The following is a 144,179-nucleotide window of genomic DNA, read 5'->3' on the forward strand; positions in this document are numbered from 1 at the left end:
CATGACCAAACTAGGCAGTTCCTTTGAGTTCCACTTGCCAGAAAGGGTGCTGATGCTATTGTAAGACTTGTTTTGTTTATGTTTACAAAGGAAAATCAGATACTTACAGTTATAATTTGTATTATTGTATTTCCTCGTTCTCTTATGTATTGGAATTCAGCCTCCTTTGATCTTTAAATAATTTTTTTGGTGAACGTATTATTATCTCGTACGATGAAATGTGATGTATGTTACATATAATGATTGTTTCAAAAATCTGATTACGGGACATGATTAATGAAAAAGGTGTTTCAATTGTCAAGGACACAGGACCTAGATAAGCTTCAGCTTTTTCCTGTAAGCCCCTTTTCCCCCTTCTGTTTAGTTGATATTTATCAAAGCTGTTGATTTCGAACACATTATAACCTTGTATATGATGATCGATGCAGTGCAGAGTTTGCATTTTCTCCCTTTGCCTGCTTGGGTTTCCTCCGTTCACTCTGGTTTCCTCCTAAATTCCAAAAACATACATGTCAGTTTGATTGGCTGTGTGAATCAGCAAATGTGTCCATGTGCGTCCTTACTGCGGATAAGCAGTGCAAAAAATGGATGGATGGATGGATGGATGATGATAAATAAAAACAGATAAAAATATGAATCAATCAAATAATATTCTGATACATTTTCTGATTTCTGCAATGCGAAGAAAATAACAAGAATGTCACACGTACCGGAAACATTGCAAGCCTTGTATTATTTCAATATTACGGATGAGTTAAATAGCCCATAAATATACTTTTTTATCATATTCTGATATTTGGAGATAGGATATTTAGGGTATGCCATACTCAGCAATACATGTGCATTATAACTATAAAGCCTTCTAATATTTCAGTCGATTGATAATGAATCCAGGTTGTATGATGTTTTTTTGTTTTTTTTTGTTTTATTGTGCGGCACAGTTCTGAGGTCATGGGATGAAATCCAGCTACCAGCCTTTCTGCGCGGAGTTTGCATGTTCTGCCCATGCTTGCGTGGGTTGATTGCCCGGTCAAAATTGGAATGAGCTTGTGAGTTGTCTGTGTCTGTGTGCCCTGTGACTGGCTGACTACAAGTTCAGGGTGTCCCCTGCCTACTGCCCGAGGACAGCTAAAATGGAATCCAGCACCCCGCTACCCTACTGAGGATAAGCGGTGCAATATTTGAATTTCCCGTGAAAGGCTTCTACAGGATATTTGAATTTTACCAAGAATGATTGGTATCAAGAGTACCACCACACGCTTACCTTCTATTTCCACAAAAGAAAGAAAATGAATGAAGCCCAATTTTATATCTTATTTGTCTCTGCAACAAACACATAATGAGCTTTAAATACACTATTGAAAAAGAAAAAGAAAAATAGCTGATTACCGAAGCAATTTATTGCCAAGCAGGATAGTGTGAAGGAGGGCCCATGTTCCAAATCTGTTCTCCCCAGATCTTTTTTTCTTACGCTTTCTTATTTGCTGGTTTGCTTGCAAGGAGGCTAATCAGATCAATATAATTGTGTGAATGCTGCCGCTCTAACTATACCAACCATTAAACATTAATAAACACACAAACACATCCCACGATACCCGGTAGCTTTTTTTTCCGTAAAGCCTAATTCTCAAGCAGAAAAAAAAACGCACCGTTAGAGTTTCTGTATGTAGAAAGAGCCTTTTTACCCTTTTCCCATTAAAAAAAAAAAAAAAAAAAAAAAAAAAAAGGTCTTAAAATTGATTAGCTGCGGTATTCATGGAAACTGTTTTACAAACAGATGAAAATTGTCATAGAATTGATTTGGCATGTTTAAGGGTGTGTTAGCTTACACAAATTTGGTTAATACACACAATCTGTTGAATGCTGGTTGTAGTGACATATTTGATAGTATTGAACTGGCCAAACATGTACAGTGGTACGTATTTGTACAAGCACCTCTAAAAATGAGCTAGCTGTTGTTGTGCTTCCCAGTTTGTTTTTAGGGGTGGGCACATTGACTTGAGCAGAAGCCCACCCCAGCTGTTTGACTGACAACATACACCAGCCTATCACATTTGTGCACACAGACAGTCACACCCAACTCACACACACTCACAGACAGCCCTCTGCCCTTATGATGGTATTTGCTTTGTGTTGTCAAGTCAAGTCAAGTCATGCTCGTCCTGGGATCAAGAGATCACAGGTTCGAATCCCGGCTCCTCCGTGTTATAAGTGTCCTTGGGCAAAGACACTGAATCCCTAATGCCCTCAATAAGCAGGTCGGCGCCTTGCATGGCTGCATGGCAGCTAATGGTGTGTGAGTGTGTGTGTGAATGGGTAAGTGTGAAGAACATTGTAAAGCGCTTTGGGAGGTCTTCATTGACTTGAAAAGGGCTATATAAATGCAGACCATTTACCAGTTACCATTTATAGCCCTCAATCACAAAGAGTCTCAAATGCACAGACCACAGATTAATGCAAACAACAGAATATTATTACACCATCCAATAATCTGAAACCTACATGAGGGCAAGGAAAAATGTAAAAACCTCAACATGAGGAAAATGAAGAAACCTTGAGAAAGGACCACTCATGAGGTAAACCCCCTTCCAGAATGACCAGGCTGCAGTGGATGTTGCAAAAAAAAATAATACACAGATATTGTCAACATAAAATATAGGTTATTCATATGCTATAGAACAGAAGTGTGTTTTAAGCCTAGATTTCAACAGTTCCACTGAGGTTGCAGATCAGATCTCAGGGAAAAGAGCATTCCACAGCACCGGGGCCCTGATGGAACCTGCAGATCTCCTCTTGGTTCTTGGGATCAGTAGACCAGCATTTTCAGAGCGAAGCCTCCGGACCGGAACAAAAAGGGAAAATAAATCTGAAAGATATGAGAGAGCAAGTCCATGCATGTTTTTGTATAATACCAACAAAACCTTAAAATTACATCTTAAGCTCTGCTGAAAAACAAATGCACGACATAAATACGCAAAGTAGCAAAACTGTGATAAGTAAACCGTGATACAGCAAGGGATTACTGTACAGCAGCTACAATTCACGTGGTCAACAGTTTACCATAAATTGCCACCTGGAATAATACTGAATGTAACAATGTCCTTTCCATCATAAACATGTCTAAACTTAAAATGTATTTTGGTTCCCTCTTATAAAACACAGTCATGTTTTCAATTGCATTTTTCTGTGAACCAAAACTAGGCCCAAAAGGGCGTCATCACAATTTTAAAAAACGGCATACGGTTTTGGGATATGAATATAGGCAGCAAAGGCACAGGAGAAAATGCAATGTGGGGAATTTTCACAGTTATATAATGTTAGGGAGGAAAACCAGGCGCTTATTTTGGTCACTTATCCCTCATTGTAAAGGTCTGTATATTATTATTGCTGGTGCAGCGGCTTAGGGGATACATTCCAAAGCAGCAAATAAAAATTGGCTAAACTTCCAAAATTAGCACTTCAAAGTCAAACATGATTTGAAGGCTTGGAAGCAGTGTGACTGTGAAAGTGAGTGAGTGTTTGCGTGTGTGTGTTAGGCACGCTTGCGCACGCTGGTGTGTGTGGTCGAGCTGGTGTAGAGTTCAGCATTAGGCCTCTGAACCAATTTCTAGGCAAATTGGTTTCATTTCATAATGAGATCACAGTGGAAGCAAAGGGCTTTCAGTGCAAGTTCTTGCATTCGTTGCTGCTGTTAATTTCCTCTTCCTATGCTTTGCATGGCACAGCGAGCCTTTTACAGGCACAATTCTCATAAGCCAAATGCACATCTGCTCTAATTTCATTTTATTTACCTGTAGGAAAGTCAGATATGGCCATTCCCCATTTATTTTGCTTTGACCAAGAACTGTCAGCAGTTATTCAGAAAGTTGCTCTGTGGAGTTTTTTCAGTTGTGTGGTGAAATCCGTGCTAATCAGAGCCACGTGCAACTAATTACCCTCCACATCGGCTTGCACGTTTCTCAAACAGCTTCATTAGACATTTGTCGAACATCTGTTTGAAGAAGTGAACAGCACTTTTTTCTTAAAAAAAAAAAAGGAATCATCACCTACACACAATGTATTAATCTACAAACATTGTATTGGTCTTAATTGAGATGATTCATTCTGCGCTGAATGTGATTTATTGGCAATTTTAGTTTTAAATCTTTGGTGTAAGTTTACACAATTACGAAAATCCATACTTCGCTGAAGTGAATTTCATTTTTTACATTTTTAATACATTTTTCCTGACCCCAAGAAAATAAAAAAAAATTGACCATTTTTAATAGAATAGAAAAAATATTCTCATAAATAACAAAAAAAAAAACATTTTTGTCAATTTGCAATGTGCTTTTCACAAAAAAACAAAACAAAAACAAAAACATAAAAGAAACCAAACACAATAATCCCTTGCTGAAAAGCGTTTACTTATGATGGTTTAGCCAAACCGGGTAAGATGCCTTCAAATTTGGACTTCTCAACCCCCTAAACTTGCTCTAGAGACATATGTGGGTTTGGTACCTCCATATTGGCTCCCTGGTGTTTTTCAAAAGTTTTTGCTGATGGAAAAATATATGGTCTCTGTAAAACAGAATTGGAGGGTATATGCAGTTTACAATAACGTCCACATGATGGCGCAAAACCCTGTCCCTAATCCATGTGCAAGATTATTTTAAAAATTATAATTTTAAAGTAAAAACGTTATTTGTAAAAAATGTTCTTAAAGCACAGTGATTTTATCTGTTAAACACATACTGTATTTGAGCCCGTAAATTTTTTTTTTCTTAAGTAATAAATAAATGAATAAATAAATACATGTTTGTACTTTGCGGGTTTTGACTATTGCATGACGTTTTTGGAACAAAATTGGAGGAATTACTGAGATCCAAATAATCTGTCACGGTCGCCATGACGACCAGTATGCCACGCCCCCGAACTCAAGCTGAAGCAGATCAGCTGATTGCTGTTCTGCAATTTAAGGCTGGATTTTGGGTTTGGCGGGTGCTGGTTCATTACTACTCATTATTCACAATCCCGTTCTGTTATGCCTTGTCCTGTTTTAGTCTGTTATGCCTTGTCCTGTTGAGTTCGTGCCGGAGGAACTCTGTATTGTTCTGTTTTGCCCCGGAGTATTGGGCGACTTTTATTTTATTAAATAAAACCTATGGATCGTCAACGCATTTGAGTTCTCCCTTCATGCCTCCTGCCTACGTTCTGGTCCGGTCACCTTCCACGCCACCTCGCCCCGTGACAGAATGAACCAGCCAACAAATAGAACTCAGCGAACGATCCCAGCGCGACTTGGGGAGAGCTGGAGAGCGCAGTTCGGCAGGCGCCTACTGAGTTGGCCTTCCCTGCCCGTTCGAACCACGGCCCCGCCCGTCGTGGCCCTTGCTGTGCCTCGAATGGGGTCCCACGAAGAATTGACGCCTGCCTGCCCGACTCCCGTGCCGATTGCCTGCTATTCCCTCTCCCCTGCGTCCATGTCCGAATCCGACTCCGCTGCCCGTCGGGCCGACTCCGACTCCCAAGCCTGCCTGTTCGACTCCCAAGCCTGCCTGTTCGACTCCCAAGCCTGCCTGTTCGACTCCCAAGCCTGCCTGTTCGACTCCCAAGCCTGCCTGTTCGACTCCCAAGCCTGCCTGTTCGACTCCCAAGCCTGCCTGTTCGACTCCCAAGCCTGCCTGTTCGACTCCCAAGCCTGCCTGTTCGACTCCCAGGCCTGCCTGTTCGACTCTCATGCCTGCCTGTTCGACTCTCATGCCTGCCTGCCCGACTCTCATGCCTGCCTGCCCGACTCCCGTGCCGATTGCCTGCTATTCCGTCTCCCCTGCGTGCCAGCCCGACTCCGACTCCCAAGCCTGCCTGTTCGACTCCCAAGCCTGCCTGTTCGACTCCCATGCCTGCCTGTTCGACTCCCATGCCTGCCTGTTCGACTCCCATGCCTGCATTGAGTCTCCCTGTACTGATTTTGTTCAGTCTTTCCTGTCCTGTCTTGTCTGTTCTGAATCTGATCCCCCCTTGAGTCTGACTCTTCTGAATCTGATCCCCCCTTGAGTCTGACTCTTCTGAATCTGTTCCCCCCTTGAGTCTGACTCTTCTGAATCTGTTCCCCCCTTGAGTCTGACTCTTCTGAATCTGATAACCCCCTGAGTGCGACTCTTCTGCATCTGATAACCACCTGAGTGCGACTCTTCTGCATCGGCCTGACCTGAGTGCGACTCTTCTGCATCGGCCTGACCTGAGTGCGACTCTTCTGCATCGGCCTGACCTGAGTGCGACTCTTCTGCATCGGCCTGACCTGAGTGCGACTCTTCTGCATCGGCCTGACCTGAGTGCGACTCTTCTGCATCGGCCTGACCTGAGTGCGACTCTTCTGCATCGGCCTGACCTGAGTGCGACTCTTCTGCATCGGCCTGACCTGAGTGCGACTCTTCTGCATCGGCCTGACCTGAGTGCGACTCTTCTGCATCGGCCTGACCTGAGTGCGACTCTTCTGCATCGGCCTGACCTGAGTGCGACTCTTCTGCATCGGCCTGACCTGAGTGCGACTCTTCTGCATCGGCCTGACCTGAGTGCGACTCTTCTGCATCGGCCTGACCTGAGTGCGACTCTTCTGCATCGGCCTGTCCTGAGTGCGACTCTTCTGCATCGGCCTGTCCTGAGTGCGACTCTTCTGCATCGGCCTGTCCTGTTTATCTGTCCTGTTCTCGTCGGTTCTGCCTGTCTGTCATCCCCTGTCCAGTTGGCCACCAGACCCCCCCTGCCGAGCGCCGATTCCGATCCGCCCGACGCAGATGGCGCCTGCCTCTCCCCGTTCCTGCGTGTTCGGAGGAGGGAGCAGGGTTGCCCTAATCGCGATCGTCAACATTCCGGGGCGCGAGGTAGTAATTTTTTCTTTTTTGGGACCTCGGGAGCTGTCCCTTAAGAGGGGGGCTCTGTCACGGTCGCCATGACGACCAGTATGCCACGCCCCCGAACTCAAGCTGAAGCAGATCAGCTGATTGCTGTTCTGCAATTTAAGGCTGGATTTTGGGTTTGGCGGGTGCTGGTTCATTACTACTCATTATTCACAATCCCGTTCTGTTATGCCTTGTCCTGTTTTAGTCTGTTATGCCTTGTCCTGTTGAGTTCGTGCCGGAGGAACTCTGTATTGTTCTGTTTTGCCCCGGAGTATTGGGCGACTTTTATTTTATTAAATAAAACCTATGGATCGTCAACGCATTTGAGTTCTCCCTTCATGCCTCCTGCCTACGTTCTGGTCCGGTCACCTTCCACGCCATCACGCCCGTCCGTGACATAATCTGCCATCTGCCATACCTTTTTCAAATTATATCACATTAAGGAAAAAAACAAAACAAAAAACACTAATTTAAGGCAGAAGGAAAAAAGGCAAACAAAAAAAAAATACTTTTTGTGCCCGTCTGCCTTCCACCGCAGCTAGCATAGATGGGGATGATCACAGTCGGACCAGCTGCAGCCGCCTCCGATCAAGATGGTAGCCTTCAAAAGCTGCTGGAGACAAGCAACCGGTGCTTGAACGTTGACAGTTTTGGTATTACTCAGGTTTTGAAGGTATATATATTTTAAATTCCTTTCTTGGTTGATGTCTGTTAACCCAGCCAACCCTGCTTTTCCTCTTTCCTTCTGGTCTCCCTCAGCTCTGAAAGCCAGTGTCTCCAGCCTCACGTTTGCCCCACTTTTACCACCCCCTTTTTGGATTGAGCAAGACTTCCTTCAGATTGTTGTCTCCCACACCTACAATTCAATTATTTCAATAAATCCTGTCCTGTGACATAGTGGTCTTTGAATCTTCTCCTTGGGTATCTTGTATTTTTTGCTACTTATTACAGCTGGGCCCAACACGTTGTTTAGAGGTAAATTTTTAAAAAAAGCACTGAAGTAAAAGTTCTAAAAGACATTCTTTCACAAAAAGCTGTTTTCATAGAAGTTTTCCGAGGAAATCGAAAGATTAGGACTCGAGCTTTCTTTTAATATGTCCAATCCTATGTCTCCATAGCTTCAAAACACAATTTTCTGTAGGTCCTTGAAAATGAGTCAAAATGGCAAAATTTGGCTGACGACAGCTCACCCAATTTCATAACAACTTCTGGCATTGAAAAATTTTGCTTCTTTGATGGCACATCGCCTGCCACAAGTTATTTCTTGCCTAAACTAATGCGAACGGCTTCTGAAATTTCTGTATAACACAAGAATTCTCTGTGTGTAAGAACTTGCATATGCATGGAAGTATGTGTTAAGATGCATGTTGGCAAAAAAAAGTTACACTTTTAGTGTATTTTTCATAGAGTTGATTCACAATATGTCCAATCCACTTATTATTTGAGTTTTGGTGTAGCTAGCGTTTTAAAATCTCGTTTTTATAGCTCGGTCAATACCCATCCTAACAATACAAATGCCACAATTTCAGTTTGAGCATTTTATAACGTAGTGATTTTGAATAGACCTTACTGACGAAGTCAAGAAGCCCTGATGCAATAAACAAAAGTATGTGGTTTTTGCATGTATTTAGGATCCAGAAAGGGTCTGTGGCGACCTTAACACAATAGAAGGGTTAAATTAAATAGCTATGATGGGTTTCTACTCAAAGGTACAGAAAGCGTTCTCATTTTGTTGGTCCCCCCTCTATGAGCACACATCACTTATATCTGTCCCATGTCACCAGGAATGTATCTCAGGAGAGATTCGAAGCAGATAATGAGCGTTCTCTTTTTTAACACCCCCCTGCTCATTAAACACCAAATACAAATCACCTAATGCAATACCTCATGGACACGGGTTTGCTTTCCAACCTAAATTTCAAAGTGCAGAACTCCTGCTGAAGAACATTGGCACCTTGAGATGCAAGCAACTCTGTGTGTGCCTCACTCACAAAATCCATATTGCATGGCTTTTTATTTTATTCTCATCTGTGGTATTTGATACATTTTTATTTGAATGTCACGGTGTATCATTTAACAAATCGGTATCACACGAACCCAGCAGCAAGTTGAACATCGCAGGGCACGGACAAGCTTTTGTCTGCATGTGCAAACCCCAGCAGCGATGCACTCCAAAAAAATGGTCGTCACACTGTGCTGAAAATGCCACAAAACACTCTATTTTGCCAGAATGTCAAGTCTTCAAAAGAGTGTTGGGTACAGGCTGAAACACCCCCCCCCAAAAAAGAAAACAACCCCCAAAACAATATTGGTTGTTCAGAAGTGTGCAAGTGTTTCAGGCTTTTAATTGGTAAGAAAATATATCAAGTAAATTTATATGGCCTATACCAGGCCTTAATTTGAGATGTTAGAAGCCCTTTTATGATCAAGTCCTGAGTTCAAACTCCTCCGTATAGTTAAAATATTTGCAGCTGTGATTTCTAAAATAATTTTCAGCATACAATTCTAAATAGATCACCCATAAATAGTAAATATGGCCGAAAATAGCGCCTATCAGTATCTTTGCGGATGACAGGCATGTTTTGAGGTATTGGCAAGCTCAATGGTGGCGGATAACAGTATACAGATATGCTGCCCTCTGAGGGCCATTTTACAAACTAATTAGGCAAAGTAGTTACGAGTGTTTCAAGCAAAATTTTTTGTAATATTTGTGGAGAATGCTTAGACGTCTTGTTGCAGGTTGATGCAGTGATGGTACATGAAAGGGCGAGCAGCCAAAAAGGGGCTCACTGGAAAAAAACAACAACAACACACAGCGAGCCACCAACGGACAGCTAACCAGGACTGCTCTACAAAAAGCGGTTGCATCCTCTGATTAACAAAGCAGGGCTGGCCGACCAAAAAACACAGTGAGCAGCCATGCTAACCAGCAATGAAAACCAGCATTGGCTATGGCGACAAACGCAACGTTGACCAGGACTAAACAAACCAAGGAACACGGAAAGAAACGGCTAGCTGATTAAAAAACAAGCAGGCCAACAGAGAACCAACGACGAAAAGCATCAACAGATACGGTTATAAATGTGAGGCCAGCTGGAAATATATCAAGGGACACGACAAATCAGGTGCTAACGCTAGGCTACCCCACCAAACAATACTCAGTGGGAACCAACGAGCATGAACAGGGACAAGATAAAACAAGAGAGCCCTTGGCTGCACTGATGCTAACGGGGAGCTAGCGAGACAAAATTATACCAACCGCAACACAAACCGCAAAAAAAACACAAACTAAGAGCCACAATTGTTTACCTCCAAGCAGAAATAAGCAGTTTGCAATCACTGTTTGCAACAATATCTGCCTGTTTCAGAGCTGGCTTCTAGTGATGTGTTAACAAGATTCGCCATTTTGAAAGTGTTGTGCTATTGTAATGACTTCAGAGCTCTACAGGAAAAAGGCCAGTCAACTTTGGGATTCAAATTCTCAAGTCACCCGGCGTGTAGAATATTTTGCAAAATATTTGAATAATTGTGGCAAGGAAGACTACATGTTTCATGCCTGATTGAAAGAAAAATCAGTTTGGGAATACCTATATAAGTACTATGAGCATAATGCAATAAAATATAAATAATCAAAATCATCTGTTTTGTTAATAAACATTCAATAATATCGTCATTAATACAAAACAGGGTTTTATGGCTGGTCTGCTACCACAATACGGACAATATACACATTTTTACAGTAACATTTAAAGTAGAAATATTGAAGAATGTAGCATTTTGGGGTGTTTTTTTCCCCACCGCAAATTACAATGTAAAATGCTTAAATGTGGCTTTTAATGTAGAGTAATAATAATGATAATGGTACTGTAATAATGGTAATATTAATAATAAATAAATATAACTAAAAAAAACATGCATGTATGAAATGTAAGACTGAACATTATTTCCTGTGTTGCGCTGTTTCCTCATTAAATGTTTTATCCCCCAGAAAATGTGCAATCAGCTTCATTGCGCAGCTCCTGATTGTTTTCTCCCTGTAAATCAATCCGCAAATTGCAATTAAAATGTTCTCTTATGTGGTATAATAGATGTCTTCCTAATCCTTTGTTTTAACACCTGCGGGTGGTTCTGAATTTTTAATGCATTTCTAATTAATGCTCTTTACACCTTTGATTTATGTGTGAGCAAATTATATTGCTGTTTGGCGGCGTGTTGGTAGAGACGTCCCACTTGGGTTGACGTTTGGAATCCAGTGTAGAAGAAAAAAAAACTGAATAACTGTCAAAGCTGACAAGGAATACTGATTACGATGCTTGTGGAGTATATTTATATCCCAATCAATTTAACATCCTGTTTATTTATTTATTTTATTGGGGGTAACACCAATGGCCATAATATTGATAAAATTATTAAAATTGTGAAAGTATATAATGTAACTGGACTCCCATAAAACACTATTAATGGATTTAGGTAAACAAAGTTGGTGGCGCTGTATGGTTGGGTTACCTAGCAGTCTTAAGCCACTCCCATCTCAGATACAACAGCCATACTGCCATTGTACTGAATATTCATCAATGTATAGAGAAATGTATTTGTATAGTATATTTCAAGTATAATTTATTAATTGAATAAGTATAAATAATAAAGTGTGGTAAGGTACATGTCTGGTGAGGCAAAAATAGATGAATCTACATTTAAACACTTGATTTCACCCCAAATATCGTAATTGAGCATTAAGCTCTGCAGTCTGAATGTAAACCTATTCATCATTTGATTAGCAGAGCAAAACGACGTAAATAAACTGTAGCATAAAAAATGTGTCATTGTCTTACCATCATTGTCTCTCTTCTTTTGGATAAAAGATATAAATATAAGATACAATTATATAAATAGTATACACACAGTTACACACACAGGAACACATACACAAACACACACACACACATATATATATGTATATATATATATATATATATATATATATATATATATATATATATATATATATATATATATATATATATATGTGTGTGTGTGTGTGTTTCTACATTATATATATATATATATATATATATATATATATGGTATGTGCATCTCTTGAGTAGTTATCCATACCATGCCAGTAGTGTAACCCCCCAAAAGCAATTAAATATTTAAAAAAAAACACACACACACATTTTCTTACTTAATTTTAACATTATATTAATCTAAATTAACAATGAATTAGAATCTTTTTTTAAAAATGGCCCTTAGAGGGCAGCAGACACTGAGCACCAAACTTAAGACCTGATCATACAAGGGCTCCCAACATCTTGAATTAAAGCCTGGCAAAAGCCCGATACTTCATATCCTTTCTTAACAATAGAAGGCCTAAGACATTTGCAAACTTCTGAAACTCAGTTTGGAGGCACTTAACCTTTATTCCTCCGTGTAATGCATTTTCTTTGTTTTTCAATATTCAGGCCGATTCAGCATCAATCTCTGAGAGCCACTCGGTTCCCTCTTTCACCACAACAACACGGTTTGGAGAAGCATTCTTTTATTCCAAATAAAGAAGCAGTTCATTTTCAACAATTTATCGAATTCCTTCAGAGCTCTGTAAAATGTAACAAAACATGTTTTGTAGCATCATGATTTCAAGAAGGGCCTCAAATCTGATTCCTCTTGCAACATCGTAGCCTTTTTGGAGACACGATCACAATCCGATCAAGTGTTGAGCTCCCTCTCCAACAACTTTGGTTTTGGTACAAGAGGAAAACATAAAAAAGGATAACTATGAACATTTAAGAATCTTTAATTCACACTAGTAATAAAATTGCATTACATTTCATAAAATAAATGTTCCAGTTTATATATATATACAGAAAAAACAGACTGTACATACCCTCCAATGAACCATTTCTTAAAGAAAGCAAACGGAGTTCACAAAACATACAAGCAACATAGTGCTCAGCTAAGCAGGCACAACTGTACATCAACATTTGTAACTGCTCAGTGTTGGGGTGAGGGCAGGGCAAAAGAGTCGAAACATTTACAAGAGAGTCCTCAGGAACTAATAAAGGGGTTTTTAAAAAGTATTGCAGGCAAGCAGAAGGACGCTTGTCTTTTTGCAAGTGCAGCAGAACATCCACGGGGTTAAGCAGCTGATTGGCGCTGCCACGGTGACGGGCCCCCCACTATTGGACCTGCGACTCGAAGCTCCCGTTCAGCTGACCCTCTTCATAGTCCATTTGACACAAAATCATGTTGTTTTTAAGGAAAAACTTGTCACCCACGCAAAACCTGTTGAAAGACATAAACATGAGATGATTAGTGCCCACGCTGTGACTAAGTGTGCGTGCGTGTGATTTTGAATCGCTGACTCTTGATCAGCAAGTGTAATGAAATGTTCCCATCAAAATAATGATCTTTGAGTCACTATGGCTGGCTCACAATAATAGGGCAGCAGTGATTTATCAAGATACAGTATGTAATGATGAACTGGTCGGTGCTAACGATACTGCTAACTCATACACAACTTTTGAGCACTGGTGCGCCATCAGGGACTGCAAGCCCCTCTCTGCTGGCTTAAACATATCTGTATCATGTCATGTTAATAATATTTGTCCATAAATATTCATTAGATAGTTTCATAATGTCTGTCATCTTCCTTTCATTGCTTTCCCCCTGGTTGTGCTGTTTCTAGATAAGTGTTATCATATTTAAGCATTTAATCAATCACACTTCAGCCATTACTTGTTGCGAGAGTCAGAAATCTACCTGGAAGCTTTCATTATCAGTTCTGCAGGACCCATGGCATGTAACAAGTGTGAATAAAGCTGTTGCTTTAACCAGTCAAAATTCGAGTTGGTAAACAATGACTGGCTAAGGTGAGGAAATGCAGCAAAGTAATGCTAAACCTGAAGAGGACGAAGATGATACATCGCATTAGCGAGAGCAGGCAAACTATATCCGTAGTGATCTGCAAAAGCAAATATATGGTTGTGTTGATTTAATTGTGGTTTTGGCAACCCACAATTACCAAAGGTGGATAAGATATAGATTTAGCTGTAGATTTACAGTGAAAGCCACTTTCAAGATGGACTTTCCGAGAAAAGCCTGACAAAGGTCGGCCAAATCAAAAGCTAACAAGCTTGTCACAACTGGGAAAATATCTTGTCTGACACTTTCAGCCCATTTATTAATCCAATAATTATTTTACCAGTAAATGAAATGTACTTCAAACATTCCCTGTACTGCAATCTAAAATTATTAAGCCATTAGAAATCTAATAAATGTTTGGAAGTGTAATTGATACTTTTCATCTCACTTTGAGAGTCACAATTGCTTTGAAACAGACTTTTGCTTTTCAAGGCTACCTACTAAATTTGTGATCAGAGCTCTATGAAAATGAATGAGTTCGTGATACAAATCGGTTCGCCACATTTTAAATAAGTTCACAGCATTCCACTAGAATTTACATTTCTTGCGTTATTCAACTCTGTCTGAACATATTAAGACATTCAATCGTCACAATGGTAACAATTGTCTCGACAGGAACAGATGCCGTGAAAAGCTACCTCCTCTGGTCATGGCAAAAGTATTTTTCGCTGGTTGCGATATGACACACTGACGAGAATTTCTAGTTGTTCTAAGAAATATCCTTATGAGGAGTAACATGTATGAAGGTGTCAAATCCCCCCCCAAAAAACTGTGTTTTTTTTAAATTTATGTATCTGAAAATGAACAAATATGCAAGTAACAGTCGGACAACAACTATTTAATGACTCTGGGTAACTCAAATACAAATTCCTAGTCAATATCCAATTCTGTAAATGTCACAAGTAAGTCAACATCTACTTTAGCCAATATTCTTTTAACACTGAGAGCAAATTGCATTCATTCCAAATAATAATTAATATCTTTTTAGGGTAATGTCGTTTTTTATCTTCTTTTTATGGATATGAGTTGTAAGTGTGTCACGGCTATTTTGATTTAATTGCTTTGTATAATTTCATGCCACTTAAAAACGATGATTAACGCTGTTTTGCTGTTTTCAAGCAGTTGTTTATTAAAGGATGTTTTTCTTCAAAGTGAGTTGTGTCTTATAAAATGTAGTAGTCAAATATTTTCTCTCTTAAGTATCTGTTGGCTAGACCCAACTAAGTTCAAATAACTCATATCAATTTTTCCCACGAAGTCTAACAGCTTCTGTCCTACTTTTAGCAAAGCTGTTCGGGGTGGAACACATTAGGAAAAAGGAATGGGGGGACAATCTCATGCTCATCGCTGCTTCTTTGTTAGTGTAGCATGAAAATGGTGAAAGTAACTAAAGGCTGTTCCTGTTTGAGTTCGGTCATGTACAAATAAAGGGTAACAACAGAGCTACACTGATAATTGCTACACAGACTCCTGATGGTTGGTGTCATCCACTCTACAATATGATCTAAAACATAGATAACTCCTAAGTATAGGTCAAACTAGGTCAAAAAGCAATCATTGGTTTTTAGAAAATACAAATACACAATTCAAACTGGAGCATACTAAATAACAATATTTTGAAGCTTAATTAACAATACAACAAACTAACTGAAAAAAAATGATGAAGAAAAAGAAGGCATAGCTAATTGTAGAAATGGCAAAAGACAATGCTAACTATCTGTCTAGGAGATGACACTGGCAAAGAAGAGAAATCTAGTTTCTGGCAGACAAGAAGACTGCTGTTTTATGGCGAGGAAGACAAAGTTAGTTTCTGGCTAGCAAATAGACAACACAAGCTTCCTATGTAATATAGGAAACAGCAATGCTAGCTTTCTTTTTAAAAGAATAAGACACTCGTTTTTGGATGTAAGAAAAAAGTTTGTTTTTTGCTTAGAAGAGGACGACATAAAATTTCAGCAAAGAAGGCAATTGAGCTAGCTTCCCACACAGAAAAGACAACCCTCTTTTTTGGAAAAATCATGTAACTATATGCTGTAGAAATAGACAAAGATAGGACAGATATTTTGGGCATAGAATATTTCGAAATTTAGCTTTAGGAGTAGAAATGTTTGGGCATAGGTCTAAAAAACACATTTTTAGCAGAGAAGAAGACTAACAGATCAGTTTCTTAGGGTAGAAAACAACATTAATTTTTAGCATGATTTGTATTGTGTCATAAAAAGACGCCAATTTGAACACAGACAAATTATTCTGGTTTTCAGTGGACTCAAACGTAGGAAGATGTGTGTTGAATGATACATATGTATTTTGTATAAATTACAGGAACAGCTTTAATATGAAATAAATGTGACTTGAGCCCCGGAAACAACAATACCGCCGAGTATTTTTGTAAACGAACATTTATTTTAATGGTAAAAAGAGCATTGAAACATTGAAAAAAAGACCGATTGCTATTATAAAACTAAGATGCCCCACGGAGTACCAAGTGCTATCATTAGGTGCTTAATGTGGAACTCATGTTTGCACTCGCAAGTCAACAACTTAAAGGAAAAGTGTGTATTATTTAGAGCAGGAGTGTCTAATCCTTTTGAAGCTATTGTTTGTATTCTTCCTTTTGCTTTATACAGTAGCAGTGGTCTGCAACCTTTTAAGTACCACAATCTGCTGTAATGTCTGACTATATTCTGATGGCCCCGACTAGTAATGATAATAATATTAGTAAAAATAACAAAAACAATAATACTAATGAGCCCAAATCCAATGTGTATTCACTAGACCTGCTGGTATGATGACATAGGAAAAGGCATTCGATTTTATGTCATCATACTTTTTTTACTCACAGGGCCACGTTGTGCAACATTGTACATTGTACAACGTGGCACTGAGAGTGAAACTAGTGTGTTGATGAGATAGAATGTAACACCATGTGTTCGCGGCCTGGTGGTTAAAGACCACTGCTTTATAGCACTAGTTTTCGGTTGCAGTACACAATATCACGATTTCTAGTGGTCAATTATTACATAAATCTTTTGAATGCCTGAGCAAAACTATAAAACGGCACCAACATTCCGGTTTATGTGACACCCCAGCAGACTTGAAGGTGACAAGGGGAGCACAACATAAGTTGGCTTTGGTTAGATGCCACACTGTTCAAATGGTTATTACTGTGCCAGGTGACAGTGTGTCTGCCAAGCCAGAGGGGAGAGAGCGAGTCCAGTCATAATTCCCTTACAGCAGGTGTTCACTATGGTAACTGAATGTGTCCCGTGCAAGGTTAATGGGCTTGTGCTGCGCAGGAGAACAGGGTCACAGCACCCCTGACAAGCATGCAAAGGACATTCTGCTCCCAGACTGCCACCATTACCAAAAGTATTCTAATGGAGAGAAAAAAGCAGGACTGGGATATGAGGTATTCTTTGTAGTGGCTTTGTGTTGACCGCAATTTGCCTCTTGTTTCCTAACTAAAAAAGAGCTTTTCACACCTGTGCCCAGGCTGCCTGAAAAGAGCTAATGTTCCTGCGACCTTACAATTTAGATTTACAGATCTACAAATTCCTGCCAGGGTGTAACACTTAAAGTAATTAGGAGGCTGTTTAAAATTCAACCCTTTTATTACCACTACTAACTTCTGAAACCGTAGATGACTGTTTAGCATGTCTGCCCTAAAGTTTAGTGGTCCTGGGTTCAGTTCCAGCTACCAACCCCGGTTTCCGTACTAAAATCATGAATTGCAGGTATGGCGGCAACAATTAGTCGACTTTGTTGACCAAAAATCATAAATGTAGTTGGTTTATAATTTGCTTTCAAGGAGAGGTTGAGCGTTATGCCAGACGATACCTGACTAACATATTTCAAATTAAATGCACGCAATCTGAATAGCAAACGTCAGATGTTAAAACTGTTTGATTTCAAACAGTCGAGGATTTTTAAGTACTTTCGTTATAAACATTGCCGTGTACCACTGAATATACTTAACAACATGGACAACATATTATTTATTTTATTTCCTTTTCTACTGTTGTTAATGTGTTGTTTCTTGTTTTACAGGAACAATAAATGTTTACTAGATTTTAATTCATTATTCATTTGCCTGACCCTAAAAAATGGACAGAGGTTTATTCATTGATTCATGTCTTCAATGATCAAGCACTGCGCCTAATTGGTTTTAGTGCTTTTGTATCTAATATTTGTAAAAATCCAGAGTATGTTAAGTAATATATATATTTTTCATTGTACCCATTTTTGTGTGTTTATTTTAATTAGCTACATAATTAAATCAACATTAATGGTAAATGTATGTCTTTCTCTGTATACCCGACAATTGTCTGTCAACCAGTCCCCTACCCACAGCCCAAAGTCTGCTGGGATGGGCTCCAGCACCCCCTCATCCTTAATGAGGATAAGCGGTAAGAAAATGAATGAATCCATTTTCAAACCATAACTAGTATTTTGTTGTTGAAATGATATCGTTTCAGATTTCTTAATAATTTTTTTCTTACAATGGATTAATCTGCACACGTCACTCGTAGATCAGTCGAAAACAAATTGCTCTGAAAAGCAGAATTGGATGTTGGGTTTTGGGAGTAATTTTCCTAATTATTTTTTTAGAATAGTTTTATTTTTCTGAGAGAAAAGCTAATTCAGATAAAGAGAATATCAAAAAATGCAAAAAACACAAAATATGTTGATAGAAATGGGGGAAAATAATTGTAAAAATATGAATATTTAAACCATATATTTAATAAGACGTACCATCTTGTTTCTCATACCATGTTTCTTATAGGAAATAACTGAAAACAAATTATATTCCATACCTCCCCAAACCATCTGAGCTTACCCTAAATAGCTATAAAACACATCTTCCTGTTCACTAAATAAAACTTGAAAAAAAATACAATGAAAAGGTAAATACATTCATACAGTAATAACTTAATAAAATGTAAGTTGATTATGAGCACTTGCCATGGAGAACGTTGGCCTTTTCTAACAGAGGTGAATGCGTGGTAGTGGAGGAGTTAGAGAGCACAAGGTACGTTAAATGTGATTTAAAAAACACAATTAAATAGCGCGGGATCAGGTGTATGGCAGGAAAAGATTGTGCTAACTGGGATGAGCTGAGGCGGTCTCTAGTGGTAGCGTGAGAAATTTCTCGTAACTTGGATTTTCACTCCTAGGTTTGGCAAGTATTTTGCTTGAAAGACATCTCCTATCTCAAATTTCTGGTAACTAGAGTAGCTCGTATGAAAAGGGGCCATTCTACATTAACGAATATGAAAAAAATAAAAAAAATAAAACGTATGAAATACAATTCTGCACTGTGGCTTACCTCTGGTTACAAAGCTGACAGGCAAAACAGTCCAAATGGTAAACATTATCTCTGGCTCTCATCACCATCTCAAAAGCTGGGATCAGTTTACTGCAGGCCGCACAGTTTCCCGTCGTACCAAAGAGCCTGCAAAACAAGAGAGCACGTGTGAGATTAACCTGCATTGTCTTTTACCTTGATAGAATATCAGAGCAGGGAAGACTGATGGTGGACTGAAAAACAACCAAAACAAAAAAGAAAAAAACAAAGGAAACCCGAAAAATGGGACAGGGTGGTAATATGCTGCATAAAATCCACAAATCTTTCCTGGCGCCTGCTTGGTGTCGGTGTTAATGAGAGAAACAAACATAGATCTTAATTCTCGCCTAATGATCTAATTAAAATGATCACATGGCTTTAATCGCCTTGAATGTGTACCGTATATCCCTTGCACACTGCAAAAACAACAAAAACAAGTCTGAGGTAAATCATTTGGGTCCCTTAAATTGTTTTCCTTCTCCCAAATGAAAAACACCTAATGTGTCTATCGGCAAGCGAGGGCGGCTCGGTTTTGTGCAAATGTCTTTGTTCTATAATGAAGCTGCAGTTCTAAAGGTTTGTTTGTTTGTTTTTTAAAAACAAATGGATGCACTTTTCTCACTTTTACTGACGTGTATATGGCATCTTTTACATGGACTCTTCACAATGAGGATTTTCAGCAAAACTGCTTTTGCAAGTAATATATTGTTCTGCTATTGTAGTATCATGTATAAAAGAAAAGAAAAGAAAAATATTTTATTTGATTTAAGTACTATCTCAAATAAGTTTGTTCCATTTCTATTACTTCCATGATTACAATTCATTGCAAACAAACAAGCCTTTAAATGATAATCCCAAGTGTTCGGTTTTAATATTAGACCCATGGTCACCAAACTATGGTTCGTGGGCTAGATACGGCCGGCCTTCACATTCGGTTTGGCCCCCTGAATAATACCAACAGTTTGACGGGATTTCTTTTTTTTTTTTTTTCTTTTAGTTAAGAAAGAGCTCAAATTCTGGATGCAGTCTTTGGTTGTAAATGGATTCAAACATTGGTCGCGTGGGTGAGAATGCCAAACTCTTGTCACTGGATTACCAGTTGTATAGATAACATATGAAAAGGCATTAGGTTTTATCTCATTATCACACTATTTTTATTCACGGTAAGAGACAAATATTAATTTCATGGTGCATTTCGCTTATTACAATACCCATAAATTTACTACTGTGTGTAGAATAGAATTTATCGTATGAGCATTGAACATTCGTCAAAATAGCCTAGTGTGCTTAAAATTACAATTGTGAATAGAAAGTAATGTATTCTATATGTATTCTGTATTCTATGTATTCTGCATTGAACAGACCCTGAAATAACCTAATGTGTTTATAATTTACTGTCATTGCAACAGGTGAGATGCAGAATTAAATTAACATTTGTCTCTGGCACCATGACAAATAATAGTGTGATATTGGGATGGAATTGACCCCCTTTACGTGAGTCATGTATACCACTGGTCGTCCAGTGGTTGGTCAATTAATCTGTTTTTGTTTTTTTCATTTAAATAGTGTTGTTACTATTTAATTTCTGATTTTTTTTTTTGGGTTTCATGAAGAATCCAGAAGGGTTATTGGATTGGGATTTTCTGAAAAACAATACATTTTCCATTGAGGCACTCTAATCGTCACATTGTTTATGCTACAAACTGACCCCGGCCCTCATCAGACAAGGAAACAATTATGTGGACCTCACAAAAAATGGGTATCCCTGTTTTACACTTTTGTCCACAGTACTGCCATCAGTGAATGCCAATCAGCTCACTCCAGCCACATGTGCCTCACTGTCTTATCATTTTTGCTTCCATTTTGCACCTTGGGGTATTTTGCCTTTCATCCGTTATCATTTATTGTTGTTGTTGATACAAGTGCTGCTTGTAATTCGTCACATTAACTTTTTCAGTAGTTTTTAGATCCTGCTAGGTGTTTCTCTACTTCTTTGAATATTTCGTTTTTCTTTAATTTGTTGAATGTAGCGAGTCAATATATCCAGTTTTCAATTCACTTGAAAGAAAAATTAAATTCATTTTGGCTAAAATAACTGTGCTGCCAATTACTATGAATCTTCTGTAGTTTACTAGAGTCTTTGATAAGAAATTACATAATCCATTTTTTAAATACAAATTGCGAATTTAAAACATTTAATAAATCAAGAAATGCTCATTTTTGTATTTACAATATCGATTGTTCCTTAATTATCTATTGTGCATTGTGCCACCTGTAGGACACCTGCCACAACCGCTGGCTTATTGTGCGGTTTCTTTTTGTCAAAGAACCATTTTCTACTTCGAAATACTACCACATTTTTTAAATCTGAAATTTTCTTTTTACATTCTGAAATACCATGCAACCCTACTGATTATAAGCAGTGCAGAAAATGGGTGGATGGATGGATTTTGAAATGTGATGTTTGTATGTATGGCAGCTCTGAAATTAAGAAATAATAAAAGTAAAGTATTGTGTTGCTATTATGATTATTATGATTATTAAATAAAGTAAAACACACCAATCATATTTTCTATTGAAAGCCTCAATCTGTCCATCCAGTGGGATTATTATTATTTACATGTAAATTAACATCTAATGGTCCAAAAACTTGTTTTGTCTAAATATTCTATTTCACAACCATATTTTGATTGTTCTGAAAAAGTTACATGAAGTAAACTTAATTTGTTTCCCATTTATATTTTAGAGCAACTTTAAAACAGGAAGTCCTGTCAAATTGTGAGACATTTGAAATTGCTAATTGCTGCATGGATCTTCTTGATCATTTGTGGTGTGGTGTCAATCTCTCCGTGTTTTTTATTATATGACTCAGTTTTACTCTGTTTTGGATTAAAGTAGTGATTGGACGCCAATCTTAACACTGCACCAAATTGGCTGGCAACCAGTTCAGGGTGTCCCCTGCCCACTGCCCGATGATTGCTGGGATGGGCTCCAGCACCCCCGCGACCCTACTGAGGATAAGCGGTGCAGCTAATGAGATGACAGATGATATATATATATATATATATATATATATATATATAGGCGAACAATTTATAGTCTATTTATCAGATAGATTTTTCTCCAAGTCATTGTAATTCATTTTTACATGAATTGGTTTGATCCTCCAATTAATTAGCCATACTTAGAAGTGCACCCATTTCAGTGATAGATTAGTGCAATAATGAGCAATGTAAAATATAAACTATGTCCAGAAAATGATAAGGCCACACATAACTTTCTGTATGCAAGCTCAATGTGGATTTTTATAAGTACTCACAGATTGATATATTCTATCTTGAAAATGACAGCTTCATAGCTTCTCAGGAGGCAATTTGAAATTCGCGTAAAAGCCTTCTCGAGAAATTTGTAGGACCCAGATTGAGGAGTCACGGTTTTAATGTTGTTCCTTGTCTGGGTTGCTCTCATTCAGCTGCTACCACCTTGTTAAAGAAAACATCCACCGAGCAGTCCTGCTCCTAATTAGAGGCCAGTGGCCCAGTGGAGTTGAAGGAAGAACAAGAGGGAAAGTCTGTTATGTTCGCACAGAGGGATTCATGGGGTGTAAAGAAGAAATACTGTGACAACAACTTGCTGTTTCAGTCAAATGTTTGCCACAACGTGGACATCTGCGATCCACAAAAGAGTTGGCAGGGCTTACTTCCTGTTTTTAGTATTTTGGTGTGTGAGGACAATCCACAATATGAAGTTCAATACAACCTTATTACCATGGTTGGGAAGTAACAGAAAGCATGTAAACATATTTAGGATGGCAGGAGGATAGAACATCACTTTTAAACAAATCTGAAAGTACATGCTAAAAAACGTTATGTAATGAATCAGAATGTACAAAAATATAATTTCCGCAGGACACGGTTTTTCAGTTTTTGAAGTGTCTCTCTCAATCAAGTTTAATAGGTGCATGGGTAATGGGGTATTAGGCCTGGGTGTCTGGGATACTCATTTTGCAATCAGTATACGCTTACTAAAGATGAGGAAATAATAAGATGACGTGAGCTTTATGTATTTTTTCAATTAAATAAATGGAAGTGGTTACAGATGCCCTGGTAAACCCAGTTTTATAACACAAAGATGATTAGAGCTCGCAAGGAAGTAAACTACTTACAATTCTACTATTCTATAAAATTAATTCCAGCTAAGCTGATCTGCCCCTAGGTGTTATTTGCTCCATGCAGGAAAATATTTTGCCTATTTTGCTCATTCCACCAACAAACTGGGTGGCAAAACATATGAAATTGTGCTGATGTGACTTGCCGCAGTATTTCTGCCATTAAATGATGAGTGCAGGGTTATAACATCAGCAATGGTTCACGGCCCAATTGGGCTTTTTTTCCCCTGCTAAGGGGAGATAAGAGCTGGGGAGATACATTCTAACACATTTACATTTGGCTGAAGCTAAAAAGCTGCTGGAGTTGAATTGAAAAAACCACACTAGTGCTCCCTGGAGTGGAGCTGGGTTGCAAACTTCAGTGCACAACAGCCGATTAAACATAAAGCTCCAAGTTGTGGATGACAATAAACAGGTATTGATCTTTAAAATGTTTAGATGGACAAATCTTTATCTTACAAATGCATGCATATAACTCTGATTGAAAATCCATGGATGACAAACGAGGGTTTTACATGTCAGGGTGAGTCTTAAACTTGCTTGGCAAAATGAGAATTGACCTGATTTTGTACTTACATACCTAGGACAAAATATGCCTGATCATTTATTATTTATGATTAAATATCAACCAAGTGTAGCAAATGCCCAATATTATGATGAAAAACAGCCTTTCTTTGAAACTGAAAATAAAAACACGGTATCAAATTGCAATTGGGTATTTTGATGGACAACGTAAGCTGCAGACTAGGAACCAATCCGCACAATATAATTAATAATATAAATAAATAATAAAAACATGTTTTGATCCCTTAACCACCAGAGTCAAAGGGGCACCAATTCCTGTGGTGTGTCTTGGGCAAGTATAGCCTGGTGGCACCCATAATGTGGACAAACTGCATACAAACCTAAAATGGTTTTAGCTGAGGACATAGCTATACATATAGTTTAAAAGTACAGCAATGTAAATGAATATAAATTACATTCACTGACTAACAAAACTTAATATTGAGACACTTACTACAGTACTAGACGCGCACATTTTAGTCAAATCAGTTTGCGAAGGAAGGCACTGTAATCCCTTGTTTTTAGCGGGTTTCCGTTCCAGAAACGTCCTGCGATACACCCGTGAAGTAGAAACATTTACTGTATTAATATATTTCATTATTACTAAAGAAGGAACCGAATTTTACAGGTGCAAGTATTTGAACAAATATAAGTCACTGGATTAAATACATATTACAAAATGTAAGCATGTAAAATAAAAATATATGGTAATAAAGTTGTATCTGGGTTTTTATTTTTGAATCAATAAACATTTGAAAAGAAAAATATGTTTGAACAGCAGTTTTTAGTTATTTTCTAAGTGTGTTTCATTCTTTTTTCTTTTTTCTTTAATTGTAACGAATTTGTTTAGTGGCTTACCGCAGTTTAAAACATACCTTTTAGGACTAAAACCTTTCTCTTGGTTTTGATGAACACTATTTCTTTCATTATGCCACCTAATTTATATTCCACAAAATAAAATATTAATCACAGTGCCTGTTTATACAAGTGGATCTAAATAATAATAATATTTTAAAACAAAAATGTATCTCTTGTGGAACCTACAGTGAAGCAGGTGAGGGTGTGGTCTGAGGGGGCAATGGAGGCACTACAGGACTGCTTTGATTGCACTGATTGGGACATGTTTAAATCGGCTGCCACTTACAACAACAAAATAAATATAGATGAGTACGCCATTTCTGTGTCAGCCTACATCAGTAAATGCGCAGAAGACGTCAGCAATAACAAAACTATATGCACCCGTGCCAATCAGAAGCCCTGGATGACTGCTGAAATACGAAAACAACTAAAAGTACGGAACCTTGCCTTTAGATCTGGTGACAAGGAGGCGCTGTTATCAGCGAGGGCTAACCTGAACCGGGCTATCAGACTAGCAAAGCGAACGCACAGTCAAAAAATCCAGGAACGTTTCCTCAGCACAACCAACACCAGGGATATGTGGAAAGGCATTCAGGCCATCACCAGTTACAAACCAACCACCGCCCCAGTGCAGAACACTAGCATGGACTTTCTGAATGACCTCAACAAATTCTTTGGAAGGTTCGAGGCACAAAACGGCACCCCTGCAGCGAAAGCGGTTCCAAATCAGGACGAAAGAGCACTCCACCTGGACTCATCTGACGTGAGGAAGACCCTGAGAAGGGTCAACACAAGGAGGGCTCCAGGCCCGGACAACATTCCAGGGCAGGTACTTAGGGAGTGCGCCGATCAGCTGGCTTGTGTACTAACAGACATTTTCAACACCTCGCTAGACCAAGCCAAAGTACCATCATGCTTCAATTTTGCCAACATCATCCCAGTGCCAAAGAAACCCCAGATCTTATCACTCAACGATTACCGGCCCGTTGCACTGACTCCTATCATAATGAAGTGCTTTGAGAGACTGGTTAAAGAGCACATCACCTCCAGTCTCCCCTCCTCATTCGACCCCTTTCAGTTTGCCTGCAGGACAAACCGCTCCACCAGGGATGCCATCTCCTCTGCGCTTCACCTGAGCCTGACACATCTAGAGGAGAAGAACACCCATGTGCGGATGCTGTTCCTGGACTTCAGTTCAGCATTCAACACCATCATCCCACAACATCTGGTAGACAAAATGAGACTCCTGGGTTTCAACACCCCCCTGCGGAACTGGCTGCTGGACTTCCTCTGTGACAGACCCCAATCAGTGCGGATAGGTCAGAACAGTTCAGATGTCATCTACCTCAGCACGGGCTCCCCCCAAGGCTGCGTCCTAAGCCCCTTGCTGTTCACCTTGATGACACACGACTGCGTCCCTAGGTCCGCCACAAACCACATCGTGAAGTATGCTGACGACACAACAGTGGTGGGCCTCATCAGGGATGACAACGACCTGGCCTACAGAGAGGAGGTGGAGCAGTTGGTGGGCTGGTGCAGGGACAACAGCCTGGTCCTGAATGTCGACAAAACTAAAGAGATCATTGTCGACTTTAGGAAAAACCAGCCCAACCATGCCCCACTTTGCATCAACAACAAGGCTGTGGAGGTTGTCAGCAGTATCAAGTTCCTAGGGGTGCACATTACAAACAAACTCACCTGGTCCGTGAACACTGCATCACTGGTTAAGAGGGCACAGCAGCGCCTGTACTTCCTGCGGAGGATGAGGAGAGCCCACCTGCCCCCACCCTCCCTCATTACATTCTACAGGGGCACCATAGAGAGTATCCTGACCAGCTGTATCTCTGTGTGGTGTGGAGGCTGCAGCGCTACCGACTGGGGTAGTGTGAGGAGGGTAACGAGGACAGCAGAGAAAATAATCGGGACTACACTTCCCTCCATTCAGGACATTGGCCAGAAGCACTGCCTATCCCATGCTAAAAACATTACCGGGGACCCCTCTCACCCCCATCATGGACTGTTCACTCTGCTAGCCTCTGGGAAGAGGTACTGCAGTGTGCGATGCAGGACCACCAGGCTCCGCAATAGTCTAGTCCCCCTGGCCATTAGACTGTTAAATGGTCAATCTAACATATAGTTAACTTAAATCTAAACGGCTGCTAATCTGACTTTTTGCACTACTGGCAGTTTTTTTTTTATAGCTTGCCACTCCTTGCTCATTGCTCTCTGCACTATTGTAATTACAGCGTTATTGTTACAGTGTTAATGTTACTGTGTACCTGACTTGTTAACCTGACTGCCCATTTTGCACATCTGGTTAGCTACTCTTCTTGCACTATCGGCACTATGGTAAAATACTATACGTAGCCAAAATACAATACAACATTATTTATATCTGTACATTCAAGGAAACTGTGGGGGTCAGATGCATCGACATTTCGTTCTGTATACACGTGTACTAGAATGACAATAAAGTAGATCTGAATCTGAATCTGAATCTGAATCTGAATTACAACCTTAATTGATTGTTAGGTTGGAAATGTATTGTAAAACCATCTTCTTCTACGTGTGATCCAAAGGGAATTCAGTAATTCTAGTAAACGTGTATGATGCCATGTAAGTTATTTTCAATTCTAACCCCGGTCACCTGACTTTGTCAAGTAATCAATCATCAGAACTGTATTGAGCTTTGATGAATAAAAACTCATTAAAACAGCACACTTGTGGGATTAGAGTATATAGATTGACCTGAACTGATGTGGCGATAACATTGCTCTCTTCAGTTGGTGGCTGGTTGGCACTCACCGGCTGCAACTTTAGATAAAACTACTCATTTAAATTAAATTAGTATTCTTGAACATATTTTAGAATTTTTACTTTTAAATTCAAGCACCACTGATCCAGACCATCATCATCCTAGGATGTGTGTTGGAATGACCCTAAGGTCAAACATCAGCCTCAGCCTTCACTAATTCTTCCTTGTGGCCCCCCAAAAAACCCACATTTGGGTGCTCAAGTTGTTGGCTTAAAATAACAGGCTCGCAATCAACTGTAAAGTCCTCTAGTGTGGTGCCAGCCGACTTAAACGTCTGTGCTTTGCCGTAGCAGTAAGGACTAAGAGGAAATCTGCTCTTTTATTGTCCAACTTCAATGGCTGTTTAGTGAAAGCCATCCTGTATTACATTCTTTAGTGCGTTACTTTGCGAATCTCGAAAGCATTCAGCTTCTACAATTTCTCCTTATGATTGCTATTATCTCGTTCAATAAAAAGATGTTTGTCATAAATGGGTCCCAGCCAATTTTTGCCTTTTAGATTAATTTTTGATGGCCTACATGACATTTAGATCTGTAGATATATAGGCATAGGGCATATCAAAAGAAAGCTTGAACACCCATCATTTGTAAGAAACAAAGGTTTCAAGGGAACATAATGTTTCTAGCTTTTACCATTGTACGATAAACAGCAGTTAAACATTGCTAAGTTTCTTGAAATTACTTGTTTGAATAATGACTTATTTTGAGGTTTATTTTTTTGCATTTGTGATACTTCCACTATCGAAACAGTGCTTTCCATAAACATAAGGGCACTTTCCTTGCAAAATGACATATTTTGCAAGAACACTGAACTTATGCATGAACTATGCAATAACTTTTCAGCGACCGATTTATCTGGTGAAGTGATTGAATTATATCAGTCACCTTGCCGATTGCATTACCTTGCGTGTGCACAAAACGTCATCCCTCTCTGACCAAATTATGAAGATGGTCATCTTTTTTTTAAAGGAAAAGGCTCTGTTGAAGCTCTTTTTCCCAATTTCCCATGCCTTGTGACTATCACCACACTATTTCGCTATGCTTAGTTGCCATATAGGGATGCCTTCATACACTCATTTGCTGGAAAAAGGAAGCAACACCAGGAAGTGGGGGCTTTCTTGATGTGTGGACAAAGATCTCGTTAAAGCTCAACTTTCATGGCCAGATTCGTCAAAAAAACTGCCTCATTTATTGTTTTCTCAATCGCTTTTTCTCTTAATGAAAGTAGTTTTCTAATAATTGAAAATGTTTGAATTAAGTCGAGTAAAACACATATTGTTTTTTAAAGTCAAATCCCTATAAGAGGGCGTGAAGTTGAATACGTCATAATTACTCATGTAACATTGACACGATTGAGCAAGGCAGGACCGGAAGGTCTTCTGATTCCCCCCAGAAGGGGGCTTGAACCTTTGTCTGCTGCAAAATGAGGGGTCACGGTAGAGCGTGGCGCATTAGCAATCTTGTCTGCGGGCAGAACAATGTCTCATGGTGGACTGTGCAAGATTGTTCAATAAACATTAGTTCCAACAAATGAAAAGTCTGTCTTCCATGCCTTAGCAGCATTTTTGGTTTCTATCTGGATGAGACTGGAGCAGCTCCTACCAAGCATTTAATATACACTTCATTTGCTCCTCAATATTTTGTTCAAATTCTCTGGATTTGAAAAACAATTTATTTTCCCCTTTCCTTTTAACACCAGGGGTCCATTATGCACTGCTTTTTGCTTTCTACAATCAATATAATTGAGTACTCATTCAAATTCAAATTGAGCCTGTTACTAGTCGTTCTGTATTGGGTTCATACAATAAAGATAATTTAAAAACAAGTGCTTTAAATTACGAGCACAGCCACAGAAAAAATTAAGCTCACACCTCTAAGCGCCACTGTGCTTGAAACGTTTGACACAATTTCTACTTTCAGGTATTTAATACAAGACTGCCATCAGGACGTGACAGATTTCAAAAGACAGACACTTGCAGCTGGAGCTATCATCATCATCAGAACCAGTTTGTGGGTAAATTCAAATGTTCATTATCTTGGAAGCATTTTCCTCTTTCAGTTAATTATGCTGCCAGTTTGATAAGTGGATGGCTATTATGTCCTCTCTTATATATGAAACAGGAGATTCAATTAATTCCGTGCAGATGATCAAATCACAACTAGATTGTCAAGCCTCTGGTGGAGTCATACGATACGGAGCCTCGGACAAAAAATGAAACACTTAATTAATACATTATTATCCTTTTGTGTTATCAGTGGGGTCCTAAAAAGGTATTACATTTGTGAACTTTTTTGAAGCTCATCCATTTGGAGGGCAGTGGGGGACGGCGGCACAGATGCGTACCCAAGATTCAGGAATGCGTGACTGCATTCAATAAGCTGCTAATGCCACTGAAGGACAATCACAGATGGAGCTCCTATAATAATTAATGGGAGCATGGCAGGGTTCCAAACTGCAGGAAATAACCAGTGTGTTAGAGCCACCCATTTTTTTTAATGTAGCGCAGAAGGCTAATTTATCGCAGGGATTTAGCTTCGTTAGTGGAGGTGAGTGACGCCTTCATCTAAGTTCACAGGAGACCAAACAAAGAAAAGTTCATGAGTGAACAATGATTACAGTCCGACACTATTGCACTTTAAAATTGACTCATTCAATTATGCTTATTATGAGTTTTAATGGTACCAGTCTGCACTTTTAATGTTTGTATTCGGTTATTTGTGGGTTTTGGGTTTTATTCTGGATTTTAATTCTGGGGATCTGTGTATTTTAACTGTGAATAAATGAGTGTATGCTCCAAACAAGTTTCCAATTGCTCTATGACAGTGACAACAAATATTCTGAATCTGAATTCCATGAGGATGGATGACGACATTGCTCAATCTTTTGAGTATCGGTCTGTCAAGGAGCTTTACCCATTAAGCCTTGTCTTTATCTCAAGCATTCTTGACCATTGCCACAGCGTGGAACCCATTCTTTTTTCCAAAATCCAAATTTCACAATGAAGTATACATACCGTATCTTTACGACTATAATGTGCACTGGGTTATAAGGCGTGCCCCCCCAAAATAGTTTTCTGTCATATATTTTCCATACATAAGGTGGACCAATTTAAAAGGCACCACAGTGGCAATGTCAACAAAACAGTCAGATAGTGTAGTCAAACTTATTAACCCCTTAACATTCCGACAGCTCGCAAAGAAGCAAATACGTCTCTCAGACACGTAAGGACACGGTGTCTGTACGATGTCACCAATCACTCAAATGCGTCATTCCACATATCATTAGGAAGGTTAAACTCTTGGGATTCAAAAAATACAAAACCATTTTTTAGTTTTTAGTTTCTTTTTCACTGACAACCGTGTGGACTGCAAAGTAAACATTTCATTGTGCAGAAAACGTGGTTCTTTACTGTCCATATGACAATAAACACTTTGAATTGAATTGAAATTAATTCTAAAATAGACTCATCACAGAAACATTAAGATCAGTCTGAAACAAAGTCATCTTGCAGCCATCACGTTCAGTAATAATACGCAACGATGGTCCTCTTACATCTGTAAGTGTAGTAAATCCATCCATCCATCCATTATCTGGACCGCTTATCCTCAGTAGGGTCGGGGGGTGCTAGAGCCCATCCCACCTGTCTTCGGACAGTGGGCAGGGGACACCCTGCCAGTTTGCCAGCCAGTCGCAGGGCAAACAGAGACAGACAACTCACTCGCTCACTCACACCTAGGGACAATTTGGACCAGCCAATTAACCTGACATGCATGTTTATGGAATGTGGGAGGAAACCGGAGTGCCCGGATGAAACCCACCCAAGCACAGGGAGAACTTGGAAACTCCACATGGGAAGGTTCATTCTCATGACCCCAGAATTGTGCCGCACACAGGCTAACCACTGCGCTACCATGCTGCCCTGTAGTAAACCCAACTGTGTAAAATATTTACATACTCAAAACACGCAATAATGCCGAAAAAGAAACTGAAAAATCCGTCGAGAAGCATCTCTGCATCGATGGACGTTGCTTGTTGCTAGCTGTCTGTTTAGTCCCAAAATTACTTTATTATTATTATTGTTATTCTTTAGCCTCTGCGAGCCTGCAAATGCTGGAAAGGACCGTCTTCCTTTACCTCTGAATAACCAAGAGTGATGATTCAAATGATGATTGACACATTGGTTAGGAAATGAAATGCCGGTATATACATCCCAGCATACGACGCGGGCTACTTTGCCTACGGGGGGGATTTTAGTCGGCGGCTGCTTGCCTTAGTAGCGAGATCTTGCGACTCAATATTGATCCATATATAAGGCGCATGGTCAGCTTTTGAAAAAAATAAAGGCTTTTAGGAGCGCGTTATAGTTGTAAAAATACAGTAATTTGTTTTCTGCCTATTCTGTATTTTATGCCTTTTCTCTGACCTTAACATCCTGCCCATCTAGTGCATGCAAAAGCGTTTATTTTTTTCCTCCACTCTGCCAACAAACCATTCACTCGTCCACGATATTTGTACACATGGAGCTCTACACCTCATAATTTTTGCCTTCACTAGTTCATTTTCACATTTAATATTACCACATATGCGCCAACGGTCCCTTCCGGGGGCAGCACGATAGTCTTAGTGGAGCTCTTAGTGCATCTTAAAAGCATTAAATAAGTGTGGGATCTAATGGATGGTAGTGGTCTATGAAACCCCAGCTAAAAAGTGAGTCAGAAATAAATAAATAAGAGGATAATTCAACATTTAAATAAAATATTAAATTTGGATGATAAGCATATTGTAATAAATATTTGACCATATAAATGAATTATAAAATTAAAAGTATTATTTTAATTAGCAAGCAATGCTTTCTTATTCACCGTTTCAACAAAGTTTTGTAAGAAAACACATCATAGACATTATAGGAAGAAGCGATAGCATGTCTTTCGTCAATGCTCGCTGCGGGAAGAACAGGGATGTCAGCATAGGTGACAGATAAGAACTGAGATTATCAATAGCAATTAACAAGACATTGCTTGAAAAAAAAAATCCTCTTTTTCCTCCTTCTGACTCCCCCCCTGACAGTGTCACTGTCAGGAACCAGGAATGGAGACGGGAACCCAATTGAGTTAGTTTCTTAGTTTTATTTGAAAAGAGACGTAAGCTAGCACCCTCGATCCAGTGATCGTTGATTGTGGGGAGCAGGTCGCTCGTGGCGCGGAAGTGGCACTTCTCTGGCGAGCGATAGCGGTGTCGAAGAGGAAAAAGCAGGTCGGGTTACCGGGGTGCAGGAGCAAAGACGTGATCAAACGGAAACAGGTCGAAGTCGGGAAACGTACGGGAGTCAAAAACAGGGAGTCAGGTTGGGAAGGCTTGCCCTAGCGGGAGCTGAAGGTTCGCAACGATCGGACGCCGGTAACAGGGAGTCGGGGGGTTTAAAAGGTGGCAAGGTGGCAATAAGTCAATCAGCGAATAAGGCTGTTGGTGCCATCGGGGCAGCCGCAGGTGCCCCGAATCAGTAATCATGACAGTCACAGTGGAAGAAAAACTCAAACTCTACAAATTTTGGCCAGGTTGTTTTCCCTCGGGAGAAATTTCCTTGATTCCTTGAACAATTGGGAATGTCAGTGATACGAGTAGAGAGCTACCCCACACCAAGAAACCAGCAAGCATCTGATTCATCATAGAACTCCAAGGTCGCGGTGGGAAGAGGATTATTCCTTTGACTGTGGACTCATGAACTTAGATATACCAGCAATACACATGTGTGATTGTTTTTTATTTTTGCTTATTTGAAGAACATTCTTGTCTTTTCTGCTTATATGATGAACTTTCTTGTCATTCAGTAGAATTGTCAATGATGTGTGTTATAGCTTGACGTTAAATTCTGACCCGAAACAGATTAACGTTAATCGTTAAACCCTATCAGTGCATATAAATGTAAATTATGCAACTAAATACTGCTCAACAACTGAAGTTAGAGTAGATTACCAGTAATCGTACTGAAAAAGAAACAAAAAGGGGGCTAGTAAATCAAAATTAAACCAAATAAGATTGTTTTACTATATAGTATATGTCAAATGTTGTTTATTGTTCATGAGATCGAACCTACTGTGTGGAGTTTGCATGTTCTCCCGTGCTTGCGTGGGTTTCCTCCGGGGACTCCGCTTTCCTCCCACATTCCAAAACATGCATGTCAGGTTAATTGGCCGGTCCAAATTGTTCCTCGGTGTAAATGAGCGAGTGAATTGTCTGTCTCTGTGTGCCCTGCAACTAACTGGCAACCAGTTTAGGGTGTCCCCTGCCCACTGCCCGAAGATAGCTGGGATGGGCTCCAGCACCCCCGCAACCCCACTGGATGTTGTTTATTATGCCGCACATTATGCTGAGTTGTTATGGCACAGTTCTGAGGTTATGGGATCAAATCTAGCTACCAGCTCTCCAGTGTAGAGTTTGCATGTTCTTCCTGTGTTTGCGTGGCTTTCCTTCTGGCACTCAGGCTTCCTCCCACACTCCAAAAACATGCATGTCAGGTTGATTGGCCGGTCCAAATTGTCTGTAGGTGTAAGTTGTAAGAGTTGTCTGTCTCTGTGTGCCATGCAACTGACTGGCAACCGGTTCAGGGTGTCCCTTGCCCACTGCTGGAGGACAGCTGAGATGGGCTCCAGGACTCCTGTGACCCTACTGAGGACAAGCAGTGCAGATAATGGATGAATGGGTGTTGTCTATTATCTTGTTCATTGTTCATTAAATTTACTGATTCTGTTCAAATTAATTTTGACATTGGTGTTACCTCTATTAATTTTAAAAAGGATAGGTGCTACATCTATTCAAACGTGACATCAGTAAGCGCCTCTGAAGTGGGTTACAGGCTTTTTGCAGATGCAGGGTACCGCTGGGATCCAAGCAGAACAAGGTAGCAGGGCCAAGTTGTAGTGGATGTAAGATGTTCACACAACCCTATAACTTTTGCATTTTTCAAAATGAAATAAATGATTTGTTTTTAAAGGCACCAATAAACTGCACAATAATGCACCACTCAAGTCAAAATCCAACCGAAGATTGTTAAAAGGCACTTTTTTTCCAGGTCAAGGCTACCTAAAAATGAAATAAATTAGGTCTCTTCCGGAGAGTAATTTGCATGAGGCCAATAATTAATATTTAGGTAAACAGAATATACACAAGTCAGTTTTTTAGACTTATGTATTAAAACTGTGGTTGTAATACTGCAAATTATTATGCAGCCATTCAACGTTGATGACATAAATGATAGAAATGTTTGGCGTAAATGACAGAGAACAGCAATGATTTTACAAACTAACAAAAACCACACTAACTTTCAGTGTTGAACAAGAACTTAATTTTTGGTTTAGGATAAGTTGACTTTATTTTTTGGCTTAGAAGAAAAGTTTTTTGACGTCCTCGAAGAACAACATTTTAAAATTTTACTTGTTATTTTTGTATATGTGGCTGCAGTTGGGAGGAAACATTCCACAATCAGAACAGAAAACCTATGAAAGCTAAAACGTAGTTATTTTTTATATTTTGTCGCTGCAAAGACTTATTTCGATTTTTTGTAATTTTGTATACATCACAATTTTGTCAGCCCCCTTTAAGTGAGCCCCATTTTATGCAAAAAAAAGCTAATCTCTCAACTGTAGATACATATTGCTCTAAATTGGTGGTCGGCAACCCGCGGCTCAGCAGCAGTATGAGGTTCTTTAGCACTGCTAAGTGGTTTCCTGGCGCTTTTCCAAAAAGGTTTACAAATTTAAAAAACAGAGTACGGAAATCTATTTTTGTTTTAATAGGATTTATGTAGGAGGACGCACATGACACAAACACATTTAACCAATGCTGTAAAAAGGATAGAATAAATATGACACTTCGACTATGGGGGGAACTATTAGACGAGAGAGATCAGCAGATGCGAACTTACGGGTGAGTGAATGCCGCTCTCTCATTGGTATCGGATTGTAAAAACATGGGATACAAGCCTTCCCCTCGACGGTAGCAAACATATATTATTATGTGGAGTTGTGGCCCTCAGGCTTGAATTCCTGCCTGGAGAACGTACCTGCAATGCAAAACTGCGGCACATTCCTCCTTTGTTTCTTTTCCTCTGACCCGTGTAGCCAATGTTAGAGCCGAACTTTGTAAGCCAGAGCGCTGCTGCTTTCAAAGGGCTGTCATAAATCCGAATTTAAACTGTATCAATGTAAATTTATTTACCTTTTCAAAAGGCTAATAGTTTATTTTTATGCTGCGTTTTATTGCACTCTTTTTGCTGACCGAAGCAGGAGCCCTTATGCCAGTTCCGTTTTTTTTTCTTTTTCGAATCCTCAAAATAAAAATAACATTAAAATTTGCATTTCTTTATTGCATTTCTTCAATTTCAATAAGGAAATGAAACATACTGTAATTCATTAATATTGTAATGAAGTTTAACTTGAAGCACTCTCTTACTTCAGAGTAATAGCGTGGTGCATCATTCTCCACAGGATGCGCTGCATCTAACTTAGTCATTCTGATGGCATGCTAATATAGCTAATGCAGGTAGTATAGATACATAAAGCAAGTGTTGTATTCATTATAAGGATTATAATGTTTATTGTGCTGCACAGCGGCTGAGTAAGGATTATAATTATTTGCAGCTCCAGATAAAGTATATATATATTTTTTGTCCAATTGGGCTCTTTCAACGTTTTGGGTTGCTGACCCCTGCTTCAAATCATCAAAGTGAACCAATTAAAAGCTGTAGTAAGAAGGCTGAAGGTATCAATAAGGGATTGGACGGACACGTGGCCAGAGGTGGAATTGGTGGATTGGGGGAGGACAGTTCAGGGGAGGTAGGCTTTAAAAAGGAGGGGGCGGGTTGCAAGGGCACCAGCATCTCTAAGTCAGCCTCTGGGGGATTCCCTCTCGGATAAGTGGTCCGATCTCATTGGGAATGTGACTTAACGCTCGGGAAATGGCCATGTTTAATTTAACTAGCAGATGGTAGGGGGATCTGAAGCCTGTGTGTGAGTGTCGGGGGAGACAAAGACAATGGTGAAGCAACAAGGCCACCTTGAGGTTTCTCTCTGCTCGCTTGACATGACATTCGTCACACACTCCTTCGTGTAAACAGACAAAAAAAAACAACGAAGCAAAGAAGTGAGACAATGGTTAGCAAAACAGCAAACAGTAATTTTTGAAGTCGTCTGTTTGCTGCAATCATGTCAGCTGAGGAAAAGTGTTTTTAAGGCCACTCTTGTCTGTGGACGGAAGAAATACTGTATGTCTGGATATTACCAAGGAGAAAAAAATGCTCCTTGATAACAATTTGATTTTGTAGTTTCTCGTTATAAGGAGGTCAGACGGTTATTGCTATGGTGACACCATACTGTTTCATTGTTAGGCTGCTCCAAGTTAGGTGAGCCATTGCTTCTTTGCCACAGGTATAATTGTCGTTATTCATTCTATACCTAAATAAGTTTTACAGGTATGCTGACTGTGGCTGGCTGTATTAGGTTGTCTTGTTATATTTTGTTTTGCTGCTTGACTAGATGTGGTGCAATATTGTATTTTGCAAGTGGTTGATCACCTCATTTTTTTATTCCCACTTATCTACAGGTTAATTTAAAGTTCCCCAATGTATTTGCAGATCCATGCTTGAATAACATTACATGCGGATAATAGTGTGTTATATGACTTTGAGCTTTAATAAAATTCAATAAAACAAAACACATAAATGCCATTTTTTTTCTGTTTTCACTTTTGGACACATACAAGATCACATAGGATGCCAGTTTGTATATGTTAACTATTATTCCTCATGTGCAATTTGACAGTTGAGACTAACTTGCAAAATGGAATTAAAAAGAACAAGTTTCAAGTGTTTTTTGTATGCTCATTAAAAATTAACACTAAATATCTGAAGTTTTGATCCATCCCAGTTTTGACCCTTAGTATTTTTTCAAAAAGGGATGCTGAATAGATGCTGTATAAGATATATTTACAATGTTTTAGCTACTTAATTGTAAGATATTCATTTTTAATCAATGTCTAAAACATGTCTGGATATTGATACATAAGTACTTTCCCCAATATTTGTTTTTCAATACCATGAGCATTTTTTTAAAGTAGTATTGTAGACTTTAGAGCAGAGCGTTTTTACTAATTAGTGCAAAGGGCACCAAGTTTCATATGCATTTCCAAAATGAAAACTTAACATGTTATTATTATGTTATTACAAGGTTATTTTTTGAAGGGGGGTTAAATAGACTCAGCCAATAAAATAATAATAATATTTTTACAAGAAAATCACAATGACCCAGCACTGGTAAGCTACTTCCAGGACAGGTCCCTAGCAGCTCAGCTGTCCTTAGGGTGCACCTTGGTGCCCACGATCACCACGTTGGAAACCCCTGCTTCAGAGCATCAATGTTATTTGTATTTGTACACAATCCATATTAGATAAGATGAGTAAAAAGAAACCTGACTTTTCAATTGTGAGTGCGCAATAGCGCCCATTAGCTTCTAATGTCATTTTTATTTCAGGTCCTAGTTTCTGTTGCCCTGTCCCTTAAAACAAAGTTTATGCCAAGCACACAAGACTGTAAAAAACATGTATCTTGGCTTTGTACAGAAAAATAGGGTTTTGTATGTTATTTATTATAGTATTATAATTGATGCCTTATAAATATGTTTTCCTTTTCATCGTGACATTTATGTATCTTGTTTATTACATTTAAGGCTTTAACTATGTTTTAACCCTGGAGTGCCAGGCAATGTTCCCTCTAATTTTCCACGGGTCTGAGCGTTCACACAAAGTCGGTGAGCAACGCTTGAAACAACAATGAGCAACCATAATCCCAAGTGTGGCAAGATAATTAATTATCAAACATGTCTAAAACTTGACATCAAGTTACATTTTGCTGAGTTTCCGGCAATGCTAAATTATTTTTCTCTTTTGAATGAATTGACTCATGTACTATTGCAAAGGTTGTACGGCCTACAAACGTCGTTTGTTCTTACAATTCTTTCACAAGATAGCCATTTCTTTTTATTTCCTGATCTATTTTGTCGCATGATATTAACATTTTGGGGGGCTTATTTAGTCGGTTATAAGATACAGAACTGTACTTAATCACATTTTTTAGTGGAAGTACAATGTTGGCAACAAGATTCGCTTGATATAATTGGAAATTATTTGAATGCAACACAAACGTTTTCTTATTTTTTTCCGTGTTTTTTTCTACTTTTTTTTAAATCCCTTCAAAAAATCTCATTGTGTTTATTTTTTCTGAGCTGTTACTTTTTTCTTTTTGTTCTCTATTTTTTTTCCTACATTTCTTTCTTTTCTTTTTTTCTGGCTTTTTTTTCTAATTTTTTCCTTCTTTTTTTCCTCTTCCTTTTTTCTCAGCTTTTCACTACTTTTTCATTTTGGTATTTTTTTCTTTTTTGTTCTATTCCCCCCTTCCTTTAAGTCATTTTGTGCATATTTTTACATAATATTTGGTCATGTTGGGATTAAAGAAGCAAAAACAACCTGAAGAGACGTTTAGGACCCTTGTGCGCTGGCTAGATTTTCTTGTGCGCTGAGAATGTGCGAGCAGTGCGCAATTGCGCAAGCGCGCAGTTTAGAGGGAACACTGGTGCCAGGTCTAATCTCATTGTAAACAATGATCACCACGGTGTTATCGGTGACAATAAAGTCAATACTAATTCTAGTTTTTTGAATAAGCGAGCACGAGGAGGGTCACCATGCCAGAGCTTCACATATAGGATGAAGCATTCACAATGCACCCTTAAATAAATGTTTTTTGGGTGCATCACTTAAACTAGTATTGATTAAAGGCTGCATTCCCAGAATGACTAATACAACGTTTTTTTTCCCAAAACATAACTAAATGAAAGATTAAAATTTTATGTTGTTTTGAATTCAGTTAAAGCAGCCGGAAAAAAGAAGTATATTTCAGTCTTAAAATAATATCTAAAACATAATAAATCCTTGGCAGGTTGTTGTATTGTGTAGAGAAATTAATTTGCTGCGATTTTCGCTTTGCCTTGACCTTGATTTTGTTTTAGTGTGCTCTGGAAAAAGGCAAGAAGAATGTCAGATTTGGAAAATGAAAAACATCTCATTGCTTGACAAATTGTTTTCAAACTCGTTGTTGTTATTGCTTTTCCCAAAAGGTAATGTGTTTCACAAGAGATGGAATACCATTGTCAAGCAAGTTTAGATGTAAGTTTAGGTATTAAAAAACAGTTGTGCATTTCATAGGAGACAAATCTGGATGAAACAGCAATTTAAAGCTTTTGGCCATTTTTGAATGTCAATTCCTCACAGACAGTAAATATGGTTTGCTCTGTTCAATAGTTGGGTCAAAAATAGCCTAATTTGGGCAAGGATGAACTGATCCATTACTTAAGTTATGTTGATCCAACCTGCAGGGTTGATATTCAATAAAAACACCAAGTCAAAAAGAAAGTGTGTCAATTTGTTTGAAATAACTGTCCCTAAATTAGGTTGTTTTGTAAAAATTTAAAATCTTGTGAATTTGTCATCATATTGTACAAAACAATCCCCCAAACTGGATCCTTTTATTAGATGATGTCAGAGTGTTTTTAGCGTTATAAATTCCTAACACAGTCATGCATTTCAACCAGCTCCCCTGACCATCTAGTGAAAATGGCAAGGTGCCCACTGAAGTTGTGTGTTCGTTCTTTGTGAATTTGTTGTCTCAATCATGCTCACACGATAGTGATACAATTAACGTTCATCGCGTGAATCTTTTTTAGATCTAGAACATAACTGGAACATATAATTGAGAAGCCAGAGCTTTTTCTTTGAATACATTGAAATCCCGACTTTGTGTCTGTTCTTTAAAAGTTACGCAAGTGTAGCTCAGCATGCCTGTGTTATGTTTCGTTTTTTATTTGTGTGGGAGAGGCGTGGTTTTCGTGAACAAAGCGCCCTAGTTCCTGCTGATAACCGTCTCCACCAAAATATCTTATAAGAAAAGGCATCGACGTTGTATGAGAGGCCGTTTTAGAAGTACATCATGATTGCTCTAAAGTACAACATTGTACTCTCACACATGCACAACTATACTATCATGCACACACTGATATACCCAAGCACAGATACTATTATGCTATATTATTCTGTACCCACATACACACTATTCCATTCTCTCACACATACAACTATATTCTCCCAAACTCACTACTATAATTTCTCACACATATTGCTATGCTCTTAAACACACACTACTATACTCTCTCACACATTAAAATAATCTCATACACATAGTGTTATGCTGTCACACACATATTACTATACTCTCACTCATATACTTTTTTACTCTCTCACACATACTACTATTCTGGGAGCAAATCTAGTTTGACGTTGAACTGTACAACATACAGTACACATACAGATCAGTGTGCAACAACACTGAGAGGTGAGATGATCATCACACAATGTGTGATAAACCCATATAGCTACTGTATATCATTTTTGGTGTGTGAGAAAAATATTAGTGTTTGTGTGTGTACGTGTAAAAGTAAAATGCTGTGAGTGAAAGTCTATAGTAGTGCATGTGTGTGTAGAAGAGCAACTGATAGGGTGCGACGGACTATAGTAGTATGTGTGTGATAGTATGGTAGTATGTGAGTGAAATCATTGTAGAATGTGTATGAGAGTAAAGTATAGTTGTATGTATGAAAGATAATTGCTGTGTATTTATACAAGTATAATAAAACGTGTGAGAGAGCATAGGAGTGTTTAAAAGACAGTTTCGTAGTGATTGTGCATTGGGAATGACTGTGTCTGTATGACTGTACGGCTGTGCACCTGTGAAAGTATGATGTTTTATGTGAGAGCAATTGTGATTTACTCCAAAAATGCCCCTCATATCGTTGGATCAAAGGTAAAATAAGATGATTTAATCCCTATATTTTCTGGCGTAAGAGCTTAAGGGGATTGTTCTCGTTTTTCAAGTCTTCTGAGTGTTGAATGTCTAAAATAATCTCACTTTGAAAAAGAAAATGTGCACAGATTGGAGTCTAAACGCCTGCAATCGCCCACTAAATGGCAAATAAAACCTATTGTGACGCTTTTACCTCTCGCGAACGGCGGCGGTGAAGCCCGCTATCTTTTGTGTTAGCGGCGACTGCAGTGAAGTGATTGTGTGTCTTTCTTGCCTCAGGTAGTCCCGGCGACACAGGATGAGGTTGGCTTTCGTATAAAGGGTGGAGCCCACCTCCCCGAGGCGGCAGTCGCAGCAGGCACATTTCAGACAGTCCTCGTGCCAGTATTTGTCCAGGGCCTTGAGTAGGTAGCGGTCTTTAATCTTGCGGTTGCAGCCAGCGCAGCCCTTCTGCTTCCCTTTGGGCTGGACGGAGAGCATCGGCACACCTGAAGTGATAAGGAGACAAACAGCCGCGTGTGATTTACGGCAGTAGGAGCTCTAGTGACTTTTGCGCCCTCTTTTCGATAAGCGTCCGACCTGCTTCGTATGGAAAAACCCTCTTCCGTGTACAGTAGATAAACACAGGCGGGGTCACATTGGACGACGAAACCCTCGCTTGCTCGTGCCGCTAAGAACACGCTGTAACACTCGCGTTACATGATCACTCTCAGCAGTGGCAAAGCGCGATACATAATACATCAAATCCGGGATCTATTTTGCGTATTGTGGTACTTACAGCCAGCCGCGTAGTGCATTAGTTAGCATTTCATCAAGCCTATTCCACTCAACTGTCCAGAGCCGTAAAAAGCTCCTCATGGGCTTTGTTTTGTATAGATTAACATTAACCTTTTAAAAAGCCTCTGACCGCAAAACACGCTGCTAGCGGGCCCTGGTGAGTAACGTTAAGGCCTAAGTGCCTTTTAGCATGCACTCACTCGACTTGGCACACACGCCGAGCGCTTTTACACTCCCCGGCGCTGGAGCGTCTGCAACGAGCGAGCCCAAAGTTAGCCGACTCGCAAATTGCCCCGGTGTCACGCAGGCCCCCTTTAAGTGAGCCTTTTAGCCTCCTAAAGGACAAATAAAGTCCATTTAATAACTGCACTAAACACTAATAGTCTATGTGTGGCTGACATTTGTGTTGGTACTAAAAGCCCCCCTCAGGCCACGGCTGGTATCGAGGCAGGGGCGCTCGGCTCCCTCTCTGCAGCACTAACAGGTCAGCCACAGCTGAGAGCAGCGCACAACAGCTCTTAAGACACTCTCTCACACACTGAGCTATTGATCTGGCTAAAAGAACACACAGTGGACGCCACTTGCCACTCTCTTTCAGAACACGTTCCCCCCACACCAGCCCCCTCCAAAAATTGGACACCCAGAGGAGGGGGGTTGCCCGAATTTGGTGAGTGCGGCTGGCTACCCACCTCTAAAGGCAGAGATGTGTGACATGGAGTATTGTGTGTCTGTGCGTCTGTTTTGGGGAGTTTCATAGATAAGTGAAGGAGAGCAAATGTCTGCTGTTTGACTATTACGCTGCTGCTGTGTTTGATTTTTGTCCACGTGCTGTTTGTGCTTGATGCCGAATTGTAAACTCAGCTTCACTTTGCACACTGTTTCTCTGCGCCTGTCATGTTTGCCCTTCAAAGAAGTGTTTTTTTTTTGGGTTGGCCTGCGTGTTAAACAACATTGCTTCCTTCCTTGAAAACACAAAGAGCACAAACATGTACAGCAAGGACAGGCCGTTTGAAAAAAAAAAACGTCCTTGGTGAACTGAAGTGTTTGTTTCAATGTGTTCATTTTAATTGGACTGGGAGGAAATTTGACAATAAAGTGTGCTCGTCTACAACTGACTTTTTGTTCGATTAGCGCCACACTGGTATGTGCTCAAGGAAATACTTTTAAGAAGAACAGCAGTTTAAAACCCCAAATCCGAAAGGCAACGTATTCAAAAGCTCTAAGTGGAAAACTTTGCATTCAAAAGAACAAGTTAACTAAAACAAACCACCAGAATCACGATTTCTGTTAACAAAAAAATCTAAAGTTCAGTTGACGCTTGTGTATTAGGGGTAGGCAATACTCGGAATTTTAGTATCTATCAGATCCAAGTAAATAAATACTGATTCTTTTTCTTGGAAATGTAATAATCATTTAATAATTGAACCCTTAACATTGAGATAGTTTATTGTTTTTTTTAGGGTAAACAAAGCCAATTTCATTTTAATTTCATAATCAAATTGTAACCGATATTTCCTGATTATAAATTGCCCACAAGTTGGTCAGTTGCCACCATAAGTATCAAAGTCTCAAACTGTTGCCTTGGCCGAATAATATATATTTATATTCCAAATCGACACGCTAAGCTATCTTTGCCGATCACGTATACATATCTTGTATCGACAATTAAGATTCGCTTTTAGTGATAATGTTCAATTAATTGTGTCTGTATTTTGCCTTCTGCCTGCTGAAAAGAAGACACCATTTAACAAAATTGAAATGTTGATTAAAAAAAATGACATGCCACATTCATTTTAACCATCTACTCACAAAAGCGTAAGTGTGAAAAATATTTGCTTTGTCTGATTCCGAGGTCAAATAAATCATCGTATTAGCCACTGACCTTTTTGTATAAGAGTGTTGTGTGGTGGTGTTAATACATCTTATTTCATTATTGGATGTGAAAAGTAAAGGCTAATTGGTGTAGCTCTGCTTTGGAATCCATCAATTAGTCTGCAGCCCTTCCTCCATCTTGCCGTCCTTTAAGCAGACCCCTTGAAGTTTCCACATTATGATCACAAAGAAAAATATATAAATACAAATGTTAGGTGCAAATTAATCTAAAAAGCTTCAAATTCAAGCCACAGAGGCCGAGGGCAGACTCCTCTACCTGTATTTCATGGCTTGTTAGGGGAGCTCTCTGCAGGTATGCCAACCATCCTCCTCTGACAGACTTCCACACAACTACAGAGCAGTCATAATGAGGAGAGAGAAAAAGTGCACACGCTCCAGAGTCTTTTGAAAAAGAAAACATTTAGGTCCCTGGGGGATCACAAAACTCTTTTAATTTGCCTTTCATGACAACTAATTAGGAATTCCATTCGAAATCTTTGCTTTAAATAAGATAACTAATTACACAAAAAGGTCGTTCTTCCACCTCCGGAGAACTACTCCTAATTGGTTGAGACTAGCACATTCTCCTGAAACATATCACGTGTGTGTTTTACATCCTGCTTGAAAAGGCCAACACTTCGAAAGATTAACCTATCTTGGAATGACTGGATTTGTCGTCAGCCGTTTGCCTGCATGAGACAATGCCCTGCTCAACTCCTCACCGTAGAACACCAACACTGACTTTAGTGTTCGGTAAGCGTCCCTGCTGAGCCAACATGATCTTTGTGAAATTAAGGGAAAATAAGACTACAGGAATCCCTTGCTGTATCACGGTTAACTTATCACGGTTTGGCCACTTTGATGATTTTCATCGTGCATCGTATTTTACATTCTGATTGTCTAAACAGAGGAATATACTTTCTATTGGCAACACAGTAGGGCATTTCTGTCCGCTATACTTACTGTGGAGCCACTTGTGGTTCTTTGATGCTCATTAGTGACTCCCTGGCGCTTTTAAAAAAATGTTTGGCAATGGAAAATATATGGTTTCTGTAGGACGTAACCAAAGAGTAAATGCGGTTTTCCAAAACGTCGACACGGTGGCGCCAAAGTTTTATGTAAAGTGGATCTTGTCCTTAATCCGTACAGTTGCGCAAATTAAACAATCGTATATCTAAAATGGGCAGCACGGCGGCGAAGTGGTTAGTGCGTGTGCGGCACAGTTCTGAGGTCGTGGGAACCTCCTGCGTGGGTTCAAATCCAGCTCCCGGCCTTACTGTGCAGAGTTTGTATGTTCTCCCCGTGCTTGCGTGGGTTTCCTCCGGGCACTCGGTTTCCTCCCACGTTCCAAAGACATACATTTCAGATGAATTGGCCGGTCCAAATTGTCCCTAGGTGTGACTGAGCGAGTGAGTTGTCTGTCCCCATGTGCCCTGCGATTGGCTGGCAACCAGTTCAGGGTGTCCCCTGCCCACTGCCCGATGATTGCTGGGATGGGCTCCAGCACCCCCGCGACCCTACTGAGGATAAGCGGTGCAGCTGATGAGATGAGAATAGATGAGATATCTAAAATGTATGATTTGACAGTACAGAAGTTATTCGAAAAAAAAAGGTTTATAAAGTACTTTTATTTTTATTTACATCAGTAAATGCGCAGAAGACGTCAGCAATACCAAAACCATCTGCACCCGTGCCAATCAGAAGCCCTGGATAACTTCTGAGATACGCAAATTGCTAAAGGCACGGAACCTTGCCTTTAAATCTGGTGACGAGGAGGCGCTGAGATCAGCGAGGGCTAACCTGAACCGTGCTATCAGACTAGCAAAGCGATCGCACAGTCAAAAAATCCAGGACCGTTTCCTCAGCACAACCAACACCAGGGAAATGTGGAAAGGCATTCAGGCCATCACCAGATACAAGCCAATCACCGCCCCAGTGCAGGACACTAGCATGGACTTTCTGAATGACCTCAACAACTTCTTTGGGAGGTTCTAGGCACAAAATGGCACCCCTGCAGCGAAAGCGGTTCCACATCAGGACGAAAGAGCACTCCTCCTGGACTCAACATACGTGAGGAAGACCCTGAGAAGGGTCAACACACGGAAGGCTCCAGACCCTGACAACATTCCAGGGCGGGTCCTTAGGGAGTGCGCCGATCAGCTGGCTTGTGTACTAACAGACATTTTCAACACCTCGCTAAAACAAGCCACGGTACCATCATGCTTCAAGATTGCCACCATCATCCCAGTGCCAAAGAACCCCCAGATCTTATCATTGAACGATTACCGGCCCGTTGCACTGACTCCCATCATAATGAAGTGCTTTGAGAGACTGGTTAAAGAGCACATCACCTCCAGTCTCCCCTCCTCACTCGACCCCTTTCAGTTTGCCTACCGGACAAACCGCTCCACCGGGGATGCCATCTCCTCTGCGCTTCACCTGAGCCTGACACACGTAGAGGAGAAGAACACCCATGTGCGGATGCTGTTCCTGGACTTCAGTTCAGCATTTAACACCATCATCCCACAACACCTGATAGACAAAATGCGAGGTCATCACTCTCAGCACGGGCTCCCCCCAAGGCTGTGTCCTGAGCCCCTTGCTGTTCACCCTGATGACACACGACTGCGTCCCTAAGTCAGCCACAAACCACATCGTGAAGTTTGCGGACGACACAACAGTGGTGGGCCTCATCAGGGACGACAACGACCTGGCCTAGAGAGGAGGTGGAGCAGTTGGTGGGCTGGTGCAGGGACAACAGCCTGGTCCTGAATGTTGACAAAACTAAAGAGATCATTATCGTCTTTAGGAAAAACCAGCCCAACCATGCCCCACTTCTCATCAACAACAAGGCTGTGGAGGTTGTCAGCAGCATCAAGTTCCTAGGGGTGCACATCACAAACAAACTCACCTGGTCCGTGAACAGTGCATCACTGGTGAAGAGGGCACAGCAGCGCCTGTACTTCCTGCGGAGGATGAGGAGAGCCCACCTGCCCCCACCCTCCTTCATCACATTCTACAGGGGCACCATAGAGAGTATCCTGACCAGCTGTATCTCTGTGTGGTGTGGAGGCTGCAGCGCTTCTGACTGGGGTAGTGTGAGGAGGGTGACGAGGACAGCAGAGAAAATCATCGGGACTTCTCTCCCCTCCATTCAGGACATTGGCCAGAAGCGCTGCCTATCCCAAGCCAAGAACATTATCAGGGACCCCTCTCACCCCCATCATGGACTGTTCACTCTGCTAGCCTCTGGGAAGAGGTACTGCAGTGTGCAGTGCAGGACCACCAGGTTCCACAATAGTCTTGTCCCCCTGGCCATTAGACTGTTAAATGGTCAAACAAACACATAGTAAATCTAAACTGCTGCTAATCTGTACATCTGTTGGTTTTGTTTGACTTTTTTTTGCACTACTGGCAGTTCTTTATAGATAGCCACTCCTTGCACATCTGTTCTCCTCTGCACTATTGTACTACAGTGTTATTGTTACTGTTTACCTGACTTGTTTACCTGACTGCCCATTTTGCACATCTGGTTAGCTGCTCCTCTTGCACTCGTTGCACTACTGTAAAATACTATACATAGCCATAATTATTTAGTATATTATTAGTACTCAATACTCCAACTCAATACAACATTTTATTTATATTTATATCTGTACATTCAAGGAAACTGTGTGGGTCAGATGTATCGACATTTCGTTCTGTATACACGTGTACTAGAATGACAATAAAGTAGATCTGAATCTGAATCTGAATCTCATTTGTGTAGCAAATACTTGAGCCTGTAAATTGGGTTTCTTCTTGAGTAATAAATAAATGAATAAAGTTTTCTTCTTACTGACTATCGCAGAACATTTTGGGAAAGCAACACGTGCAGAAAACAAGGGATTATTATACATGGACTTTCACAGCAAAACAGGAAGAAAAATCCCGGCCATGGAAATACGATGCCATAGGAAAATTCTGGGCATCAGTTACATAGCCCATGTGACAAACGAAACGGCGCGCAACACTTTAAGGAGGCACATTCGACCCCACAGAGAACAGTTGTCAACTGACGAAAACTTTAGTGCTTCGGTCACGTCAACATATCATCAGGACTGGCAAAGATAATTTTTCAGGGTACAGTCCACAGAGTAAGACCAAAAAGAGCTGGGCCGACCACGTTAGGAATGGACTGGTACTAACTTTGCCACGACCCCGAAAACAGTGAAGAAAGCTTTCCAAAGTTGCATCCTCATTGGTGCCCCACTAAGGGATCCGTGAACCGTGAACTGTACATGTATTTGTTAACCCAGTGGGCTATTAGGTTGGATTAGGTACCAAGCTTGACCAAGCAAGAGTTTATGCTTAGCAAAATGTTCTCATAATTAAATCTGCATGAAAATTGGGGGGAGGAGTTCATGAACATTGCTTTGGATTGCACAGCAAGTGTTGGCAAGAAAACACAATGGCTCTTCTACATACATTCCATACATGCTACTCGAGAAGTAAGAGATACAAGTGGTCTTTTAAGCAAAAATCTTGCCTGACATAGTCCAAGTTACGCGAATTTCCAGACGCTACCGCTAGAAGGTCAAGTGCTCAAGCTTGCTCACCGCCAGCAACAACTTGTCCCAGTTGGCAGGTGCATTTCCAGCCATACAGACCTGATCCCTGCATTTGTGTTGTGTTGTTTTTTTTGATCGCATAGAATCTTTAACCCTGGAAAACCCAAGAACACTTACCTCCTTTGGAAAATTTGGACCCGTGGGTTCTTAAGGGTTAAAGTCATTTTGTTATAATCTTATCAATCTTACTGCTGCATCTGTATGTTCAATCACTATTTGAATGTGTTTTTAGTGATCAGGATAATGTTATAGCCATTATGTGGATGCCATTGGAGGCCGGCAACGGATTATTTGTTTTTAAGTTATTTCGTATCGGTAAATTTGCTCATGAAAAAAGAAATTCTAGGTAAACACAATCAGGGAAATAATTATTTTTTTGTATGTAGAAGTATCACTGCATAAAAGTAAGGACTAAGATTGCCCATGCAAAGCAAAAATCAAGTATAAATTCTGAGGAAAAAAATATAATTCTCCTCATTTCAGATTTATTTGTATTTTGTGATATACTGTTTTCTTCTTTCGCTATATTTTTCTCACTCTTAAAACTCCAAGGTTCAAACAAACAAAAAATATATTATCTTTGTATTCTATCTGTTGATTAATTGACAAAATTATAAACATGTTAATCAAATAATTAAAATAATTATTTGTTGCAGGCTGAGCTCTCAGCTTCAAAAACCAGATAGTATTCTGCTGCAGAGTTAGTAAACAAAAAAATAGGTCAAATATTGATTTAAATTCGCAAAAATTTGCCTGTTGTTCTGTTAATTTGTAAATGTTGAACTGCAAATAAGTGGGTCTGCTGTGACATGTTTGACTCCCTCCCACATATAATCTGATTATACAGTAATCCCTCGGTGTATTGTGTTTTACTTTCCGCATTTCCGATAATTCAAGATTGTTCATCGCGCATGGTGTCCTGCAGTAGACAACACACACCAAATGCTATCACGGGGGCAGTATACAGAGGGTTTCGTGTGTGTGTGTGTGTGTGTGTGTGTTAAGAGTTGGCGCGACAGTCTGTGTGGACGACTGTTATGGCGTGGGCAGGTGCAGAAGTCAATGTGTCCATCAAAACAAACAGCAAAGCACAGAGACAGCTAGTATTTTAGCGGTTTGTTGGATAGAAAACAAATTCATCAATAAATCTCACGACCGGGTTATCCATGAACAGTTATCGGGTCCAGGAAGAGACTGAAGTAGTGTCAAGAGGGAAACCAAGAGCAAGGTTGCAGGTCTGGCCTACTGCTAAAGCTATGTCACAACCCACCCCTGCCGAACCTATATCGCACCAACGCCATTTCCGCTACCCATGAAACGAATGGCCTGGAGCTACAACTCGTGAAAACCGCTATTATCATGACTTGGATTTTATTTCTTACGGGGACCAGGCTTCACCGAGGATCCCTGATGCTAGTGTACAGCTCACCAGCCTGTCGAAAAATAAAGAAGCCCTCCAATTTTGTTGTACTTTTGGAGAATGACAATGAAGACCATTTATGGCAATTTTGGGTTTGGTGTTTTTAGTTGTAGATCTATAGTTTTTATTTTCTTACAGTCATATATATAGATAGATAGATAGAGAGAGAGAGAGAGAGAGAGAGAGAGAGAGAGAGAGAGAGAAAGAGAGAGAGAAAGAGAGATATGTATATGTATATATATATGTATATATTATACGTTAATATCTAACAAATGAAAAAATATTTCTACTTCGTGAATTTTGACTATCGAGGGACTCTTTTGGAACGCAATTCCCATGAAAAACAATAAATTACTGTATAATTTGGAAGCAACCTCTGGAATAAGAGGAATGTGGAGTAACATTTACTTCAATGTACTCACTTTTGTTAGTATTATAATTTGAAATCTGATAATACTGACAGCAAAAGTAGTTTGGCTTTGATATTTTTGGGGCATTTTGCTTGATACATCGTGAAACTTTCCTACATCGCGACGTTTTCTTTACATTCTTAAACAGGATAAGTATGAGTTTTTCGAGCAGAGCGGCATGACTTATCCGCCAATGGAAGGAATTAAAATGCTATTAGTAGTGCGTGCAAAGGCCTGTCATGGCTCTCTTCTTCCATCCAACCACTTCCTTTGAGATCATATCTCTTAACAATATGTACTGTAACTTTTTTCTTTTCCAGCCAGTCTGTCAGAGCATGTATTTCCCATTACGGTGATAGCATCCCATTTTCTGCGTTACCCTATTTAGACTTTAGAGTTATCGGCTCATCGCAGAACGTTTTTGATATATTAAAGGATTTAAAGGAAAATGTGGAGCAGTCATTGGAAAAGCTCAAAAATGGGGAAGCCAAATGATCAGACCTCAGTTTGCCTTTTCAACATCTACTGAGGAAATACATTTTTGAAACGGTATAAGGATTTAGTGTTAACTTATATAAAGATGAGGTATATGAGATAGCATCTATTTTCAGACCAATACCAAGTTTAAGTCCCTAACACCATAGGAATAAAAAAGATAAAAAAACGACACCACTACACATTCATTGTATATGCTTTTCATTTGTAATTTATACATTTTGATTGTTAAGACAGTGGTCTTAGCTGTGAGCACTAATACCATAAAATAATATTCATACTGGTATTGTATCAGATACACATATTGGTAAACTGGGAGCATGGCAGCTGACAGGAAAAATATAAATGTCATTAATCTATCGGAGAAAATAAGGAAATGCTTATGTACCCACTCCCAAGTTTTTACTGTGCATTACTATTATAAAATAGCTGACCAAAGGGTGATAAAAAAACACTTCAGATTTGAAAATATGCAAATGTTTAGCATCCTAATGACTAAACCGATGAGTAAAATGTCAGTGTAATTGCTGAATAATTTACAGTTAATTAGCTTTTTTTGATGAACTAATCAATCATTTTCAGTTCTATTTTGGCACGCCTCATTGTGCAGAGGGCACAAATGAAAGGAAGTGGATGCACACTCTCCTCCACTTGATCCCAGAGGAACATCTGCTCATGATGTCACCGAGACGCTTCTGATTGTGTATTTTGTTAAAGGCCATTTTTGATCAATTAAAAGCCAGCACGCACGTCGCCCTCTGACAGTTCACGGGAGTTAAAGGATCTAGATGAGACTCAAAGGGAGGGCTGTGGTCTTTCAAGGAGGTGGAAGTTGGCCCCGGGTGGGCTTTTCCAGGGGCCCCCCAATAATTCCTCACCGCAGCTGCAGTGAATATGAGCTGCACACCACAGGAAAGCTTTGGCAAATTAGATGCCGCACGTTACAAAATGGGGGGGTGAAACGTAGCATTTGTTATTATGGTCCAAATGTTTTACCTCACTATAGATTAGGATGACTCAATATTTTAAATCAAGAACCTGGGAACTGCAAGCTTGCTGTACGTCAAATATGAAATAAATTCTCACCAGGAAAGAGTCTATCCCTTGTCAATATGTTGGTGGTGTTTAGCGATTGCTAAATTCTATTTTTGTTGATCATACAAGTGAATTACAGAGACCCCTCATTACTTCAGGCACGGTTATCGTTGGTTCATTCCTTCACGGATTTTGAATTGATTTTGCTTTTATTGTCTTTGATATCATTGTATTGTGCATTGGTTTCTCGCCGTTCTGATAGACAGCAGCCAGCGGGGACAAATTAGGGAGGAAGCTCTGTTTTGGGTGGATGTGACTGTGTGCGTGACTGTGATAGGCTTGTGTGTTCTGCCAGTCAAACAGTGGCCGGGCGCTTGAGTGGCTGCCCTCAAAACAAACTGCAGCAAAAGACCGGATAGATTTGACTGGCATTGAAAAAAAAAAATCATCAATTTAATCCAACTCTGAGGAAAGTCCGATGATTTCAACACCAGCGAGTGCTCTGTTCGGTTATTACCACGTTCCAGAGGCGACTAGGGCGGCAACAGGGAGAGGGCAACAGTGGTGCTGCTGGTCTGGCCTAATGCTATGGCTAGGCTAAACAACTCTCCCAAGCTACTGCTGCAGACACTGTATCTTGCCAACCCAAGGTCCATTAGTCATGAAACGGATGACCTGGATCTAAAACTCGTGGAAAACCGCAATGTCTGGGACGGTTTTATTTTAATCATTGTCGAGATCGATGATGATTGATTAATTTGAGAACACCTGATGCTAGCATGCAGCTAGCCAGCCACTCTCTATTTTTTTTTACACTGACAGGAGAAGCCCTCCAATTGTATTTGACTTTTGTAAGATGACAATAAAACCATCCATTCAACTGCAATTATGTGATGGATGTTATTTGTAGATCTTTAACTATTTTGTTGCTCTCCGTCAGTTGTGACGTCATCTCAAGGTAAGTTTAACTCTTGGGAGTTTTTATGAGGGTGCAACAGTACTCCATGGATTTTCACTTTTTGCGAATGGTTCCGGTCCTCACTGACCGAGAAACAGATGAATATCTGTATTTAAGGGCTCATTATTCAAAAGTACTTGGTACCTACATTGAAATAGAAAAATAACGAATCTGATAAAAGTACCAAGAGCAATCAAAGGGACACTGTGTAGAATTTGACCGTAGACGTCGTTGTGAAGTGCAGGGCTCAAAAAACTATGGCCGGCGGGCTATATCAGACCCGCCTACGGATTTAATCCAGCCCGCGAGACAATGCTGAGGGAATCGTTAAAAATAAACAAGCCGCTTATCGTCAAACAGTGACTTGCAGTTTTTATTATTTTCACTCAATGTCGCCAAAGCCATGGGCGATTCTGCCTATTGTAGCTGTATATGCTGACTACCATTTATCAAACGGATGTTACTTGATGTCAAAAAGAAGTCTTTGTTTAAAAGGCAATATGATTGCACTCACGGAGATATCTTAGCATGCGTCCATGTGTAATATAAGAAATATTTTTTTAATAGCGCTCATGGACAATATTCAAATGCTCGGCTGCATTTTTCTTTAAATGCTTTTGTTTGTATTAATTTATCAGGATAATAGATAAATTGCAGTAAAACACTTCTGAAGTACATCAAATAAAGACAAGAGTGTATGCAGTTTTATTACTTTGATTCTCCGTAGTTTGCAGTCTTATGTGTGCTTTTTAGCACTACACAAGACGGCGACATCTAGAGGTCAAATAATACACACTGTCCCTTTAGGGTGAAACAAAATGGGTAGAAACCAGAATACTTTCTTTTGTAATTTGAAAAATGAAAAATGCACTTGGAAATGTCTTGACACGTTTTTTATTTTGTATTTTGTCTTGAAAGGGAAAAAATAGGATCTAGATATATGTCAAATGACCACTGCAAAGTAATTATTTCATGGTCTTACGAAACAAAGTTGTGCTACGTAGAACCAAATCATAAACTTGCTTATTTGAGGCAAATAGTTAGTTCTTATATTTTTATACAAAACAGACTTGAATCATTTACAACCCTGGTATCAGAACTCATCAATTTTTCTTTTGTTGAGTGCTTAAACAGCCATTGTGTTTGTCTGAAATGTCCTTCTGTGTGAGTGGTCAGTACATGCACCAATAGTTAAATGTGGAAAGCAAGTTTTAAGAGCTGTACGGATTTTGTAACTTGTTTTAGTCGTCCACTGTCTCCTGGCTTGTATCATCATTGCAGCATATTTCATGCTACACACATTTCTTGTTACACTAACAAAAAAATAGTCAGGAGGAACGAGCATGACGCCACACTCCAGCACTTACCCAACCCATTCTTATTATCTAAAGTGGTCCGCCCCAAACACCTTTGCTCAATGTAAGACAAAAGCAGATAGGCTCCGTGAAAAATAAAGCATAAGGTCTCTTTGAACTTAGTTGGGCATTGTTTACACATACTTAATAGATAAAATGTTTTGAATTTTTTAAGGACACCTCAAAGGATGGACTTTAATTTTAAATACTTGAAATTTTAAGACTTAAATAATTGATATTGTTTTCACAGTTGCTATCTGTAACGTATCAAAAACGGTGCCAGAAGTGCTAAGCTTGCATTAGAACAAAAGCCAATTGAGATAAAATGAAAAAATAGCAATGGATCAAATAAATTTAGGGCGGCACAGCGGCTGAAAAATTAGCGCGTCCGCCGCACAGTTCTGCCGTATGGCAACAAATCCAGCTAACAACCTTCCTGTGTGAAGTTTGTATGTTTTTTCTGTGCTTGCGATTGTTTGCTCTGGGGACTCGATTTTCTTCCCAAATTCCAAAAACATGCATTTCCGGTTAATTGGGCGGTCCAACTTTTCCTTAGGTGTGAATGAGCGAGTAAGTTGTCTGTCTCTGTGTGCCCTGCAACTGGCTGGCAACCAGTTTAGGGTGTCCCCTGCCCATTGCCCGAAGACGGCTGGAATGGGCTCCAGCACCCCAGCGACTCTACTTAAAATAAGCGGTGCAGATAATGGAATGGGTAGATCAAATTTACAAACACTGGATAACAATGATAACTAGAGAACTGAACGCCTTCCATTGAACAATATTTGGAAGGTAAAGTCAGTACTGTAATACAATTAAAGTAAAAATGTCTCTCATTGACTCTGTTGCCATAGTGACAATGGATTTACAGGTTTCTGTTCAGGAACAGTTATATGTTTATATTTCTGTTTGCAGCTTGTTGCTCTCCGCAAAGTAACCTTTTTTGATGTTTTTTTTTTTATTGTAAATTGGTGATGTTGCCAAAGTGACAGACCACTTTACCAGTCAAATTACACCAGGCATTGTTCGTTTTGAAAATTACGTCCACACCTTGCTGTGCTTCCTGTCCGTCGCTGTCATTTTTAGCTTCTGGAAGGTGAAAAACTCAGGCATAAACTGAGACAGTGGCTGAGGGTGCTTGGTGAGAGAGTAAAGGGCTGCACTACCTACATAGTGGCACTTTGAGGAGGTTGGTGGAGGAGTAAATCATTGATCCAAGGGCAATAATATTGATTCAATTCAGGTACTTGCTTTGTATAAACAATATTGATATTTAAATACATCCGCCCACCCGCAACAGTCATGTTTTGTATTCCGGTTTATCGTAGATGAGATGTTGAGCACACAATGAATTCCTGATAAACCAGTTTTATATGCTAAGCATGAACAGATTTCAGTACCATAGAGCCAATATTGCAACTGCCAGGCTAATTGGAGCTTTTTAGGGTTTTGTCCTTGCAGCCAATTGTGGGGCACGTCTACGACAGCGCACAATCAAACCAATGCGTGGACCCAAGTGTCTGCTCCCAGCGTTAATGGGGAGCTCATGCAGATGTCTTGCCATTGTGCCCATGAATCACCCTTCTTTCAACGGGCTTCTGTCATTGCTGTAATTGAGCCCAGGGAAAAGCCAAGACAAAAACACAAGACATCTGTTAATAATAACTGCTTCAAAACACAGGCCACTTGACAGTGGTCTGATGAGTACGTTTGCTATGATAAGTCTGATAAAGAGTACTGAATCACGGCAGGATTTATACTCCTTTAGTTGCGCAATAAAAGCACAGAAAATCATCAACATACGGAGGCATTTGCTTTGACGCATGCCAAAAAATGGCATTGGATTTCCACAGAGCTTGAGACTATATTCAATTTCATACTGTGGATATTAAGCATTTAGAATGATTTGAACATTTTGAAATATGGACAATTCAAATAATAATCAAGTTTTATTTTTCCCGAATTTTTCTTCAGTGCTGGTTTTGCCCTCATAGGCTTGTATGCCTTCCATTGCTAAAAATCCCACTAGCATTAGCAGTTAGCCAAGGGGTGGGCAAACTTTTTGATTGGTGGGCTAAATTGGGTTAAAACATTGGCAGAATAACCAGGGCAGGAGGGAAAATATTGATTTGCTTTTTTTTTTTGATCTACTCATCTAGTCTGCAATCCAATTCTTTTGGAATACATGAGGAAAAAAGTACCAGTAATTTAGGCCTATCTAAATCTGATTATCTGTTCTTTTTTGTAAACATTCCAAAAAATAAAAACAATGATTAAGAGTGGCTTGAATTTTTTGAGGAAAGCAGTGTTGCATTTATGAAATAAACCTGTAGACGTTTTAGTGTACATTTTATACTTGATTTCTTTAAATATGTAAATAGATGCATGCTCCTCCTGGACATCTAAAACTCTCGCCTCACCTGCAAAGCAACCAGGATTGCATGTGACCTACTGCTGTCATGGAAAAGACTGCAGGGCCTCAAAGCAAGAACCAGTAGGCTTAAGGACCTTTTTTTTTTTCAATAAATTTGACAAATGTCTTGATAAAATGAGAAAACTGTAGGCAGCTATTTAGATGTTAGGGACAAGATTGGCACAAAATCAACACATTTTTATTATTAGTACCATTTTATACATATTATCAGTATATTCTTCACATTTGGCAGGCCGTATTAAAAATGTCTGACAGGCAACTAGCGGAGAAAGTCAGACCACCCCTGAGCAAGCCCCTAGGAGGCTAATATTAGCACACCTTAGCATTGAGTGCGAGGGTCTTGATTGCATACATACTAGGCTCATGTACAGTAGGTGTGCTGTTTTACTGGCCAAATGATTAATCAAAAATGAAACCCTTTTGATTTCTTATTGTCGGTTAAAATGCTTGTTTTGTCTCTCTTGTATTTACAACTTATAGAAGAGAAGGACATTCACGATGCAAAAAATGGCTCTGCAAAAGCGCTGCAAACATTTAGTACAATTTAACATACAAACTACACAAAAAAACAGTACACACAATTGCAGTAAAATGAATGAATGGACGAATGGTCTCTATTGTCATTAGACAATGGTAAAACAAAATTAGAAGGCTTCTCCATTTCAAAAAGCGATGTGGAGAGCAGCTGGCTAGCATCAGGCATACTTGGACTGAGCCAGGTCTCTGTGATAATTAACGTACAAGCGGTTTCTCCCAAGTTGTAGCTCCAGGTCATATATTTCATGGGTAATGGATCTGGCGTTGGTGAAAAACAAGCTTGGCAGAGGTAAGAACATGGTTGGAGCAGTAGGCCAGACCTACAGCACAGCTATTCCTTTCTTTCCCGACGCCCCCTTAATCCCTTTCTGGACTTGATAACATTCCAGGGAGCACCCAATCTGATCAGCATTTCTTTCCACTCTTATGACTTTCCTCAAAGTCCGATTTATTTGATAAATGAATTCTTTTTTAATGTAATGAGCCGCTAAAATACTAGCTACAGCCGTGCATCGCAGTTTGTTTAGGGTGTGTTGACACATTGACCTGTGCGCCCGCATACACCAGTCTATTACAGACACAAACACAGACATTGTAATTATACATAATGTTGTTTAAAAAATACAAAGGAATCTGCAAAAATAAGAATTGCATATCGCATTTTTATTGATACAAAAACCTGGAATTTTATTTTGGGGCAACATTCCTCATCTGTCATTCTGTTTTATCTATTTTTCTCCTAAAGCTTTTCTGTAAGAGTCCTCTATGCAACTGTACGGCGTTTCCAGATGGTGCCGTATGAATGCCGGGGTCTGTGAGGTGATCTCTGGGACTATATGCTGGCTATGATTACAACATAATTAACACCCATGGTAAGTGGGAGTGGTGGATAGGGGGTGGCGGGTGTACTGTTCATTAACAAGATGCACTCTCTCAAACTTTGCAGCTCGCCACAGCTAATAAGCCCCAGTGAAACGGAGCCCGGCCTTCCCTGGCGTTGACCCCGGGGCTGGCTGGGATAAGGGAAGGTTTTGTCTCCCGGAATAATTGCTCTTTTCACACGTTACAAGTGTCCTGACCCCCACTGTCTGCAGCCACTTTTCCGAGCATAATTACTCCTGATCCGCTCCAAATGAGTCAGCCGCATTAGAGCTGCAATAACACTGGCCCGGCTACAAGCGCGGCACGGGGAGTCTAGGCAGAGCGGCCCGGAACAGGACCGCCTTTTCTCCCGTTTCCATCACGTCAGAGGCAAATTTTTTCGACTTCAAGTCAGCGCTAAAGGCTTACAGGCGGCGTTGTTAACTCCTGGTGATCGCCAAACATTGCGGTTTGGCTAAAGACTCCGTCCCAATTAACGGAATAACTTCATTAGGGTGTGTTTTTATTTTATTTTTTTCACTTTTCAGCTCCTATTATTTTTAATTTATTCACATGGGGTTAATTAAAAGAAATGTATCACAGAAATATGCAACAGCTTTCTAATTAAATTCATTGCGCCGTTTTTTCCACCTCACACGTAAAACTGGCAGTTTCCAAATTACAACAGACGGTGACTTGTTCCCTGCTTCGAGGAAGGGGAAAATATGGCTAAGCAAGGTAAGCTGTCAGGAAAGATTGAGAGAAGAAGCAGAGGAACAGATGAAAGGATAGCAAACGTTTACTGTACACATTCTTCTGGCTCCATCAACAACTCTTGAAAGATGGAGGAAGTCATTTATCCAAAAGGAAGCTAAACATTGAGACTAGCATCCAGTAAATTAAAGATGCTGATTTTGTTAATGAGTTCAAATTTCTGGACCACTGTAATGGGCTTAATATGGGGCCATAAGAAAGGTCTTGTCCTGTGTATACGCGTGAAAGAGAGAGTTAGAAATGTATTTTAAAAAAGCGTTATTTCATTAAAATATTATGATTTGTTAGGAAACACATTGCAGTAAATATCGAATAATATAACTATCCTTCCATTTTCTGCACCATTTATCCTCACTAGGGAACCCATTACAAATATCTTCAGGCAGTGGGCAGGGGACACCCTGAACTGGTTGCCAGCCAGTCACAGGGCACACAGAGACAAACAACTCACTCTCTAAGTCATACCTAGGGACAATTTGGACTGGCGAATTAACCTGACATGCATGTTTTTTGAAAACCGGGGAAAACCCACGCAGGCACAGAGGGAACATGTAAACTCCGCATGGGGAGGCTGCGGTAGCTGGAATAGAACCCTAGACCTCTGCACGGTTGGGTTGTGCGCTAATCACGGAGCCGCCGTGCCGCCATCATATAACTAAATTATGAAATAAAATATTAGTTTAATAAGCAAAACAATATTTGTTAATCCTTTTCAACAAAGTCTTGTCAGAAAATACATCAAATTCTTTGCGCCGCAAAGTAGACGACAGACAGAACCTGCGATTTTGAAAGCAATCGTTAGCACAAGATTGCTTTGAATTGGAAAACCAAATCTCACCGGTGATGGTGTGATCTACAAAGGACAAAAAACTTGATCTTGACAAATCTTGGCCAGGTTTTCTTCCCTCTCAGGAAAATTCCTCGATTCCTTCGACGATTGAAAACATCGTTCATCTGAATGGCGAGGTACCTCAGACCAAGAATCCAAGAAAGATCTGATTCATCATAAAGCTTCACATCAAAGTCCCGGTAGAAACATGAATATTCCTTTAACCTTGACTGTGTACTCATGAACATAGAAAAAACAGTGATACCCATGAACTTGGGATCCGCTGAATTTGAAAACATCTGAATTCTGTATTCTTTGCTTATTTAATAAACCTTCTTGTAATTTATTTGAATTGTCATTGAAATGTGTAGTCTATTATTGTGTGACTTCAAATTCTGACACAAAAAAGATTAACCTTAATTCAGTGTACATAAATGTAAATTTTGCAACTAATAATTGGTTATCAAACGGAATAAGTGGTCGGTCATCAAATTAAAATTGAAATAAAACAGGGTTAGTAAACCAAGATTAACCAAATTTATCATTTCTCATCTAACACGTTATACCAAATTAGAGTGATATTTACTATCACAGTTCACAAATCCCTTATCCACCACCGCCTGTGGTGAATTTCGGGCCAGTACAGCCTGGTGGTGCCCATTTTTTACTATATTTTCTGTAAAAAACCTTCAATTGTCATTTTCATTTATTGTTTTGTTCAGTGTTCAATAAATTTCCAGCTTTTGTTCAAATTCATTTTGACTTTAGTGTTTCGTCTATTCATTTTACCACTCACCAAACCTAGAAGTAGTCCAATAGATTTTCCCCCCTGCCTAATAGCATTGGTGCTACACTTGACACCAGCAATTTGATTTATTTTGGAAAATAATGATCAGCATCATTACATATTTTATCACATGACCTGGTCCAAATCAACAACTAAATTGTGATTAATTTATCTTTGAAGAGACTTTGCAATAACTGATGACTAGATGTTAATGTATGTATGTGTGTAGTGCAATTAAAAACGAGTGCTACAAAAAACAAGGACAATTACCAACTACGGAGACTTTAAGTAACCAAACCGCAGCATTTTGGTCTCATTTTATTCCCAAGCTTTTCAAGATGGCAGTTAATCATTGAAGCTCCCTCCCTTATGTTGAGTCAAATAAATACATATTTTTGTTCTACAACAATATTAAAAAATGTACGTTTTCATGATAGTTCGTATATTTTTACTTGTTATTATTCAAATTAATGATTTTTTTTCTAATTCATGATTTTTTTTACCACTAGGAGGCTCTGAATTCTACACAAAGTCCTTGTTGAACTATTATTTTTGAATGGAAGTTCTGTTGTAAAGTAAGGAACTAAAAAAACAAAAAATCTGATTATACAACATAATTTACGTAAACGGATGAAAAATCCTCTTTTGCAGCTCTCAATTATTTTTTTCCACATTTATAACAGTAATGATTTTTTTTTCAGATATAAAATATATCAAACTGTTATAAATTAAAGAAAATCTGTATTTAATTATAATTTATTTTGTCACAAGTGTAACAAGTCCACAGGTACAGTATCTTAAGGATTGGGTTATGATTTTATGGTGGCACTTATAGTTTTTAATTTATTTTCAATGTACACTAAAGCTTGGTGTAATTATTTATTTGATCAATTAAATAGGGTCGAAAAAACATATCCCTTTACCTTAATTCTTAAAAAAGATGAACACCACAGGTTGGTGTTGTGCTGAATTATTAAAAATAAAAGAAATAAGATATTTAAGACAGTTTATTAACACATCGGCCTGTAAAGGACATTCACCAAACACTATATCAAATTTTGTCAAATGTAGTATTTTTTTTTTCTCTCCAGTGAAGAACAGCTGTTACTGTGGTTTCCCCAGTTCAGGAACAGTGCAATGTTGTCTGTTGTTACCTATATTTAGTGTTGATGAGGTATGCGTATTGTCTTTGCAGCCTTTTAAGACTTCCTGTGATTATGGGCTATACAAATAAACATGAATTAGATAGATAGATAGATAGATAGATAGATAGATAGATAGATAGATAGATAGATAGATAGATAGATAGATAGATAGATACTTTATTCATCCCCGAAGGGAAATTCACATTTCCAGCAGCATCCCTGAGCTGAGAACAGTACAATAATAAAGCCAAAAGAATGCAATATACAAATACCCAGTGTGACGTGAAAGCCAAAAGAATGCAATATACAAATACCCAGTGTGACGTGCAAATGCCCACTGTAATTGACTTGATAACAGAAGCCTCTGCAAAAAAAGTAAAGTGGAAAGATGGAATAAAACGGTTTATTGATCTGCACCAGCAACCTGAGTTTTTAAAGTATATGTATTTACGATAATGTCAGCCGTATTCATGCAACTATTTTCCTTTGAGGAACAAACTGAACAGAGCCAATTCAGGTCACTCCAACACAAAGATCATTTTCTTGCCCAGGAACTGTCAGATGCTTAAAGCATTGTAGCTGACAGGTGTCCTGCTACAAATCTCACCTCTTTTGTCACATGTTTGAGTTTAGACCTCAATGACTTCAGCCAAATACTATCCTAGTCGACGTTAAAAATGCATTTAGATAGGGATTCAATTATCCTTCAAAAGTTTGTGTCACTTACGAGGCTGGGAAGTCGCAGAAAAATCGTTCCCACTTTTCAGCAATTACTGCACACTTATTATTGCAAAGGAAATGCTAGGAGACAGGTGTGTCATTCAGGGTCCTCAATGTGTCAAAGTGAGTGGGGGGATTGGGTGGGGAAGAAGACCAAGAGAGGCACTTTAATACTGAATAATGCAGATTCCCCACAGCGGGCAGTCATTTAACTGCATGGGTTTCTAACGTCATCCAAATGCATACTTGCACACCTGATGATGTAAAACTGGAGAGAAAACTTGAGTGAACATTCAGGAAGATGCTCATGAGGATAAGGGAGGAATTGTACTGGACAACAGGCAGCCCCCTTAAAGTTATTCACAAAGACCAACATTTATTTTTTCAATTAGGCACAGTTCCTCCCCACAATGATGACAATATGTTGCATAATATCCCACGCGCCGGGGGACTTGAGAACTCTAGTCTCGAAGTTTACCTATCTGAGTTGTTTTTTTTAGAGTTTTGTCATAATTGAAGGGATCCATCACTTTCAACATGACGATTCCCATTAACACAACGTGTGGGAAAGCACCCTAAGAGACGGTGAGGAAGTGAACAACGATTGCATCCTGCTCATTTCTGCTAAGAGGAATTGGAACGTGTCCCCCATGTTGCTGGGGGCCTTTTGAATGTTTTGCCTGAGTTGCGTACTTCAACCTCAAAAATTTGCCAGAGGTTAGTTTACCTGCCTCCATATGGGCGTAAGTTCCTTCTTTGCCTCCGCCTCCTATTAGGTAGGCAAATGTGACTCGTTTGTGTTTTTAAGCAGATTTCTCATGCTTGGAATAATATTCCCCGTTTAGCTACTCGTTAGTATCAGGGATGGGAAAGGCTTCCTATTTTGTTTGCTTCTGATTAGCCCTCTTTAGCAACACACAGTGATGTTTGACCAGCTAGCTGGCTAGCCTATTGTGTCAATTGGTTTATCCCCTGCTGGTTTCGTAGCCTGGCTACTCACTGTGTGTTTTTTTGCCCACCAGCCTAGCTTTTATCTGCAAAAACTGCGACAGCTTTTTGTTGATCAGCGCCGGTTAGTCCATGCAACTTCTCAATGTTTTATTTTTGCCAGTTAGCCTCTTTTTGGCTGCTCGGCCTTTGTTGTGTTATTACTGCGTCCACCTGCGACACCACACTTAGGCATTGCCCACAAAACTTACCAAAACTTGGCTCAAAACACTCAAAACCTCTTTGACGAATTAACATGTAAGCCAATATAGTGATTGGCTTGTCAGGGTGCCGGTGTTCTTCACATGATGCCACAGCTCAGGAGTTCAAAGACGAGACTGGCTGTCTTCAAAACGTATGTTTTTTTTTTGGGGTGGACCCAAGTGGGAGAAGCAGGAACTGAGGCAGGGGTGCTCAAAAAGAGGGATGGTATTTATTTACAAAAATCAGGAACAAATTAACAAACACACAAGCACAAACAAAACGAATGACACGTCTAAACATGACAAAGTCCAAACCAGAAACAAGGACTGAAATGGTATGGTATGATAACCTCAAGGAACAAAGTAGCAAACTAACAGGTAGGCACTAAACCATTAACAAAATGCCCAAACCTGAAAAATTTACAAAGAAAACCTGATGTAGCAATGACAGAGGAAATGAAAATGACTTGACCACGTGTGCTGTCAAAAATGTAATATAAAGATACAAAAAATACAAACAGGAGGACACATGTGATGATTGGATACACCAGTGCCCAGTTCCAAATTCAGTTGGTGCCCTCTGGTGGAAGGATTCGTTTTTTTTCAGTCAATGCAATAAGAACAACACATCAACGGTGCTCACTCTTTGATGTTACTCACTTAATTACTGACACAATCACCTTACATATTCAAGTCAAGTCAAGTCATGTTTCTTTGTATAGCCCTTAATCACAAGGAGTCTCAAAGGGCTTCACAGACCAAAGAATGTCAACACCTAATGTGTAACTTTGTTTTTCAGTACAATGCTTTATCATTCAGCCTGCTTTAATAGTCTTTAGTTTTCAATATTTCAATAGTTCCCGGTATCACACTGCAAAGAAGTATATTGCCTGATCTGCACTTATTCTTCCTAATTATACTGTATTCTTAAGTGGTTCTTTTGGTATAAAATAAAATAAAAAAGACTATTGAAGTGAGTGAATTTGGCAAGATGCAGATAATTACAGTATTCTCACCTTAAAAGTTGTTATCTTATCAATGTAAGATGTATATTATGTTACATTAAGTTAAAGAAACAAGTTAAGATTTTAAAACGTATAGATAAATGAAAAACGTTTTCTACCAAATAATAAATAATTTTACTATTTTTTTGCAGTTTAAGTAAAATTTATTATGAATATTAGTTAACCATGCTATTATTTTGCAATTTCCAATGTTCCCACAAAGTTCAACATTTGAGGAGTTCTCAATTTTATTAAAAATTTTCAAACATTTAGAGTATTCCCGAAATACCTATTAACAGTCAGTTGTTTAAATGCTCGATTCTGGGAGAGAGACACTTTTTGTTTTGGTAAAAAGAGAATGTAAAAGTTACAATAATGGATTAAATGGATGGTTTAATAGGAATTGTTCATATCAAAAGGTTTATTATTTGGTATCAGCAAATACCTGAAAGGTGACTAATTTTACCGGTGATGTCATCAGTGACAGCTTGTGTATTAGATCGACTGAGAATGTAAACACGAAGCACGTACAGAAGGGAAATAAACCCAGTCCAATTGTAAACACTGTTCTCCTGGCAAATCATTCAGCAACTTCATTAGAGCCAATTGTTTTTATTCAATTCAAAACAATTTAACCCAATCAAATGCACGAACAAAAACTCACATTCATAATTTAGAATAGTGTGTGTTGTGTGGTCATTTGCATACACATTTGTATCAACAAAAATAACCTATTTAGTGTTGATTCAATCAGCAACTTCCATCTCCAAACCCCGATGGAAGAACGCTAACGGGTTCAAAACTTACATCTTAATCATCATTTTTAATTTGATGTTCGAGATTTGATTTAGTGAAGGTCATCCTAGGAGAGATTAAGTCTCAGCATGTTTGCTTTTTGATGAGCCAAGGCACCCAAGGGTGGCACGTTTACCAAGAAGATTGCTGTATGATTTAATAAAAGTCAGATCCCGCCGTGTTCATTGCTTTAATTCTCATTAGGAATAAACTTTAAATGTGCCGTCCTTCATTGGAATAGATGAATATGTCATTTTGTTTGTCTAAGGTCTTAGACAGAAAGGTCAGGGTGAAGTTGGAATTAAACTACCAGGATTATAAGAGTGGTGTAATGACCTGCGATGACTCATCTCAATTTCTTCTATATGTTGTACAGTGGTCAGTAGTGAGCACGAGCAAAATAAAACAGAAAGGCACAAAACGGTATTTTACCATGTTTGTGATAGCTGAAACTATATGGACTATTTCAGCTTGACCCAGTGCCATGAAATAGGTTTTCCTGCCTCAACAGTTCTTGGGCTTTGGTGGAATTATCAGAATTCTAACTGAAAGGGAATGTCAGTAAGGCTAAAAATGGTTGTTAAACTTCCCAATCACAAGGTATCTACTGACGGGTGTTTTATGGTGAAGCGCGTGTCCACATGATATGATCGAATTTCAGGACTCCAGACCCTGTCTGCGACGGTTTGCAAATTAGGGACTTTTCAAATATAGATCTAAAAAAAGTTGAGGAAGTGTACATTACCATAATTTTTAGACTATTTGTTTCAAAGTTATCATTGGTTGCAAAACATACCCTGACAAAATATAAAAGAAACATATATGCTTATATTATGTCACAGTCTTATGTTTGCTTGTACTTTTACTTGTACTTTTGTGCTATCTCTTTTAAAGTAAAACAAGAAAACAAGGGTAACCCTCTTTGCCGAAAATCACATTTGTCTTCCTACTCTATGGTCAAAAGTTCCATGCCATCTCATCTCATCAGCTGCACCGCTTATCCTCTGTAGGGTCGCGGGGCTGCTGGAGCCCATCCCGGCAATCATCGGGCAGTGGGCAGGGGACACCCCGAACTGGATCCCAGCCAATCGCAGGGCACACGGGGACAGACAACTCACTCGCTCATTCACACCTAGGGACAATTTGGACCGGCCAATTCACCTGAAATGCATGTCTTTGGAACGTGAGAGGAAACCGGAGTGCCCGGAGGAAACCCATGCAAGCACGGGGAGAACATACAAACTCCGCACGGTAAGGCCGGGAGCTGGATTTGAACCCACGCAGGAGGTTCCCACGACCTCAGAACTGTGCCGCACTTATATATACATACTGTTGAGGCGGGAAAACCTATTTCATGGCACTGGGTCAAGCTGAATTGACTCTTTTTGGGAGATTGATTCAGAGGAGGGGATTCCCAGCCCCCTCGCTCAACCCAACTGAGGTGTTGGGAGTCATTAGGTGACCATCATTAGTCATCATTGGTCATCATTAGTTAGTTAGCATAAAATAGAAAAAATAAAATGCCAACCCAAACCACCAAAAACATGAAAAAAGATGAGTTTACTCAAATGTGTTCAAGAAATGCAGATATTTGCATCTGCCACACAGGGACACTGATTGAGGCTGCAATAATGACTTAACCCAGAAGATGGCCTTAGCGGGTAGAACAGTTTAAAAAAAAAATAAAGAAAAAAATCTTAAATTCAGGACAGCACATTTCAGCCACCTGAAAGGAACATAAAACTTAACTCAAAAATGTCCAAACTCCCCAAGATCTGGAATGTCCAAAATACTTTTGGGGGTATCCCGCAGCTCTACTGTTTAACAACCAGAATAAATGAGCATAAAGGCAAACACGTTTATGATAAGTCGGTCAATACAGGGAATGTGCCAAGAGAAACAAGTGAGTTGCTCAATTGTGTTCTCACTACAGAAGCATCAGCACAGAACTAATTATTTCTCATACTAACGGCAAGTGACATCTACCACAGGTATACAAGCATACATTGCGGGAAGCAATCCATACTGTCGGGCTACCTGGTATTGATAAATAACACCGACTAACAATGGATGACTCACACATTTATAGTGGGGGATTTTCTGCTTGTGCAACATCAACATTCCTCCTGAGCGTGTCTGTGTTTGTTTCAGCTTGGGCGCTAATACATCTGGCACCTACAACGTGCTTTAATTGCGCTTTAAGAAGAGCTAGTCATCTCCCCGTGTTAGCAACCTTCTCTAAGCGCACGGAGAAAGGAGTATATGTATAGTTTGATTGCAACATTACGCAAACAATACTTGTTTTCTTTTAAGTTATAGGCCAAAAAGAAACACTAGTGCCCTGCTTTGAATTCAATTTCAAAACAGGCACATCTCCAAGTGGTTTATGCCCAACTTAGGCTATTGAATACATTCAAATACAATCATGCAGACACACGAGGAAAGGTACTACTTAGTTCCTTTATTCATTTACCTATTAAGATACTTTAATTTTAGACTTTTTTTGTGTAAAGGCTATTGAATATGTGCCTATGCGTTTTGTTAAATTTTTATGTTTTGTTTTTGTTAAGCTGAAGACTTTCTTACAAAATGATATTTTTTTTGTATTTTTCTAACTGTTTTTATTGATTTTTTTTTAATGAGCAACGGCCTATTTTGCTTTAATATTGAAAGCATTTTAAGATTGTGATTGCCTATAATCTGCTCAAAGTATTTTTTGGTCTAAATAGCTCTATATCTTTAAATATTCTTTTTACCAGCTAAGAGTTAGTTTTGGTTACTAATTAGGTCACCTAGCTTGATAAGCATTTATATAATGACAACTTTTCATGTTATTACTATGCTGTTACAAAGTTATTAACAGGTTATTTATTGAAAATTGAGTTAAATAGCCACTAAAAAAATAGTTTACTAGAAAATCACAATGACCCATCACTAGTGAGCTACTTTTAGAACAGGTCTGTGGACACATAAGCAGTCATTAGGGTGCACCCTGGTACCTGCGGGCACCATGTTGGAGACACTTGCTTTCACAGAATTTTTTATCAATTCCCAATTTCACATTTATTTTTTTACAAAAAAGTGACTTTTCCATAGAAAATGCATATGTTTATTTTAAAGGGTCAGTGTACTATATTTAGGGCCTCCAAGTGGTAAAAAAAAAAAAAATCGGAATTGATTTAAAAAATAAAAAAAAGCAATATTGATCTAAAAAAAGGCAAAAAATACAATAACTATAATAAAGATGTACATTTTTCAAAATGCTCATAGGTCGTTTCGGATTCATTTCCATACTTAAGCCTCATTTAGAGGCAACTCAAATATTGTCTGTCATTTTGCTGCTACGTATACCCGAAACCCAAAAATCTTGCAATACGGTGGGGGTCAAATTAAGTCTGTGTACTTCCTTGTACTATTTGGTTCATGTTTTTGGTTGCACTACACAATACAGCGACATCAGGTGGTCAAGTCAAGTCAAGTCATTTTTACTTGTATAGCCCTTAGTCACAAAGAGTCTCAAAGGGCTGCACAGGTTATTGCACAGACTATTATTATAGACTATTATTGCACCATCCCCTGATCTGAAACCAACATGAGCGCAAGGAAAAACTCAAAAACCTCAACATGAGGAAAATCAAGAAACCTTGAGAAGGGACCACACATGTAGTAATCCCCCAGGTGGTCAAATAATGTGCAGTATCCCGTAAAATAATTATGGGTTACGCACCAACTAACTATCCTTCTAAATGTGTGTTACACCTTAAATGTAACTTTTGAAAAGTGAATTATGAATAGGAGTTCTGGTGGATTTTTGAACAACTTCATTGTTAAAAAAAGAAACAAATGGTCAAGAGAACCTGTTTGAGGTATAAAAAATGTCAACATTCTAAGAACATATGGTTCTCAATTGGTCTGACCTCGGGGACCTCCATCTCACCCTAATTACAGGAAGCAATCAAATAAAGAAAAACCCTTTGATTTATTGAATAAAAGGATTGTGCAGTTTGAACAAAATATATTCACTTTAAGTAAAGAGACAAACAACACCAAAACTACTTCTAGTCATAACATTCCCAATGCTCAATTACCTATTTTTTTTTAATTTAATCAAAAATGCTTCACTGTCTTCAAGATACACGTGTAAACAAACTTTATCTGTCTTTTTGTGTGTTGTGAAATAGGTCAACTTGTATTTGCAGGTAATTATTACCATTTACTGTTAAGGAGTTTAAAATCCTCTCCGGTATTGTTTTTATTCCTTAACATTATTTTTTTAATGTAAATGTAAATGGTCTGCATTTATATAGCGCTTCTCAAGTCAATGAATACGTCCCAAAGCACTTTCCAATGTGCTTCACACGTTTCCCTTTTACACACTAACTAACCGATAGCAGCGATACCTGCTATAGAGGGCATAAGGGATTGAGTGTCTTACCCAAAGACACTTCGACATATAACTCGGAGAATCAAACCTGAGACCTCTTGATCCCAAGACAAGCGCTTTACCTCCTGAGCGACTGATTTATTTTTGACTATTCAGGTTGCCTTTCCTCCCTCTACTGGGCTTCCAATGGAATAGCCCTTCTTCACTGCATTGTTTTTCTTCAGTGACAGTTTGTGGTATGCTTGACTTGTTTACATAACTGTCAAATTGCTCCCTTTTTAAATGATTCCAATTCTTCTCAGTAACCGATAACAAAACTGACAGGGTTGCCATGGTGCCCAATTGGCCCCGCCCGTGTGGTGCCAGCTGCGGCTCTTTGAGAGATTGACTTTCTGTTTATATAAAGCTCAGCGCTCTCTTGCTTCAGTGTCAGCCCGTCAAACGAACTTCTGCCCCACAAGACGTGGGCTCTGACTTGGTCCTGTTTTCCTGTGATATCTCCAGTCCGGTATTGTTCCCGATTCTTGTTGTTCTGTTTAATTTCGGATTCCAGGTCAGTTCCTGTCTGTTTTTGTCCTGATTATTATTTTCTCCAGTTTTTGTTCCCGTCTAGTTTCTCCTGTTAATTTTCGATATCCTGATCCATTATCTACCCCGTCTGTCACTTCCTGTCTGCTATCGACTCCATCTGTCCGATATCGACTCGGGCCATTGTAATCGGTCTCGTCGGTCTTTGGCTTCCGGTCTTTCCACGCCAGACCGACTACCTAATGTGCATGACTCCCCATTTCTCGTAAAATAAAGGCTTGTGTGAGAATGTCACGCGATTGGGTCCTGTTTCTGTTCTGGTTCCTGACAGTATGGGCTGACCACAAAATGGACCCAGCGAATGCTCACACAAGCTCGGATTGGTGAGAGCTGTCAAGTGACAGCTTCTGTTCCAGCAAATTGAACAGATCGTGCGGCGTCGGCAGAAGAAATTGGCTAAGCCTACTGAGCTCGGGTCGCGTTGGCTGTCTGCAACGGCCCCGCCTCCCGGGGGCTCTCCTCCTGCCGTGCTGTCCCATCGACCCACGGACTTGCCCGCCATGGCAATTGCTGTGCCCCGAATGGGGTTTTGGGGAAAATTGGGCCCCGATCTGTCCGAGGTCCCCGTCGGCCTCTCTGCCGCGCACGTCAGCATCTCCGCCGCGGCCGTCGGCCTACCTGAATCATCCGTCGACCTGCCTGAATCGTCCATCGGCCTTCCCGTCTGCCTGCCTGGCTCGTCTGTCTGCCTGCCTGGGTCACCTGTCTGCCTGCCTGGGTCGTCCGCCTGCCTGCCTGCCTGCCTGCCTGCCTGCCTGCCTGCTTGCCTGCTGGCCTGCTCGTATGCTCGCCCGCTTGCCTGGGTCGTCCGTCTGCCGGCCTGAATCGTCTGTCTGCCTGCCTGACTCGTCCGTTTGTATGCCTGTCTGCCTGCCTGGGTCGTCCGCCTGCCTGCCTGCCTGCTTGCCTGCTCGCCTGCTTGCCTGGGTCGTCCGTCTGCCGGCCTGAATCGTCTGTCTGCCTGCCTGACTCGTCCGTTTGTATGCCTGTCTGCCTGCCTCACTCTTCCATCCACCTGCCTGACTCGTACGTCTGCCTGCACGTCCGCCTGCCCGGGTCTTCAGTCTGCCTGCCTGACTCGTCAGTCTGCCCGCTGGTCAACCCACCTGACCCGACGCCCGTCGGTCTGCCGAGCACTGTATTTTGTATTTTGGGACTTCTGGAGCCATCCCTTGAGGGAGGGGGTTCTGTCATGGTTGCCGTGGTGCCCAATCGCCCCGCCTGTGTGTGTCACGGTTGCCATGGGGCCCAATTGGCCCCGCCCATGTGGTGCCAGCTGCGGCTCGTTGAGAGATTGACTTTCTGTTTGTATAAAGCTCAGCGCTCTCTCACTTTAGGGTCAGCCCGTCAAACGAACTTCTGCCCCAAAAGACGGGGGCTCTGACTTGGCCCTGTTTTCCTGTGATATCTCCATTCCGATATTGTTCTCGTTATGGTGGTCCTGTTTAATTTCGGGTTCCAGTTTAGTTTCCGTCTTTTTTTGTCCTGTTTATTATTTCATCCAGTTTTCGTTCCCGTCTAGTTTTTCCTGTTAATTTTCGATATCTTGATCCGTTATCTATCCGGTCTGTCACTTCCTGTCCGTTATTGTCCCCATCTGTCCGATATCAACTCGGGCAATTGGAATCGGTCTCGTCGGTCTCTGGCTACCTGTCCTTCCACACCAGACCGGCTTCCTAACGTGCATGACCCCCCATTTCCCATAAAATAAAAGGCGTGTGTGAGAACGTCATGTGAGTGGGTTCTGTATCTGTTCCGGTTCTGACGACTACACAATTTAAAATAACCAAAAAAAAAGAAATATGGGGAAAACGCATAAGTTGACCAATATGTTTCTATGAGGGGGTCAAAAACCAAAGAGTATTGGTTTGGTGGTTGGGGCACATCATTAAAACATATTACCCAGACAATATGAAACCTGCCCCCTACCTGACGATGTAGACTTATTTATTCCTGCGATCATCGAACCTCCGACTTGTGCTGAAACTGTCACAACTCTCAATTAAAGTACCAGCGCAATAAAAAAGTGTGGACAGTGAAGGCATGAATTGCAATGTTAGACGAGACAGAAGGTCGGACAACGGCTACGCCACGCACTGATGACAGCTAGCCTAGCATCTCGCCCGAGGCAGTAATAAACTGGATGCTCTTACAGCTCAAGAGTGCCTAATTGAGTTTCTGCATCCTGCTGATGAGCGCATGGCTCGCTTGCTCACACATGTCTTCTTAAATTCCTCCAAGATTATGGTAAACGAATGATACGCATTTTGCTCACTTGAGGACGTGCAACAATCACGAAAGATGGGCTTCAAGAGGTTTAATGGTGACAAAGCGATATTACCTCGTATGAGAATTCAGCGGAATTAGATGTATGCTCCTCACGAAAGGGTGCACGTGTGATTTCAGGACAACAGCTCCAGTTCAACACACCTGGAGCACAACTCTCTTGCAAGGAAGAGGCAAAAATGCAATTATGACATTCAATGAATGAAAAAGTTGATCTTCATGAATAAAGAAATAGCCCAAAATGAGGATTTTTTTTTTTCGGGGGGCATCTCTGAGTGACTTGCGTGTTTGTAATATTGTTCAGGCCCCAGAGCTCACAAACCTGATGTACTGCAATTTCAATATTTGAAATGGGCAAGTTTAATTTTAAAGTGAGCGCAAACCAATAAGCTGAGAAAACAGCAAACCCCAGCAAATGACATTCCTGTGGAAAAGTGAAAAGACTTAAGGAACACATGAAAGTAATCTCCAACTGGAAATTAGAAATCAACCTCAAGAAACCAAATAACAGAAAAGAAATATTACTGTCCACTTTCTGAATCAATATACCACCGCTACAAGACAGTATTACCATGGTAACACCGGTAAAGAATGAAGCAATTCTTATTATTTCAAAATAAAAATGTGAGCCTGGAGCCCAAGGTTTATTACAGCGCCTGACAGATCACCGGTCTGTGTTCATCTGAAGGATTGCTTTTCAATCACACGCTTTATGAGTGTACACATTTTCCAGGACAGTGTGATAAGGGAGCCGTAAATTAACCAGCGCTGGGGAACCACAAACGTATAAGTCGCTGGTGGATTTGGCGTCTGCTTAAGGTCAGTCAACACTTAAACGTGCAGATGAATATTTGGGACATTCCGGAGAGGTAAACATCATTTTACAAGCGTGTTTGATTCCTTGTTCAAAGGCACCTTAGATGAACTTTATCCTTCATGCGCTGAACTACCAAAAACTCTACCGTCTGCACCTTCTTAGCTGACCCAACTCAGAGAAAAATCTCTTAGCTTTGGATTGCCTGAATACGGGTGCTCTCTTTTGTAGGTTTGATGACAGGAACCCGCAAAGAAATAATTCCAAAGTCATGGCGTACAGGCTATATCTAAAAAGAATCCATACATGATGAAACTTTTAGACTCATCCCAAACATAAGGAAATACCTGAACTCAAAATATATGAATTCAAATATAACAAGACCCAGTGGTGTGCACACGTTGACGCTAGGTGGTGCGAGAGTCCCATGCCCTCAGTATCTTCTCAAAAGTGTCATTTTGCAAAGATACTTTCGAAAAAAGTTTTATTTTATTTTTTATTTTTTCATTTAACAGTTTTCTATGGTCAATATTGACAGACAGACTGTTGATGTTTTTGTTTTGTTTTTTTACCCATCCATCCATTACCTGCACTGCTTATCCTCAGTAGGATCACTAGAGTGTTGGGACCCATCCCAGCTATCTTCGGGCAGTAGGCTGGGAACAAGCACGGGGAGAACATGCAAACTCCACACAAGAAGGTTGGTAGCTGGATTTGAACCCATGACCTCAGAACTGTGCTGCGGAGGCGTTACCCTGTCAGCTGCTATGCCGACTTTTCTTTTTTATGTCAAAGAAAAAAAAAAAAGTCCTATTAAGAATGGCATCGTGCTTTCCTTTTTAAACGTTTACAGTCGTGAGAAATGTTTTTAACACACTCGATATCTAAAATTGACCACATTTGTTATATAGACGCCTGTTGTAATAATTATTTTTTTACCAGTTGGGAACCTGATGGGGAAAAATTGGAAAATTGTTTAGCAACGTTTACAAAAAAAGATCTAATTGCCTTCAACATGTCAACACTGTCATGAGAAAAAATAATTCTCTTTTTTTTCTTTTTTCTTCAATTTTTTAACCATTATGGACTGATTACATATGCAATATGCCAAATTTTTCATAAAGCAAATAATTGCTAAAGCATTATCAAAAAGGCCAAAAAACTAACACATTGGTAAGAATGGCGTTAAAGCTGTTTTCAGATATAAAAGTGACAATATTTACAAATTAAATTTGTTTCATTACACAACAAATGTATATGCCAGAGCCCTTTTTCATCTCTGAGAACTTGTCATCCAAAATGTATGCACATTTCACTTGATTGGATCAATGTCAAAATCCAAGCAAAAAAACGATGTATTTTTTTCATGTTTGTACACAATTTGAAGCCACATTGGGATGGCCAGTTACCATCCAACAAACAAGCACCCTGCACCACTTTACCCGCCTTAAAAGGAAAACGAGGCTCCATGCAAAATGTAATTAAGAAGCCATTAAAGGCTGTCATTATGCGGCCACCCAAATACTAACCCCCCTCGACTGCACCCCAACCCTTTCCTCACCCAAACGCTGAGCGGATGCATTAGGCGAGAAGCTCGAATTGACAATCCTATAACTTTACAGCCAATAAACGTTAAGAGGAGCCGTAATGAGCCTGAGCAGATCAAGGCGGCTCGGTTGCCAAGCGGGCCCGATGGCAAGAGACGCTGGCCGGATCCAGCGAATAAAGGGTGAAGCTTTTAGGCAATGAGCAGCAGGTGATCTCAGCTTTTCTGCAAGTCCTAATGCTCCTAAAAGCCACTCTCGCTGGTTCTGTAATTGGGCATCAGTAGTTAATGTAGTATTGACTGCATTACATGCTCTTGTGCATCCTTTTCCACTAATGCCATTTGCATCACCTTGTACTTTTACCATATTGCTTAGCCAATAACTGTTAAAAGCAAATCGAATCGTTAATCATGTATAGAACTTTTAAGCCGGCTGGCATTAAAAGCAGACTATTTACAGTTTAGTTAATCTGCCTACAGTAGCCGTGCGATGCAGAAGTCGCCGTAGAGGTGAATTTATGTTTTCGCCGCAAAAATCGAATGCTTTGGTGACGCCTTAGTGAAAAGATCCACCTCTAAGAGATGGAGAATATCCATTTTCAAAAATAAATAATGGGCTACAAAAGCAACCATTAGTTCGGAGGATCAGCCTTACAAGTTGCAGGGGCTTGATAGTCGAATAACACCAAATGTTGTGTATTTATGGAGCATCTCAGCAGGTGGTCAGGGAAGAAGTCTCACAAGGGAGAAAACTTGCTCTCAAGGCGCAAAGTGCCCTTTTCAAAGCACATATACGATGTCTGTTTGAATATTAAAAGCATAACACATTAATGGATTGAATGCATTTACAGTACACTGAGCATCATTTGGAGCAGTTGGAGCTGCATGTGATAAATGCAGTGCACGTCCCCACGTCAGCTGGAATCCAAAATGGAACGTCATTAGAGAGGCGACTTGGATTTAAATTAAAATTAATTAGATTGCCTTCGCCCATTAACCCAAATACATTGAAATAGATAAGTAATGCAAGCGGGCCTATTTGGAAGGGAAAAGTGAGTGGAGGCTGCGCGGCGTTATCCATAATTTGCAATCAAGTTAAAAGCACTCTGCTGTCATGTGCCATCCCGGAGAGGTTGTCAGAGGCTGCCTGCCTCTTAACAACTTCGCCCAAGCAAAAAGCACTTAGCGGGAGACTTCAAGCTCCTGCACATCAAGTGTAAATAAACATTATCTTCTCTTTGTGCATCTGATGTGTGTGAATCTTAACTTGGAGATGCAGGACTTGGGGCTTGCACACACGCACTAATGAAATACGATTTGGAAAACTAGACTTATTTTGATTAGCGGCAGTAGCCGCCAGCCGGTTACTGGAAGATCGGGGCGAGCATCCGGGATGTGACATACAGGAGGCGGGGAGGCTACTCACCCTCTTCCTTGTCCAGCACCATGGTCCTGAGGAACGAGGAGTCCTTCCCCGGCCGATCCGTCCTTGGCTCCAGGAGGCTACGCGGCTCGCTCCTCTCGGAGCTTCTCGTCTCGATTAGCGGAGCGGAATCGACGGACGGCAAACGAACCAAAAGCAACCTTCCTCTAACAATTAGCGCGATAGTGACTACAGGATGCGCGTCTCCCCGCTCGGGATACAGCCCAAAAAGATAAAGCGCTTTGAACGACTTCCATGCGAATGAAAAGAAGCGGAGAGGCGGCGTGAATCTCGGCTAAACGTGGCGTGCAGTGCTGTGCGCGCTCGGAAATCGGATAAGGCGCACGCTGAGTGCAGGCTGGCTGAGCTCTTCTCTACGCGTCTCTTCTCCTGAATCTCACTGCACTTCCCCTCTCGCTCTCATTTGCTCCGAGACGACAACTACATTCAAACAAATCCAATTGCAAATGTGACAAAGTGCTCTCTCCTCCCGCGTGCCTGCGTCTCTGTGCGCGCCCCGCTCCGCTCTGAGCAATAAATGCGCCGCGCACGCTTCTTTGCAGCGACCCAAGGATTCCCCTGTTAATTAAATCAATTCATTATGCTCAGATCTGATTAGCAGCCCTCCCCCCTCTTTGAATCAATTATTCAATACACAAACATAATTGCTTGTGCCAGAGGTGTCTAAGTATTAGCTTATTTAACTCCAAGGACACTAATTACCCCTAGGGCAAGGGAACTTTTCTCATTAATTCTGACAAAACACAAAAGCACAGCTAAGGGAAAGAGAAAGTCTGTGTGTGCGTGCACAAGCACATGGAGCGCACGCGCGCACGTAGGGTTGTATTGATGGGCGCGTGCGTGTGCGCGCGTAAGTCAAGGAGAGAGAAAGATGAGGAGAGAGAGGGAGATGTTGCTCGCCTGCTAGACAATAAAATGCTTTCATCATTCTCCTCCTATTTTTCTCGTAGAAATAAAGTGTTTAATTGTGGTCTACTTAGCAGTTAATTAGCATCGGACACACTTTTATCATACGCGCTGCACGGTTCGACGTAGCAGATGGGCTGACTTTTTGATTAGTGCCTAGATGGGAGGTTTCATTTTCAAATCTGCTAATATAATTGTTGCCTGTCATTGCCAAGATGAAAGCGTTGCTGGTGCGTGTGCACGGGAGCCTTAAATAGCATCACTTTCCCCTTGCCCTGCAGTGACTGTTAACCAATTAATGGTGAGATCCAAGCAAGATTAGCCATTTAGGAGGAATAGAGGGACAAGAATGTTGGTTCGTCAGCAGCCAGCAGGCCGTCCGTGGTGTTAGCTTGCTCAGTCTGTCCATGCCTTCTGTTAGATTTTGCACCACATAGTTGGCATAATCAACAGCTACTTTGTGCACACAAAGTAACATTTGGAGAAAAGTACAGTCAACTTTTTATGTGTGGATGATTCTGTCCCACATTTTATAAATGGAACCAGATTTAATCATTTAGAGGAGTCATGTTGTGGATGTTTAACTTTCCAATTACTTTTATTGTGTCTGCAATGCTGAAAAGAGGGTGAGGGAATGGATCCAAATATTGATAGTATGGATACGAATAAAGTACATGGGTCGGATCGATACAATTGACCTGAATACTTGGCTCTTCCACCAATTTCCTCAAAGTGTCGCTTTTCTATGTAGATAGCACAGTCCTCTTTTTCTTACCCAGCGCCATCTACTAATCTTCAAGTTTTAGCACATCCCCATAACTGGCTCCGTCCCTGGAAAAAGAGAGGGGCCAAATCTATGTGCACACCCTAACCAGAAACTAACTAAGAACATTAGGCAGAGCGTTGTGTGGACTATTTTTCAACAATAAAAAAACGATGGTGCCAGGTGAATTTTGTGGGGTAAAGTGGTCTGCTACTTAGGCAACGCAACTAATTTACATATACACATGAAAAAGAAAGCAGCGTGCTGTAACAAAAACATACACGTGTTACTGTGTTACTGTGAACAAAACCTGTAAATCTGTTGTCACTATAGCAACAAAGTCAATGAGAGACAATTTATACTTTCTTGGCGTTACTGACCAAATATCGTGTAATGGAATGTACTTTCATTTTCTCACTCACATTGTTATACACTATTGTTATACGCTATTTGTGTTTTTGTTTCATTGCTGCCTTTTTGGTTTAACGCTTGGCCTTTGAAATAGTTGAAATATAAATATTTAAATATTTTTTTATACTCTTAATGTTGCCATGTGGTTATTTGATAAAATTAAAAACATTTTAATGCCTAAAATATTTGCGCTGTGTTTTTCGAAATAATCATAATAAAATAACTTCAGTGTCCGTTGATTCAAGACCAAGGGCCAATGCAATCGATACGTTTCATTGATCTACTTACAAAAACAGCAGATTTTATCAAAATGAATCTATTTTTTTCGTGTTTTTGTATGGTTTATTAAAGGCATTTAAGATGGAATCAACTCTCCAAATGTTGTATAGACTTCTCAGTGGTGGATGTAATCATCCTGAATTCTTGATGGTCCTTGAAAGAAACCATTGTCCAAGGTCAATGTTATTGTGAGACACTCTTAAAAGTACATTAACATTTGGCCACTAGGTGTCACTCTATTGTATAGTATGGCCAGAAAAGAGTCCTAAAAAGCGGGATGAAGAAGTAACTACATAGAGTTTGGTGACCAAACACTAGCGTGTTCCTCAAATTTACCAGACTAGCCATGTTAGTCTAGCCTTGTCAGGATGTTCTTCAGCATGCTAGCCTTATATCATCGCACATGGTTTGTTTCACATTGAGTACTCATTTATCCCTAGAAAGAGTGAGTGATATATGTTAAGACCAGTTTGATTTTTTTTTAAAGAAAAAAAGCCGTTGTTGTTAGTGACCACTCAAGCAAATGGTGTTTTTGGCTATGAATAAATTAGAACGCTTTAACTCTGATGCAGATTTTTAAAACGATTTGACATCATATTGATGAATTTGGTTTTCAGTGATCTCCTAATAAAAACACTAGGTTTATCTCATCTCATGTCATTAGCTGCACCGCTTATCCTCAGTAGGGTCGCAGGGGTGCTGGAGCCCATCCCAGCAATCATCGGGCAGTGGGCAGGGGACACCCTGAACTGGTTGCCAGCCAATCGCAGGGCACACAGGGAGAGACAACTCGCTCGCTCATTCACACCTAGGGACAATTTGGACCGGCCAATCCACCTGAAATGCATGTCTTTAGAATGTGGGAGGAAACCGGAGTGCCCGGAGGAAACCCACGCAAGCACGGGGAGAACATACAAACTCCGCACAGTAAGTCCGGTAGCTGGATTTGAACTCACACAGGAGGTTCCCAAGACCTTAGAGCTGTGCCGCACACGCGCTAACCACTGCTCCACCGTGCTGCCCAACACTAGGTTTATAACATTGTTAAATTGGTAAGCAAACTTACATTTTGGGTGGAAGTGCAAAAAGTCCATGATTTATTTTGTGGTGTTTATATATTAGGTATATTAAATTGCTAAATATTTGTACAATTACCTTCTGGCAGACTCCTTGTGGAATTGATAGAACACAAGACGAGCTCATCAAGCTGTTGTGTTGGAAAATTAAACACTTACTGATTTCCAATTTACTTTAGATCTAATTCCAAAGCAGCGAGTAAATATCTACTGTAAGAATATGTTTATGTATTCGTAATAAACGCTATTTTTGAGTCAACATGCAAGTGTGCCATTCAATGACCTAACACTTATTTACTTTACCTGCAATATAACATTGCAACATTTGTCAATCTCAACCGACTGTCACAACAAACAATCTTAACGAATCAATGAATGTCCTTTGTTGTCATTATACAAGTTCAGCAAAATTGGAGGGCTTTTCTTTTTAGTGCAATTGAAACAAATGAAAAGGGTAAAAATGTGCAATAGGATAAAAACATTAAATACAAAGTATATCAATGATATTTGTGTATATTCACAGGGGCAGTTGTATGGTACATTGTGCTAATGGACGCTGCAGATGGGACTCACAACTCCACATTTTACCCACCCTACAATATTTTTGAGGCTAAACAAAGAAGGTTTGTAGGAAGTACCGTGACAGGACAAATGTAGTCACTCCACTGTTTCACCAAGTTTTTAGCAAAAAAAAAAGATTTCACCTCTATGAATTCACTACTGTTTAGAATGGCGTGGTTATGTGGCTCTCCACCAGTGTCTACTATTGCGCATCAAAGGCTTGCGAAGGATGGTGTTGGCTCCATGATTTCCTACGCCCATCCAACTGATCCTCTGAATGACATATTTGTTCATGTAAACATTATGATAAGAAAGACGAGACACTGATTTAGCTATTCAATGAAACATTTTTTGTGTAAAATATGAGGAAAAATTGCCAGACAGTGAAAGGCTTGACACAAGGTGTCACAACTCACATCAAAAATTAAGAGCGCAGTCCATATCACCACAAGTATCCCACTTTTTCATGAACAATCGTCATACCGAGTCAAAAATTAATCAATTACGTTGTCCAAGGTAATGTGTTCATGTAACACAAAAGCAATATCAAGTGCCTTAAGGAAAGGTAGCAATACCTCGATTGGTTTTGCTTTGCAAACAATGACTGAGAAGAAACAAGAGTTGTATAATCTTTTCTTCCAAAACGCAAACAAATAACTTCATCTAGCCGGGTAAAAATAACACAAGAGTCTCAGTGAGTCCTATTTATCGGGGAGCACAAAGATAAAAACATGGCTAATAATAGCATTCAGAGAGCAATGCTAGAATTGAATGAAACAAAGTCACAAAGTGGCATAAAATTTTCTTCACAAAATAAACACGCAATACTCTCCCCGGTGCGGCTATTAAATGTTTTGAGCGAGGACCCAAAATATTTCTTCATTGTAACGCGTGTTATTTTCATTCCAGTTGCAGACTAATCGGGAATTACGCACATTTTTTTTTTTCAACATTTAAAACACATAGCAAGTTTTGGTCAGTTTGGTTGCCTGTAACAGCGAGATCCAAGACAAACATGGCGTTGATTTTTAGGAATGGATTCCATGTTATGAAAGGAATACATCCGTCTTAATGCATTATTTTCTTATGAAAATAAACATTGGTATAATAGTTTGTGTATTTTTGTTTACTGAATATTTTTTGTACCACTATGAGGCACTAAACATTACATATGATATTAATAACAATATTATAATGCAAAATATGACTTACTTACAATAAACTTGCTTATTACCTTTAAGTATTTTCTTGCAGTCAAAAAGATCAAAATACAAAAAATGCAACTTCTGTCACCACTCTCAGACATAATAAAACAATTCATGTGCCGAAGCAAAAATCATTTTTAAAGTTGTCTCCCAAAAGTTTGCCAGAATTAACAATTTTTGTTTGTAGTATTTCTTGTCGAAGATGTTGAGGAGGTAAAGACCAGTTTTGAAAGTCACTAGGATAAATATACTATGGCAAAGGGGCCAAAACACCACTGTAACTGGTCCAAAACTATTCAAAACACACAACATATAGAAATCATTATATTAATTTACAAATAAAAACATTAATTGGGAGTAATGGCAAAGTGATATCTCCATTATGTACTAAATGTGATGATTAGTATTGAAAGACTCAATGCAATAGGGCTATTTCAGAAGTGTTTTATTGCATGACTCATGGTCCTTGTTTGACTAGAAGCAGCACATTCATTTTCTTTTGCTTCTCTCAGCGTTGTCTCATGGGCCGGATCAAATCTGCTGGTGGACCTGATATGGCCTGCGAGCAGTAATTTGGTGACCCCGCTACAAAATTTGTGACTCTTTGATGTTGATCGATAGAAGGTTTTGTATCCTTGTGGAGAAAAAGTGTCCCCTTTATGATGTTATGTCTACAATTCTTTTTATATTATTAGCAAACAAATTATAAGTATTGAAAACAAAAACGCAGCTTTGTAATTTCTCCACGTTTGACAATCAACTATTTGTAAGATCTCCATCTGCAGCACTTGGTGTGGTCAGCCTCTACATGGATCATTTGGGCTCCCGGGTCATGGTGTGATTGGGTCGGCCCTGAAATCAATGAGCTGATCCCCTGTCTGTCCAGCTCCGTGGCTGACATGCTTGACTTTTCATCTTGGCGGTCACATACGTAGATGGATGACTTATGACCAAGAGTGTATGTTTGCTGACCTCTAGCAAAGTGAGTGACATGCAATTAATCCAATCACGGAGAAAGAGGGAGAAAAAAAAGTGAATCCACTCCAAATGGCTGTCAGACAAGACGCGGAAAAAGGCACTCTATTAAAACTGTTCATAAAGGGCAATGAAAATAACACGCGTGAGAAATGATGGGTCTCTGCTCTGGCGTGAGCGGTGAATTTACCACAATTACCTGACAAGCGCTCCAAACGCCGGAGTCAATAGCGCCAGAAGCTATAAACTACGTCAGCGAAGATGCTTAATGTATATTTGAATCTCGGTGACATTTGAGCGAGCAGACATTTGGAGTGATGGTGGCGCTCACGCCATGTATCTTGATCCACGTCCTGTTTGAGAAAGCTCCATGATGTGGCGTGGCGACTCTCCATCCAGGCTGTTGTCACAATTGTAAATTGGCAATGTTACCATTCGATTCAAGACGTAACCCCCTCTATGATCCACGGCTGTTGTCTGTGGGGCTGTCTCAGGCGCTCGCCGCACAATCGCGGGGTCAGCGCATACTAGGAAAAGGCCCCTGAGTCCTCTTCTCTGATACACGGTTAATTAACATCCATTTCTGGGCATGCATTATTGTGGTCGTCCATTTATGGGCAGATTTCCAACACAGCCACTACAAAACAGCTCTCTGCAATTAACCCCCCATAATCAGATAGCAGGCTGGCGTTGTGTTCCCGTTGGTCCTCTGGCAAACGACCGCTGGTTTCACAGAGAGGATGAGCCCATTCTATAGTTCAGAATGGCTAAGCAGATTAAAACCTCATATCAAACATGATATTTACAGGCAAAGCTCGGAGGAGAGTGCCCCTTTTATGTTGAATGGGGGAGAGGCTCCGGGCCAGGCTTTTAAAGCCTCGTCCCTTAATTGTATTTCAGCTAAGTGGGATGAATGGTGCTTTTTAATCAGACCGCTGATGGGCTGGTTTATTGTAAAAGTAAAGAGATGGTTTCTGATGGTTAAGATGCTGAATGATATGCTTTTAGTCCCAATTTTGTAATGCATTGTGTGCACGAGTGTGAATTGTTGCAATTTTGTGCTAATGTTCTTCATAAAATCATAGTAGCTTTGCTTGAAAATGCTTTCCCACTATTTATGCTATTTAAAATAATTGGCCAAATGCTCCTTGATAATGCACCGTTAAAAAGTCTCCTTCTATTTACAGAAAGAGTCAAGGTTCAGCACCTCCTAGTGGCAAATCTTTGTAATGTTTCTGAAGGTTCAGTACAGCCCATGAAAAATAGTGTTTTTTTTTTGTTCCGCTCCAGAGGTGGTGGGTGGCAAAAAGTATAGGTGAAATCTCTGATGTAAGCCAGGCTAGTGATCCAGGCCCTATAAATTTGTTTTTGCAGTCCATTTGAATTTCATGTCTAATCAAACGGAGACAAGGTGTCATTTGGTGGGCAGGAAAGAGGGGAAGAGTGAATCCCTTTTCCCAAACACTTAATCCAATTTTAATCCCAGTCATTAGGAATTAGACATGCAGAGCTGTCCGGCCCGTGCCTCTAAATTACAATCAAATGGTTAGCAATTACACAAATTATTGATGGGAGATCCTTTTTAAACTTGCAAATGAAGGCTATTAAGAAAGGGTCCTTTTTTAATGCAAAAATGACTAATTAACAAGCGGACTGGAAATCGGCTGCCCAGATATAAAAAAAGTTCTCAGCACACATTGCAGAAACACAAGGGAACCAATTAGTTTAATTATCAAAACAGCTAATTAAAATTGCACAGTTCCTAATTAGTTCTTTGCTTTTGCCTCTAATTGACAGCATGCAGATAAATGGGCTGCCGATGGAAATGGGGAGAGAAGAAAAACAGCAGAAACTTCGGCGGAATATTTATGCTGACTTTATCTCCGTCTGTGTGGCAGCCCTTGAAAGTGGAAAATTAATGACCTTAATTCCCAAACTGTTTTTTCTCTAACGGTGCTCTCCTCTGCGCTCCCGGTGCTCGCTCCTTTGTACGGGCCTGCCACCCTGCCAACTGCTGGAATGGAAGAAAAAAAAGGGGGGACTCAGGGGCGGGTTGGAGCCACGATTCTCCTCCTAATGTGACAGCTCCTCCTGAACAATGAAAGGAGATGAAAGAATAGAGCAGATGTAACCACTGGGAGCATTGCATTGTGGGATTGCAACTCTGTTGGACTTTTTTAAGAACTCTTGTCATCAATGAGAACACTAATTTGTCCCGTGAATTGTGCTTGAGGAAAGATGAAAAGACATTTGATGTCCCAGAAGTGCTTTCATTTGAATTTTAAATTAATTAAAGTGTTGACCCAAAGCACCTGCAGCTTTTTAGAAGCCTCTTTTGTGTATGTTTTTTTGAATAGCAGCTCAGTAAACACTATGCACGCTACTGTGTAGACAAACAGTATATTTACTAACTTCTACTAGTTGTAAACTTAAAAGGGTTGAAGTGTTTTTTCCAAACATTTCTATACATTTGTACCTCTAGTAGTCAATAGTTATATCAAATGAGATAGAATTCTCTCATCTCATATATTTTGACATCATTTTCATTGTGCGAACACCAAGAAAGGACAAACTTAGTGAACAAAGTAATTGTATGGAGGTGAGAAAAGAGTGTCTTCTTTGATTCATTGTCGGTTCACCTGATTCAGTATGAACATACAGTAATCCCTTGTTGTCCAGCAGTTTATTTATTTGCATTTTTGATTGTGCATTGTGTTCTGCATTCTGATTGGCTAAACAGTTGCCCTTCGCCTTTTCTGCTTTTGTGCCTGCGCGTCACTGATGTTGCGGTCTGAAACAGCTTGACAGACCTACCTTGTGTATGCACAAACCTTATTAATTTTCAAGTTTATCAAAACAAAAAACCATCATGTCAACAAAACACTCTGGACCCACAAAAGCACAAAATGCAGAGGAATAAGTTGGACTCCTCGACCCGCTAAACCTGCTCTGTCTCTTCAACTCAAAAAAGATTAATGTTGTATCGCGGGTTTTACTTTATTACATACACTAATTAATGCTAGCTCTTCCAGTCACTCAAAGAGGGGCTTTACCCTTCAACCAGGAGAAGATCTCATCAGGTGGTGTCCAACTGTCACTGGATATATAAAACCTGAACCACAACGCCCGTGGGTTTGGCGCGCCAACTAAACTCCGCCCTAAAATTCAAGAACCAGAAAGAGGCTCTCTCGATGGATTTCCCCACTAGAGTAGTGTGAAAGGAGACCCTATAGCCGAGGGATAGAACAGATGCCAAGAGGTTCCCTGTACTGTAGGGTGCTTCCTGAATGAAATCATTCAAGAATCAGTATTGTCACATGCTGCTGCCTGTCAATGCTGAGGTACGGCTCATCTCTGAAGAGTGGGATGGCGCTTTACACCTAAAATGGAGCAGATGATGAAGGTGCTGTGTCTGAGCTAGATCAGGAGACTTCTGCTACTGGTAACCATGGAAACAAGTACTATCTCCTTCATTTGGGGGAGCAAACACCTACCCTAAAATGGAATGGGTGCTACCAGGCTGTACCAGCCCAAGACAGAGGAAGTGGTGCCCCAATTACCTTGGCAATTGTGGAAGGTCAAGGCAAGCGATGTCCGCGTGGTAGTGAGGCCAGGCTAGGCAGTAACCCCCAAACTGGAAGAGTGACTCCAATAGATCCAGGAACAATATCTGAAACCTCAGTTATTGCGCAGAACCCTCAAACTCCCAAGCCTCCGGTAGAGGATTCGATTCTGAGAATAATACAGACTCCACCCCACTGGAGGTGAGGGTGAAAAAAAGAAAAAAAATGACGATTAATCCAGATTTTCCAAATGGCAGTAAATGTGAAAAAATATGCGTAGAAAAACAGGGTAACATTTATAATGCCAAATGATAAAGGCCTATAGCAAGTAGCGTAAACATGCATACAGACTGTAATGCCAAAGATAACTATCATAACAAAGAAATTCAAGTACTTTATGTCAACACTGTTGAACCGTGAATTTGCTGTAAAGATGTTGTAAATATTTGTAGCAGAAAATACATACCACCTAAAAGGAAAGTGCATTATGTCAAAGACAAATCTTCCATAAACAAAATATTTAAGTTCCTTGTGTAAACATTGTAGAACACCCATCTCTTGCACCAAACTGATTCAAGGTTGTTTGTCGAAATCCGCTGTCTTACTGTACCACTGCACCGGGGTGCTTGGCTTTCGACTGATACATCAGGGAAGAAGTATGGTAATGAAATTCAGCTTTGCAAAGCATACATATCACTTTTGCGTTGTCAGTATTTCCATCGGGCAACGTTTTAAAGTGAAACTGACCAAAGAAATGTCTAAATGTATTTCTTTTCTCTTTTCCATCGCCAACATCCTCCGCCACATTAGCCTCAGGAAATATTAATCTCATCTCATCTCATCAGCCGTACCGCTTATCCTCATTAGGGTCGCGGGACGGGGCTGGAGCCCATCCCAGCCATCTCCGGGCAGTGGGCAGTGGACACCCTGAACTGGTTGCCAGCCAATTGCAGGGCACACAGGGACAGACAACTCATTCGCTCATTCACACCTAGGGACAATTTGGACCGGCCAATTCACCTTAAATGCATGTTTTTGGAATGTGGGAGGAAACCGGAGTGCCCGGAGAAAACCCGGGCAAGCACGGGGAGAACATACAAACTCCGCACAGTAAGGCCGGGAGCTGGATTTGAACCCACTCAGGAGGTTCCCTGAGTGGTTTGCAAAACGGCTTTTGGCTCCTGCACAGTTCTGAGGTCATGGGTTCAAATCCAGCTACCAACTTTCCTGTGCGGAGTTTGCATGTTCTCCCCGTGCTTGCGTGGGTTTCCTCCGGGCACTCCTGTTTCCTCCCACATTCCAAAAACATGCATGTCAGGTTAACTGGCTGGTCAAAATTGTCCCTAGATGTGACTGGCTGGCAACCAGTTCAGGGTATCCCCTGCCCACTGCCCGGAGATAGCTGGGATGGTCTCCAGCACCCCTGCTGAGGATAAGCGGTGCAGATAATGGATGGATATATATATATATATATATATATATACAACCAGCTGTATACCACAGGTTCATTTTTTTAATTTTCCAAACACTTTTTTTTTCAAATGATTGTGTGTTTGAACCATGTTGTCCTCTCCCATGTTTCATATTATCCTTCAGCTGGCGTGCATGTGACATATGTGCCTTCTCCTGCACATTAATTGATAGTGATCAACTAATCAGTTTACGCTGGAACCGTGTTAAAATGTAAATTACATTAATGCCCAAATGATTCCTCAAAACAGACCAGTGGCTGCGTAACGTCAGGATCATTCAGTTAGGTCTTTGTACATTCAGCGTTAATGGACTCTGATTTCCCCTGTCCCAGTTCCGATGCGGCGTTATAAGTCAGGAAGCCTGCGTAAGTGCAGGAGCCAAAAGCCGTTTTGCAAAGCTCCATTAAAGCCAGTGAGGTAATAGCGGCCTTTTGCATGTCTTTTGTCTCATCTAGTGGAAAGGGCATCTGACGCCATGTGCATTTTAACATTTGGCTGAACTCCCGCTCGAAAATGACTAGATATTAACTTGCCCTTCATCTACGCAGGCGGAAATTGGTTGCCTGGAGAGATTTCAGAGTTGAAAATGTGATGCGAATCCACATCCTGTCCGTTTTACAATTACACCCTGCAGTGGCAGGAGGCTCCAAGCTGCTGCCAATGACCTAACAAACACACATCTCCCACTAATTGATTGTCTCGTGTTTTATTTATGGCGCCGAAGTAATTAGCGGACGGTATAATGTAAGCCATTCATTAGCACCTGGCTACCGCTATGGATTTCACTGCTTTGTCTCCGATGCACACATCATTAGGGAGAAACAAAGGCTGCAATTTATTAGCGTGGCTTCTGATAAACATTCTTAAAGTCTGTCTCTCTTTAAGGAGAAACACGAGCCTGTAAAACTTTTGTCAGCATTTGCTGCAGAATACGTTAAGGAAGAGCTGTATAAATTTCATTTTAATTGTTTTGTACACACGCCAGTGAAAAGGAACTGATTGGATACAGTTCACAGGCAGTGTATTAATACGTTATTTTCATATGTTAATTGCAGCGCATAATCTCTTCCCGTGCTTGGTTTCGAAGTACCTGGCAATGAGAAGGTGGCTGAGGAGGAGAATAGGAGAGTCCAATTTACATAAAACCGGTTCCTCTGAACATTAAATAATAATGCATCTGTGAGCCCAAGGTGTGTTCAGTTAGCAGAAAGCACATTTATATAATTTATAGTCCAGCTGTTTCAGTGCTTTCGAGTCCATTTTCCCCCATCCCGCTTTTAATGAAATCTTGTTACCGGAGAATTGACCGAGCGAATTGAGATTCTAATCCCATCGACGTCCTCGCGTGAAAACGGACACTGGTGGGAACTTTTAATGGCTGCTCGTGTAATCAGACGACAGTTGTATTCAGCCCCCCACAATAATGAATCTCATCAAACGTTAAAGCAGAGGCCGCCAGTGAAGGGCTCGAATTTCAAGGTTTTTTGACCATCTCCATTTGAGAAATTCCTCAGGGAGAGTGCGATTACTCAAGTTTAACAGTTTATTGCCTCATCTTTCAATAGCCACTGAAGCACAAAATTCTCATCTAGGTTGCTCTTTTTTTCCCCTCCACTTGAAGAACGGGCCAATATAGACTGCGGAACAGCTGCTCAGATCCCAAGGAACTGCTGTTGGCGCCGCAATGTTATTAGCTGCCACCATCATTGTCCACTCACTGTGTCATTTAAAGAATGAGAAAGAAATTGCTTGATTCAAATCACTGGGCTGGTTTTAATTGTCGACACTTTATTGTCCTCCCCCGAGAAACGTATGCTTCAAGCTGAACTTTTTTCATGTGCAGCAGCATGGGGCAGATGTGAGGTAAAACCTGAAATTGTCCACCAAACGTAAGGCCTGTGGGCAAAATCCGGCCGGACGCATCAGTTTACGTTGACAACCGGAAATAATTGGTGCGTCAATATCGCCATTCCACAATTTTGGCCACCAAAGTAAAAAAAAAACATATTTAAATTTTAAGAGTCCAGGCTAATGATATGATATATATATATATATATATTTTTATATTGGATACCCACAAAAGAGATTGCATAGTACACCAGTTTGTTCTTTGGACCATAATTGCGCTCTGTTGTTCGTTGTTTTGACATTTATAAATGAAATTATCTGCATTTATATAGCGCTTTTCAAGTCAATGACTTCCCAAAGCGCTTTACAATGTGCTCCACATTTCCCAATAGCGGCCTTGCAGCCATGTAGCACTAACCTGCTTATTGGGGGTATTAGGGGTTCAGTGTCTTACCCCAAGGACACTTCGACATGTAACACGGACGAGCTGGGATTTGAACTGGGATCCCTTGATCCAAAGACAAGCGCTCTACCTCCTGAGCTACTGCCTCTTTATGAAATCTTTACATCATTGTCACTATCTGCCAATCGTCTTGCTGATTTTTTTTTTTATTTCCACATCCTTTTGGACTGATCTGCCTTTGTTACCTTGGAGATTTAATAAATAGAAAAGGCTCAGGGTAGGACCTTTAGAAGATATATGAGCTCTAACCTGTTCTGATGACTTCTTTTATCATTTTGAATGTCTACTAAACTTTAAATTTGTCAGGTATCTTTCAGTGAAAGCATTTTTTGGGGCATAAATGATGCTGTTGCTAATTTCTTTGCGATTAGTTTTTAGAACAGAAGAAAACATTATTTTTTCAAATATAAGAAGTAAGTACTGCCCTTAAACATTAAAACATTGTAAAATATTTTTTTGAAATTCCATTATTCACTTTTTTCATTGTTTTTATGGATTTGAAAAACGTTTTTTTAAAGTTATTTTCAACAAAGGCAGTGCGTCACTCCAGATGTAGGTCTTTGTGCCAATTTCAGGTGATTGGTATTTGCTAGTGTTGTCGGGAACGACTGCACCTTAACGGTTGTTTTACAGTTAATAATTACATATTTCAGGAGTAATAATACACTTTCGGTATTTAACTACAAGATTTATGTTAGGATTTAAAGGTATTGCTAAAAAATATTAGGTAAATATGAGAAGGAATAGGGAAAACATTTCGATGTTCTAGTGATGTTAGTATCTTGCAATTATTACTACATAAAAGTTGAGCTTTGATATTGGTTTGAGAATAAAAGTGGTTTTAATATCAAAACAATCATTTCATTACTGTCATCCTGATCAGGTTTTCTGTTGACTATTGTCTTCCAATTGTTAAATTGTTGTTTCGTCCTGTCTAAATTTCATATATTGTAAAATATTTGTTTTGTTCCATTGTTTCTGTCAGTTTGAGCCATTCAGCTCTTTGGGTCTCACCAATGTGTACTTAATTATTTTGTTCATTTTTTGGAGCGATTTGAGATATTTTGGGTAATTTCAATGTTCTGTTTTTTTTACTGTTTATTGTTAATCAATTTTCATGTGTACTGTTGTTTGATATACTTAAAAATGTTTTTCTTAGTCAGGAATTAATTCCCTAAGTTTTTTTTCTCACTTACAGTAGATCTTTTTTTATATAGATTGCTGTTGTAGTATTTCGATAAGTCTAATAAGTCTAATACAATTTGACACTTTTTAAGGTCACGAGACATGACAAACCACTGTCAGCAGGTTATTTTGATTTCCATTTAAGTGATGAAAAGATCAATGCTCCGTTGTTCATATTTCTACTGTCTGCAGTAGAATAAGGACCGTTGTTGAATTGAAAGATAAGTTGTATAATCTAATACACTAAAAAGGTCCACTGTAACAAAATGGATTTGCATTTTTGCCAAGAAAGATTTTGTTCTTTTTGTTTAGACAGAAAATCTATACTCTCACATTTCTCGCAATATCTTGATTTATTTGTAAGTATAGAAGCTATTATCATTGTCGAAAATCTTAATTTGTACCATTCTTTTGAATGTTTGAAGGTTACACAGCATTGTTGTGACATAAAACCGAACCCAAAGTGAGCAGGTTTGATAAAAACCTAAAACGGATGTGACACTCTCCTATTTGTTCCACTTCTGTTGGACAAAGTGAAGCCCCCTGCAGGTCAAATTCGTAATGCGGTGCAGTTTCATATTTGAAAGACAAAATGTGACCTTTGAGATTAGAGGGGGAGGTGCGTCTCGGAGAGCAGAAAAGAAACCCTGCTGTTGTGCCCCTCTTGTCTCTTTGATTGCTCTGTAATAAGACGTTGTGGTCACTGAGCACATTGACACGCCACTGGAGAGCTGGCAGTACTGCCGGCTACCACTGGCTGGCGATTTCGCTTGTGTGTCCCCCAAGTACAACTGACAGCCATCTGTCAAACGACATGAGAGGTGTGCACGCAAATGCGGAGGCAAGGTAAAGTAGCACATGTTGAAAAGCATAGCTAAGGGTTTTTACGAGTGCTTGAAATCCTTGAAAATGCATGGAATTTAGTGTTGTTTTCATAGAATAGAATAGAATTTACTTTTATTGTCATTCTTTATAACCATGCACACAGAACGAAATGTCGACACACCTGACCAGTACAGATAAACTGTAGCGAGCCGATGCAGCCGCAGCCAAACAGGGCGCAGCCATTTTAGACCCAACTGCTGTGTTGGGAGTCTTTAGGTGACCAAACCCCCCAATTCCAACCCTTAATGCCGAGCGCCAAGCAGGGAGGCAATGAGTACCAATGTTGTAAGTCTTAGGTATGACTCGGCCGAGACTGGAACCAGCGACCTCCCAGTCTCGGAGCGGGCACCCTACCATCTAGGCTACCGAGCCGGTGGTTAAAAAAAATAAATAAATAAATAAATAAATAAAAAAAAAATAAAAAAAATTTGATATATATATATATATATATATATATATATATATATATATATATATATATATATATATATATATATATATAGTTTAGGGGAGAGCGCGAACGCAGTCCCCTGCTACCAGAAATTATGCAGTCGAGATTCCCACATTTGGGGAATTCGCAGAGGTCAGCTCAACCGGAGTGCAATGGCTGAGCCTCACCCTGAGTGAACCACCTTAATGATCATGGTATCTCCCCTGCCAGGTAAGTAAGTTCATGGTTTGAAAGGTGCTTGAATTTGGGGAGAAGTGCTTGTAAATGCTTGAAATTATTGCCATGTTTTTTACTGTCTGACTTGATAGACTACGCAATAAATAAAGAAAAATAAGACAGGTCTGCTAAAAAACTGCTAAAAAACTAACAATCTATTTGCAATAAAGATCCCCCTTATGTAAACATGTATTTATTTTATACTTTAACAAAAGTCGACAAAAATCACATATAAACCCAAAAAACATCTATCCATCTATTATCTGCAATGCTTATCCTCAGTAGGGTCGCAAAACAAGCCATTTTGATTCATTAACTGAATTACGATAAAATTAAGTGCAGGAGAAGTAACGTACAATAAAAACAAATGCACAAATAATTCTTGGTGGATGAAATAATAATGAATCCAAATCATCTGACGGGGTGAAAAAAACCTTGTCGGGGCAGGATATGGCCCACGGCCTTAGATTTGACATAGGTTCGAGATGAAACTTTGTGTGGTGTTTTGCTCTGAGCAATAAACACACTATCGAAAAATAATTTTAAAAAAGCAGTTGAAAAAGTATCTGCCAACAAAATAGGTATGTTTTTATTTCACAATTTTCTGTTTTTTTTAATCTATTTTGTTTTCTAATCCGTCTACATTTCCTAGAAGACAACTGTCGTCAGCATATTAAGTAATTCCTTGCTGCTTGAGGTTTACTTATTGCGGTTTTGTCACTTTGCGGATTTTCATCGTGTATTGTGTTTTGCATTCTGATAGGCTAAACATGTGCCACGCCCCTTTTCTGCTTATCTGCCTGCTCGTCAATTACTTCTTGGTCTTGTCTTGACGAACCAACATCGTGTATGCACATGTCTTTTTCAACTTCAGTTTCTCTAAAAGACATCATGTCAAAAAACGCTCTGCATGGATGCCCAAAAGCATCAAAAGGCAGAGGAAGATGCTGCCTATCAACAACATAGTTTTACTTCTTGACCCACTAAACTTGCTAAGGAGCCAAATGCGGGTCTTTGGCCCTCCCTAGTGGCTCCCTGGCCTTTTTCCAAAAACGTTTGATAATGGAAAAAAAATCTGTTCTGTTGAACAAATCGGAGGGTAAATGGAGTGTTCTTTGAGGTCCACATGATTGTGGGAAAGTATCATGTAAAGTAAACGGGATTGTGTCTTTAATCCATTCAATTTTGCAAGAAAATAGCAAGAATTCGACAGTACAGAAGTCATTTGTAAAAAAAAAAAAAAAAAAAGCACACAACAGAGACCCCTAGCTACTTCAATCTTTGGTTATTGCTGCTTCACTTCTTTGCGGATTTTCAAATGAATAGATTTTGTTTTTTCTGTCGTTAATATCATTGTAACATGCATTGTGTTCACCAGGGACAGTTTACGAAGGGCGCACTGTTGGGTTGGTGTGACTGTGAGCGTGGCCGTGATAGGCTGATGTAACTGTCTCTGTGCGTGACTCTGATAGGTTGGTGTAAGTACTGTACTGTCATTTATTAAACAAACAATTGAGCCTGTAAATTGGGTTTCTTCTTGAGTGATGCTTCTTTACGCATTTTGACTATTGCAGGACGTTTTCCAAACTTAAACCCCGCGAAAAATAAGGGATTACTTTACAAATTGGGCAACAAAGAGCATCTTCAACAGATGTCTACTTGAATATTTGAAGCGGAGCAAACTTTTCACTTGAGGTGACTAGACAAGGTCGAGGCCATTGTCCGAGACCCGGACAAGACTCTGGTGAGACCTTGTTCCCAGAGACATCTTTAGAGATCCACTGAAGATCAATCATGAGTGGGCTCGTCCCCACGAGACCCTTAGTAACAGCCGCTGATTGCTTTCTGCCGTGCAGGCCGTTAAGTGGAGTCTGGCAATGGGCTCCAGGACAACACTTAACAATCAATCAGAGGACACGAGCTCTTCTCATTGCACGCCACTTCTTCCCCTGCATTACACACAAACAAAAATTCAGGTGGACACGAGTGACACTTAAGAATCACTGGCAGGGTGTGACACAGTATTTGGCAGCCGGGCGACTCTGATCGAGAGAAACGATGCGTTTGAAGGCTGTGTATTCCAAAGTGCTATAAGCACCCTAAACAAGCGAAAAAAATCATACAGACTTATTTGGTATTTTTTGTTGTTGCTGCATATTATTGCACTACTTTTTATTGCACTAATGTTAAGACGCACTATTCATTCATTGCACTATTATTATACCTTAAGCCATTCTCTAAGCGCTACTTATTCTTATCTATCCGCAGGGTTGGGTAGGGTTACTTTAACGTGATTACTTTCAATTACTTTTGGATTACTTCAATACCAAATATGCTAATAAAAGACAAAATAAATTAAATATGAATAAAATTACTAAATTTTGTGCAGGCTTGGGGAGTAACGCAATACATATAACAGCAAAAACGATGTTGGCAAGTTTGGATTAATTTTCATTTTGTTTCTGACGCATTTTATGTTAGTTTTGCCGGAGATCAACGAGATCAAAACCAGGAGAGAAAGCTTACCCAGTGTTGTGAGCCATAATTTTATTCATATTTAATTTCTTTAGTCTTTTATGAGCATATTTGGTATTGGAGTAATCCAAAACTAATTGAAAATAATCAAGTTAAAGTAACCCTACCCAACCCTGTCTATCCGGAAAGTCATCTATTTTCTCTTTAAAATCCTTATTACGTATTTACCCTGGAATGCCATGTCCAATATTGCATACAATGTCAATGGCAACAAAGACAATTCAATTTTAACTTGAACATACATATGAGTAGGTTTTAATGTGCTTCGATGTGAACTGAATCAACACACACACACACACACACACACACACACACACACACACACACACACACACATATATATATATATATATATATATATATATATATATATATATATATATATATATATATATATATATGTGTGTGTATATATATGTATATATATATATATATATATATATATATATATATATATATATATATATATATATATATATATATATATATATATATATATATATATATATATATATATATATATATATATATATATATATATATACATATATATATATATACATATATAATCTGTCAGATATATCAAATCATTCCTGGCACTTGTTTCATGTTTTTTACAAATCTTAAATCATCATGTTGCTTAAATTTACGGTTGTTTTTCTTATAATTTTTAGTCATTGTGACTCATAAGGTAAGACGGTTCACTCATTTTGGTTAATCATTTTGCTGTAGTTTAGAAATGTAGTACATTTTGAAGCAATTTTTATATTTTTATTATATTTTAATCAAGTTTTCCCAGAAAAATAAAAAAAAAATCACTTATGAGCAAAAATTATCTGCTTTACTTTTTTTTGTAAAATAGGAGTATAAATAAACTCAATGAAATTATGCGCACAATTTTTACTTTATTTGATTCAATCTATTTCTCCTTTTTTTCTTTTTACATGGCATTTGCAGAAATCTACAGCAACTGAATAAATACTTTCCTAGTTTTGATCTTGATCCTGCGTTCTTTTTCACCGATCTGGTTACAAATTTGAGGAAAAAAGACAGTAGAGTACAAGGACAAAAATATCTATTGAAGACGTGCTTGTGTAGTACAAAGTTTGCCGATTGATTAAGGGTTCCATTGACTTAATGAACCTTCAACCCGCAGTTTGGATGACTCGCCAATACATGTTCTAATCTCTAAAACGGATGTCTGGCCGTGGTTCCTTTTAAATGAATTGATCCACTCAGCCCTGCCCAAATGGGGAAATGGGCAAGTATTGATATGATTCTTGACTCGGTGATGGATGTTTGTGATGGTAAAACACGAGCGGCGTGGGCCCCGCCGGCTCCTGGATTAACCGACATTTAGAGAGTGGCTTTACTGAAGCTTCTCAAAGACAAAGCAATATCATTTGTGACAGTGGCTAAACATGGCCCTCTTATTTGTTGCCTCATTGTTTTCTAAAAGAACATTAAAGAGAAAAATTCCTCTCCCCATTGTTTTGGGCCTGAAGTGTAACATTTTCATGTCAAGAACGCTTACACATGAAGGGCTATTTTAAATGTGAGCCACTTTAAGGTTAAATCCATCTCTGCGGCAAAGAAGCGCAATCCCATCAAGCTTCACAAGAACGTCACTGTGGGTTTTAAGTGATGTTCAGACTGCATGGCAAATATTTATTGAAGTCAGATTATAGACAGTATAGAAAGACACGGCTGCATCCCTCTGCAGAGTGAAGGCATTGGCTGATTGTTTCCGTAGTAACTCGTTTGGAATTTTCATGTTCAAAAGAAGGAACCTTTTTTTCTTAATTCAAAACACAGTTGCCTCGTGTGAGTCCTGCTGTGCTGACTAATGACATCACATCACATGAAATATAGATGCTATCACTTCACTCTGGGTTAATAATGTTGAAAGAGCTCATTTAGTTTTCCATTGATAGTATCTGTCAGTAAATATCTGTCACCTTTGTCATTTTTGTTGATCAATGAGGGTAACTATATAGCACAAACGATTAGCTTTATCTTAACATGAAGGAAATTATTGTGAAAAATATCCTCGTCTTTGAAACTGTATTTGCTCATCATTTTAATTTTTGTTAAGAGTCAGAAGATAATACAGAGACCTTAGATGAGGGATTTTGCCCCTGATTATCTGCATTATACAGATAATGTTTTTGTTAAATGTTGATACAAATCTTTTCCATCTTCTCTGGTAATACTTTTCCAAAACTCACAATATTGACAGTGCCAGAGTGTCAAGACCAGAACGGAGAGAGGACCCAATCGCGTGACGTTCTCACACAAGCCTTTATTTTACGGGAAATGGGGACTCATGGACGTTAAGCAGCCGGTGTGGCGTTGAAAGACGGGAAGCCAGAGACCGACAAGATCGATAACAAATCAGGATAACGAAAATAAACAGGAGAAACTAGACGGGAACAAAAACTGGGGAAACTGACAAACAGGACAAAAATAAACGGAAACAATTCCGAACTTGAACTACCAACAGCAAAAGAAGTTTGTTTGACAGGCTGACCCCCGAAATGAGAGAGCGCTGAGCTTTATATAGACAATCTCTCAACGAGCCGCAGCTGGCGCCACACAGGCAGGGCGAATTGGGCACCATGGCAACTGAGACACACACGGACGGGGCGATTGGGCACCATGGCAACCATGACAGAATCCCCCCTCAAGGGACGGCTCCAGAAGTCCCAAAATACAAAACACACGACGGGCGTCAGGTCAGGAAGGTCGACCGGCGGGCAGACTGACGAGTCAGACAGGCAGACGGACGACCCGAGCAGGCGGACATGCAGGCGTACGGACGACCCTGGCCGGCGGACGGACGAGTCAGACAGGCAGACAAACGGACGAGTCAGGCAGGCAGGCGGACGATTTAGGTAGGCGGGCGGATGAGTCAGGCAGGCAGACGGACGAGTCAGGCAGACGGACGGACGAGTCAGGTAGATGGACGAACGAGCCAGGCAGACGGACAAACGAGTCAGGCAGGCGGACGGACGAGTCAGGCAGGCGGACGGAAAGACAGGCGTACAGGCATGGCAGGCCGGCCGACGGGCATGGCAGACACGCCAACGGGGGCGCCAGAGAGGCCGATGTGATATATATATATATCAAACATATCACTTCCCACCTGTGAACTCGTACCAGCTGATCTTCCTTCTAGTCTCATAGTTACACCCCTTATTGAAATGTAATATCCATTATACACATTTTTACATCATTGGAACACGTTAAAAGTATGTTTTGTCCTGTGTGTCCTCTCACAGTAACTAGTTTAAAACAAAACCATATTTTTGAATATGTAAACATTTTTAGAAAAGTGCCAGGGAGCTAATTGGCAGCACTAAAGAGCCGGATGTGGCTCCTGAGCCGTGGGTTGCAGACCCCCGTTTTAATGTCTTGTGTGTGCGTGGGTGTGCACGTGCGCATATTAAAATCCACATTCACAGTGATGTCACACGAGCACTACGTAGACGAAGATGAGTAAGAAGAGCAACAGAATTTCAGCTGAAGAGATCAATTATAGATAGAATAAAATGAATAGGAAAAGTAATTAAATACATTTCTGCGTTGATGTCTTATATCATGTACAAAAGCAAACGAAAAATTAGATTATGCAGCCGTATGAAGTTGGATTTAAAGAGCTTCACAATTATTATTAATTAGACAATGGAAAAAAAGTGACATGGGGTGTATAAAATTCACTGGGTGAATTAATGATCTCATTTGCGGCTATAGCGAATCATGGCCAACTGAGAGTGTGGTTTGTTGGTTTTTGTTGTGGTCTGGGTTAAATTGAGATTTCTATCCAGTCAGCGGACATGTTTCCTTTGAAGAACACAGAGAGGAAAATCATTACTGCTAATGCTTTAGAAGTACATTGTTTAATAATTAGTGGCATAAAATTGTGAACTACGTCAGAGATTCTCAACCTTTTTAAACCAAAGCATAGTTTTTTTTTCATGAAAAAGACGCGCAATGTGTCCATCATCTTTAAAAATGAATTTCTGGCACTAATTTCTTGTTTCTATTTTTATAGCTTGAATTGCCATTATGCCAAAATCGACAGTAATACATTTTCCCCACCATCTGTGGTCACTGTGGTTACGGTTGTTCGTTTAGGTTAATGATTTTGCTATATTTATGGATTTTTAAGATTTTGCATATATTTATCTTATTTCCCTGGTAATGGATAACAAAATTAACCGGATAGGACAAGACAGACGGTATCAATACTGGATACTGGAGACTGGAGCAAGATACCGGAAAGGACGAGACAGGCGGGATCAATACCGGATACTGGAGGAAGATACCGGATAGTACGAGACAGGCGGGATTGATTCCAGATACTGGAGACTGGAGCAAGATACCGGACAGGACAAGACAGATGGAATTGATACTGGATACTGGAGACTGGAGCAAGATACCGAACAGGACGAGACAGACATGATTGATACAGCATACTGGAGACTGGAGCAAGAAACCTGATAGGATAAGACAGACGGGATCGATACTGGATACTGGAGACTGAAACAAGACACCAGACAGGATGAGACAGGCGGGATCGATACCGGATACTGGAGCAAGATACCGGATAGTACGAGACGGGCGGGATTGATTTCGGATGCTGGAGACTGGAGCAAGATACCGGACAGGACGACACAGGTGGAATGGATACCTGATACATGAGCAGGATACCGGACAGAGTCAAAAGTCTTGCAAGTGCAAAGGTTCGTTGATGGACTGGCAAAGAGTGAATGAGAGCACTGAGTTAAAATAGGGGGTGAGCCAATCAGGCAAACGGGCGGGCCGAAATGAGGGAAATGGGCAACCGTGACTTAGTGTGCCCTGGCACACTGGTTGAAAAACACTGAACTGAGTGAATGTACCTAATTTGAACCACTTATATACTACACTTCACTAGTCCACCAGCAACTATTGGTCGATAAGTTTTCTAGTGAGTGACCGAGCGAGTGTTGTGACGGGCAGGAGTTAGCCGGAGTGGCTAACAAGTGCGGCTAGCAGGGGAAGCTGGTAAAAGCAAGAGGGAGCAAAACAGAGTCACTGGAACTTGAATGACTATTTAAGCCCAGCATTGACCCTCCAAAATTATTTGTTGACACATCCTGAATGTAAACCATGTTTCAGACTGTTCTATATAAAACAGGCTTTATTCATATTCAGTATTTGTGTTCTCGGGCATGCAGGGTCTATTGGGGAGAGTTGTAACACTGGTAATATACAGTATATTGCCTTTGTTCATTGATTAAAAAGCAGAACATTATTTTATCGTGTAGGCCAATCACAATTTTTTTTTTTTTTAACACAAAAACTCAACAGACATAAAGTAACCAAAACGCACAATTTTACTTTTGTTGCCCAGCCGTTTTGAGTTTTTTCACCACTTTGTAAACAATATATTTTTAAAATTTTGCATGGAAAGTATACTCAGATCGAAAATAGAAAAAGATCATTTAGATGATTTGGTGCCTCCTGGTCATATACAAAACCTTCATTATATATCAAACAAAACATATTTATCGGAATAATACAAACATGCATTATCCAAATGATCATAGGTCGAAAAATGTGTATTTATTTACATTACACCAGGCATTTGGCTGATTGTCTGACATCTTGCTGCTACGGGTAGCCCTAAAACAAAAACCTTGTGAAAGGCTGGTTTGTTCATTTTCAGTCTTCGTAACATGTATTTTTAACATACAAATGTTTGCATGGCTTTGCACTTATCTCTCTGATTTGATTTCCCCCTATGTTCCCGCACGGAGCCTCCGCTCGGAAAATGCCGGTCTACTTGTGACTCCGAGATCCAAGAAGTCTACAGGCTTGAGAGCGTTCCCCATCCGGGCCCCGGTGCTATGGAATGCCCTGCCTCCGGAGATAAGATCTGCAACCTCAATGGAAGTTTTTAAATCAAGGCTTAAGACACACTTCTATTCCAAAGCTTATGGTTGATGCCCACCTCATATTCTGTATTGTCCTGTTTTTTTCCGACTGCCTGCCTGGTGATGATACGAAGGAGAAGGACGATTTGAGATGAGTCAGCGGACCAGCTTCTGACCTGAAGCATGTCAACACCTGCATTGACCAACTGGCAGATATGGGAAGCTGCGTCGTGGCCGTCATAGACTTTCTGGACTAGTTTACAGGCTGGGGGCGTCGTTGCTGTCATGCACTTTCTGGACAAATTCTCAACATGTTACTTAGTGTTTACTATGTTTGTGTACTGTAATGCTAAATGTAATTCACCCTGGTCACCCTGAAAGGGGGATTACCACATGTGAGGTCAAGGTTTCCCTTTTTCCTCACGCTGAGGTTTTGAGTTGTTCCTTGCCCGCATGTTGGTTTAAGATCAGGTAATTGTATATATGGAATCCTGTGCAGTCCTTTTAGACATTTTTGTGATTAAGGTCTATATTAATAAATGTGACTTGACTTGTATTCTTTTTTAGGCTTTGTAGCACATATTCAGTTGTACTGCACGGTACAGCGACATCTAGCGATCAAATGTGCCTTTAAACCTGTTTAGTGAATTTGGGTGCTCAAAAAACTTTTTGAACAATTCATCAAGTGACAAAATAAATTGAAAAGGCGAGTCTGTTCTTCAAACTTGTCTCGCGTTTAAAGAGCACCACATACGATTTTAGATCATTTGTGCTTTGCCAAAATGAGTCGCAAGTCACAACATTCTATTTAAAGCTCCAGACATATAATTGAGAAAAAAAATAGGAAAATCCTGAAAAAATATTGTTTTACAGTTTTTGGCATTTAAAAAACATTTTTTTTCTGTGTTTCATTAATGAAGGTAACAAAAATACTTATAGTTCAATATTTCCAATTTTAGAAAAAAAGTAGTTATTTTAATGTGTATTTAAATAAATATGCACTAAAATTTCAGACTGGTATAATTCTTTTTTGTATGTGCACAAATGCCTTCATTAAAATTAAACTTTGTAATTAGACTAAATGTACAACCATTTGGATGACATCACAGCTAAAATAAATCAAAACAAACTTTAAACGTGATTTTCTCAGGTGTTTGATTCGAAAAAGGTGGATGGAAGGCCGCAATACAAGTGGCCATAACTTTGAAAAACATGTAGTTCATCTTAAAGCTTTGACCATGGTGTCATTTAAAGCTCAATTATGAAACTTTCTATGAGCGGTGAGGAGAAATTATTTTCCCCCATTTTCCACTTATTGAAACATAAATATTTTGTTTGTTTGTTTGTACATGATTCAAATTGAATCGTTTCTTCCGGCGCCGTCACGAATGGCAGCCACTCCAGCAGCTCCCGTGTTATTTTCGATTGTTCTCGATTATTCTCAGCTCAGGGATGCTGCTGGAAATGTGAATTTCCCTTCGGAGATGAACAAAGTATCTATCTATCTATCTATCTATATTTGATAGTTGCCTCACTGTGACTCATTTTGGTAGATGATATCAGATTTTAGCAGGAAAATGGATAAAAAACATTATAGTTGAACTAAAGGATTGACTACCCACCAATTTTAAGTGAATTAGTTTCACTGTTTTTGAAAGTACTTTGATCAAGACACAAACTCTCAGATTTAAGGAATTGTCTTTACTTATTACTTTAAAGAACATGAAACAAATTAAGGGTAAGAAAAAGAGATACAAAGATAGAAGTTGGGATTTTTGCTAGGCCCATTTAAATTTTAGTTGGAGTACATTTTACTGTAGGTAGAACTTAAGGAAATTGAGCGATATTATGATTTGATCTAATTCCTCCTTAATCACACCAATCGATACCTGTAACCATTGGATGAACTTTGGTTTCAGTGCTACCTTACACCTGATTCAAAACACATGTTGTTACTTATAAAAACTCTAAGCTAACTCTCAAAAATAAACACTGATCTTGCTTTTGTCTATTATAATTTATTCCTCTCCTTTACATAAACCGTGTTGTGACAAAGCCCTGGGATAAACAAGTGGAGGAACAGAGCAACCAATTGGGAGCGATGACTGATTTATGCAAGAGCTTCCAGTTGCATCTTTGGGACGTTGTGTCCTCCCCTTCTGCGGGTGTCTTGAGGACCCCAAAGCAGCTTTGGAGGTGAGGTTGAGCCCGAGTGCAGGTCTGCAGTGGGAGCCGGGAAACAAGCATTCTTTGTCATGCAACGCTCCGGGGCCAAGCCAAACACGTTCTATCGTCCGCAGTGGTTTGCCACCAAAACAATAAGACATGGCTTTGCAGCCACTATTTACAAGATGAAAGAATTTCTTTGGGGAATGTCAGAATTAGCTGTTTTTTCTTCCTGAATTAATTTAGCACGGGCGTTTACTGTCCCTGTATAGAATTCCCAGCGCATCGGTTCATGTTTGTCCTGTTTTCTCACCGTTCATCATGTTTTACAGTGCAAAAAAGTCTACTTTATAGGCTTTGTTTAGTTCTGCTGCTGTTAAACCCGTCTGTGATGATTCTTGCATAACATATTTTATTTTTTTCTTAAAGCAGAATGTCGTGTTTAAAAATAGGAACCTTCTGCAATTTCATATTCAAACAGGATGATGCTGTAAGGGCCCCGAGTCTTTGATAAGCTAAAGGGAAAACTTTGTTGACTAATTGAGAAAATCATTGGCAAGCAAAGATAAAATCCTCACTGTAATTAAATGTGAAGCATCATTTATCTATAGATTTGTACCAGACTACTCTATTGGATTGCTTTCTCATGCTTGAAATATGCTTTGGAAATTGACCTAAATTTTCACAGGGAACACAAAAATCAGTTTACACGAGTTTCATCCTTTTACTTTTATTTTGTAAAGAGTTGGGGGTTTAATTTGTTAAAGCCACACAGAAGAACGAATTAAAATTTTTTTTTTTTCGTGAAACAGAGGTCTCCAGGTTGCCCCCGAAGGATCGTTGAGGGGCCCTCAAACCTGTTCTGAAAATAGCTCACCAGTGCTGGGTAATTGTGATTTACCAGTAAAATGTTTTTAGCGGTTGACCTGATTTAGAATGTGAGAAATGTTTCAACTTTAATTTAAAAAAAAATCTGACACATCATAAGATATAACTGCACCTTCCAATGAAAGTGAATGGAAGAGTTGTCAGATTTTTGTAAGCTTTATCTTTTCTATAAGGACAGTAAATTAAGTATGACTGATAAAAAAAAAATGAATAAATACATTCAATTAATAATTAAACATATAAATAGTTAAGACATACAAGAGAATTGCAGTTAAAAACTAAACAGATAAACATTATGTTTGTTTTTTTAGAAATAGAATCGACTTTTGTGACACTCATCACAACGGAGTAAAAATTGTTGGCAACTAGATTAGTCATGGCGCTCCAGGATTGAAACGTAATAGTACTTTTAAACTTGGAAGATAAGATATAAAAAAAATGTTAGGAAATAACCGACATGTATGTGCAAGGTTTTGCTTGGTGACTAGAATAAGTTGTACATGGTTGCGTCAGAACAATGATGCAATAAATATGTATATTTTTTTATAGTTTTGTGTGCTTGTTTAAGGTGGTGATGGCTCTGGGGAGGAATCTGTCTCCAATCCTCTTGCATCTTACAAAAAGCGGTAAGTCAAAGAGGTGGTGCCCAGGGTGAGAAGAGTCCTTTATAATATTGTTGGCTTTTCTGCTGTATCAAGACGTTTTGAGTGAGAGGACATTGTTGTCAACTACCGACAAGATTCTGATTAGAGCTAAAATGAGCAAGACAAGATTGGTCTAACAAAAAAGTATTAAAAAAAAACATTGTTAAACGATGAAGAAAATTTGAAATGATCAAATACACATAAAATACGAGGAAAACATTAGTTGACAGGTATGCAAGATGGATAGTTTTTAGGTCACTTATGACACTTTTCATACAGAGAATCCGAATCCCGACCGAGGAGTGATTAGGCTGACTTTTGATTGGCAGACACTCCGAAAAGATGTAAGAAATGAGCAAAGTAATGACAGAGCTCCTTGTCTGAGCCGTGTCAGCGTTGAGATAAAAAGACTGAAAGTATCCTAGGATTTATTTTCAAGCCTCTTTTGCTCTAAAATAGCCCCACTTTGACAAGCCACATCAAAGTAAGTCATTACTGCTGCATATGATCCATCCATTAGCTGCACACTCAACTTAATTGCACTCTGTGCGTGCGAATGGCGTGTTTGCGCGTGCCCACGCGCTCGCAGGGGCTATTCGGCCAAGTTGAGATGTAAAATTAAATCCCTGAGCGCGGATACATGCAGATGATGTGCTTCAGTGGCCCGGCCGCTCTTTGTACCATTGTAATTGAATAACCTACAGAAAAGTCATCACGTTCCCACTTTTCTGCCAGCGCTCTCAACGTGAAAAAAGTCCTCTCGTAACTACCTGCAAGAGCGAGCCATCAACAGCTGTTAGGGCTGACTTGAAGGTTAAATATTAGGAAGGAATCCAATTTCTCTTGTCTATTCAGCTCAGCGGTGTGTTAGATTGCAGCTGGACTGTGCTTACCAAGTGTGGGATATGAAGTGGGCTAATCAATCCCCTCTGCTTCATTCTGAAATTCCTCTCATATCAGGTCCCTGCTTCCAACCCCCTCCGTATCCCCCACCCACTCCCGGGCAGGCCTTCTGCTTTCCGAAAGCCAATTCCACACGAAATAAGAACTGTGACCTGCAGCTAGAGGGTGAAGTTGAGTTTTCCCTTCATGATTAATCTCTTCTTGGGTGGTTTTTCAGAAAAAAAGAGAGGGGAAGGATAGAAGGAAGAAGGTGGTTAACAAAAATATAAAGAAACATGCAAGTCGCTGCCTTGTGACCTGCAAGTTTTTTTTTCTCCTGTGAATGAGCCCAGCGCACTGGAGCCTGCTTATCTCTAGAGAGAAAGACAAAATTCATTTTTTGACAAGGTTTCATGTTGACACAAAGAAAATGAACTCCTCAATTCTACGATTAAACCCGTGTTGTCGTAATTGTCATCTGAACTGCGGCAGCTTTGGAAATTCTAGTATTTTTGTCGCAGCTGCTTCTTCCTGGCAACTGATGAATTTATGTTGCTAATGAACGTCAAAAGATGAATAACAAAACATTTATAAATAGACTCTGGGTGTAGCTGATACTGGGATTTTTGGTATTGATCCGGCCCAAGTAAATACAAGGTAGTATCTATCAATACCGATCCGATGCCGTTATTTTTCTTGGAAATCTATCGATCATTAAATAATTGAAACACTGTACTGTGAGTTAGTTTATAACTACGATATACACAGCCTAAAATTTTCAATGAAATTTTCAAAAATTGCAATGTATTAATATACAACTGTTACAACTGTTTCAAAACAAAAGTGAATAAAAAACAAACCAAAAAAGCAGCTATCTAACTAAAATACATATACTGTACTACAATATCAACAAGAGAACAAATATAGCATATTTTGCAGACTATAAGGTGTCCCTAAAACCCCAAATTTACATTGCGCCTTTATAAAGCCAGAAATACTGCTATGGTTGCCATGGCGGCCAATTGGCCGCGCCCGTGTGTGTCACGGTTGCAATGATGCCCAATCGGCCCCGCCTGTGTGTGTCACGGTTGCAATGGTGCCCAATCGGCCCCGCCCGTGTGGCACCAGCCTGGGCTCGTTGAGAGATTGACTTTCTGTCTATATAAAGCTCAGCGCTTTCTTGCTTGGGTTGTCAGCCCACCAAACAAACTACTGCCCCACAGGACATGGGTTCCTACTCGGTCCTGATTCCCTGTTGATATCTTCAGTCCGGTATTGTTCCTGTTTATTTTGGTCCTGTTTTATTCCGGGTTCCAGTTGTGTTTCCGTCTGTTTTGATCCTGTTTATTATTTTCTCCAGTTTTCGTTCCCGGCTACTTTCTCCTTTTAGTTATCGATATCCTTATTTGTTGTCAATCCTGTCTGTCCCTTACTGTCCGGTATTGACTCCATCCGTCCGATATCAACTCGGGTCATTAGACTCGTTCTCGTCGGCCTCTGGCTTACTGTCCTTCCACGCCAGACCGGCTTCCTAATGTGCATGACTCCCCATTTCCCGTAAAATGAAAGGCTTGTGTGAGAACGTCACGCGATTGGGTCCTGTATCTTCTCTGGTCCCTGACAAATACTGTAAAAAAAGTAGAAAATGCATATACTGTACACAACAAAATGCCCCTCTTGTTTTTAATTTAACATAAAACATTTATGTTTGTGTTTTAGAACATAAGTTATTTTTTATTTTGCTAATATTTTGAGGCACAATCCTTTCATTGAAAAACTTGGCCATTTTTTTCTAGATTTGGGGCGTGCATTGTAATTGGGTTGGGGTCACGGGACTAGACAAGTTGAGAGCCACAGATTTGTTTTAACTGAAAACCATTACTTTCAAAATTTAACAGCATGTGTAATTTACTGTGCAAATGTTAGCTAAATCATACCTCACACAACTCTCTTTTTATTTTATTCCACGTTTTACAAAGTTTACAATAAATACAATGGATGACAAAGACAGTAGAGGCACAACTTTAATTCTCCCTTTGGAGATTCATTTATTCATTCACGTTCACTATATTTTGGAATTACACCCTGCTACATGGAAGAGAATAAGATAATTGGACAATATTTTTTCTTCTCTTCTGAGACTGATGGTGATGGATGTTGGATGTATCGGCACCCTGAAGTCAAAGGAAAGAGAACCTGACACCATGCAGTGAGCATCGCAAGCCAAGCTGATCTCAACTGTACAACATTTCCCAGGTTAAAATGACATCTGTCACCAAGAGTGGACCTGTCAGGCACAACTTTCCTGACGTTCAATTGAGCTTAATGGCTGCTTTTCCTGCTTCTGTCCCACTTTTCCAGCCAAGGTGATTTTTGTGTGAGGACTATTGACATTAAAAGCATTGAGCCAGAATGAGATGAATCAACGGGCCATGTCTGCTCTGGATTTGTCCCCTTGTTCAGTGTTTTTCGGAAGCTTGCTTTTTGAGAAAGAAAAATTCTCTGGGGTTCAAATATGACTTCAGCTTTTAAATGGTCAACTCTGAAAGTGTCAGTGTATAAGAAAATGCATCCACAAAGGGACACTAAAAGGCCTCTTCAAATGTTTTAATTTTTAATGCCGTAATGATGATCCCAGGTTCAATGTACGTGTTTGACTCACTCATCTTCTGAATATTTTACGTGTGTAAAGAGACACATTTGGGGGAAACAGCCCATTTGCCCACTACCACCTACGAAACAAATTGGTGGAGAACAACAAAGTTCAATCTACGTGGAGATATTTCTTTGTTTGTGTCTTTTCCCTATTCAGCGGGGCACTTATGAAGGCAGAGATAAAACATCTGGGTCCACAGGGAAGTGAGTTAAAGTGGGTTTTACACTTATGTGGGAGACTTAGTTCTTACAGATAGGAGTACCTCTGCGCCAGGCTTAACAGTGGGCACAATTCTTGACACACTCGTGTAATGGAAGTGCAGAGTAGGATGCAGCCCACTGCAGGATTTCACCAAAGTGAACAAGTCCCTACCCTTCATTGCTTCAAGGGCCTGTAAGTTATTCATTCAATATACCGTATGTTTAGGAAACCTTTTGAGACTGTATGAGACTGTTTATGTCAGAACCACAACAGATACAGGACCCAATCGTGTGACGTTCTCACACAAGCTCTTTATTTTATGGGAAATGGAGAGTCATGCACGTTAGGAAGCCGGTCTGGCGTGGAACGACAGGACGCCAGAGACCGACGAGATTGATAACGGATCAGGGTAACGAAAATAAACAGGAGAAACTAGACGGGAACCAAAACTGGAGAAACTAACCAACAGGACAAGAAAAGACAAAACTGCAACCCGAAATTAAACAGTACAAAAAAAAAAGGGAACAATACCGTACTGCAGATATCACAGAAAAACAGGACAAAACCAACGTCTTGTGGGGCAGAAGTTCGTTGACAGGAAAACAGGACAGAATCCACATCTTGTGGGGCAGAGGTTCGTTGACGGGCTGACACTGAAGCAAGAGAGCGCTGAGCTTTATATACACAGAAATTCAATCTCTAAACGAGCCGCAGCTGCGCCACATGGGCAGGGTCAATTGGGTATCATAGCAACCGTGACACACAAGGGCAGGGCCAATTGGGCACCACGGCAACCCTGACACACACGGCGTGGCCAAGTGGGCGACATGGCAACTATGACACACGGGCGCAGCCAAATTGGCGCCATGGCAACTATGACAGTTTAGGCTAATTTAAACAACATAGTGACTGAATACTGTAACTCAATGTTTAGATTCGCCAATAGGCAAGACTTTTAATGTTAATATTAATACACAGTGCAACTCCGAAGCAGGAACGTCGGCCTAAGGAATATATGAGATGGCCCTATCAAGTGCAAGCACAGACACAATGAAACTATAATTCATGTCAAAAATGCTTTGATCTTTTTCACACATTAGGATACATGGACTGCCAAAAAGGAAGAAAAACTTTAACTTAAGTCATTATTATCCCTGTGATTCCTGTGTAAGTGGGTCTTCTATAATTTTGACTCTTCCATTGTTGACCATTAAATAAAGAGACGGCCCGCTACCGCCCGCTTCGGTTATAGCTGTTTGACTTCTTGTCTTTATTGTCTTTGATATCATTGTATAGTGCATTGGGTTCTGATGCACAGCAGACAGTCGGGACAGAATAGGAAAGGGGTTCTTTGTTGGGTGGGTGTGGCTGTGTGCACTACTATGATAGGCTAGTGTATGCTGTCAGTCAAACAGCCGGGGTGGACATGCGCGGTCAACGTCTCTGGTTCAAAACAAACTGGAAAAGATGGCGGCCGCTAGCTTTTAGCAGATTGTTGCATTAAAACGAATTTTATTCAATAAATTGGAGTCAAAGGGAAGTCAGAAAAGCATAACTAAATGGTGATCACCAGCAGACACTCCAGGATTTGTTATCGGGTTTCAGAAGTGACTGGGGTGGCGTCAGGGGAAATTCAAGAGCGATGCTGCTGGTCTGACCTACCGCTACTGCTACAGCTAGGCTAAAAACTCTTCTAAGCCACCGCTGCTGACCCTGTATCCTGCCAGGTCCATTAGCCATGAAACGAATGACCTGGAGCTATAACTCGTGGTAAATCTGTACATTCGGTACAGTTTTATTTGAATCATCTAAGAGATCTGGCTCATTTAAAAAACACCTTATGCAAGCGAGCAGCTATCCAGCCGCTTTCTAAATTGCTTTCTTACACTAAAAAGGTATTTCGTTTTACTTTTGTATAATGAAAATAACACCATTTATTCAACTTTAATTATGTGTTATGTGTTATTATCTATAGATCTATAGTTGTTTTTTGTTACAGTTCAATACTCTTATATTTGTCTTTTTTGCCTTTGGAAGTGTTTACTCTGTAAACATTGTCATTAATAAAAAGGATATGTATTTTCACATAAAAGCGACAAGTGTTTTACTTTGGTAATGAAATTATTCTGATATGAATTATGGAAATTCTTTGCCTCATTTTAAGAATTTTGTTTTATGGGAAAAAAAACAATTATGCATATGTTATAGCATTTGTATTATCTTTTAATTTTTGGCTTTTCATTTTTATGTCACTATACCAGATTTGAAGCCGGCAAACGGGTGAGCGTATAGTTAACCCCAAGATTTTATCATGTGTTGCATTCTAAAGTTCAATTTTGTCCTTATAGGAAATATCTTAATTGCACATATACTACAGTAGGTGGCAGCAACACCTGTTGGAGTGCACTCTAAGAACAAGTACATGGACAAATAACGCCAGAAAGGGGGTGCAGATTGTGTCGTTGCTCCTGCGTATAGAACAACAGAAATAACTGAGATTAACCATTTTGAATTGATATATGGTATCATTTTACAGATAAACAGACCACACATTGATACAACGTAAAACTGTATGGAAGTTATGTGTATTATAGGGGTGTATATATGTATTTATTGATTTACTACTTACAAACACTTTCTGGTAATAATCCCAAATGTGTGTTTTTTTTAATTGAGTTTGATGCATTTAGTTTTCAAGACTGCAACAGACTGACTGATACAACACCAGATAGAGTATGTTTGTGAAATAAGTGTGATTACAATTGATCTCATCTGTACTACCCATGGGCATTACATGGTCAGCATAATCACATTTTCATCAGCAAGCATCAATTTGATGATTGCACATTCAGGTTTATTTAAATCAATATTGAAATGAAAAACAAGCAGAAAGAAAAGCATATTAAAACAATCCCTAATATAAAAACTACGAGTTTTATTGAATGAGCACCTCTGTGTGGGTGTGTGTGTCGTTGGGGTCGGGGGTGAAAAAATGCATGAGTGTGTATCTCTATGTTCTTTCACACCCGTGTCCTTATTTGTGCTACAAGTAAATTGGACCTGGCTCTATCTTAGTTAACTACTATAAGTATGATCAAATATTGAGCTAAGTCAAAATATTTGGCCACCAGTCTTCTTAAAATGATATTGCTTGGAGAATGATAATTTTATTGTTTTTATTGGACACACAATGTAGACATTTAAGTGAAGAATGGGGGGAAAAAAAGTATGAAGCCCACGGCTAATAACTTATCCAAGAGATCATCATAGGCAGCCAACCGCGAGTCCAATCATCGAGATATTATTGGGAGGGCTTGTTAAAGTGGCAATGCATTATAAAAACACACGCGCAAGTTTAGCCTTAGTATAGAATATGTGGCGCGCAGCCCCACGATGCTGAGGTTCAGGGTTCAAGTCAAGCTACCGCAGCCTCCTCGTGTGGAGCTTGCATGTTCTCCCTGTGCCTGCGTGGGTTTCCTCCGGGCACTCTGGTTTCCTCCCATATTCCCAAAAACATGCATAGGACGTTAATTGGTTGGTCTAAACTGTCCCTAGGTGTGAATAAGCAAGTGAGTTGTCTGTCCCTGTGTGCCCTGCAACTGGCTGGCAACCAGTTCAGGGAGGCCCCGGCCCACTGCCCGAGATGGCTGGGATGGGCTCCAGCACTCTTGCGACCCGACTGAGGATAAGCAGTGCATTGATGGTTGGATGATTTACTGTGATGTATATTTTGCACATAAAAGTTAGGTTTGATGGAAACCCTCCTCGTGGCCGGTCGCTACAGTCAAGAACAAGCTCACATTCACCAAACAGCTGTCGAGCTACTATGCTTTTGAAAGGTTGCATGGCAGAGCAACTTACTCCTTGTCGGGAATAAGTGTGAATGTGAGTGTGTTCTTGACTTTAGCCACCTCACAAAAGGGAGATGTGGCTTTGTAAGATAGATAGTCTATGTGCTCACAAAATATATTATAATGATGGAAAACTCCAAATTGTGTCCTAATATATTCAGCAGATCACCTCCAAAAACAAAATACATTGTCGCATGCAGCTCTCGTAATAGTGCAAAAAAAAAAAAAAAAAAAAAAAAAACAGTGAGAAAAAGATCAAAACACACCAAAAAAAAAAAAAAAAAAAAAAAATTTGGTTTAAGTAAGGTGTTGGCAATTCAAAATCTCAAAACGGTCAAACTGGACCAAAAAAATGTCAAAAACTTGCCATATTTATCCATATGACTAAAATGGATGCAGCACATCCTGTGGAGAATGATTCACTACGCGACTGTTGTAGAATACCGCTTCAATTTTAACTTCATAAATGAAAATATTAAGAAAATTCAATAAAGAAATGCAATTTTTTTATATCATTACGATGTGAGGAACTGAAAAATAACAACAAAATGGAACGTCCATAACTTTCCCCTTTATCTGGGCAACAAAAAGAGTGCAATTATACACAGCATGCATTTATAAAAACTAAAATAGCTTAGACTTTTGAAAACGTTTTCATTGGATTCACAATGTACTGTAATGATTTTTGTGCAATCATTTCTCCCTTTTTACATTTGGGTTCCTTTCGCGATCACACAGCCGCCAGTTTGTTTAAAACAGCTACCTACCTGGCTTGTGAGGCTGCCCCTTTAAAAGGCATAGCACTTCAAACAAAGGACTGTGAAGAGAAAGGAAACGAGCAGAGGGAAGCCACACTGTTTAACTGCAGGTAAGTTCTCCAGGCAGGAGTTTAAGCCTGAGAGCCACGTGACCTTGCTGCATTGGTGGTGACCACCTCTGTCCCGTGTTTTCACCACCTGATACCATTGAGAGGGTGGCAGTCAAACTTTTCACTTCCTACCTGTGAACCAGCGGATCTTCCATCTTGTTGAATAGAAACACACGTAGTTGACATGTAATGTTTATTCAATACATTTTTGTAGCTTTGGAAAATGTTAAACGTTTTGCCATGTTTGTCCTCCTACAGAAACCAAACTGAGACAAAAATACAATTCCCTCCCCAAACTTTTCAAATTTGTAAACATTTTTGGAAAAGCGCCAGGGACCCACTCGCTTGCGCTAAAGACACTCATGTGGCCCCTTAACCACAGGTTGCTGACTGCCGGTTAAGGTCTCGGGGACTAAGGGTTATAGTAGGCTCTAAAAAACAAATCAACTATACTTAAAATGAAAACACAGAGGAAGATGTTACAATAAAACATGGCTACAGCTTTAAAATATGCAGCAAAGATAGATTAATTCCAAATGAGCATATTCAAAAGCAAAACACAATGATATAAATACGGTAGAGGGAGCATTACTGTTTCCATCACCTTTCTACCTTAAGGCCCTAATTGCAATAATTGACAGAAGAGTGATTTCTGAAGTTCTTTTAGTAGGAAAACTACTCCCCCTTTACTCGGGATATGAGGCTTTGTGCGGAATTTATTGTTTTGTAACTCTTAGAATAAACTTATATTTGAAAGACCTAAGTCGACTAAAATACACTGGTGTGGTTCTGATTCTGTGAAGAGGCTTGTCTAAAATTTTGAACATGACATTGGTTTATTCTGCGATTAAAAACTGTTTTTAAAAACGTTATTTCTGGTTAAGTTTCGAAACTAGCAATCTTACCTTGAATTGCAAAGACGCCTTTCCCATGCTCCAAATTGATTGTTTAAGGTAACGCAACATAAACAAACTACCACAAACCACATATATTTCTATAAGTGATACTATAAGGCTCCCAAATATACTAAAGAGGGGTTAAAGGTCAGCCAAGGAGGTTGGATCAAAGCATGTGAAGAGTGACAAGTCAGGCCCGAACGGTTGACTGCAGATAGAATGGATTAAATCTCAGGCATGAGTTGCCAAGGCCTCCTTTAAATTGTATGCTGTTTACAGTTCAACACATTGCTAGCCACATGTGTATAACGAACCGAGTGTTGTGTAAAATCTCTGAAGGATACACATTCTATCCATGCACTCTCATGTTTACACCCCACTATAACACACACACACATGCAGTCTAGTGGACCATTGTTTATCAAAAGGGTCACTACCTGCTTTGTACAGCAATTAAGTTTTTCCCACCTGTTGTTATTCCGATATCCAAAATGAAATGCTGTATGTCACACTACAGAAGTACCAGTATAATTGACTTTTTTCTCTGTATATCAGAGAGAGATTGTCCATGTGCATTATTAACACTGTTCAACAGCAGAGCTAACAAAAATCACAGAAATATAATCACATCTAAACATAATGTAATCCCATAAAAACCAATGTTTCAACATCTGATCTGCGTAAATGTAAAACTTATATTTAGCAAGGGCTATTTTAGGAAATTGTTAATTGATTTCTATCATATACATTGTTAGGTTTATAAATTAGTAGACCCTTGGAATAAGGTGAGAAGACATGGATTTGAAATTTGCAAGAAGAACAGGAGATGACCAAAACCTCAATTCAGAAATGTCAACATGTTCCAAAAGCCCCTAATTTTGCATGTTACAAAAGCAGATCCTCCTTAATGGGTGCTGAGATCAAATTACAGCAACATGTTTAGCTCATCGTGACCATGATAGTCATGATTGCCCATTGCCCTCACCTGTGCCCGCTTGTTTGGCTCTAGCTGCTGCTCATTGGCTAAATGGTTCCCCTCCTACTTAAACTCAACGCTTCCATTCACTCCTTGTCAGTCTGTCAGTGAACCTCCGCACATGCAAGGCGAGCACTTTTCGACTCTGGCTCCCGTCTATCCCGTCCTTTCCTGTATCCTGCTCGTCTGCCCTTGGCTTCCCGATCATCTCCAGCTTCCTGACTTTTTCCTTCCTTCGACCACGCTCCGATCTTCCGCCCCGGCTACTCGACCCGTTTTTGCCATTCGACCACGCTCCGATCGCCCGTTCCGGCTACTCAACTCGTTTCCGCCTTCTGACCACGCTCCGATCCCGTGAGCTCCCTGCTCTTCTTGCCTAGCGATCGCCGGATTGCTAGCGCTTGCTTTCCCGTACCTGACTTCTCAGCTTCTGCAATAAAGTTTGTTGTGAAACGTTATGCGTTTGGGTCTACCATCTGTCTGGTTCTGACAATGATCTTAGCAGTGCATAATAGTTTAAAAGAACAAAAAACAGTGAGGTTTCAAAGTCCAAATAACGAACTGGCATCCTAGGTGATCAATATAAAATAATTTTATTTCAAATAAATGCAAATTTATCTACCTAAAAGTTTTAAAAAATGCATGTATGAATTATAGTTTATGTGATATTTGCTGATTATAAAAAGCAATATTGTTTTGGTCGTAATTAATACTATATTTTACCGCTAGGAGGTGTATAATAATACACAAAGTCCCCCTAAATTTCAAATAACCCAACTGGACAAGTGTACATAATGTATCACAACATTGAGTACTACCTGTGAGAGCCTGTGCATATTCAGTGTTGTCGTCCTTATCGCCCAAATTGATGACCTTTCTGCACCAGCAGCATAAAAGTGAAGTCCTGCTCCTTAATCATGCAAATGATGATGTGGAAGGTTGACATTTTGTCACATGCTTTTACCGAGGGGGTGATATTTGCCTGGTGAGAAACGCTGCTAAGGTCCTCTTCACCTCATTGTCCTGTGGAGGGATGGCGGCACCAGCAACAACTGTCATATGGCAGCGCCGCAGCACTTAGGCCCCATTTGCTTTTAAGGATGTCTGACAGGACAGCAGCTCGCAATGATCAAACTTTCCTTTCACTGTGCACTTGTGACAGTTCAATGAGAGAGGCTTTAATGTGCTGTCAGCAGCGCACTCTACTCAGCGGTCTAGATTTACCTTCCCCTTCTGTCTCGGCCAAACGGCGCGAAGTTCGTGATAGAGCGCAGGAAGGTGGGCTGTTAATTCTGAACTCTAACATTTCACAAAGAATAATAATGAGAAAATAGCAAAATTCAGACTATTCTCCGAGTTATGTTTATGAGATGCCAGCTAAAATTGCAGTTCGAAACATTAATTTGATTTTGCGACAAAAACTTGAAAAATAATAGAGCGGCTAAATATTCCTTGAGGTTTTGGCGAACACAAACACAACCGCAAACAAATGCTAATGCAGATCCATATTAAACAAATATGAAGGCAGGAAGCTTTTTCCAACTCACAGCGTTATTAATTATTCATCAAACCACCAATGTTAAAGAGGAAACAATAACGTTCTATTGGAAATAAGTTCCAGGAAAGCATCCAGCCAAAACCCTTTGTATTGTTTGTGAGAGTATCCATTGAGCTTGAAATATAGGAAGTTCCTCAAGATCATCATAGCACTGATTCCAAAGTTTCACATGTTACTTATTTATGATGTGGTTTTTAGGTTCTGTTGGTAACATACAAAACTTTGGATGGGCTTGCGCCCTCATATCTTTAGGATTTAATTATCCCGTATGTTCCTGCTCTGAGCCTTGGCTCGGAAAATGCTGGTCCGATTACGAGAGCCTAGAAAAAAGCTACATGTTCCAGAGTGTTCTCTATAAGGCACTGTTGCTGTGGAATGCTCTTCCTCTGAGATACCATCTGCAACTTCAGTGAAAGTGTTTAAATCAAATAATAAGTATGGTTCAATAAGAAAATCCAGGGCATTGAGATGCAATGTTACAGGGAAATTTGCCCATGTGACAAATGGAACGGTGCGCAACACGATTAGGGCACTTTGGACCCTATGAAGAACTTTTGTCAACTGTGCACGAACAAAAACATCAGTAGTATGGTCACGTCACAAGATTCTCAAGACTGGACAAGATTAATCTCCAGGGTACAGTCCAAGGGGTAGGAAGAGAGAAGGACCGAAAAATAACTGAGTCGACAACATCAAGGAATGGACTAGTGCTAATTTTGCCCCGACCCAAAAACAGGCAAGTAACCGTCTGCTGTAGAGAAAGCTGTCCAGAGTTGCTTCCTCAGTGGTGCCCCAACAACCCAGGCATTAAAGGGATCTGTGATCACACACGCACGCACATACAAACGCACACGTTTACTCACGTATACGTTATAAAGGTTTTTATTTTGCAGTAATTTGGTCTAATTTTCTAAAATGTCATCAAATTGAAATAATGATAGTTAAAGTATAGCTATTGCCGTCAAATTGATCAAGTTTTGGACAACAGATCAATACACACATTCCTTTCTTTCTGGTTCTCATCCATTTGCTGCTTTGATCTCAAATCCTGTGAAATATCATTACTGTTTCCTCAGAAGTGAAGCGGCTCTAATTGGGGCTAGGAGAAATAAATCAAAGCACGGCGAAATTGGAATGTGTCTTGGTTCTCTGTGACTGTCCAGTGAGTTTACACTTTTCTGACTGCACCATTTTCCAAAAGCTGTTCCAGCTGATCTCAGGCTGTCGGAAGGCCATTCGACATTACCTGTGCTGCTCTCTTGCTTTTTATTCTAATCTTATTTAACAGTGGCTGGCTGACACACAATTCTATGCAGGCTCCCAGGTTGGAGAGTTTCCAAACAATCCTGAGCTCACCCAAGCTTGGAATTGGTTTTCTGTGGAACATCTCCCTCCTCCCTTTGGGCACTTTACCAATTTGACCAAATTTGTTCCATCACTGGTTCTAAGTACCAGAAGTGTTTTCTGCCCACACTTGGACTGGTTTCTGAAATTTGCAGAGTGTTTGCGGAACATTAACAGCTTTGTCAGAGGATGTGTGATGTGGGTCCTTGACTCAGGGGACACCTGTCTGAACAATAGCGCAAATGTTAAATTACATTTCATGTTGCTTTGCCTCCTCAATAAAACTCACATGTACATAAAGTGTCAGCTGATTGTTTGTCTTGACCTTACACAGGGCGGCTTGGAAAGCAATAACATGATAAATTACTTTTCAAAAACCTTCAGAAACGTTTACTATTCCTGTTAGCAATAACGAAAAGCTTTGTCAGACGAAAGCCGGATGACTATTGTAATGATGTTGTGTAAAATACATGACTGCAGGGCCAAGGTATTTCTCATGTTGTGCTTGCAATGTGTTATTGTTAACTAGGGATTTACTTTTTTTGTGATTTTAGTTTTGAGACCTTTAGCAGAAATACTTTGGATTAAGAATGCTATTACACATCACGGTTTACGGTTCACGGATCCCTTAACCCCATGGGTTGTCAGGGCACCAATGAGGACGCAACTCTCGACAGCTTTTTTCCACAGTTACTGGTTCCTGTCCTGTTTTTGGTCAGTGGCAAAGTTGGCTCCAGTCCAATCTTTGATGTTGTTGACCCAGTTAATTCCCGGTCTTCCTCTCGTTATGCCCCCTTGGACTGTCGCGTGGATAATTATCTGGGCCAGTAGCGATGATCTTTTGACGTGACTATACCAAAGCTACATCTTATTCATCATTTGATTGGCAGAGCAAGAAGGCAATATATAAACTGCAGCATAGGGGAAAAAATATGTTTGTCTTTATTTAACTTACAATTGAAGTCTACGTGGTGGTCCTTTGTGAATACAATCATCAAACGATGGATAATCCTCTATTAAAAAAAAGGCAATGCAATGATAAAAAAATAATGGACGCTTGACTTGATGCTAGCTTGCTCATTAATTCTATTGTTTGGGGATGAAGTGGGTGCCAAATCAGAATCTTTCGTCTCACTATCACCCTCTGCCATGAGCTAAGATAATTGCGTGCCTCATTCTGCATTAGCAGATGTTCAGCACAGTAATAAGCTACATACTAATTATATCAATAATATTTATATCAGGACAAAAATCTGCAGTAATGAAAACAAAATCCAAAAGTTATGACGTTAAGTTAGAAAGAACCACTAAATGTAACCATTGAATACATTTTCAATTTTGTATGACAGTTGTGGTGCAGCCTGCATCCCCTGACTGCACATCAATGAGCATCTTACAGATGTCAATTATTTTCTTATTTATCTGGCTTTTTAAACTTTTCAGCATTTATAATGCACAAACACACTTATGTGCACTTTACACCCCAGCATAACCATGAAGGGGAAACAATAATGAAAGTTTACTATTAGATTAAAAAGAAGTATACAATGTCGGCGTAAAATGAGGCTTTAGAACATTAATGTCTCCACTACTGAATTCCCTTAAAGCCATGTCCTATTCAACTGTCAATCAAATACTAACCCTGCTCACAGGAAGTTCCACTAGCACCTCTTTATGTCTATACACGTACCTACAAGATATTATAGCAGGTTGGTTTTCCACAGGGTCTTTAAGTCAGTTGTGCATGTTTGCCTTTTCTCTAAGTTTGTGCACTCACAGCTAAAAAAAAGTTGCTCTAAAGAAGTCTTGTCGGACAAAGTTCTTAGTCCAAATGAAAGCTATCAAGAGGAATAAAAAAAAAACACACACACAAAATCTATCATGCCACTGGGCAATCTTAGAGGAAATGTATTCTTACAGCCTGTGGATTTGGAAAAATAAATGGGGGTTGAATGATTTTTAACACGATTGTAGCTAGAAGGTTAAGATACCCTCTGATCCAATACGAGTGATTGTTGTAGACCATAATTAGTGGTAACCGATTCCTGACCTCAAACGGTGACAATCAACGGATTCAAAAATACATGTTTTTTCAATTGTGCACAGTGCGTCTATTTTTCCTCCCCACTATTTTGTTGATATGCTGCGAAATATTTCTCGGGTCGAGGGACTCGAGAAATTTAGTCCCAAAGTTGACCGATTTGGCTCATAACAGCTGTGATGTCATCAGCTGAAAACAAGACTTTACAATGGCGAATCCCGTTAACACAAAATGTGAGGTAGCGTTTGCAAAAATGCTAAATTTACCTTTATCCTTACCCTGTCGCTACCGTAATTGTGAGTCTTTTGTCCAAGTTGCGTGCTTCCACCTCTAAAAGATATCTGCTACAGCGTGACTTCCTTATTTGCCCAGCCTCCATTTAGCTATAACGTTGTAACTTTTTCTTTGTGACTTGTATGATATTGTACGGCTAGCTCCCCGTTGGCATAAGACTGAAAGAAGTCTTCCTGTTTGGTCTGCTCCTGGTGTGCCCCTGTTAGCAGCCGGCTAACCTGCTGTGGCAAAGGGTTTATTCCTGGTCGGGTTTGCTTTGTTGCCGTAGCCATTCTTCATTGTTGGTTTCTGGTTAGCTTGGGTGCTTACTCTGTGGTTTTGGGTCAGCCAGCCTTGTGTATTTCCGCTGAGGATTCCGCCGCCTTTCGTTGATTATCCCGGTTAGCCCCTATTAGCTCTGTGGGTGTTATTTTTACCAGTTTGCCCCAATTTGTCTGCTCGCCCTTTGTTGTACCATTACTGCATCCACCTGGGACACAACACCTAAGGTTTCTCTACAAAAACTACCAACATTTGGCTTAAAACACTTGTAGCCCCTTTGACAAGTTGACATGTAAATCAGGGGCCATTAATCTTCACATGACGTCACAGCTCAGGAAGTCAAAGACCAGGCAGGATTTCTTCAAAATACATTATTCCGGAAAATAACTGGGATATCCCAATAAAATATAGTCTATAGATTTAATGCAAAAACACATTTCATATTTTCTCACATTTTTCACGTTTTAGAATTTGGGTATACCTTTAGATGGGCACTTGAAATGGGATGTTGACTAAAATATTTTCTTCACATGTTCTACTTCTCACTCAACCAAATAACTTTGTCGTGCTTCAATATTTTGTATTACAGTTGCAGAAAAAGTAACTGAAACAAAATCCAGGTCGCTCCAAGCACAGGCATCGACAAATCGTGGCTTGCCCCCAGAATACAGGTTAACCATGATTGGTCATTAGGCCTACCTAGCTACTCGGCAACTCTGTAGGTGGATTTACTGCTTTGTGTGTATATATATGTATATATATATATATATATATATATATATATATATATATATATATATATATATATATATATATATATATATATATATATATATATATATAAAACAATCCTTACAAATTTTTATACTACTAAATACTGTCGTTAAGTATTTGTACATTGCCCATATAGCGTAACGACAACAAACCTACTTTAGTAATGTTTAATACACAATACAGTATTCAGTTGCTATATCTGGTTTCGCTACTTTACAAATTTTCTTCGGGCTTTTATTCTCCAGCAGACAATACACACACAGCAAATGCTATCACGGGGGCAGAGGGCTGTGTATGTGCTTTGGGTGGGCTTGATTGGCTGTGTGCGCAACTGTGATTGGCTGATGTGTGCTGTCGGTCAAACAGCCAGGGTGGGTGTGTGCACAGGTCAATGTATTCGCCAGCCAAAACAAACAGTGACAAACGGCTACAGTTTGTATTTTAGCTACTCGTTACATTGAAAAGAAATGTATCAATTAAATAGGACTTTGAGAAAAGTCAGAAGGGTACAAATAATTGCTGATTACCAGCGGGTGCTCCATGGACTGTTATCGAGACCAGGAAGAGACTGAGGCGGGGTTGGGAGAGAAGGCAATAGCTGTCCAGTATGCTGGATCCATTACCCACGAAACGGATGACCTGAAGCTACAACTTTGTATTTTCACCATCACGGAAACCTGGCTCAAGCCGAGGATCCCTGATGCTAGTGCGCAGCTAGCCAGCCGCTCTCTACATCGCTTACACTGAAAGGACAAGCCCTCCAATTTCATTATACTACTGTACATGCATATTTCACAGAATTTCTAACCATTAGCACAAATGTCAAATGATAATAATCCACATATAAAATGTATGCTTAGGTGAAATAATACCGTTTCGAGTTGGTTAATGACTTGCATTAATCCACATGCTTTTTTTAAACCCTGTGAACGTTTATGCATCCGGTATAAAAGCGCTGTCTCACAGCCAACAAAGTTGTAAGTTCAGATAATTGCTATCTATCATAAAGGCATTTGTCTAGCTCAGCTGATGCGCATTGGAAATACAATGAAGCACTAAAAGTTGATATACTCTAATCAGCAAAGATAATTAAGGTCATAAAACCCTCCATAAATGCCCCGTTGTGATCAGGAGAATGAGATTATCCTCACAAAAATGCACACCCACAGCTTTTTTAATTTTGCCAATGAACACTATCAGAAATATCATTTAGCCGTGTGATCACATTGGAGGTGTACATACAGATAAGGCTTGGGATACTTCACAAAGCATTCCTTTAAACTAAAATAATAAGTACTTAAATTAAAAGTAGCTAATGGGAGAGAGTGACTGTAAACTTTCTTCTGAGGCCCGTTCTGCTGGAGCAAACTGCTTCAGGCTCCAAAAGTAATTAAGAGAAACTTGAAATAATTTTAGCTCATTCTTCTTCTTTCGCTATCTGGCGAAATGATGTATTGCTGTGTATTGATTATGTGTCGAAATAATGCTTTTATCTGCAAAGCGAATGTGCCTGTTCCAATTATCACTTTTGTATGTGTTGACTATACTATTTAATGTCCTACTTTGACATTCTGAAATTCCTTTGGACATAATAATGTTTCTCTTTGTTTGCTGTAAAGAAGTTTTTCATCTGCTACGTTATGGAAAGTTTCAAAAACTATCTAAAATGAATTAGATCCTGTCTTTAATCCATCTTCCATCCATCCATCCATCTTTCCTTCCATCTTTCCTTCCTTTATTCCTTCCTTCCTTCCGTGCATGCATCCCTCCTTCCTTCCTTCCTTCCTTCCTTCCTTCCTTCCTTCCTTCCTTCCTTCCTTCCTTCCTTCCTTCCTTCCTTCCTTCCTTCCTTCCTTCCTTCCTTCCATCCATCACATCTGTGTTTGTATCACCTTGCATATCTGATCATATTATTTAAAAATAATTAATTTCATAATGACGGAACAATTTACATTAATCCGCTGGGCGTCTGTGTTAATTTGTTAAACTCCACAGTCAGGATGATGCGTGCCTAATGAGGGAGCTGCTTAACTGTATCCTGCAAGAGATCCGAATGCCATCCACTGACAATAATGCCCAAAAATGAATCTTATTTCCTTTGTCACTAATTAAGTTGGCATAAGGCCTCCAAATAATTATTCAGACTTGAAATTGAATGTGGATGTTGGGGGATCCAGTTGCCCAAATCAAGACCAGTTGCCAAGACCTTAGTTAATACATCATTTCATAACAATATTTTTACACCACACATACTCGATATAACACTGTCATGTTTAGTTTTCCATGGTTTTATGTCATATTTGCACTCATTAGGATAAGCTTTCATGTACATCTTGCTGTACCAAGGTTACATGTGTGCCCAAATCCAATAAGTAGGAGTAGACAACCGATCCAAAGAAGTAGAAGGTATTATCGATAGATACCGATCTGAAACAGATACTTTTTGCTTGAAAAAATTGTGATAACTGAATAATTGAAACCTTCCTCCTTAAATCAGTAAAAGATTACAATTAATACAGCATAAAAAAATCCTCTCTAAAAAGGTTCTGTTTTTATAAAAAAAACTACAATGCAAGTATAAAAAACAACTAATATGTTTATTACAACTGTTTCAGAACAAAAGTCAAACCACAAGGAATCAGTATAAAACGCAAACAGTAAACAATACAAAATAAAATAGCAATGAGTAATGAACAATATCAAGTCAGTTTCATAAATTAAATTTAAAAAAAGAAACATGAGAAAAACTACAATAATAAAATGAAAAAAAAAAAAAAAAAAAAAGATCCATCCATCCATTATCTGCACTACTTATCAACAGTAGGGTCGCGGGGGTGCTGGAGCCCATCCCAACTATCTTCGGTCAGTGGGCAGGGGACACCCTGAACTGGTTGCCAGCCAGTCGCATGGCACACAGAGACAGACACTTCGCTCGCTCATCCACACTTAGGGACAATTTGGACCGGCCGATCAACCTGACATGCATGTTTTTCAAATGTGGGAGAAAACTGGAGTGCCTGAAGGAAACCCACGCAAGCACGGGGAGAACATGCAAACTCCACACAGGAGGTTCGATCTCATGACCTCAGAACTGTGCTGGACACGCGCTAACTACTGCGCCGCTGTGCTGCCGAACAAAAATATAAGCTTTACATTTCTATATGAACACATTAACACTGAAAAACACGGGAACTAATACTAAAATATTTATAAATCCTGAAAAACACAGGAAATACAACTAAAATATTTATATATCTACAAAATGCTCAACAAATTTAAAGTCAACAACACGGAACTCCCTCCCAAAAAGCACAATGACCAATCACAGGAGGAAAAAGGCACCTTTGATGGAACCAGCTGTTGATTGGTCTCATTTAGAATGGTGCAATTATGTTTACTAGTTGCTGATTGGGATGGTACGTATAAAGGGTGGGTAGATCGATCCTATTATCGATTTGATTAATACTAAGCAAGTGCATGCGTCAGATCAGTACTATTTTTCCTGGGATCCAAGCTTCACCCCTCCACCAATTTCCTCAAAGTGCATCAACACCGATTTTGGCTAACCTGCATTGGCTCCCAGTTAGCCAAAGATGTGACTTCAAAGTTCTCTTAGTATTGTACAAAATCATACATGGACTTGCTCCCTCTTATCTTTCAGATCTGATCTGCCACTATGTCCCGGTCCGAAGCCTACGATCTGAGAGTGCTGGTCTTCTGATGATCCCGAGAGCAAAGAAGTCTTCTGCTGGTTCGAGAGCGTTCTCCATCCGGGCACCGGTGCTGTGGAATGCTCTTCCCCCTGAGATTCGATCTGCAACCTCAGTGGAAATGTTTAAATCTAAACTTAAAACTCACTTCTACTCCATTGCATACGAATAACCTACTCCTCTTGTCGGTTGAAAATAGTTTGTGTAATATAGTGTAACAATCTGTGAAGCCCTTTAAGACTCTTCGTGATTTAGGGCTATACAAATAAAAATGACTTGACTTGACTTGACTTGACTTCCATCAGAAGATAGTGCAGTCCTTCTCTCTCTCACCCGTTGCCTTGGCCACTCTCTTAGTTGATGACCTGTATGTGTGACTTACAGGTCCACTTTTAGCACCTCTCTCTACCTGGCCTGCTGCTGCATCTTGTCTGCCAGGCAGAGGAGAGTCACATCATTCTCCACAGGATGTGTCAAGTTGATAGTAGGCTAATATAGATAACTACAGCATGTGTTTCATTCATTATAAGGCGTATCTAAGGCTTTTATTTTTTTGGAGACTCCTACCAAATTGTTTTTTGTTTTGGTCCAATATGGCTCTTTCAACATGTTGGGTTGCTGTACCTTGGTGTTCTGCTTGCAGAGCCTGCTAAAGAAAAGGACTGAGGCTTTAAACATGCTACTTGAGCTTAATTAATTTATTTAATTTATACTACTGTTATTTTGTATTCTATTAACGTTCTTTATTTTACCTTGATTATTTTCATCTATTTTTTAATTAAATGTTCCTTATTGTTGAGTGGAGGGAATTTGATGATTTAATGATCTGATCGAATGCTTGTTTAAAAAAAAAAATAGGCGTTGCTACAGTCACTCAGTACCTGAGTAGTTTTACTTTTTTAGTTTTATTCAAGTATTTATATAGATGCCTACTTTTCACTTCTACATGAATTAGCTACTATTACTTAAGTGACATTTTTGGCTTCTCAACCCACCTCTGCGCACACCCCTGATGGGCACCAGGAGGTCAAGTGTAAGCATACATTCACTTCATTCATGTTTATGTCAAATATAATTTATTGATTTCTGAATTTCCTAAGTCACTCCAATCTTGAAGGTGAGATGGATGCATGGGTAAGAAACAGATAGCATAGAAGTCTAATGTCAAGTCATTTTTTACAGCCATTCACAAGGAGTCAGAAAGCGTTGTTTTTTAAAAGAGATATTTGAAAATGTTATCATCCATTGTGAAAGTCAGCATGGAATGTACATAGCTTTACAACCCCTGGCAAAAATTGAAACAGCTGACAGTTTTTCAAAAAGAAAAACAAGTATCTGCTGTTAAAACTGAACAAAGCTTATTATTGTGGTTATTTTATGGAATACAGGGACAATTTGATTTACGTAAAACGGTAGATACGAACATTTTTTTCGAGATGTCGAAAAATATCCTAACATTGCTGTAAGTTAGATTTTGTATTGTGTGCACCTTTTTCCGAGTGGAGGACAGAGCTGTAGTGCTTCTTTCCGCTGCTACCGGCGTGTGGCGCTGTGAGAGGTCACCCAGCATCCACTCCGAAGAAGAAATCAACTTACCTTAATTAGTTGAGCCTGTTAGGGATAATATTTTCGTAATAGGTTAAAACTGAAGTGATCAGTAAGAGAGGCAAATGTAGTTTTAGAATTTATTCACTGCGCAATGGGTAGACTAATACAAAAGTCTCACAAGTTTCCCGCGCTGCAGCCGGGTTTTGTTCAAAAGCGTGCACATGCGCAGAAAGTATCAATGACGTCACACATACGTCTACGGTTCAAAGTTCGCACATGCGTAGGAATAACCAAGGACGTCATATATATCTTTCGGTTCAAAAATAGTACAAAACGAGTTGTAATATAAGTCAAGCTCATCAGGATTATTTGTAACATAGAAGACAGAGAAATACACAATTAACTAAATATGATCAGCTTTTACAAGCCGGAAAAGGTAAAACCTTTCACCTACAAAATATAGCACTGAAGCAACTTAGGAACAAATTCAACTTACGAACGATGGTCTGGAACTTTGTTCGTAAGTAGGGCAACGTCTGTAATTACTTATTTCATTGCTCTTTTTTGTTGTTTGTTTTTTTGCTAAGATGAGAAACAAAGCGGCGCAGTGGTTAGCGCTTGTGCGGCACAGTTCATGTCTCGGGAACCTGTCGTGGGTTCAAATCCAGCTCCAGACTTCCTGTGCGGAGTTTGTATGTTCTCCCCGTGCTTGCGTGGGTTTCCTCCGGGCACTCCGGTTTCCTCCCACATTCCAAAGACATGCATTTCAGGTGGATTGGCCGGTCCAAATTGTCCCTAGGTGTGAATGAGCGAATGAGCTGTCTGTCCCTGTGTGCCCTGCAACTGGCTGGCAACCAGTTCAGGGTGTCCCCTGCCCACTGCCCGGAGATGGCTGGGATGGGCTCCAGCCCCCCCGCGACCCTAATGAGGATAAGCGGTATGGCTAATGAGATGAAATGAAGAAACAAAGCTTCACATTTTCTCTACCGTAATGAGCCATCCGATATTTGCCAGCACGGCGGTGAGGAAAAAAAAATCAATATTGAGACCCAAAAAAAACTAAACTGTGTGTTTGATTCGAAACAAGCATGTTTATTTCTCAGCATAAGCTGAAAGTAAACTGACAAATTTTCATATTCATACCTGTCAACCTCCATGGCTCCATGCCCTTACAAAATGTTGTATTTTCCCTTACTAAATACAAAATAATCTTACACCATATTTTTTTTTCAAACATGTTTATTTATGCAGTTTAACATGTTATATTGTACATGTTTTTTGTTATATCATATATATTGTTAATTACCATTTTGTTGTGAAATACTGCATTGCTCGACATGAATGAGGTTTATTATAAAAAAAAAATACAAATTAAGAAGCTTGGACGTTCACTGTTTAAGGAAAAAATACATTCAAATATAATTAAGTAGAATAATACATTTTTTATTCAAATTATTAATTCATTTTCTGCATTAAATTATTGTTGGTAATATACTGATTAAAGGGATAACCACAAACCTGTCTTTTTTCATTTTCTCTTTTTATACTTCCCTTTTTTCTTAACTTCTATATACAACAATCATGACTCGTAATATAATGCATCAAAGCAAGTGAGCCGATTGAGAGCCGGCTCTCTTTAATGAGTTGAGCCGAAAAAGCCGGTTCTCTAAAAAGAGACGGACTTCCTTTCACTACATAACTACCACATGAAATCCGAGGCGGCAGATGCATGCAGATGCAGTAGCATCAAATCGCTCGCTTCGTTTGCAACGAAAAAAAACGATACCGAGACAGAGGCTACCGCGGCGAACTCGTTTGACTTGATTGATTTGCCGTTTCGTCATAGTTGGTGTATACTGGATGGTACCCATAATTGACAAATTTGCGTTTTTCCGTACAGATTTTCTTGTACGTCGTACACATCTTAAAATGCATAATAAACGTAATTTATACGGCAAAAACATACAGGTTGACAGGTATGCATATTTGTTGTAGGGAAAAGCATTACCCCTATAGCTGATTTTATCCATAAAAAAAAAACAAATGTAATCAATTATGGAAGCAGTAATGGTCCTGATGAAACCGTTCCAGTTTTTTTTTCTTTTCTTTTTTAACCTTCCAAGTTCTCTAAACAATGTTATTGAGCTTCCTATCGGACAGAACAGACAAGACACTCAAGACAAATTGCAAAATTGAGGTACTCTGGCTTTCCATAATTTGAACAGGCTTCAGTGCTCTTGTCTCTAATGCGGCATTGTGTCCAGGGGGAAAGGAAGGATGGTGGGGGGGGGACGGGTGCGGCGGTTGCTGTGTAAACGCAATCCATATGCAGGTATCTCCCATCCCAGCGCCCCAGCAGCCTTTTAGTGGGGATGTTCTGTTTGCTTCCCAGGGATACGCATGCCAAACTCAACACAGCAAACGCTACTTAAAATCTGAGCATATTCAGGCCAGCGGAAGATAACAGGATGAGACCTGCGCTAATGTCTTCTGAAGGGCATTGGGATAAACAGGCAGTGGAGGGAGGAGGCAAAGCAGGGATGGGAGACGGCCAAGCTCTTCCAAGCAGATGGCCTTGCCAGCTCCAACACAGCTGAGCGACCCTCGCACCCCCCCTGATTTTCCCCACCCACTTTTTTAGGCCTCTTGGTTTCGTATGAAGGCCGCTGTCCTTATTTACAGTTTCTCTCTCTCCGAGGCGTGCACTTAGAGGCTCCCAAGGTGGGGAAGTTGCCAGGACTTTCATTAGGGTCGAGGCCGAATGAAATATGGATGCGTGGAAAGGGAATTAGTGGGATGGACTTGGCCAAGCCTCGTATTTTTGGTGTCCTGGTGATATTTTCTTAAGGGGGAAGATGATACAACTTGAGGAAAGCAACTTTACAAGTACAGCATGAACTTCAGACAAGTTTGCTCTTCATATTGAACTTATATTGACAGATTTGAAGGTAAATTGACATTACCTTAACCTGCTATGAGGTTTAGACCAAATTGAAGGATTCTAAAACCAGACGTAATGTGTAGTGCAACCAAAATTTAGTGATACAAAGCACAAGGAAGAATATGAACTACGGAGAGTCAAAGTGACCAAACCTCATCATTTTTCCTCTCATTTTTTGGGATAGCCTTTTACAAAGTTTACTCGGTACCCCTACAGGTGTTCCCAATTTAGTCAACAGGTATTTTGGAGAAAGCTGTAAATATTTCTATAGTATACAACAGTTATTTTTCAACATAATGCATTTTGAACACAGCCTGTGTCGTATTTGTCTTCCTGAAGTATGATGTCATGTGAAGAACGCCTGACCCGAGAAAGCCTCGCACTATGTTGGTTGACGTCATAATTAGTAAACAAGGTCTTGCGTAATTTAAGTCAAGTTTTTGTAATTTTTGTGGAGAATGCCTAGGCATTGTGTCACAGGTGAATGTGGTAATGGTACAACAACGGCAAACATCCAAATAGAAGCTGGCAAATTGAAGTGGCAAAAATAATTCAAGGAGAGCTAACAGGGGCTAACCATACACTCATGGAAAGGTGGGCGCAGCCTCTGTGGAAAAATGCGAGGCAGGCTGAGCAAAATACGCGGTGATAAGCCTGACCAACCGGGAACCCACAACAAAAAACAGGTACGGCACCAAACGTGAACCCGGCCGAGAATAAACCAAAGGGCACGACAGGGTAACTAGCTAGCCAGCTGCTAATGGGGGCTAATCCAGGTGATTCCAATTAGGCTGTTAGCCACCTCTCCCATAAATACTCCGGGCTCACACTTCACTCTGCTGATATATTTTAATTCCTGGATACATTTACCCACCAAGACCACAAGCTTCTCCTCACTCGACTTCTTTCTTCAGTTCCCTTCTCATTCCAAGTTCACCCACTCCAAGACCTGTCAATCAACCGCATTTTAAAGGTACTTCCAAATCCCCCCTTTCAAGATTTCAATCTTCTCCTCCCGGACCCTCTTCTTCAGTTCCGTCTCCATCACTGACGCGAACTCACGCTGGAATGACGGCAGGTAAACTACTCAATGCAGCTTTTAAAAGTCGAGCGCACAATTCCAACAATATAGTCACAAGGTCCCCAGGGACAGGTTAAGCAAAGTTATGATTTCTTCAAGCAGAAATGAGTTGTATGCAATCACTACTACAATCAACGTCTGTTTCTGAGCTGCCTCATATATTGTGTTAGCGGGATTTGCCATATTGAAAGTGATGTGTTCCTTCAGTGATGTGACAGCTCTAGAGAAATTGAGCCTATTGGTCAACTTTGACACTAAATTTCTTGAGTCCCTCGGCGCGTGGAATATATTGCGACGTATCTGCATAACTGTGGAGAGGATCACACCAAGTTATGTGCCTCAAAGAATAAAAAAAATGTCTATTTGAAAACCTTTACACCTGGCAGCAACCGCAAGGGTAATTTGGCGTTGACACCTTTTTCACCTCTCCTCAAAGTTTTAAATGTCTTGACCATTAAAAATAGTGAATACCTTACATTTAGATAGTGATTACAAAGATGGCCACATCTTTACGAATGCGCAAAAAAAAATGCAAATGAGGGCTGTTTTGTGTAAACTGCGAGCACAATATTTGACAACCCCAATGCTGTTGTAATTGGTGGTTGCCGCGGTAACATAACAAAATGCATTCGCTTGTCACCGTTCCTCTGTGATTAAAGGAAACTCTGGCCAATGACATCACTGCGGTGTTTTCTATTTAGAGCACTCGTGGTTGCCGAATTCGTCTGTTTCCCACACACTGGGCAAAGGAATTTGGCGACAAAGCACCAAACATGTTTGATAGTTGACTTCAAAAAATGCTGGCGCGCACCTGGCACGAAGAGCAAAATTACGACTTCCAGTGGCGCCTGGCCTGCGCGGGTCTGTAACAATAAAATGAAGGACAATCATGTCACCTACTCTAAGGTGAGCTTCAAGTTATGTAGAATAAATACAAATGTTAAATCATTAAGAAACGGTTGCTGACAGAAAAAAAGCATTTAATGTGCTGTGAAATACTATCATAACAACCCTAGAACATACTTGCCAACATCGGATTCTGAAAATTAGTGAGATTGTTTTCCTTATCTGTATGCCGGGGATGGTTATCAGGTTGGGGCAGAATGGAGGTGAAATAATGAGATCCTAATTGTCAACTATTATCCTGGCTTATATGTTACATGAAAAAAAAGAATGATGTGTTTGTCTATTATCATCACATAACACAAAATAATACGATTTAATTGATTTACTGTGTGGGGCATGGTGTTTGGGTGGCTAGCGCTCAGTCCCACGGTGCAGAGGTTCAGGGTTCAACACCAGTTCCCGCTGCCTCCCCGCGTGGAGTTTGCATGTTCTCCCTGTTCTCTCATGGGTTTCTTCTTGGCACTCCGGTTTCCTCCCACATTCCAAAACATGCATGTCAGGTTAATTGATCTGTCCAAATTGTCCCTAGGTGTGGATGAGCGAGTGAGTTGTCTGTCTCTGTGTGCCCTGCGACTGGCTGGCAACCAGTTCAGGGTGTTTCCTGCCCACTTCCCGAAGAAAGCTGGTGTGGGCTCCTGAGGATAAGCAATGCAGATAATGGATTGATGGATGATTTACTGTGCGGTATATTTTGAACATCAAAGTTAAGTTTGATGGAAACCCTGACCACCATACAGAAAAAAAACAGGGTTATTGAAAAAAGTGCTTGGGGATGACTTAAAAATTAAAAATAAACAAAGCAAAGGCTTCTGCAAATGTGAAAACATATTGTTTTTAACTTACATGCATATATGAGAAGATAAAACAAAATAACGCTTTAAACATGTCCTACATACATTAATTTCTTAAAGAAATTACTTTGTTTGACGCCTGGGATGGGCTCCATTATCTTCGCAACCCTAGTGAAGATAAGCTGTGCAGAAAATGGATGGACGGACTTACTTTCTTTGATGAAGCTGTTCAAGTTTGTACGACAAAAATGGGAAATGAATAAATTAAAGTAAAACTGTTATCCATAAATTAGCTGATTTTAATTATTATCTTATTTCACAAAAAACTTCAATAAGGTTCGAACAGAAATGGCAGATATTTTTTACTCATTTCTAATATTATTTCTGTTAATAGTTATAGGAAGATAAAAATATATTAAAACTTGGAGATAGGTTGAAAGTAAAGTAAAATCCCGGATAAAAGCAAAAAGATTAACCAAAATGAATAATTAAAACAAATCAACAGTTATTTGTGAAGTACTTTTCAGGAAATAAATTGAAACTCAAACTGCAAATATAAAAATATCTCATCTCATCTCATCTCATTAGCTGTACCGCTTATCCTTATTAGGGTCGCGGGGGGGCTGGAGCCCATCCCAGCCATCTCCGGGCAGTGAAAATAAAATAATATATAAAATATAGAATATGATATAATACTTACAAGTATTCAGAGATATTCAGTGAACAATAAGGAAATAAAATCACCCTTTCCCCCACCGAAGAGCCCAAATAGTAAATACAAGGACGCACACAATATAAAAATTAAACAACTAATTAAAATTATAATAATAACAATAAAATAAATACCATTATGGCAAGACACAGACTCACAATGTGAGGTAATGGACTTGACGGAGGCTCATGGCCAAGAATGATTTATATCCATCAAACCACATTTTACCATATGACATTTTTGGGAGAATGTAACTTTTACAGCAAAAAAATCATATAAAAATAAAACCTAGTTTTTAAAAAATGTCACAACAGAATAACACAGAAAATATAGTGTATGACATGTATTTATCCAAAACGTATATCCTTATAAATGTGAGTGGCCCCCACCATTTTCCCGGCGAACAAGCAAAGTTCATCTTAAGTGAATTAACTTTTCACACGTTCCCAAAACATGTGCTGTCTTGTGGGGATGTGGGAAATGAAGAAAGTAAGCTTAATTGAACAAACTAATGAGTACTTCCTAGTTCCATTGGGGATGTGCCAGTGAGATTGTTTGACAGTTTATCTGTGATAAATAAATGCTTTCGCAGCTAATTAGCTTCCATGCCCTCCAGGGAGGAGCCAGGGTGCAGATGGGGGGTGTCTAAGCTTGTGTCTGTATGTGTGGCTATATTTTCAAGATAGCAACGGTCCACTTCCTACGTACACTGTCACACGCACCAAAAAATGGATCTAATGAACACAAGAAATGCCCGAGTATGTTCAATTTTCAAACTGAAAATTCCCTATACTCAAGAATGTGGAACAGAGTGTTGATCTCAAACACTTTACAAGTCCTGCCCGACACTTAATGTCAACTCGTCATTAAAGATATTCCCAAATTCTTTAATGTTCAAAATGTGAGGTAAGAGTACATGATTTTTGCATAAAATCTGCAGATATTTCACCAGTGCATTGCAATTATTTTTCGATAAAACTTGTTTTGAAGAAAACATGTCTTGTCATTCTGAGCTGTGACATCATTGGAGGAACACCAGCACCCTAGCAAGCCAGTTGTAATATTGTTTTAAGTGTTAATTATTCCAAAAAGTTACGAGTGTTTGATGCAAATATTTTTCGTTTTTGCCCCAGGTGGATGCAGTAATGGTACAACAGCTCAGCAGACAAAAAGTGGCTAACTGGCACAGAAAAAAACATGGGCTAACCGGGGTGATCAATAAAAGGCAGGAACCAACAACAGAATGTGGCAACAGCTATAATGCGAAGCAGGCCGAGAATAAACAAATCAAGGAACACAGCAAATGAAGTGCTAACGCCAAGCTAGCCAATCAAAAAACACGCTGTTAGCAGTCAGGCTAACCAAAAAAAACAACAATAAAAAGTGGAAACTAAATGCGAAGCTATCTATCTATCTATCTATCTATCTATCTATCTATCTATCTATCTATCTATCTATCTATCTATCTATCTATCTATCTATCTATCTATCTATCTATCTATCTATCTATCTATCTATCTATCTATCTATCTATCTATCTATCTATCTATCTATCTATCTATCTATCTATCTATATCTATCTACCCTGTTCATATCCCTTGAGAGGGGTGATCGACAGCAAGACAACACATACAAAAATTAAGAAAATGAAAATTGAAAAAGTAGCAAAAAAAACACACAAAAACATTTTTGGACTATGGCCAATCCAAATACCCAAACCCCCAAACAAGTTAAGCACCTCGGCACCCAAGTTGGTCATGCTTTCGTCCCTACAGATGAAACAGGACACAAGAAAGCGACCATGTCACTCGGGTCAGGGTGGCACACCACACTCTTCTGTTCAACAGGAGGGTCCGACAGCTTTCACTGGTTTACCCCTGCCGCATCATACAGGTACCCTCCCCATCCCTTAGAACGAGTCCAAACATTCCGCTATCCTTTCACAACACTTCTCCACTCATTCCTATCACCAACAAGAGCTCTAGCTTCCATTATATTTAGACGTCTTTCCTGCAGAGCACTCATAACACTATCCATCTATGTCAATCGCGGCCTTCCTCTTGGTCTCTTTCCATTTACTTCTGCTCTGTAGATCCTCTTCAACATTCGTTCCTCATCCATCCTCTCCATGTGTCCACACCAACCTCTTATCCACACGCTTGCTCAGTTCCACTACTACTCCAGTTCTGTGTCTCACGATTTCATTTCTCAATCCATCCAATCTTGTCTCTCCAAACGTACTCCTCAAACAGTTCATCTCAAAAATATTTAATTTCCTTCTAAATGCGAAGCTGACCAGGTATAAACCAATGGACACTAAAAATCTGGCGCTAACACCAAGATAGCTGCACAGAATTTAAGGAGGCAGCCAATGAGCGCCAACAGAGAGCAAACAAAAAACAGGAAATTCCTGGGCATCCCTTTACACTAATGGGGAACTAAACAGAAGAAAATATACACTAACATGAACCAAATCCACAATCACCAACCCCCAGGGAGAAATGAGCGGCAGGCAATCGCTGTTTGTAATTGAAAAATATAAAAAGTTTGGGAATACCTTTAAGAATAATCACGCGTGCAAAGAATTTGCCCCGGTCACAGCACGGGGCTTTGTTATCTGTTTTGATGTTGTAGTCGTGCGGCCTGCGACGATAAGAGCGTATCTGCCAGTGGGCCGAACAGAAGGCCCCCAGGTCGGTCCTATCTCAGCCTATGGGTAGCGTTGGATCTGCAGGGCATCAAAGGTCTCAAGGGTGATACACGCTGCTGGTTGCAATCAGGTACTTGCCATGGGATAATTTGCCTAGTGCTTAGAAAAATGATGTGCCAGAATTGTTACTTTATTTTATTTTTTATTTTTTTTTACTTTTCTCTCTAACAGGTACTGTAGCACTTTACTAATACAATTTCATAACTCAAATGTCATTACAACATGGTGCCGCTACTTATTAAAAACTACTCATCTGATACATATTCCTCTCCCGCTCGAGACATAATATTTAATTCTTAGTCTGCCAGCAAAACAATGCTTCTCATGTTGTTGGCATGTTTATATCGCTCGACAAAGTACAACTCAAAGTGGTGATGTGGCACTGTCTCAGTCTCAGTCCTAAAATGGCTCCCTATGTAGATTCTCCGTACCATATGTACTTGCATCTAAGCCATAATTTACAACTATAAAATAAAATACTTAAATCATGGGGTCAGTTTATATGGGCATATTTGTTTGTGTGTCACCAGTAGCAAATGGGAGGCACTGCATGGGTGGCTTTTACAAAAAGAACCAACGGGGCTTGTCAAGAGGGCTAACGGAATCACAGAACTTACACTAGAAGAGTGCTGATTTTTTTTCTTTTGGTGAAATAAATTTTGCAGTACACCATGCCAGAAAAAGTAAATGTATTGGAAAGCATTGGAAAAGGAAATCATCAAGTGGTTTGATGCCCAGAGACAAAATGGATATGGAGTGTCTCCGCTAAATGTTCGTTTGCAAGCACTCGGGATTACTCAAGAAATATAATGTTTTCACTACTTCCACAGGTTGGTATATAGTGTTTCTTCTATTTATTTTATTATGTGGATATGTTTAAGCAGTTTTGGGTGGTCAGCTTCAATGCGAGTATATACTGTTATTTGTAACTAAACAGTTACTTTCAGAGTAACGCTCTGCATTTGGGTATTACTTTTTAAATGAAATAAACGGTAACTAACTATTTTTTCAGTAACACACCCAACACTGGAGAAAAACAAGAAATTGCAAAGCAAAAGAGGAGAACAATTGAAGGGGGAAAACAAGTTAGATCCATATGTCAAATTTATTTTAATCTAATTTTATAATGTTGAATCAACCAATGTGAAAAAAAGGAATCATCTTTACATTTTGGCAACATCCAGTGGACATATCTAAAACTGCAGCTCGAGTTTTTCTTGTACTTCTCTCACTGTAGTCCGGGTGCCTGGATTAAAACCCTCGCCAGGCCTTGTCCAGCCCGGTAGAAAATGTCGAGAGAACCATGAGAGAAAAATGAGCTACACTCACATAGCAACTGTATTTGTAGTCTCTCTCTCTCTCTCTCTCTCTCTCTCTCTCTCTCTCTCTCTCTCTTTCTTTCTTTCTTTCTTTCTTTCTTTCTTTCTTTCTTTCTTTCTTTCTTTCTTTCTTTCTTTCTCTCTCTCTCTCTTTCCCTCTCTCTTTCCCTCTCTCTCTCTCTCTCTCTCTCTCTTTCCCTCTCTCTCTCTCTCTCTCTTTCCCTCTCTCTCTCTCTCTCTTTCCCTCCCTCTCTCTCTCTCTCTCTTTCCCTCTCTCTCTCTTTCCCTCTCTCTCTCTTTCCCTCTCTCTCTCTCTCACTTTCCCTCTCTCTCTCTCACTTTTTCTTACTTTATTTCTTTATTTTTCTATTAATTTCTCCTTTTCTCTCACTCTCTTACTTTTTTTATTTCTTTTTTTCTTTATTTCTTTATTATTTTTCCTTTTTTTTCTCTCTTACAATCATTCTTTCTCTTCTTCACTCACCCCCGGCTTGGACTGCCAATGGGAGAGGAGCAAAATAAGCTCCAGCTCTTCCCCATCATTCCTTTTTTTCTCATTTGTTTAATAAAATTGTTTATTTTGAATTCACTCTAACCTTGTATTTGGATGAACAGAGAGGAAAAAAAAATAAAGTGTCAATCAATCAATCAACCAATCAATCAGTGATCAAGCTTGCTAGACCTACTTCCTGTTCAAGTTCACTGTTGAACTAAGGAACCATAAAAAATGTTATTGCATTGTGTTTTCAAAATAGCCAAATAGCTTTTTCTCAGGTAAGTCCTGCCAGTAAATACATACAAGGGGATCAATACTTCATCCCCAGCAAAAAAGTCAGAGGAGTTACTCAATAATTTCCTTATTTACATCAGGAAAACTAATGCACACATACACATACAAGAAGAAAGCCCCAATACATGATTATGCGCTAAAACACATTTAGTGTGTTTTTTATTATTTGTTTTCCATCTATTTCATCTCAACGATTGCGCGTGTCTGTCTATATGGCGTTCTGGGTTGTTATGCATGTTTTAGCAAACATCTCTATTGAATACCATACACCATGGTACCTCTACTTACAAATGTAATTTGTTTTGGGTGTACCTTTGTAACCTGAAACATTTGTAAGTAGAATGCCTTTTGAATGTAAATGCGCTAATCCGTCCAAGCCCTGCAAAATTAGGATATCTCTTTAAAGAATTCATAAAGGAGCGTCAGAACATAAAATAAACACAGATTAAATAAGATTACAGCAAATTAAACACCAAAGCAGAAGCATATAATGTTAAACAACAAAAAAGGAAGGAAATAATAAAAATATCAATTTACTTTTTAACCGGTCTCATTGCTTACTAGTCCTCAGCAGTGTTTTTTGCATCGTGTTTCTTAATAAACAAATCTAATGACGTCTGCTTTTGCCAGCTTTTGCCAATACGTCCCAAATGCGTGAGGCAGATGTCATCATATTGAGTGACACCCCGACCTGTTAAAAATTTTTCTGGATGATTCCTTTCTACAAATTCGGAGACTTCTTGGAATTTTGCTAAATGTCTCATGGAATGATGGCTGGGTGGCATGACTGCTGGGCGATGAACACACAGCTCCACGGTGCGATAGTCCAGGTTTCTGCAGCTTCCCTGTATGAAGTTTTCATGTTCTCCACCTGTGTGGGTTTCCTCCGGGCACTCTGGTTTCTTCCTACATTCCAAAACATGCATGTCAGGTTACCTGGACGGTTCAAATTGTCCCTAGGTGTGACTGAGCAAGTGAGTTGTTTGTCTCTGTGTGCCTTGCCATTGGCTCGCAACCAGTTCGGGGTGTACCCTGCCCATTGCCCGAAGATGGCTGGGATGGCTCCGAGCACCCCCTGGGACCCATGTGAGGATAAGCGTTGCAGATGATGGGCGGATGAATGATGGCTGCATCCTCCCATCCTCATCTCGAACTCCTCTTGCACAGTGGTGTGTGTTTTCAGTACTTTCTATTATCTCTTACTTTGTTTTGATGGCCAGGAAAAACTCCCTTCCTCTTCTTTTCTCTCCGTCCATTTTTCTGCATATCTTTTGAGGGGTTCATTGTGAATGATAGCTGTTAGGAGCGGTACCACACAGTTGACTGTTTACAGAGCCGGAAGGTGACATGAAGAGCATGTCGGGAAGGTAAAACCACGAGCGTGTCAAGATTCACACATACGCGCTGATTTGCCAGGTAGAACTCTGGGACCAGCAAATTGCAAGGCATACTGTAACTTATTTTTGACTTAGTGTCCGGAAAAGCCTTTGTAACCAGAGGCGAAATGTTCCCATTGAGGTATTGTTTTACCTAAATCCTTTGTATGTGGAGACATTTGTAAGTAGACCACTGTATTTATACATATACGTAAAAGAAGCTCAATTTATATTGAATGCTATCTCAAACAAAACACAAAAACGAAAATGTGTTCACTGTTATAATGGGCTCACAACATCTTTAATGTGCCGCTTGCAAAGAATGTATCTTAAAAAAAAATGTTTTATTTATTTGAATATATCCTAGCTCAAGGCTATGAAGGGGCCAACTTGAAGACTTTTCAATAGCAATGACTAATATCCTCAATACCTTTCATATAAGAAAAATAAAGCAAAGCTGTGATATGATGATTATTTTTCCTTTGTCCTCAGGAAGGAGATGGATAAGTTTGGTTAATATGTGAGGTAGAGTTATATGAGATAAGCATCTATTCACTAAAGTATGTTGAATATGTTCACAATAAGCACTGAACTGCAAAGGTATAAGGCACGGGTAAAGTTTGAAAGCCCTCAACAAAGATCAAGCAACTGAAAACTTCGTCTTCAAATGAGAAAATTATTTTTATTGTCATAAGAACTGCTTTTGTTAATCCACAAGGTAAAAGGCTCCTCTGTATGCCATGGTCAAACATTCAAGAGACAGGAACAATGAGTGTCTGCGCAATCACAGCGAGTCTTGTAAGAATTTGAAGAATGGGAGCTAAAACACAATATGCGGCAGTAGAATAAAATGAAGTCGATAATTATGCTAAAATAAAAAGTGATTCTGACATCTGTCACTCCAGTGCGTCTTCCAACAAATGAGGTGAAATAAACACAGAACATTCCTCTGTTGCGAAGAGTGTAATCCTCTCGCCTCTCCGTGCTCCTTTCTTTTCTCCTGACAATGATAATTACAGTTTTTGTTGAAAAGCTTTCAAGGATTTATCGCCGCTTTATATTAATGGGTTTCTGAGGCACTTAAATCCCCCAACTTTAATTTGCGGGTTGAGTGTGGCCATTGTGACTTTTCAATTTACCGTACCATAGTTTTGTTTGAAATGTACTTGCAGTGACTCAACTATTCGACTGCTAAGGTTCATATAGGTAAGACTGGCAAACCAAGCCGATCAATACATGAATCTGTCCACGCAACTACCATTTCTTACATTTAATGCCTGGTATCTTATGTCACAAATATCACTTTAAGGCTACTCCAAACGACATTTTGAGTTTGTAACCCCTCCCCAATAGTTTCAACGAGATTTATGTCACCCTATTGGATACAACTGACTTCCTGTGTGTCTTTTGTGCTTATTTGTAAAATATTGATTTAATTTTGTAGCAGCATTTTTGAAACATTACAAATGATTTAATAGTCAAAAATTGGCAGTTTAATTAAATATTGGTTTAGTAATACCTCACTGTATTGCGGTAAACTTTCGCAGGTTTGCTACTTCGTGAATTTTAACCATGCAGTGTTTTCTGTATGCTGATTGGCTCAACAGTTGTCTCGTTGCCTGTGTCTGCCTGTACACCAATAACCTTGCGGTTTCAGCTGTACAGCTGGTAAAACATCTTGATGAACCTAAATTCCGTACGCACAAATCTTAAAGGTATTCCTAAATTGTTTTTTTTTTCAGGTAGGCACAGAACATGTAGTGTTTCTCCCCACAATTATGCAAATATTTTGCAAAATATTCTATGGGCCAGGAACTTGAGAAATTTAGTGTCATCAACGATAGTAGTATGTAGTAATTGCATACAGCTTTTTTCTGCTTGGAAATAGGAGATGTGGCTTTTCGTTTGTGTTTTCGCTGCGTGTCGCTGGTGGTATAATTTTATACGGCTAGCTTCCCGTTAGCATCAGGGCTGCTGAGGGTTTTTCTGTTTTGTCTTCACCATGTTGGCGCTCTTTGCCTGCTCCTCGTATGCTGACTGGCTTGCTAGGGTGCTGGTATTCCTCCGGTGATGTTACAGTTTAGGATGACAAAGACAAGACATGCTGTCTTCAAAATGCATTATCTCTGAAAATAATTTGAAAATACTGATTAAATAGAAGCACATTTTGTGCAAAACCATGCACCATTTCCTCACATTTTGCCTATTTAGGGTTACATATCAAAGATAAATGAAATGGCGTTTGAATTTAAATTCCCCTACAAACGTCCAGACAGAAACCCCCTGTCTGACTACCTTCACAAAATGTCCATCATATTGCAATTTGGAGACAAAGAATGACAGGTCGAAGATTCAAAGCCTGGTTTTTACCACCGCGCAGGGTTTTAATCAGACCATGCCACCTGTGAGGCTCCTCAGAACTGGCGCCCGCGGGGGCAATGCTAGGCTTCATTACTGACTGGTGGGTTCGGGCACAGTTTTCCCTTTGCTCTATCTCCCAGCTTCTGTTCTTCTGTACCTTCCAGGCATAGTGCAGAAATGAGAACCGGCCGCTCGGCTGTCCACATTGCTCCGCGGCCGCAATTTGTCATTTTTCACACGAGATGAAGTCTTTTATGAAACGAAATGAGTTTGCCCAAAATGAAGCGCCACAAAAGCTCCATGATTAATTTGCTTGTTAGGCTATTGCAGCTGTCACCTGTGGGAGACATCTGGACGGCAGACGGACTAATGCCAGCAGTGGGGCTGGAACATTGCTCACTCTCTTGCTCGCTCTCTTTTCTCACTATCTCTCTCCCTCTTTATCTCTCTCGCTCTCATTCTCTCTGTATGTCTCGCTCTCCATCAGCACCCCAGCAAGCCCGAGCCTTTCAGTGGGCTTTTAAAGGCACTATTTACTGTTAGAAAGTGTCTTTTTTTTCCTAGGGGCCAATTAATAAGCATTAGTTGTGATTGACATGTTAATTAGATTCATTAATGTGTTCATAAGAGGCTTTGTATGGTGGTGGGGGTGCTATGAACTGGCGAGGGGTCGGCATCAGAGCTGCAGAATAAGCACTTAAAAGTAATTGTCCATTTGATCGCAACACTTTTTTGATGGTAATTTTGGCCAAAAGCCTTTTTTTTTATTATGTTCACAGTAGTGCTTAAAGTACTGCCATTTAAATTTTCTTGTGAACTGCCAGTCAGTTTTTACACTATTATGTATATATTTTGCTCTATGGTTTTAATTTTATAGAATGCATGTGTTCTCTGGATATGTGGGTTTTGGAGGGACTCCACTCTATTAGCTATATTATTTTGTTTTTTTAGTATCAATGTTTAAATGACGAGGCACTACTTGTCAGATATTACTCTTTACTAAACTGTTTGTTTTGTTCTTTGGACAGTTTTGATGCATATTCAACAAATGACTCTTATTTTAATATTGTTCGATGCTTGACTCATCCAATGCCATAATGTAAGATTTGTTTTCTGAAGCATTGTCCCGAATACATTTTTCTTGTTTTCCTTTTGTTTTTTAAATGATTATAAAGGGTTTGGCACTGCTCACCGGTATGTATCAAGCCTCTTGGAATGGTTTCAGTATGACAAATCAGCGTTGGATGGCAGGACTGGTTTTGATCAGATCTTAGTCCACACATCAAATCAGCCCAACTTACTAGTCTTGCTTACTGTATCTGGTAAAATGAGGGAGTGTGGGTGGCTCCATTTAGTGAGTAGGCGTAGTAAAGCAGTGTGGTGAGAGTCAAGTATAAATAAATTGTAATCGGCAGTTAACTCTTCAAAAGGGCTTATTCCTTTCAAAACAAAGATGACCAACTCATCATCATCATCTGGTCAGAGAGGGATGACATTTCCTGCATGTCCGCAGAACGCGGTTACCCAAGGAGACGCCATAGTGTCCGAAAGTTCATGGATCATTCATGCATAGTTCATGCATCAGTTCAGTGTCCTTGCAATGAAATATTATATTTGAGCAGTATCTAAAGGTAGTGTCTGGAAATTATTATCTCTGATTTTCCCTCGTATGTTGGGCAAGATATTTTGATTTTGAATTTCTCGCATCTAGAGTAGCTTGTATGTAAAGGTATATCCGTATTTTTTAGTAGGTTTCCTTTTTTTTTTTGAGAAACTGTTTCTGTTCTCAGTAAACTGTGTTTGAAGTGGAATGAAATTGGTTGCCAGTCCTTGAACAACGTACAAGTGGTCACTGTGAAAAATATCACACACAAACTACATCATGTTACCAGTCTATACATTATCCTGACCTGCAAAGGGAATAAAGGACACTGTTCATAGTAAATGCACTTAACTCATCAGTCCAACTTCCGCTGTGTCCTCAAAGTCAATTAGCATGCGAATCCAACAAAGTAACATCCTTGTTTGCTGCCACTTTGTGAAATGACGTCTCTTTGTCAGACCCCGGACGTAACCTCTGTGTCCTCGCTTTCTCCTATTCGGAACGTAGCTAAAAGCAGCCTCGAAGAGAAACCCGCGCTTACGCACACACATACAATAGAATGGCTGACACAGGGCTGTTTCAATAATCCCCAGCATGTATGTTTAATGGAGAGGGCCCAACAGGAAATGATCGGCAAATGAAACGAAGCAGCGGGTTATTACGAAGCAGTCTGGTGTCAGTGCGGGCCTCCCAGCCATTAATTTTATTGTAACTCATTTCTACGGCCACAGTGGAGCACAATTTAATGTTTCCATTCCCCACTACTGTTCTGCATGACAAATTGTTTTAATAAACAT

The 144,179-nt window shown here is 39.8% G+C and overlaps 1 protein-coding gene, 1 long non-coding RNA gene and 1 other non-coding gene across 4 annotated transcripts in view; 1 reads left to right on the top strand and 2 right to left on the bottom strand.

Moving 5' to 3' along the window:
• Positions 1-12,403: 12,403 nt before the first annotated feature.
• lmo1 (LIM domain only 1) lies at positions 12,404-77,076 on the bottom strand. Of its 2 annotated transcripts, none has more exons than XM_088334385.1 (4): positions 76,502-77,076; positions 41,646-41,940; positions 19,129-19,254; positions 12,404-13,163 (listed from the first exon to the last, which is right to left on the bottom strand). In XM_088334385.1, the coding sequence occupies exons 1-4, from the start codon at positions 76,521-76,523 to the stop codon at positions 13,058-13,060; spliced, it is 549 nt and encodes a 182-aa protein (XP_088190511.1). In that variant the 5' UTR covers positions 76,524-77,076; the 3' UTR covers positions 12,404-13,057. The 2 variants fall into 2 exon arrangements, with proteins under 2 accessions (XP_088190511.1, XP_088190512.1); XM_088334386.1 differs by having other exon boundaries at positions 41,727-41,940; positions 76,502-77,049.
• Positions 77,077-92,616: 15,540 nt separating this feature from the next.
• Positions 92,617-92,780, bottom strand: LOC148367451 (U1 spliceosomal RNA). Its single transcript, XR_015850376.1, has one exon. It is a non-coding gene; the product is annotated as a U1 spliceosomal RNA (small nuclear RNA).
• A 38,778-nt stretch (positions 92,781-131,558) lies between these two features.
• Positions 131,559-144,179, top strand: part of LOC148367452 (uncharacterized) — a 23,058-nt gene continuing 10,437 nt past the window's right edge. Inside the window, exons 1-2 of the long non-coding RNA XR_015850199.1 lie at positions 131,559-131,720; positions 135,858-136,003. This is a non-coding gene — a long non-coding RNA (uncharacterized LOC148367452). The remainder of the gene's footprint in view (positions 131,721-135,857; positions 136,004-144,179) is intronic.

Source organism: Urocampus carinirostris, chromosome 4, assembly GCF_059441175.1.
Source record: "Urocampus carinirostris isolate Australia breed hairy pipefish chromosome 4, RoL_Ucar_1.0, whole genome shotgun sequence".
In the NCBI taxonomy this organism is placed as follows: domain Eukaryota; kingdom Metazoa; phylum Chordata; class Actinopteri; order Syngnathiformes; family Syngnathidae; genus Urocampus; species Urocampus carinirostris.

Coding starts and splice junctions, on each gene's coding strand:
- lmo1 (XM_088334385.1), bottom strand. CDS start 76,523: ATGGTGCTGGACAAGGAAGAGG. Junction 19,255..41,645: donor ACCGCCGCCGTTCGCGAGAG/GTAAAAGCGTCA, acceptor CTTGTTTTGCAG/GCTCTTTGGTACGACGGGAA. Junction 13,164..19,128: donor TGTCAGCTTTGTAACCAGAG/GTAAGCCACAGT, acceptor GTCTTTCAACAG/GTTTTGCGTGGGTGACAAGT.